This window comes from Aquarana catesbeiana, linkage group LG01 (genome assembly GCF_042186555.1).
Source record: "Aquarana catesbeiana isolate 2022-GZ linkage group LG01, ASM4218655v1, whole genome shotgun sequence".
NCBI lineage: Eukaryota > Metazoa > Chordata > Amphibia > Anura > Ranidae > Aquarana > Aquarana catesbeiana.
Window position 1 is genome coordinate 986965142 of NC_133324.1, and position 144179 is coordinate 987109320.

Below are 144179 nucleotides of genomic sequence, written 5' to 3' on the forward strand. Positions count from 1 at the left end.
TCCTGGATGGAGGCCATGTCCTGGGTGGGGGCCCTGTCCTGGGTGGAGGCCATGTCCTGGGTGGGGGCCATGTCCTGGGTGGGGGCCTGTCCTGGATGGAGGCCATGTCTTGGGTGGGTGGGGGTCCTGTACTAGGTGGAGGCACTGTCCTAGGTGGAGGCACTGTCCTGGATGAAGGAACTGGCAACTTTATTATCAATCCCACTCTTCCACTTAGTGAAGGTTTTGGTTCTTGGTTATTCACCTGCAGGTTTAGTGTAATATCATGTTTGGGGGGTGGGCATTTCGTATAGCCCCCCCCAAAAAAGGCTAAACAACCTCGGATCACAGTGATCAGGTATGAAAGTTTATTCAGAAGATAAGAGTTGGAAAGTAAAAATGATAAAGTAGAGGAATTAGAACACACCTATGGAGGTTGGACATAGTCAATGTGCCAGTTTTAATCTCTAATCCAGGACAGTTACAACGTATGAATTCTAAAAATATATCATTTTACATTTTAAGACATTCACTGAGGAGTTTGCACAAGTAACACATATAACAATGACAAGAGACATTAATTTCTGTTGTTTTGGAAGCATGACCATGACACAGACTGTGAAATGTCTCTCTGTACAATATTAGGAGACAAACCTCCCTACACACTGCACAACAACACGGTCCAAAGACATTCTAACAAGACAGTCTATGGACATTCTAATAACATCTATTTGCAAACTAATTTCTAGCAAACAAACCTGATATATAAAGAACCAACACCAGTATATCCTGTAAGTACTGAATATTAAACCATTAGTAAAACTTATATGAATAATTTTCATTAGTAAAAGGTGTCATGGGGACCCTACTTCCCCCGACTGCCCTACTGTTCCCCAGCACCAGCCCTACAAGTGTTTGTGCCAAGTGTCACTGGGACGGGAGTCACTTTGGGTGTGGTTGTATTCAATTGTTCTGTTGTGTCTGTCAGCCTTGGGAGAAACGTATATTATGGGATGTATGTCTATGTGGAGGGGGGGACTCCTCCAGCAGCCCCTCCCTACTGATAAGACTGTTTACTGATGAGTAGTTTGAATACACCTGACCTGTGTGTCTATTGTTATTGGACGGTTTACCCCTCCCTGAATCCAAGGGAGGGGGGAGTGTCTCTGAGGATGGAGATCCATTACAAAAGGGATTACATTTCTGCAGAAGTTATTATTATTACACATGATGTATATAGCGCCAACAGTTTGCACAGCATTTTTCAATACAAAGGGAGATAGTACAATTACAATACAGTTTAATACAGGAGGATTAGAAAAGCCTTGCTCATGGAGCTTACAATCTAAAGGGGAGGGAGAGGTGGTACAAAAGGTAAAACCTGTGGGGGATGAACTGATGGAGGTCATCAACATACAATTCTTAGATGGAGGTGGGGAAGGCTTCTCTGAATAAATGACTTTTTTAAGGATCACCTAAAGGCAGACAGGGCAGGAGATGACTGGACATGGTCCATAGTTCCAGAGGATGGGGGGTTCTGGAGATGTGAATGAATGAATGATTTGTAAAGCGCTGCAAATGCGAACTGAATCGCCTCAAGGCGCTGGATGCATTCTCTGTTGTCAGCTTCTTAGAAAAGGAAGGTCTTTAGTTTTTTCCTGAAGGCCTGGTGGTTTTCTTCCATGCGGATGTTGGTTGGAAGAGCGTTCCATAGTCGAGGTCCTTGGACTGCGACTCTTTGTTCTCCCTTTGCTTTGTAGCGGTATTTGGGAATGATAAGGAGGTTTTGGTTAGCTGGCTGGTTAGATGTCTGTAGGGGAGCATGGGAGGGGGAGATGATGAGAGAGCTAGAGAGCAAGAGGTCTTGGAAGGAGTGGAGTGGATGATTTGGGCGATATCTCGAGATGAGGTTGGTGATTAAGGATGAGCTTCGGCGTGTTCGCATGCTGCACGTGCCGAGCCCACCAGGAAGTCATCACGGCGCTAATCACAGGCAGTGAGACATTTCCCCATCTCTGCAGCCGCACAACGGGACAATGTCTCACTGCCTGTGATTAGCGCTGCACTGTGCCGACTTCCTGGCAGGCTCGGCACGTGCAGCATCCGAACACGCCGGAGCTCATCCTTATTGGTGATGTAGCTGGGGGTAGAGTTGTGGATGGCTTTGTAGGGATAGTTAGTTTTTTTGCATTTCATATAATGGACTACTGGAAGCCAATGAAGGAATTGGCAGAGTCGGGCAGCAAAAGTGAAAAATAGTGGTTGACCCTGCGCTACGGTATCTATCAAGCAAAAAAGAAGGAAGAAGAGAGTGGCCCTAATATTAAGGTCCAGTAAATAAATGAATAATAAATAAATGTCACAGTTATGTAAAATGATAGGAGATATATAAAGAGATATTTAAAAGAAAAAGGGAATTGCTGCCTCTACATAATACTACCACCTTAGTGGAGTATGACAAATGAATGTTAAAGTGTAGGAATGCAGCTATTCTCCCCTTAATACAGTGCCTGATGGTTTACAGTGCAGAGATGTGCTAAAGCTGTAACCCCCGGTGTTATACCCTCTGCCTGATATGGTCAGTTCCTATGTGTGAAAGGTTTTATGTAGTGATGTTAATCTCCTTGAAAGAAATGATAAACTCAAATAACTGACCAGCTTTAAAACCAAATGAAAAGAACATTTTTTTTAATATAATTTTTTGTGTAAGATGTGTTACACCCCCTGCTTTTTACAAAGCTAGTGTGTGTGTACAAGTGGTGGAACTTAGTGTTCCTAGTAATATAAAGTTGTGTAATAAACTGAAATTATAGAAGTATACGTCACAGATCCCAAATACAATAGGTGTGTTATACCCTCTGGCGGGTGTTAAAGTGATGAACTCCACTCATGCGATAATCATGCAACCAACAATTTGATTCTCTGGTAGTGAAGTTATGAGATGAACTAAAAAATAAAAAATAAATATGTACACCAGAAACAATAGGTAGATAAGATGTGTTACACAATCTGGTGGTTGTCAAAGTGATAAGATACACCCATACAGTAATTATACAGCAAACAAGTAATAAAACACAAAATAATAAACTAAGAGTGTTGCGCCCTCTGGGAATACAGGATGTTTTAAAAGAAAAGACTTATTTGCAAGCTGAGTGATAGGTGTGTTTGATCCTCTGTATCGTAAATCAAACCATTAACATATAACCACAAGTAAAAATTATTGCATATTAAACAGTTAGATATTAAATAGAAAATATAAAGTGTGCAAAAATAGTCCAACTGTTTCAATAGTGACTTTGTGCTTCAAACTGTGTTCAGTGACTGTTCAGGTTTGGAGCTGATACATTTCTCTCAGGTGACAATAGTACCAAGTAACTTTTCGGTGCTGGTAAAATATTGCACTCACCAGATAGCATTACCCTCCAGGGGTGTTAGACCTTCACAGTTTTAGCCACTGTGTAGCTTTCTGGAGCGTGCTGGATGGTCTGCACCTCGAAAATGGGCCTTTCCCCAAGTTGTCACATGCAGGAGAGAGGAATGCCCATAGCGTGCTATTGTTTTAAAAAAACTTTTATTTTTAATATAAATATATAGGTATGTACTCACATTGAGTCAGAAAATTATATGCAGCTTTAAAATCGAGTAAAAATGGAGCCGGCGGTGTATACAAACGATCGACGCTCTGACCGGAAGTGACACAAAGACGTATGGTACCTCCCTAAGCGTTTCGTCATCAAGACGTCATCTGGAGCTTTTATAACATTTTTAACTTTAACATTCAGAGTCGGGCAGCAGTTACAGATCAGTGAGTAAGGCAGATGAGTATAGCAGCAGCATTCATGGTAGACTGAAGAGGGGGTCATCTGTGTAGAGGAAGACCAAGAAGAATAGAGTTGCAGTAGTCAAGGCAAGAGATGAATACGCTGTTTGTGGTGTCATTAGTTAAAAAGGGGAACATTTTGGAAATGTTATGGAGATGAAGGGGGCAAGATTTAGCCAGTGACTGGATATGATGTCTGAAGGAGAGGTCAGAGTCTAGAATTACACCTAGCACCCTGGCATGCGTGGAGGGACTAATGGTTGTGCTATTGATCTCTATGGTAACTTCAGGAGGGGAGGAATGAGGAAGGAGGAAATATTATCAGCTCAGTTTATAAGCCTGGGAGTTTCAGGTGGTTTCTAGTGTCTCATTTGTGGGGTTTACTAGTGGTGTGTGTCCTCTCTTACATCCCAGCAGGGTGTAGATGTGTCTCTGCCACTCCGAGGATGCAAAGTAATAGATCAGAGGATCCAGACAACAACTGACACTGCTCACACTGACACTGATGATGTATATGACGTACAGGACGTTACCGCCATCATTAGAGACCTGCAGGAAAAACATGAACCAAATAACATTGGCGGGGCCAAAGCAGAGGACAAACACACCCAGCACAACCACAGTCAGGAAGATGGCTCGGGATCTCTTCTGAGCGCCTCCCATGCTCGGTGCACTGAGAGTGTGGATGATTCGAATGTAACAGAAGGTTGTAATAATTAAAGGTAAGAGATATAAAAGTGCCATATAAATGGGGAAATAGATGTAAATCTGAAACTTTTCAGCCACTTTGACATCCTGAACATCATAACAAGTTGTAATATTTAGGCTGGGAAATGGTCGGGTTAGTTGTCTTATGAGAATCGGCACAGTGCTGGCCATCGATATCGCCCAGATGCAGCAACACACCAGCCAGGCTCGTCTCACTGTGCGCCAGGGAAGGGACTGGACCGGGTAGACCAGAGCCAGGAACCGGTCCACACTGATACTCGTCATCAGCAGGATGGATCCACGCATGTTACAGGAATATGTGGCAGTGATAAATCGGCACATCCCTTCCCCCATCAGCCAGTTATTTCCTGAGAATCGGTACACAATGTGGAAAGGAAGAATACTAACAAAGAGAACATCAGCAGCGGCTAGGTTCAGCAGATACACCACTGCCGGCTTCTTCACCTTCACCTTCACCAAAAACACAATGATCGCCATTATATTGAGAGGAAGAGCCACGAGGAGAACCACGGTATAGATGGAGGGCACAAGCTTCGTCACCCACCAGCTGTTCATATATTCTTTAAATTCACTTATAAACTTTAGTTTCAGTGTGTTGATTGTTTGGGGTGAGTTCACTGTAGTTTCATTACCTAAAAACATCAAAATATGAGATGAAGTCATTGTACGTAAAACATTTTGCATTTTTAGTACATTACATCAAGCACGAAGAGAGCTGGTGATCTCTTGTGTGTCCCCTTAATGTTAGGTGCTGCCGATAATTCCAATGTAAGAGGAAGGACACAGCAGATCTCTGGGTATGTGATTTGGCTCTAGAAGGTTGGACACTAGGCAAATCAAATAGCACAGCAGATCTCCAGGTATATGTTTCAGCTCTAGGAGGTTGGACACTAGGCAAACAAAAAGGCACAGCAGATCTCTGGCTCAATTATATGGTTCTAGGAGGTTGGATATTAAATAGACCAAAAGACACAGAAGATCTCTGGGTATATGTTTCAGCTCTAGGAGGTTGGGCACTAGGCAAACCATAAGACACAGCAGATCTCCAGGTATAATCTTTGGCTCTAGGACAGGGATATGCAATTAGCGGACCTCCAGCTGTTGCAAAAGTACAAGTCCCATCATGCCTCTGCCTCTGGGTGTCATGCTTGTGGCTGTCAGAGTCTTGCTATTCCTCATGGGACTTGTAGTTCTGCAACATCTAGAGGTCCGCTAATTGCATATCCCTGCTCTAGGAGGTTGGACACCAGGCAAACCAAAAGGTACAGCAGATCTCTGGGTATATGTTTCAGCTCTAGAAGGTTGGACACTAGACAAACCAAAAGGCGCAGCAGATCTCTGGGTATGTTTTGGCTCTGGGAGGCTGGACCCTAAGCAAACCACAAGACACAGCAGATCTCTGGGTATATGCTTTGGCTCTTGGAGGTTGGACACTAGGCAAACCAAAAGGCACAGCAGATCTCTGGGGATATGCTCTGGCTCTGGGAGGCTGAACCCTAGGCAAACCAAAAGGCACAGTAGATCTCGGGGTATATGTTTTGGTTCTGGGAGGCTGAAACCTAGGCAAACCAAAAGGGACAGCAGATCTCTGGTAATATGATTTGGCTCTAGGAGGTAGGACACTACACAAACCAAAAGGCACAGAAGATCTTTGGGTATAGGGTTTGGCTCTAGAAAGTTGGACACCAGGCAAACCAAAAGGGACAACGGATCTCTGGATAGATGCTTTGCCTCTAGGAGGTTGGACACTAAGCAAACCAAAAGGTGCAGCAGACCTCTGGGTATATATTTTAGCTCTAGGAGGTTGGACACAAGGCAAACCAAAAGGCCCTGCAGACCTCTGGGTATATATTTCAGCTCTAGAGAGTTGGACACTGGGCAAATCAAGCTGCACTGCAGATATCTGGGTACGTGCTTTGGCTCTAGGAGATGGGACATTAGGCAAATCAAAAGGCCCAGCAGATCTCAGGGTATATGCTTTGGCATTAGCCAGTTTATTCCATTGGGCAACAAATAAAAAAGAACTAAGGCTAAACCTGGGTGGCAAAATTCTAGTGTAAAAGGCACATTAAAGAGAAAAAACTGTCCTTTAAAAAATATAAGGGGGCACCATCAACATTCCAGCACAACAAAGAATGCACTAAAAAATGTAAGAGTGCGATCGGGGCAGCAAAAAGAGACCACAAGAGATGCAGATAAGTAAAAAGAATCCTATTTTTTGTAATGTAATAATCATGTGACAGGCCCAACCAGGACAGGGGCTTTTGGAGGGGACTGCAAGGTTGCCTCTTGCTTACTGACTATGGGGCCTGGCTATTAAGGGAACACTACTCTTTGGGAGATGTGTGCCTGGAGAGGTCTTGCTTTGGATTTGGGCCAATGTCTCCCTAAAACACACAGATTTGGGTCCTTTATGCCCAAACAAGCAATGACTGCTTTATGCCCCGTACACACGATCGGACTTCCTGACAATAAAACCGAGGATTTTTGTTCGAAGGATGTTGGCTCCAACTTGTCTTGCATACACACGGTCACACAAATGTTGAGCAACAATTCCGATTGTAGTGGCGAACAAGACGTATGTGAGATCTCGAATTACAAACTATGAATTGTTGGCGGAAAGTCCGACAACAAATGTTCGATGGAGCATACTCAGACTTTCTGCCAACAAGCTCACATCCAACATTTGTTGTCAGAAAATCCGATCGTGTGTACGCGGCATTAGACTGTGAGACTCAGAGCAGATGTTAATATAATCAGCTCAAACCAACCTGATGCTGGGGTCTCCTGATATAGTCAGTTTATTGAGGTGTTATGTGTTTATTGTTAAGTACGTCTCTCCCGTGGTGTGCCTCCTAGGTGTGCACTCCCATTGTTAATTAAGTCACCTATTGTTTCTGTCTTTCTGACCATCCCTTGGAGATTTTATTAATATTGTGTCCACATTACCTTGTTATGGAACCATTGTGTGATGTTATGTGTTTATGATAATGTGTAATGTACTTTGTATATCCAGGGTGGTGGGCTGGGTGCTAAACGGTCTGGGCACCTAGATTTGTTTAAGTGACTAATTGTTTAATTAGTTCATGCTAATTATATCACTGTCGTCTATTAGTTGCTAGATGTGGATTAGCATTGTGTATGTTGGCTGTTCCTTAGCTATGTTAATTATGTTTCTGTTTGCATTGTATACGATAATGTGATCAGGACCTACTGGATCTTGTGTGCTATATATTTTGTGTGAATTAAAGTGAGTTCCAGTTTGCACCTAAGCTAGTGTTGGTGCAAACTGTTGTCCAGTTTGCACCTAAGCTTGGGTGCAATATTCAGCTATAATATCTGATTCGTGGTTCCAGAGTAGAGGAATCTTGTTGGAGGCACCCAAGCTGGGGGGTGCTGGACAGTTCCGTCACAAATAGTAAAAAAGCAAAGTCAGAGCATATTGGCCCTAAAAAAGGGTGGTCAAGGGATGCTGGTTAAAAGTGGCAAGGAGAAGGCAATTGTACTAAATAAATTCTTCTCGGTTTTTACTATGGAAAAGGTGAGGTATAATAGACAAGATGGTATTGTTAGTAACACAGCAAGGAGTACACCCTTGTGGCTAACAGAAGACAGTGTTTTAAAAAGACTAGAAAAACTTATTGTGAACAAATCACCAGGACCAGGTGGCCTGCACCCAAGAGTCCTCAAAGAACTTAGACAGGTCATTGCTAGACCGTTATTCCTAGTCCTTAACCACTTAAGGACAGAGCCTCGTTTTGAGATTTAGTGTTTACAGGTTAAAATCTGTTTTTTTTTGGCTAGAAAATTACTTAGAACCCCCAAACATTATATATATATATATATATATATATATATATATATATTTATTTATTTATATTTATTCCTAACACCCTAGAGCAGTTATGGTGAACCTTGGCACCCCAGATGTTTTGGAACTACATTTCCCATGATGCTCATGCACTTTGCAGTGTAGTGGAGCATCAAAGGAAATGTAGTTCCAAAACATCTGGGGTGCCAGGTTCACCATCACTGCCCTAGAGAATAAAATGGCGGTCATTGCAATACTTTATGTCACACCGTATTTGCGCAGCGGTCTTACAAGCACACTCTTTTTTGAAAAAATACACTTTTTTAAATTAAAAAATAAGACAACAGTAAAGTTAGCCCAAATTTTTTTATATTGTTAAAGATAATGTTACGGCGAGTAAATTGATACCCAACATGTCACGCTTCAAAATTGCGCCCGCTCGTGGAATGGCAACAAACTTTTACCTTTAAAAATCTCCATAGGTGATGTTTAAAAAATTTCCACAGGTTGCATGTTTAGAGTTACAGAGGAGGTCTATGGCTAGAATTATTGCTCTCACTCCAACGATTGCAGTTATACCTCACATGTGTTGTTTGAACACCGATTACATATGCGGGTGCTACTCATGTATGTGTTTGCTTCTGCGCGCGAGCTCTTTTTCCCTTATTTATTTAAAAAAAATGTATTTATACACTGTTCTTTTTTTAAAAAAATATGTCACTTTTATTGCTATTTCAAGGAATGTAAACATCCATTGTTATGGAAAAAAGCATGACAGGACCTCTTAAATATGAGATCTGGGGGGTCAAAAAGACCTCACATCTCATATTTACACTAAAATACAATAATAAAAAAAAAAATAAAAATAGAATGTCCCTTTAAGAGCTATAGATGGAAGTGACGTTTTGACATCGCTTCCGCCCTGCAATTGTATGGAGACGGGTGGGGGCCATCTTCCCCTCACTCAGCTCCATACCACAGAGAGGACAGGATCCAATTGCCTCCACCACTGCACCGGAGCATAGCAGGAGGGCACCGAAGCGTAGCGGAAGGGGGGGGGCCCGCCACCAATAAAAGTGAATCCGCCGCTGGAACCACTTTTATCTGAAAGCCAGCTACCCGCTGAAGAAGTGGATACCAGGGTAATGGCAGCTAGCTGCTGCCATAATAACGATATTCCACTTCAAACAGCCAACGTATAATGACGGTGCGCGGTCGGCAAGTGGTTAAGGAAAGCATACTGACTGTCATGGTACCAGCTGATTGTCGAAAAGCTAACGTGGTACCAATATTCAAAAAAAGGGCCGAGATACATGCCTGGAAACTACAGGCCAGTCAACCTAACATCAATAGTATGTAAACTATTGGAAGGAATAAGGGACTATATCCAAGAATTTACTGATAAAAACAGCATCATTAGTAGTAATCAGCATGGATTTATGAAAGATCATTCTTGCCAAACCAATCTGTTTAAAATTCTATTAGGAAGTTACCTGTAATCTGGATAAGGAAAGGCCTGTGGACGTGGTGTATCTAGACTTCACCAAAAAATTTGACACGGTACCCCATAGATGCTTAATCCACAAATTGAGGTCTGTTGGCATTGAGGATAGTGTATGTACCTGGATAAAAAACTGGTTACAGGGGCGTGCCCAATGGGTGGTGATAAATAGCTTCAGAATGGTCTGGAGTTATAAGTGGGATACCCCGGGGCTCTGTTCGAGGACCAATCCTGTTTAATTTATTCATAAATGATATAAAGGATAAAATAAATTGTTCAAGCAGTGTTTGCTGATGACACATCAGCAGGGTAATAACTTCACAGCGGGAGATAGAAACTTTACAGGAAAACCTTGATAACCACCGTACCGAATTCGCATGGCAGCGTACAACAGCCTAGCGCATTGCATTGTTGTATAATGCCATAAATGAAGTGTACCTTTGGTCATATAAAGTTTTTACAAAAAAAGAAGCCATTTGATGTGGTGCACCACACAGCTCCCTACCTCAGCTGGGAATGGACGCTGCCAGAGTAATAAAGGGCTCCAGTAGCTGTCCGTTCCTGAGAGTCCGGTATGGCACCACCAGCAGATGTTTATCGATGATCATGGAGGAGTGTGAAGAAACCTTTAACTTCATGGTGCTGATCCAGCAAATTTGGACAGAGCAGTCCAACCTCCTGAGAACATTCGGTCAACCTGGGCTTACTCAGTATGTTCCTGGTTATAGGCACCAGGACCAGCTAGTGCCTTTGGTTTTCCCAGTGTCCAATCTCTTAAAAACATGTGGTCAACCTGTGCTTACCCCGTATGTGCTGGGTTATAGGCACCAGGACCAGCTTTGCATTGGGTTTTTACAGTCCGTCCTCCTAGAACAGCATATATACCAGAGACCAGACGCTGTGTCCTCCAATGTATAAAGGTTTATACAAGTCCAAAATCACATTATAAACTGGTAAGCCCATGAGATGCATCCAATTCCTTGTCCTGCTATGTGAAATGAGTTTAACAAAGGCTGATTGGATACATATTCATCATAAAATAATATAAGAAACAGAATAATAATGTCTTTACCTGAGATCTCAACGAAGTTGATCATATCTGATGCCTGCATGAACGCATCTTCTCCTACAAGAACATAATAGAAAACCATAATTCAGTAGAACATTGTATGTGTAGTTCTTTGGATACAATACAACACATGGTCAGGAAATAAGCAGAACATTCTCGGTGTGTCTGAAAACATACCACAGTCATCTCACATGAGATGTTTTCTTGTGATTGGTTTTACTCCAGTTACCACCCCTTTCCTCTCTTTGTAAAGTCATCCTGCACTCAGTAAAATTTGAACATTGATCCAAACCCTTGTGCTGTGAGATCTTTATTCCAGAGCGCTCGATGGAACCAATACCAGGATGGATGGACAGATAGAATCAATAGATGGTCATCATACCTAACAGATTGCCTGGTGTCAGAAGTGGGATATTTCCTACCAGATCATTAAGTACAGCCTTTTTTTCTGTCTTGCCGTATCCATGTGGGAAATATCTAAATGAACCTTGTGGCAGTGGCACAGTCTTGCTTTTGGAGCAAGAGGCTAAAATTGGGTTCTGGGGAAGCAGCCCATAGTTGTAGGCTGAGAGGGAAAATTAATCAAAGTCCTTCCGTGCCAGGAGGGTCCATTAGGTAATAAGTTGTATTAAGTGCTAATGTTTGTTATTAGTAGGGATGAGCTTCGAGTTCGAGACGAACTCATGTTCGACTCGAACATCGGCTGTTCGCCAGTTCGCCGAACAGCGAACAATTTGGTGTGTTTACGGCAAATTCGAAAGCCGCGGAACACCCTTTAAAAGTCTATGGGAGAAATCAAAAGTGCTAATTTTAAAGGCTTATGTGCATGGTATTGTCATAAAAAGGGTTTGGGGACCTGGGTCCTGCCCCAGGGGACATGGATCAATGCAAAAAAAAGTTTTAAAAACAGCCGTTTTTTCGGGAGCAGTGATTTTAATAATACTTAAACAATAAAAGTAAATATAAATATATATAATATATAATATTAATATTCCTTTATATATTCCTGGGGGGTATCTATAGTATGCCTGTAAAGCTGCGCATGTTTCCCGTGTTTAGAACAGTCTGACAGCAAAATGACATTTCAAAGGAAAAAAAGTCATTTAAAACTACTTGCGGCTATTAATGAATTGCCGGTCCGACAATACACATAAAAGTTCATTAATAAAAACGGCATGGGAATTCCCCACAGGGGAACCCCGAACCAAATTTAAAAAAAAAATGGCGTGGGGGGTCCCCCTGAATTCCATACCAGGCCCTTCAGGTCTGGTATGGATATTAAGGGGAACTCCGGCTGTACTGGAGGATGATGGAAGAAAGATCACAGAACTGTACTGGAGGATGATGGAAGAGAGATCACAGAGCTGTACTGGAGGATGATGGAGAAGAGATCATAGAGCTGTACTGGAGGATGATGGAAGAGAGATCACAGAGCTGTACTGGAGGACGATAGAAGAGAGATCACAGAGCTGTACTGGAGGATGAAGGAAGAGAGATCACAGAGCTGTACTGGAGGATCATGGAAGAGACAGCACAGAGCTGTACTGGAGGATGATGGAGAAGAGATCATAGAGCTGTACTGGAGGATAATGGAAGAGAGATCACAGAGCTGTACTGGAGGATGATGGGAGAGAGATCACAAAGCTGTACTGGAGGATCATGGAAGAGAGATCACAGAGCTGTACTGGAGGATGATGGAAAAGAGATCACAGAGCTGTACTGGAGGATGATAGAAGAAAGATCACAGAGCTGTACTGGAGGGTGATGGAAGAGAGATCACAGATCTGTATTGGAGGATGATAGAAGAGAGACCACAGAGCTGTACTGGAGGATGATGAAGAAGAGATCACAGAGCTGTACTGGAGGATGATGGAAGAGAGATCACAAAGCTGTACTGGAGGATGATGGAAGAGAGATCACAGAGCTGTACTGGAGGATGATGGGAGAGAGATCACAAAGCTGTACTGGAGGATCATGGAAGAGAGATCACAGAGCTGTACTGGAGGATCATGGAAGAGAGATCACAGAGCTGTACTGGAGGATGATGGAAGAGAGATCACAGAGCTGTACTGGAGGATGATGGGAGAGAGATCACAAAGCTGTACTGGAGGATCATGGAAGAGAGATCACAGAGCTGTACTGGAGGATGATGGAAGAGAGATCACAGAGCTGTACTGCAGGATGACAGAAGAGAGATCACAGAGCTGTATTGGAGGATGATGGAAGAGAGATGACAAAGCTGTACTGGAGGATGATGGAAGAGAGATGACGAAGCTGTACTGGAGGATGATGGAAATGAGATCACAGAGCTGTACTGGAGGATGATAGAAGAGAGATCACAGAGCTGTACTGGAGAATGATGGAAGAGAGATTACAGAGCTGTACTGGAGGATGATGGACGAGAGAACACAGAGCTGTACTGGAGGATGATGGGAGAGAGATAACAGAGGTGTACTGGAGGAAGATGGAAGAGAGATCACAGAGGTGTACTGGAGAATGATGGAAGAGAGATCACAGAGCTGTACTGGAGGATGATGGAGAAGGGATCATAGAGCAGTACTGGAGGATGATAGAAGAGAGATCACAGAACTGTACTGGAGGATGATGGAAGAGATCACAGAGCTGTAATGGAGGGTGGTGGAAGAGAGATCACAAAGCTGTACTGGAGGATGATGGAAGAGAGGTCACAGAGCTGTTCTGGAGGATGATGGAAGAGACAGCACAGAGCTGTACTGGAGGATGATGGAGAAGAGATCACAGAGCTGTACTGGAGGATGATGGAAGACAGATCACAGAGCTGTACTGGAGGATGATGGAAGAGAGATCACAAAGCTGTACTGGAGGATCATGGAAGAGAGATCACAGAGCTGTACTGGAGGATGGTGGAAAAGAGATCACAGAACTGTACTGGAGGATGATGAAGAAGAGATCACAGAGCTGTACTGGAGGATGATGGAAGAGAGATCGCAAAGCTGTACTGGAGGATCATGGAAGAGAGATCACAGAGCTGTACTGGAGGATGATGGAAGAGAGATCACAGAGCTGTACTGGAGGATGATGGAAGAGAGATCACAAAGCTGTACTGGAGGATCATGGAAGAGAGATCACAGAGCTGTACTGGAGGATGATGGAAGAGAGATCACAGAGCTGTACTGGAGGATGACAGAAGAGAGATCACAGAGCTGTACTGGAGGATGATGGAAGAGAGATGACGAAGCTGTACTGGAGGATGATGGAAGAGAGATGACGAAGCTGTACTGGAGGATGATGGAAATTAGATCCCAGAGCTGTACTGGAGGATGATGGAAGAGAGATCACAGAGGTATACTGGAGAATGATAGAAGAGAGATCACAGAGCTGTACTGGAGGGTGATTGAAGAGAGATTACAGAGCTGTACTGGAGGATGATGGAGGAGAGATCACAGAGCTGTACTGGAGGATGATGGAAGAGAGATCACAAAGCTGTTCTGGAGGATGATGGAAGAGAGATCACAGAGCTGTCCTGGAGGATGATGGAAGAAATATCATAGAGCTGTACTAGAGGTTGATAGAATAGAGATCACAGATCTGTACTGGAGGATGATGGAGAAGAGATCATAGAGCTGTAATGGAGGATGATGGAAGAGATCACAGAGCTGTCCTGGAGTGTGATGGAAGAGATATCATAGAGCTGTACTGGAGGATGATGGAAGAGAGATCACATAGCTGTAGTGGAGGATGATGGAAGAGAGATCACAGAGCTGTACTAGAGGTTGATAGAATAGAGATCACAGATCTGTACTGGATGATGATGGAGAAGAGATCATAGAGCTGTACTGGAGGATGATGGAAGAGATCACAGAGCTGTCCTGGAGGGTGATAAAAGAGAGATCACAGAGCTGTACTGGAGGATGATGGAGAAGAGATCACAAAGCTGTACAGGAGGGTGATGGAAGAGAGATCACAGAGCTGTACTGGAGGATGATAGAAGAGAGATCACAGAGCTGTACTGGAGGATGATAGAAGAGAGATCACAGAGGTGTACTGGAGGGTGATGGAAGAGAGATCACAGATCTGTACTGGAGGATGATGGAAGAGAGATCACAGAGCTGTACTGGAGGATGATAGAAGAGAGATCACAGAGCTATACTGGAGGATGATGGAAGAGAGATAACAGGGCTGTAATGGAGGATTATGTAACAGAGATCACAAAGCTGTACTGGAGGATGATGGAAGAGAGATCACAGAGCTGTACTGGATGGTGATAGAAGAGAGATCACAGAGCTGTACTGGAGGATGATGGAAGAGAGATCACAGAGCTGTACTGGAGGATGATGGAAGAGAGATCACAGAGCTATACTGGAGGATGATGGAAGAGAGATCACAGAGCTGTAATAGAAGATGATGGAAGAGAGATCACAGAGCTGTACTGGAGGATGATGGAGAAGAGATCAAAGATCTGTACCGGAGGACGATGGAAGAGAGATAACAGAGCTGTAATGGAGGATGATGAAGAAGAGATCACAGAGCTGTACTGGAGGTTGATGGAAGAGAGATCACAGAGCTGTACTGGAGGGTGATGGAAGAGAGATCACAGAGCTGTACTTAAGGATGATAGAAGAGAGATCAAAGAGCTGTACTGGAGGATGATGGAAGAGAGAACACAGAGCTGTACTGGAGGACGATGGAAGAGAGATCAAAGAGCTGTACTGGAGGATGATAGAAGAGAGATCACAGAGCTGTACTGGAGGATGATGGAGAAGAGATCACAGAACTGTACTGGAGGATGATGAAAGAGAGATCACAGAGCTGTACTGGAGGATGATGGAAGGGAAATCACAGAGCTGTACTGGAGGATGATGGAAGAGAGATCACAGAGCTGTACTGGAGGATGATGGAGAAGAGATCACAGAGCTGTACTGGAGGATGATGGAAGAGAGATCCCAGAGCTGTACTGGAGGTTGATGGAAGAGAGATCACAGAGCTGTACTTAAGGATGATAGAAGAGAGATCACAGAGCTGTACTGGAGGATGATGGAAGAGAGATCACAGAGCTTTACTGGAGGATGATGGAAGAAAGATCATAGAGCTGTACTAGAGGTTGATAGAATAGAGATCATAGATCTGTACTGGAGGATGATGGAGAAGAGATTATAGAGCTGTACTGGAGGATGATGGAAGAGATCACAGAGCTGTACTGGAGGGTGATAGAAGAGAGATCACAGAGCTGTACTGGAGGATGATGGAAGAGATCACAGAGCTTTCCTGGAGGGTGATAAAAGAGAGACCACAGAGCTGTACTGGAGGATGATGGAAGAGATCACAGAGCTGTACTGGAGGGTGATAGAAGAGAGATCACAGATCTGTACTGGAGGATGATGGAGAAGAGACCACAGAGCTGTACTGGAGGATGATGGAAGAGAGATCACAGAGCTGTACTGGAGGATGATAGAAGAGAGATCAAAGAGCTGTACTGGAGGATGATGGAAGAAAAATCACAGAACTGTACTGGAGGATGATGTAAGAGATCACAGAGCTGTCCTGGAGGGTGATAAAAGAGAGAACATAGAGCTGTACTGGAGGATGATGGAAGAAAGATCACAGTGCTGTACTGGAGGATGATAGAAGAGAGATCAAAGAGCTGTACTGGAGGATGATGGAAGAGAAATCACAGAACTGTACTGGAGGATAATGGAAGAGATCATAGAGCTGTACTGGAGGATGATGGAGGAGAGATCACAGAGATGTACTGGAGGATGATGGAAGAGAGATCACCAAGCTGTACTGTAGGATGAAGGAAGAGGGATCACAGAGGTGTAATGGAGGATGATGGGAGAGACATCGCAGATCTGTACTCTAGGATGATAGAAGAGAGATCACAGAGCTGTACTGGAGGATGATAGAAGAGAGATCACAGAGCTGTACTGGAGGATGATAGAAGAGAGATCACAGAGCTCTACTGGAGGATGATAGAAGAGAGATCACAGAGCTGTAGTGGAGGGTGATAGAAGAGAGATCACAGAGCTCTACTGGAGGATGATAGAAGAGAGATCACAAAGCTTTACTGGAGGGTGATGTAAGAGAGATCACAGAGCTGTACTGGAGGCTGATGGAAGAGAGATCACAGAGCTGTACTGGAGGCTGATGGAAGAGAGATCACAGAGCTGTACTGGAGGCTGATGGAAGAGAGATCACAGAGCTGTACTGGAGCACGATGGAGGAGAGATAACAGAGCTGTAATGGAGGATGATGGAACAGAGATCACAAAGCTGTACTGGAGGATGATGGAAGAGAGATCACAGAGCTGTACTGGAGGATGATGGAAGACAGATCATAGAGCTGTACTGTTGGGTGATGGAAGAGATCACAGAGCTATACTGGAGGATGATGGAATAGAGATCAGAGAGCTATTCTGGAGGATGATGGAATAGAGATCAGAGAGCTGTACTGGAGGATAATGGAAAAGAGATCACAGAGCTGTACTGGAGGATGATAGAAGAAAGATCACAGAGCTGTACTGGAGGATGATAGAAGAGAGATCACAGAGGTGTACTGGAGGATGATGGAAGAGAGATCACAGACCTGTACTGGAGGGTGATGGAAGAGAGATCACAGATCTGTACTGGAGGATGATGGAAGAGAGATCACAGAGCTATACTGGAGGATGATAGAAGAGAGATCACAGAGCTATACTGGAGGATGATGGAAGAGAGATAACAGAGCTGTAATGGAGGATGATGTAACAGAGATCACAAAGCTGTACTGGAGGATGATGGAAGAGATATCACAGAGCTGTACTGGATGGTGATAGAAGAGAGATCACAGAGCTGTACTGGAGGATGATGGAAGAGAGATCACAGTTCTGTACTGGAGGATGATGGAGAAGAGATCACAAAGCTGTACAGGAGGGTGATGGAAGAGAGATCACAGAGCTGTACTGGAGGATGATAGAAGAGAGATCACAGAGCTGTACTGGAGGATGATAGAAGAGAGATCACAGAGGTGTACTGGAGGATGATGGAAGAGAGATCACAGACCTGTACTGGAGGGTGATGGAAGAGAGATCACAGAGCTGTACTGGAGGATGATGGAAGAGAGATCACAGAGCGGTACTGGAGGATGATGGAGAAGAGATCACAGAGCTGTACTGGAGGATGATGAAAGAGAGTTTACAGAGCTGTATTGGAGGATGCTGGAAGAGAGATCACAGAGCTATACTGGAGGATGATGGAGACGAGATCACAGAGCTGTAATGGAGGATGATGGAACAGAGATCACAAAGCTGTACTGGAGGATGATGGAAGAGAGAACACAGAGCTGTACTGGAGGACGATGGAAGAGAGATGAAAGAGCTGTACTGGAGGATGATAGAAGAGATCACAGAGCTGTACTGGAGGATGATAGAAGAGATCACAGAGCTGTACTGGAGGATGATGGAGAAGAGATCACAGAACTGTACTGGAGGATGATGGAAGAGAGATCCCAGAGCTGTATTGGAGGTTGATGGAAGAGATATCACAGAGCTGTACTGGAGGGTGATGGCAGAGAGATCACAGAGCAGTACTTAAGGATGATAGAAGAGAGATCAAAGAGCTGTACTGGAGGATGATGGAAGAGAGAACACAGAGCTGTACTGGAGGATGATGGAAGAGAGATAACAGAGCTGTAATGGAGGATGATGGAGAAGAGATCACAGAGCTGTACTGGAGGATGATGGAAGAGAGATCACAGAGCTGTACTGGAGGGTGATGGAAGAGAGATCACAGAGCTGTACTTAAGGATGATAGAAGAGAGATCAAAGAGCTGTACTGGAGGATGATGGAAGAGAGAACACAGAGCTGTACTGGAGGACGATGGAAGAGAGATCAAAGAGCTGTAATGGAGGATGATAGAAGAGAGATCACAGAGCTGTACTGGAGGATGATGGAGAAGAGATCACAGAACTTTACTGGAGGATGATGGAAGAGAGATCCAAGAGCTGTATTGGAGGTTGATGGAAGAGAGATCACAGAGCTGTACTGGAGGATGATGGAGAAGAGATCACAGAACTGTACTGGAGGGTGATGGGAGAGAGATCACAGAGCTGTACTGGAGGGTGATGGCAGAGAGATCACAGAGCTGTACTTAAGGATGATAGAAGAGAGATCAAAGAGCTGTACTGGAGGATGATGGAAGAGAGATCACAGAGCTGTACTGGAGGATGATGGAAGGGAAATCACAGAGCTGTACTGGAGGATGATGGAAGAGAGATCACAGAGCTGTACTGGAGGATGATGGAAGAGAGATCCCAGAGCTGTACTGGAGGGTGATGGCAGAGAGATCACAGAGCTGTACTTAAGGATGATAGAAGAAAGATCAAAGAGCTGTACTGGAGGATGATGGAAGAGAGATCACAAAGCTGTACTGGAGGATGATGGAAGAGAAATCACAGAGCTGTACTGGAGGATGATGGACGAGAGATCAGAGAGCTTTACTGGAGGATGATGGAAGAAAGACCATAGAGCTGTACTAGAGGTTGATAGAATAGAGATCACAGATCTGTACTGGAGGATGATGGAGAAGAGATCATAGAGCTGTGCAGGAGGATGATGGAAGAGATCACAGAGCTGTCCTGGAGGGTGATGGAAGAGATATCATAGAGCTGTACTGGAGGATGATGGAAGAGAGATCCCAGAGCTGTACTGGAGGTTGATGGAAGAGAGATCACAGAGCTGTACTGGAGCATGATGGAAGAGAGAACACAGAGCTGTACTGGAGGACGATGGAAGAGAGATCAAAGAGCTGTACTGGAGGATGATAGAAGAGAGATCACAGAACTGTACTGGAGGTTGATGGAAGAGAGATCACAGAGCTTTACTGGAGGATGATAGAAGAAAGATCATAGAGCTGTACTAGAGGTTGATAGAATAGAAATCACAGATCTGTACTGGAGGATGATGGAGAAGAGATCATAGAGCTGTACTGGAGGATGATGGAGAAGAGATCACAGAGCTGTCCTGGAGGGTAATGGAAGAGATATCATAGAGCTGTACTAAAGGATGATGGAAGAGAGATCACAGAGCTGTACTGGAGGATGATGGAAGGGAAATCACAGAGCTGTACTGGAGGATGATGGAAGAGAGATCACAGAGCTGTACTGGAGGATGATGGAGAAGAGATCACAGAGCTGTACTGGAGGATGATGGAAGAGAGATCCCAGAGCTGTACTGGAGGATGATGGAAGAGAGATCACAGAGTTATACTGGAGAATGATAGAAGAGAGATCTCAGAGCTGTACTGGAGGATGATAGGAGAGAGATCACAGAGCTGTACTGGAGGGTGATAGAAGAGAGATCATAGAGCTGTACTGGAGGATGATGGAAGAGATCACAGAGCTGTCCTGGAGGGTGATAGAAGAGATATCATAGAGCTGTACTGGAGGATGATGGAAGAGAGATCACAGAGCTGTACTAGAGGTTGATAGAATATAGATCACAGATCTGTACTGGATGATGATGGAGAAGAGATCATAGAGCTGTACTGGAGGATGATGGAAGAGATCACAGAGCTGTCCTGGAGGGTGATAAAAGAGAGATCACAGAGCTGTACTGGAGGATGATGGAAGAGAGATCACAGAGCTGTACTGGAGGATGATGGAAGAGGGATCACAGAGCTGTAATGGAGGATGATAGGGGAGACATCGCAGATCTGTACTCTAGGATGATAGAAGAGAGATAAGAGAGCTGTACTGGATGATGATAGAAGAGAGATCACAGAGCTGTACTGGAGGATGATAGAAGAGAGATCACAGAGCTGTACTAGAGGATAATGGAAGAGAGATCACAGAGATGTACTGGAGGATGATGGAAGAGAGATCACATAGCGGTACTGGAGGATAATGGAAGAGAGATCACAGAGCTGTAATGCAGGATGATGGGAGAGAGATCACAGAGCTGTACTGGAGGGTGATAGAAGAGAGATCACAGAGCTGTACTGGAGGATGATAGAAGAGAGATCACAGAGCTGTACTGGAGGATGATAGAAGAGAGATTATAGAGCTGTACTTTAGGATGATGGAGGAGAGATCACAGAGCTGTACTGGAGGATGATGGAAGAGAACACAGAGCTGTCCTGGAGGGTGATAAAAGAGAGACCACAGAGCTGTACTGGAGGATGATTGAAGAGAGATCACAGAGCTGTACTGGAGGATGATGATAGAGAGATCACAGAGCTGTACTGGAGGATGATGGAAGAGGGATCACAGAGCTGTAATGGAGGATGATGGGAGAGACATTGCAGATCTGTTCTCTAGGATGATAGAAGAGAGATTAGAGAGCTGTACTGGAGGGTGATAGAAGAGAGATCAGAGAGCTGTACTGGAGGATGATAGAAGAGAGATCACAGAGCTGTACTAGAGGATTATAGAAGAGAGATCACAGAGCTGTACTGGAGGATGATGGAAGAGATCACAGAGCTTTCCTGGAGGGTGATAAAAAAGAGACCACAGAGCTGTACTGGAGGATGATGGAAGAGATATCACAGAGCTGTACTGGAGGATGATGGAAGAGAGATCACAGAGCTGTACTAGAGGTTGATAGAATAGAGATCACAGATCTGTACTGGAGGATGATGGAGAAGAGATCATAGAGCTGTACTGGAGGATGATGGAAGAGATCACAGAGCTGTCCTGGAGTGTGATGGAAGAGATATCATAGAGCTGTACTGGAGGATGATGGAAGAGAGATCACAGAGCTGTACTAGAGGTTGATAGAATAGAGATCACAGATCTGTACTGGATGATGATGGAGAAGAGATTATAGAGCTGTACTGGAGGATGATGGAAGAGATCACAGAGCTGTCCTTGAGGGTGATAAAAGAGAGATCACAGAGCTGTACTGGAGGATGATGGAAGAGGGATCACAGAGCTGTAATGGAGGATGATGGGGGAGAAATTGCAGATCTGTACTCTAGGATGATAGAAGAGAGATCAGAGAGCTGTACTGGAGGATGATGGGGGAGACATCGCAGATCTGTACTCTAGGATGATAGAAGAGAGATAAGAGAGCTGTACTGGAGAATGATAGAAGAGAGATCACAGAGCTATACTGGAGGATGATAGGAGATCACAGAGCTTTACTGGAGGGTGATAGAAGAGAGATCACAGAGCTGTACTGGAGGATAATGGAAGAGAGATCACAGAGCTGTAATGAAGGATGATGGGAGAGAGATCACAGATGTGAACTCTAGGATGATAGAACAGTGATCAGAGAGCTGTACTGGAGGGTGATATTAGAGAGATCACAGAGCTGTACTGGAGGATGATAGAAGAGAGATCACAGAGCTGTACTGGAGGATGATAGAAGAGAGATCACAGAGCTATACTGGAGGATGATAGAAGAGAGATCACAGAGCTGTACTGGAGGGTGATAGAAGAGAGATCATAGAGCTGTACTGGAGGATGATGGAGGAGAGATCACAGAGCTGTACTGGAGGATGATGGAAGAGAACACAGAGCTGTCCTGGAGGGTGATAAAAGAGAGACCACAGAGCTGTACTGGAGGATGATTGAAGAGAGATCACAGAGCTGTACTGGAGGATGATGGAAGAGGGATCACAGAGCTGTAATGGAGGATGATAGAAGAGAGATCACAGAGCTGTACTAGAGGATGATAGAAGATAGATCACAGAGCTGTACTGGAGGATGATAGAAGAGAGATCACAGAGCTGTACTGGAGGGTGATAGAAGAGAGATCACAGAGCTGTACTGGAGGATGATGGAAGAGATCACAGAGCTTTCCTGGAGGGTGATAAAAGAGAGACCACAGAGCTGTACTGGAGGATGATGGAAGAGAGATCACAGAGCTGTACTGGAGGATGATGGGAGAGACATCGCAAATCTGTACTCTAGGATGATAGAAGAGAGATCAGAGAGTTGTACTGGAGGATGATAGAAGATAGATCACAGAGCTGTACTGGAGGGTGATAGAAGAGAGATCACAGAGCTGTACTGGAGGATGATGGAAGAGATATCACAGAGCTGTACTGGAGGATGATGGAAGAGAGATCACAGAGCTGTACTAGAGGTTGATAGAATAGAGATCACAGATCTGTACTGAAGGATGATGGAGAAGAGATCACAGAGCTGTACTGGAGGATGATGGAAGAGAGATCACAGAGCTGTACTGGAGGATGATAGAAGAGAGATCAAAGAGCTGTACTGGAGGATGATGGAAGAGAAATCACAGAACTGTACTGGAGGATAATGGAAGAGATCATAGAGCTGTACTGGAGGATGATGTAAGAGATCACAGAGCTGTCCTGGAGGGTGATAAAAGAGAGAACATAGAGCTGTACTGGAGGATGATGGAAGAGAAATCACAGAACTGTACTGGAGGATAATGGAAGAGATCATAGAGCTGTACTGGAGGATGATGTAAGAGATCACAGAGCTGTCCTGGAGGGTGATAAAAGAGAGAACACAGAGCTGTACTGGAGGATGATGGAAGAAAGATCACAGAGCTGTACTGGAGGATGATGGAAGAGGGATCACAGAGATGTAATGGAGGATGATGGGAGAGACATCGCAGATCTGTACTCTAGGATGATAGAAGAGAGATCAGAGAGCTGCACTGGAGGGGGATAGAAGAGAGATCAGAGAGCTTTACTGGAGGATGATAGAAGAGAGATCACAGAGCTGTACTGGAGGATGATAGAAGAGTGATCACAGAGCTGTACTGGAGGATGATAGAAGAGAGATCACAGAGCTCTACTGGAGGATGATAGAAGAGCGATCACAGAGCTGTACTGGAGGGTGATAGAAGAGAGATCACAGAGCTGTTCTGGAGGATGATGGAAGAGATATCACAGAGCTGTACAGTAGGGTGACGGAAGAGAGATCAAAGATCTGTACTGTAGGACGATGGAAGAGAGATCACAGAGCTGTACAGGAGGATGATGGAAGAGAGATCAAAGATCTGTACTGGAGGACGATGGAAGAGAGATCACAGAGCTGTACTGGAGGATGATGGAAGAGAAATCACAGAGCTGTACTGGAGGATGATGGAATAGAGTTCAAAGAGATGTACTGGAGGATGATGGAAGAGAAATCACAGAACTGTACTGGAGGATAATGGAAGAGATCATAGAGCTGTACTGGAGGATGATGGAAGAGATCACAGAGCTGTCCAGGAGGGTGATAGAAAAGAGATCACAGAGCTATACTGGAGGATGATGGAAGAGAGATCACAGAGCTGTACTGGAGGATGATGGAGAAGAGATCACAGAGCTGTACTGGAGGATGATGGAGGAGAGATCACAGAGCTGTACTGGAGGATGATGGAGAAGAGATCACAGAGCTGTACTGGAGGATGATGGAAGAGAGATCACAGAGCTGTACTGGAGTATCATGGAAGAGAGATCACAGACGTGTACTCGAGGATGATGGAAGAGAGAACACAGAGCTGTACTGGAGGATGATAGAAGAGTGATCACAGAGCTGTACTGGATGATGATAGAAGAGAGATCACAGAGCTGTACTGGAGGGTGATAGAAGAGAGATCACAGAGCTGTACTGGAGAAGGATAGACGAGAGATCACATAGCTTTACTGGAGGATGATGGAAGAGAGATCACAAAGCTGTACCGGAGGGTGATGTAAGAGATATCACAGAGCTGTACTAGAGGATGATGGAAGAGAGATCACAGAGCTGTACTGGAGGATGATGGAAGAGATATCACAGAGCTGTACAGGAGGGTGATGGAAGAGAGATCAAAGATCTGTACTGGAGGACGATGGAAGAGAGATCACAGAGCTGTACTGGAGGATGATGGAAGAGAAATCACAGAGCTGTACTGGAGGATGATGGAATAGAGATCACAGGGCTGTACTGGAGGATGATGGAATAGAGATCAAAGAGCTGTACTGGAGGATGATGGAAGAGAGATCACAGAACTGTACTGGAGGATAATGAAAGAGATCATAGAGCTGTACTGGAGGATGATGGACGAGAAATCACAGAACTGTACTGGAGGATAATGGAAGAGATCATAGAGCTGTACTGGAGGATGATGGAAGAGATCACAGAGCTGTCCAGGAGGGTGATAGAAAAGAGATCACAGAGCTATACTGGAGGATGATGGAAGAGAGATCACAGAGCTGTACTGGAGGATGATGGAGAAGAGATCACAGAGCTGTACTGGAGGATGATGGAAGAGAGATCACAGAGCTGTACTGGAGGATGATGGAAGAGAGATCACAAAGCTGTACTGGAGTATCATGGAAGAGAGATCACAGACCTGTACTCGAGGATGATGGAAGAGAGAACACAGAGCTGTACTGGAGGATGATATAGAAAAGATCACAGAGCTGTACTGGAGGATGATAGAAGAGAGATCACAGAGGTGTACTGGAGGATGATGGAAGAGAGATCACAGAGCTTTACTGGAGGATGATAGAAGAGACATCAGAGAGCTGTACTGGAGGATGATGGAAGAGAAATCCCAGAACTGTACTGGAGGATAATGGAAGAGATCATAGAGCTGTACTGGAGGATGATGGAAGAGAGATCACAGAGCTGTACTGGAGGATGATGGAAGAGAGAACACAGAGCTGTACTGGAGGATGATGGAGAAAAAATCACAGAGCTGTACTGGAGGATGATGGAGAAAAAATCACAGAGCTGTACTGGAGGATGATAGAAGAGGGATCACAGAGCTGTATTTGAGGATGATGAAAGAGAGATCACAGAGCTGTACTGGAGGGTGATAGAAGAGAGATCACAGAGCTGTACTGGAGGATGATGGAAGAGGGATCACAGAGCTGTAATACAGGATGATGGAAGAGAAATCACAGAACTGTACTGGAGGATAATGGAAGAGATCATAGAGCTGTCCTGGAGGGTGATAAAAGAGAGATCACAGAGCTGTACTGGAGGATGATGGAAGAGAGATCACAGAGCTGTACTGGAGAATGATGGAAGAGGGATCACAGAGCTGTAAAGGAGGATGATGGGAGAGAGATCACACATCTGTATTCTAGGATGATAGAAGAGAGATTAGAGAGCTGTACTGGAGTGTGATAGAAGTGAGATCACAGAGCTGTACTGGAGGATGATGGAAGAGAGATCACAGATTTGTACTGGATGATGATGGAAGAGAGATCACAGATCTGTACTGGAGGATGATGGCAGAGAGATCACAGAGCTGTACTGGAGGATGATGGAAGAGAGATCACAGATCTGTACTGGAGGATGATGGCAGAGAGATCACAGAGCTGTAGTGGAGGATGATGGAAGAGAGATCACAGAGCTGTAGTGGAGGATGATGGAAGAGGGATCACAGAGCTGTAATGGAGGATGATGGGAGAGAGATCACAGAGCTGTACTCTAGGATGATTGAAGAGAGATCACAGAGCTTTGGGCAAGTGATTGGCATCATGATTGAGATGGATCAACATTGCTGGACGACGTGATGGATGTAGATTGACATTCTGTGACTTTTTTAATTAAAGGACTTGTCATAAACTGCCTTTTTTTTGTTAACAATTTATATTTTTTCACCCAGTTTAAGGGTCAGGTATGAATTTGTTTTTGGGGGGAGCCCTCATGATTTTTGTATTATTTTGAGTGGGGTACCCCCTTAACATCCATACCCAAATCTAAGATTCTAGTGTGGATTTTAAAAGGGAGGAAGGTGAATAAGAATACATGTAGCCAGATGTTCAGCAGAGCTCCTAGTTTGCTCCTAGTTTACAGACACAATACAATAGGAACCCGGCTGGAAAAATATTATGGCTCCCTCTACACGGGATGATGAGGATCAGGATGTTGGAGCATTTACTGATACAGAACGTCCGCACTATTCTATAAAGGATGTGATGTATGGGCTCAGATAAAAGTGCCACATCCCTAACATAACTTCTCATTCAAAACAAATGAAAAAATGTTGGGATTTTTGAGGCACAAGTCACACATCAATGTGTTATAAAATGACAAATATTTGATTGTACAATTCCACCAGTTACATGTCAATCACATGACCCATTAAAATCAAACAAGTGCAAACAACCCCCCAATTGTCAAATTCAGTCATCATTTACCAGACATTATAGCACCTTGGTGGACAATACCACCTATAACTTTCTCAGGAGTTTCCAAGTGGTGGTATAGGATTGGATTTGTACAGATCTACGCGTTTCATGGATAATATTCCACTTCTTCAGGAGAAGACAGGGGGAGGATAACTGCTCTATAAACACCAAAAATAGGGTAAATAAAAGAATCAATAATCATTTTCGTTTGGGAAGAATTTGGTCCTGCAGAGGGAATTTATGTTTTTGTGGGGTGATCGTGAAGATGTTTGGGTTAACCACTTCCCGACCGCCGCACGACTATGTACGTCCTAAGTTTGAACGGGGATATCGTTGTTATAGCAGCAGCTAGCTGCCATAACCCCGGTATCCCCGTTTTCGTGCGGCGGCCGGCTTTCAGATTAAAGTGGTCCCTGCGGCGGATTCGCCGCGAGATCACTTTTATCGGTGGCGGGAGAGGGCCCCCCCTCCCGCCGCGATCCGGTGCCCTCCGCCGCTTACCGGAGCCGTCGGTAGCGGCGGAGGCGATCGCGTCCTCTGCTGTGGTGTGTATAGAGACGAGTGAGGCCAAGATGGCGCTCACTCGTCTCCATGACACTGCTGGGCGGAAGCGACGTCAAAACGTCACTTCCGTCCACTCCTCTTAAAGGAATATTTTTTCAAATGTCATTTTTCTAAATGACTTTTTTTTTTTTTTTTTATTGCATTTTAGTGTAAATATGAGATGTGAGGTCTTTTTGACCCCCCAGATCTCATATTTAAGAGGTCCTGCCATGCTTTTTTCTATTACAAGGGATGTTTACATTCCTTGTAATAGAAATAAAAGTGACACCATTTTTTTTTTTTTTTAAAGTGTAAAAATAAATAAAATATTGTAAAATAAATAATAAAAATAAAAAAAAAAATTTTTAAAACCCCCCTGTCCCGACGAGCTCGCGCGCAGAAGCGAACGCATACGCGAGTAGCGCCCGCATATGAAAACGGTGGTCAAACCACACATGTGAGGTATCGCCGCGACCGGTAGAGTGAGAGCAATAATTCTAGCCCTAGACCTCCTCTGTAGCGCAAAATATGCAACCTGTAGAATTTTTTAAACCTCGCCTATGGAGATTTTTGAGGGTAAAAGTTTGACGCCATTCCACGAGCGAACGCAATTTTCAAGCATGACATGTTGGGTATCAATTTACTCGGCGTAACATTATATTTCACAATATAAAAAAAAAAATTGGGATAACTTTACTGTTGTTTTATTTTTTTATTCATAAAAGTGAATTTTTTCCAAAAAAAGTGCGCTTATAAGACCGCTGCGCAAATACGGTGCAAAAAAAAGTATTGCAATGACTGCCATTGTATTCTCTAGGGTGTTAGAAGAAAAACCATATATAATGTTTGGGGGTTCTAAGTAGTTTTCTAGCAGAAAAACCTGTTTTAAACATGTAAACACCTAAAATCCAAAACGAGGCTGGTCTTAAAGTGGTTAAATTCATGAAAGGGTTTTGGCCCACTCATTAAAGATTTGGCGCAAATTTATGAAAGGGTTTTGGCCCACTCTTTAAAGGTTTGATGCAAATTTATGAAAGTGTTTTGGCCCACTCATTAAAGGTTTGGTGCAAATTTATGAATAGGGTTTTGGCCCACTCATTAAAGGTTTGGTGCAAATTTATGAATAGGGTTTTGGCCCACTCATTAAAGGTTTGGTGCAAATTTATGAATAGGGTTTTGGCCCACTCATTAAAGGTTTGCTGCAAATTCATGAATAGGATTTTGACCCACTCATTAAAGGTTTGGTGCAAATTCTTGAATAGGATTTTGACCTATTCAGGAAAGATTTGCCCTGGGCTCACCAATGTCTTCAGGTGACTCTCATACATCCAATCATTGTTAACGTCTAATGTGTTACTGTGATGGGAGTCACTTTGGGTGGAGGACCCTTGTTTCAGCTCCCCATGCACCTCCTATGTCTAAGTGACCCTGTGTCTATTAGGGGCACAGGGTGACCAAGAACCCCCGTCTGATCTGTACTAATCAGACTCACTGTACAACCACACTGGAATGTTGTGTGTATATATATATATATATATATTGTATATTGTCTCATACTATGGTGTGCTCTATGTTGGGTCATTTGGGGTGTGGCTGTATTCCTCCATTGTTCTATTGTGTCTGTCTGCCTTTGGTATTATGGGATGTGTATTTAGATTAGCTGTGAGAGGGGAGGGGGGAATTCCTCCAACAACACGTTATGTTACAGTATAAAGGAAATGAATGATGCTTTATATGTACAATATATTTCCTTTCCTGATGTTCAGAACTAAAAAATATAATTAAAAAAGATAGATTTATTTTTTAGCCTAATAAATATAAAATAGCGTATGCACCAGCCAGCAGGGGCAGCTCTCGGCTTCTGTTCACATCCACCAATCAGGATAAAAGAAGTCTACAGCCATTCCCAGCAACCAATCCCGTTCAGAGAAGAGCAACAACTGGAAGTAGAGTGCTGACTCACTGGAGGTGTTGCGTCATGTGATCAGTGTGCTCTGGGGGCGGGCTTAGCGGAGATGTATATGGGAAAGGACAGTGTATTACCCTGATGATGATGATGATGAGGAACACCAATGGAATTACAGAGGCCATGTCAGTTTTGGTGGGAGCCCCACCTAATTTACATGGAGATATTTCCACCTAAACCTGGAATGTGTAGAAATAGAACAGATTGTCTACAATGTGATACTCACTGTCATCAGGTGGAAGATCATTTGGGTCATGACTGTGAGGATCTGCAAAGAGAGAATCATTTAGAATTCAGTTGATTCTCAGGATTCATCTTTACACACAAACACAACATTCCTCTGTCACATTTCTTTAGAATAATTTATCTTAAACCACTTGCCCCTCACCCACTGGACACGTAAGATTTGTTTTGTTCCAAATTAAAATTTGGACACATTTTCGTTTTTTTGGAAATTTGGAAATATCTGAATTTCCAAATTAGAAAACTACAGAATTAACAAATAACAAAAAAAACAAATTTGGATGAAATTTGAATCGTTTATGAATATTTTTCCATTTCAAATATTTTTCCAATTTCCAAAGAGAATAAAATAGAATAGAAAATAAAGGAATAGAAATGAAAAATAAAAATAAAAAAAATCTATTCTATTCTATTTTATTCTCTTTGGAAATTAGAAAACTAGTGGTATTTTAAAACCAAAACCAAATTGGTACAAAGAAAATTCCTCAAAATAGGACTGAAGGACCAAAAACAGTAAAGTATGTCAAAAAAAGTACATCATTTATTGAAACAAATAACAGACAATAATGATAAGTATAAAATGATGGATCGTTGTTTTTAATGACCAATCATTTTATGCTTATCATTATTGTCTGTTATTTGTTTCAATAAATGTTGTACTTTTTTGACATACTTTACTGTTTTTGGTCCTTCAAAGTCCTATTATGAGGAATTTTCTTTGTACTATAGGCATCAGGGATGTGGATCTAAACACTTATCCAGATAGTTGGCAAATTCTTTCTCCACTATTCTAAATTGATTCAAAAACTTTTCCTGGAGGATGGGATAAACAGTTCAATCTCTGTATTTGCAGACGATACAAAGCTAAGCAGGGCAATAACTTCTCTGCAGGATGTGGAAACCTTGCAAAAAGACCTGAACAAATTAATGGGGTGGGCGACTACATGGCAAATGAGGTTCAATGTAGAAAAATGTAAAATAATGCATTTGGGTGGTAAAAATATGAATGCAATCTATAGACTGGGGGGAGAACCTCTGGGGGAATCTAGGATGGAAAAGGACCTGGGGGTCCTAGTAGATGATAGGCTCAGCAATGACATGCAATGCCAAGCTGCTGCTAATAAAGCAAACAGAATATTGGCATTAAAAGGGGATCAACTGCAGAGATAAAACGATAATTCTCCTGCTCTACAAGACTCTGGTCCGGCCGCACCTGGAGTATGCTGTCCAGTTCTGGGCACCAGTCCTCAGGAGGGATGTACTGGAAATGGAGCGAGTACAAAGAAGGGCAACAAAGCTAATAAAGGGTCTGGAGGATCTTAGTTATGAGGAAAGGTTGTGAGCTCTGAACTTATTCTCTCTGGAGAAGAGACGCTTGAGAGGGGATATGATTTCAATTTACAAATACTGTACTGGTGACCCCACAATAGGGATAAAACTTTTTCGCAGAAGAAAGTTTAATAAGACTCGTGGCCACTCATTACAATTAGAAGAAAAGAGGTTTAACCTTACACTACATAGAGGGTTCTTTACTGTAAGAGCGGCAAGGATGTGGAATTCCCTTCCACAGGCGGTGGTCTCAGCGGGGAGCATTGATAGCTTCAAGAAACTATTAGATAATCACCTGAATGACCACAACATACAGGGATATGTAATGTAATACTGACACATAATCACACACATAGGTTGGACTTGATGGACTTGTGTCTTTTTTCAACCTCACCTACTATGTAACTATGTAAATCAATCCGAATTTGAAAAATTTAAATTGATTTGAAAACGAATAAACAAAACAAATTCCTGAAAACAAATTAAACAAATTCAACTAAATGAATTTATGTAAATAACAAAACTAAACAAATTTGTTCATTCTGCACATGTCTATTACTCATTGTACATTTACTGCGGGTGGGGGGGCAGTTAAAGGCATGAGGTGACATACCCGTACATCACCGCCTGTTCCCGGGTCTGTCAGCAAGTTTTTCAGCAAGTTTCAGCCAATGATATGGGCTGTATACCTGCTGATCGGCTGTGTCCAATCACAGTGCAGAGTTCTGTGTTTACAAACACACAGACAGCAATCTGGCTGCTTCTTCTCCCTGAAATCCACTCTGAGTCCAGGGAGAAAAGAACAGCCAGACCTGAGCAGCAAATATTACCCACAATACATGTGTTAGGCAGACAGGGAACCCCGAGATCACCCCTTGATGTTAACCCCTTCCCAGCCAGTGTCATTAGTACAATGTATAGTATTATCACTGATGTATTATTATCACTAGTGATATCAGTGTCATTAGTACAATGTATAGTATTATCACTGATGTATTATTATCACTAGTGATATCAGTGTCATTAGTACAATGTATAGTATTATCACTGATCTCTGTATTAGTGTCACTAGTGATATCAGTGTCATTAGTACAATGTATAGTATTATCACTGATCTCTGTATTAGTGTCACTAGTGATATCAGTGTCAGGCAGTGTGACGGGAGTCATTTTTGGGCGCAGGGTGACCAGGAAAAGAATGAACCCTGAGAATATGATTGGATGACTTCCAATTGGACATTAATATTCATTAACAATATCTCTGAAGAAATATGAAGATTTTATCCCCTGTACACTGTGAGGTCTATGACCAGGAAGTATAACTCCTAATATGAGGTCTATGACCAGGAAGTATAACCCCTAATATGAGGTCTATGACCAGGAAGTATAACTCCTAATATGAGGTCTATGACCAGGAAGTATAACCCCTAATATGAGGTCTATGACCAGGAAGTATAACCCCTAATATGAGGTCTATGACCAGGAAGTATAACTCCTAATATGGGCATTCCAGGAAGTTCAATGTAAGAGACCGACCGTCTATTGCTTAATGATGTTGCTTCTGTCTGGATAAGTAAATCGTGTTAATCTTGTCTGAGGCAGTTTTCCCTTACCTGTTATTAAGTGTTCTAATGAACTCACCTGTTGTCTTCTAGGGGAGGTATTGACACTCCGAATAATGTGTTTTGGGGGCTCGTTATGTAACCATTGTGTGATGTTGTGGGTGGATCCGGGTCATTGTTCATGTGGCGCCTGCAGTATTCTCAAGTGTATAAAAAGAGCCTGCATTCGTTTCAATAAAGAGTCTGATTCCTGTTTGACCCTCGATACAGAGCCTCGTCTCGTACTTGGGGGAGAATTATTTATATGGGGGTCTTGTTCGGCTGATTTAAGCTCACAAGTGGGAATGGTGCTGTGCTAATCCATATATAAGCACTGGTGCAACAGTGCAACCGTGCTAGAGTATTGCTGGGTAAAAAGCTAATCACCTGCACTCAGTATACAATATATCAGACTTAGGCAAACAGTAAAGGTATAAGCGTGCTGTGCTCAATCAAAAAATATAAAAAATAGATGAATGGATGAGTAGGTGAAAAATAGCCGGACTATACAAAAATTATAATATATAAAAACATCAGCATTTTTTCACTGTTTGGCACGTTTGATGAAGCATTGGAGCTGTTTGCTGCTGCACAAGCCACTTTGTCTTTGAACTTTAATATTATCTTCATACAACTGTGAGCACTTATTGTTGGCACTGGACACTTTATTACATGTGTCACAAACACTGTGATCTCTTTGGACATTCATTGTAACATTGCACGTTTGCGGTTTAGTTTGTTTTTATGTGATCAATGCTTCAGATATTTATTTATTTACTTACTCATTGCACTATATGTGAAGTTTTTGCACTGCATATTTATAGCACTGATGCTGATGTTTTTATATGTGTGTTTTGTATATGGGTGTCTAGGGGTGCCCCGTGCTTAGAACAGTCCCTGCACCAAATGTCATTTTTAAAGGAAAAAATCTCATTTAAAACTGCTTGCGGGTTTAATGTCATGTCGGGTCCTGGCAATATGGATGAAAATCAGTGAGACAAACAGCATGGGTACCCCCCAGTCCATTACCAGTCCCTTTGGGTCTTGTATGGATATTAAGGGGAACCCCGCACCCAAATTAAAATAAGGAAAGGTGTGGGGCCACCAGGCCCTATATACTCTGAACAGCAGTATACAGGCGGAGCAAACAAGACAGGGACTGTAGGTTTGTTGTTAAGTAGAATCTGTTTGTAATTTTGAACTGGTACATTTTTAACGTGTTTAGCTCCAGCCAAAAAATCTTTTTTAAGCTTTTTGGAAAACATAGGGAAGGGTTATCACCCCTGTGACATTTGTTTTGCTGTCTGTCCTCCTCTTCAGAAGATTTCACCTCACTTTTTGTCCCAATGACAAATGTTTTTTGAAAATGTGGGTTTTTTTGTGGAACAAGGATTGGAAAGCATCAGTGGAAAGGAGAAATTGTTTTCCCATATTAACTCTTACAGGAGAGAATTTCCCTTCCTAGGGGTAGATTTCATCTCACTTCCTGTTGTCTCCTTCCGTTTGCAAGTAGGAGTCATTTGTAAGTTAGATGTTTGAAAGTAGGGGCCTGCCCTATATACTCAGCAGAAATTTGGGCCTTAGGTGTTGTTGTGGCCACAACACTGTAAGCCCTCACAGGGCCCTGCTGTGAAATATTAGATCAAGAATTGTAATTACATGCCCCTGTTGAACATGGGCTGAAAAATTAGGCCTTAGGCACTGGTGCTGGTGCCGCAACACTGCAACCCCTCACAGACACTCTAGTTGGAACGTAGAAATGAGCCCTGCTGCAAAGTATTGCATCAAAAATTGTAATTACACGCCCCTGTTAAACAGGGGCTGAAAAATTGGGCCTTAGGCACTGGTGGTGGCGCCCAGAACCAAAAATGTTCTTGCAAGCTATCAGTGTGATGATTGAGGAGGAAGAGGATAATTACTCAGGGATAGTCACTCAGCATCAGCATAGGCAGTCTTTGAAGGGATCTGAGATTTCTAAAAAAAATATTCGGTTACATCAGCATCAGGTGCTTGGTAGCTGGTGGTGATCCAAGACTGATTCATTTTTATGAAGGTCAGTCGATCGACTGAGTCGGTGGACAGATGCACCCTGTGATCGGTTACAAAGCCTCCAGCAGCACTGAATGTGCGTTCCGAAAGAACGCTGGATGCAGGGCAGACCAGTAGCTCAATTGCATACTGTGCAAGCTCTGGCCAGTGATCCATAGTCAAGACCCAGTAACCCAGAGGATTTTCGGTGGGAAAAGTGTCCAAGTCAGATCTTGCCCCTAGGTATTCCTGCACCATGTAAAACAGATGCTGGCGATGGTTGCTGGAACCGATCATACCTTGGGGCTGCGGACCAAAAAATTGTCTGAACGCATCGGTCAGACAGCCACCTTCTCCACCGCTCCTTCTTTGACTGACCAAAGCCTCAGCAACACGTTGTTCAGAAACAGGAGTTTGTAACCTCCCAGTCTCTGGGAACGCGTTGCACAGACCTTTCTGCAAGGCCTCCCGAAGATGTTTCATCCTCTGCTCCCTCTGCGATAGCAAGATAAGGTCCGCAACCTTACCCTTGTAACGTGGATCAAGGAGGGTTGCCAGCCAGTATTGGTCCTTCTCCTTGATACCACGAATACAAGGATCCTTACGCAGGCTTTGCAGGATCAGGGAGGCCATGCAGCGTAGGTTTGCTGAGGCATTTGGTCCGGAGTCCTCTGGGTCACTAAGGACGACATGGTCCGCAGCCACCTCCTCCCACCCACGTACAAGTCCATGTGTTTCTTGGGACTGATCCCTTAAAGACTGCTGCTGATGCTGAGTGCCAGGTTCCACCTCCATACTGACACAATCTTTCTCCTCCTCCTCCTCCTCTTCCTGTGTTATCGGCGGGCACGCAGGAACACTGTCTGGATGAAGGGGGCCTTGAGAGCTAAGGAAGTCCTCCTCTTCCTGTCTCTGTTCTGCCTCAAGTGCCCTGTCCATTATTCCATGCAGCGTGTGCTCCTACAGGTGGACAAGGGGGACAGTGTCACTTATGCATGCACTGTCACTGCTCACCATCCTCGTGGCCTCCTCAAATGGTGACAGGACAGTGCATGCATCCCTGATCATGGCCCACTGGCGTGGGGAAAAAAAACAAGCTCCCCTGACCCTGTCCTGGTGCCATAGTCGCACAGGTACTCATTGATGGCCCTCTGCTGCATGTGCAGCCACTGCAGCATGGCCAACATTGAGTTCCACCTGGTGGGCATGTCACAGATTAGGCGGTTCTTGGGCAGGTTAAACTCCTTTTGGAGGTCCGTCAGCCGAGCACTGGCATTATATGACCGGCGGAAATGCACACAGACTTTCCTGGCCTGCCTCAGGACATCCTGTAAGCCCGGGTACCTGCCCAAGAACCGCTGCACCACCAAGTTAAGGACGTGAGCCAAACAGCACACATGGGTCATTTGTCCCTGTTGGAGGGCAGAGAGGAGGTTGGTGCTATTGTCACAAACCACCATTCCTGCCTTAAGTTGGCATGGTGTCAACCACCTCTGAACCTGCCCCTGCAGAGCTGACAGAACCTCTCCCCAAGTGTGGCTCCTGTCCCCCAAGCACACCAGCTCAAGCACCGCATGGCATCTTTTGGCCTGCGTACTTGCATAGCCACTTGAATGGCTACGGAGCACCGCTGGTTCCGAGGACAAAGCACAGGAAGAGGCCATGGAGGAAGAAGAAGAGGAGGGGGTAGAGGAGAGAGTTGTGTCACAATCATTAGCATTTTTAGGCGTGGTGGCGGAACAACCTCCAACACTACTGCACCTTGTCCTGCATCCTTCCCAGCTGCCAGCAGAGTCACCCAATGCGCCGTGAAACTTAGGTAACGTCCCTGTCCATGCCTGCTGGACCATGAGTCAGCGGTAATATGCACCTTACCGCTGACTGCCCTGTCGAGTGAGGCATGGACATTGCCTTCCACATGCTGGTAGAGAGCCGGAATCACCTTCCGTGAGAAAAAGTGGTGTTTGGGTACCTGCCACTGAGGAACCGCACATTCCACAAACTCACGGAAGGGGGCAGAGTCTACCAACTGAAAAGGCAGCAGTTGAAGTGCTAGCAATTTTGCCAAGCTAGCATTCAACCGCTGGGCATGTGGATGGCTGGGAGCAAACTTCTTTCGGCGGTGCAGCAGCTGGGGCAGGGAAATTTGCCTGGTACAATCTGACGTCAGTGTTCCAAAAGCAGATTGCCCACAAGTACTTGGCTGTGACACACCTAATTCTACACCTTCATTCCTCTCAGTGCAGGTCTCAGAGAGGACTAAAAGTATAGTGGGGTTGGAGATCTCAGCTGATGAGGAGCAAGGAGAGGTCCTCCTTGTTCTTTGGTGTGGGTCTTTTAGATACGCTTGCCAATGAACTGCATGGCAGGTCAACATATGTCTGGTCAAGCATGTGGTGCCCAAGCGGGAGATGTTTTGGCCACGCGAGATACGCTTGAGACATATGTTGCAAATAGTAGTGGTGCGATCTGATGCACTCGTCTCAAAAAAGGCCCACACCAAAGAACTTTTTGAATAACGCGTAGAGACTGCAGCGCCCTGCACATGTGGAGCTCTGGGGTGTGATGCAGTCAATGTGCTGCCCTTAGGCTGACCCCTGGAGGGCATCCTGCCTCGTTGGTGATGTGCCGCCTCCTCCTCCTCTCTCCTATCAGGCACCCACGTTGAGTCAGTGACCTCATCATCCCCTCCCTCCTCATCACTGGAGCAAACCTGGCAGTATGCTGCAGCAGGGAGCAGCCAGATTGCTGTCCTTCTTGGGCACCCCCTCTGTCCGTGCTCATATTACTGCCTTCATCGAGCTCAGTATCATCATCAGAGCCTTCCAAATGCTGGGCATCCTCCTGGAGCATGTACCCAACACTGTGGTCAAACAGTTCGAGGGACTCCTCAGGAGGACATGGTGGGGCTAGGGAAGGAGTCACTGATGACATTGAGCTGAGGGAAGAGGCCGCTGCTTTGCCAGACAAAGTACCCTGGGCATGGGTGAGAGAGGATGAGGAGGATGAGGATGGCTTGGTCATCTGCTCGACCAAGTCTTCCGCATGTTGCAGCTCAACAGGGCCAGCTGCCAAAAAAAAGGCCAAGTGTGTCCCACGGCCACGTGCTGATGAGGATGCACCGTCTCCACGACCAGCACTAGACACAGAGCCTGCTTGCCCTCTCTTATTGGCTTGTGACTGTCTGCCTCTCCTTCTTGGCCTTCCAGACATACTAATGGCCTGTAGCTGCACTAAGCTGGGATATATATATATATATATATGTACTGATACTGCAGCTAGCAAAATCAACTGCCTGCCTGTAGTATGAGAACACCACCAACCTTCTACAGGTAGCTTTAGCTGAACACTGTGCAGAGCTCGCAAAAAAATAACTTGTAGGTTTAGCTGAACACTGTGAACAGGACGCACCGCACTAACTTGTAGTTTTAGCTGAACACTGTGAGCAGGATGCACCGCACTAACTTGTAGTTTTAACTGAACACTGTGAGCAGGACGTACCCCACTAACTTGTAGTTTTAGCTGAACACTGTGAGCAGGACGCACCGCACTAACTTGTAGTTTTAACTGAACACTGTGAGCAGGACGTACCCCACTAACTTGTAGTTTTAGCTGAACACTGTGAGCAGGACGCACCGCACTAACTTGTAGTTTTAGCTGAACACTGTGCAGAGGTCTCACTACACTAACTTGTAGTTTTAGCTGAACACTGTGAGCAGGACGTACCGCACTAACTTGTAGTTTTATCTGAACACTGTGAGCAGGACGCACCGCACTAACTTGTAGTTTTAGCTGAACACTGTGAGCAGGATGCACCGCACTAACTTGTAGTTTTATCTGAACACTGTGAGCAGGACGCACCCCACTAACTTGTAGTTTTAGCTGAACACTGTGAGCAGGATGCACCGCACTAACTTGTAGTTTTATCTGAACACTGTGAGCAGGACGCACCCCACTAACTTGTAGTTTTATCTGAACACTGTGAGCAGGATGCACCACACTAACTTGTAGTTTTAGCTGAACACTGTGAGCAGGACGCACTGCACTAACTTGTAGCTTTAGATGAACACTGTGAGCAGGACGCACTACACTAACTGTAAATAGTCTAGCTGCCTGACTGTGGTACTAATAGGATCAAAAGAACACCAGCAATTTTCTTCAGGTAGCTGTAAATACTGTAACAAGACAAGCCTGCCTGTCAGTAGGAAGATAACAGGAACGGATCTAGCTAAACTGAATACAGTGTATATATATATATGCAACACCTGGGATGCATATTTATACACAATACACTGTAAATGAAGCTAACTGACTGATTGTCCTGTCTAATCTAGCTAACTCAAATTAAATGACACTGTCTCTCTGTCTATCTATGTATCTCAACGCCGGAACACACACTACACAGGGCCGCCATGCAGGCGGCCTTATATAGTGTGGGGCGTGTCCTAAACCCCCTGAGCCATAATTGGCCAAAGCCACCCTGGCTTTGGCCAATTACAGATCTCTCTACTGACGGCGCTGTGATTGGGCAAGCATGCAGGTCATAGTGCATGCTTGGCCAATCATCAGCCAGCAATGCACTGCAATGCCGCAGTGAATTATGGGCCGTGACGCGCCACACGAATTTGGCGCGAACGGCCCATATCGTTCGCAATTTGGCGAATGGGCAAACAGACGATGTTCGAGTCGAACATGGGTTCGACTCGAACACGAAGCTCATCCCTACGCAGGAATTATACACTTCACATTGTTTTACCTATCCACCTAACGCATTCCCGCTGCAACCATGGATGTTTTTTCTTATATGGAAAAAAGGAAAGTAAACCTTGAAGAAGTCTTTAATGCTTCCAATCCTAACACCACAAAAAATTTAGATCTCGAGAACCTAATGAGGAGGCTTGGACATAACATGGAAAAAAGGTGAGTCTCTGGTGGGACACGTGCACCTTTGAAACAAACTTAAAAGAAAGCCTAGTCCCAAGGAGACTGAGATGGGATGTGCCTCCTAATGATGGTCTTACAGACCAAGAATCAAATGAAGAATGGTTCAAATTCTTTAATGATAAAGGTTTGGAACTATTAAGATTCCTACTAGAAAGGAAACAAAGAAAAATGAAAATCATAGACCAAAATATTTCCCTACTCAAAGAAGAACTTGAAGTGTATAAAGAAACAACAGAATTCAAAACCTTAACCACACAGTTGAACAAAGACCTTATGAAAAAAGATAAAGAGGTCTAACAGAGGAAGAGCAAGAAGTACACTAGAGACATAAAAGATTTTAGAAATGATCAGGTATTTAAATGGCAAAATCTAGTAGGTAGGGGAGATAATGTATCTACCTACTCCACACCAGAGAAGATTGTGAGGGTTGACCCCCACCAGACTGCTGAATTGTCGAATACTCAACCTAGGAGTTATCAAGATCCAAGAGAAGGGTATATAACAACTACCCCGAGATATCAAGACTCTGATGGGAGAAACACATATCACCAACCATCTATCCCATATCGAGGGGACAGAAGACCTCAGCTGAATTGCACTCCCCAAAATGGTGGTAGAAAACCCTATTGGAAAAACAATAGGAAGCCGTTCAATAACTGGCACAAACAACCCTATGATCAGAGGGAGTATAGGGGACCACCACAAGGACCCAGAGAGCAGAGAAGATCATCCTATGAGTATAGGGAGAACAAGGAACTACCATATGAACACTATGGGCAAAGAGGAAGAAGTCCGTATGAATACGGCTACGGGGAAAGAAGAGGCCCCCAACAAAGAAACCAATATCATTATGAATGGAGTCCGATATCAACATATAATTACTATGCTCCACTTATGCATAGAGGTGAAGAAGAGAGACAAGAGAGAAATAACCCCCCACAGTATGGAGACCAAGCATATAATAGGCCTTTTTTAGATAGGGGCAGAGAAGACCATCCACTGAGATTGACAGACGAGACCAGAAATTCCAGAAAAAGTCCAGGAAGAAGAGAGGACGGAGATCAGGAAAGAGAGAACAAAAGAAAAAGAGAGTGAAGGGAGAAGGGATCTTCAACCTAAGTGGACAGGAATTAACACACAAAGAAATAGCTGTGCTGGATAAAGGCCTTAAATATGCACCCATGAAAAATCTGGATAAATTCCAGACGTACATTGGAATTCAGAAATTTAAAAGAAAATTGAACATCCAGAAATATGTTACAAGTAACCCCATTTGATCAAAATACCCGATCTTTGAGGATAATGGCTTCACACACAGCACATTGAGGAATAAATCTGTTTTTAATCCGCCCATAAAGGATAATGAATATATTGAAGTTTTTAAAATAGTGGTTTTAGAAGATTAGAAAATTGGGAGAAACTGCGCTATAAACCAAATAAATAATCAAATAATGTGAAAAGCAGCAATCCCCACAAAAAACATCAATTGTGGATAGACATGAGAAAAATAAGGGGTTGCGCTAATACTTGTGTAGCATAACGTGAAATCTACAGTGAAAGAAGATTTGTATAATAATCATGAATAAAACTAAAGCAATGTGCAAAACATTTGGTGGTGATATAAAGAAGTCCCATCAGATGAAGCATCAATAAAATATCATAGTGAATCCAAATCACCAACAATAAACAACAAAAGTCCAAGTGATAATTAGTGTGAATCCATGACAGCAAGGGAGGGTCCACCACCAGAAATGGAAGGGGTTGCTCCTTACCAGATGGCCATGACCCCCCACCACAGAGGATCACAGCAAGCAGAAATCTTTAAAAGCCAGAAATGGGAACTGCCAGCGGTGTATACCAGAGGTCATCTCATCATCAGCCACACCAATGAACCCATGGCAAGGATACCATAAAATATAGAAGGAGCTCACATAGTGTAAAACCGATAAGATTTATTTAAGTAAAATAAAATACAAATGCACACTTACAAAGCGTGATGAATAAAACAGCCTTAAGTCCGGCTCCGTGGCCACCGCAGCTCGGACAAACCCGTCCTGCTGGAATGCGACTCGCTTGGGGGTGACGTCAGCGCGTCGTCTGGCTCCGCCCTACGCGTTTTGTGACAGGTGCCCCTGGAAGACGTGATGATGTCACGAAACGCGTAGGGCGGAGCCAGACGACGCGCTGACGTCACCCCCAAGCGAGTCGCATTCCAGCAGTTATGCTGTAACCTCAGTGTAATGAATTAAGGGGCCATTACCCACCAATGTAGGATTGCTGCATGAAGAGGACTGGTTTATACACTTCACACTCTTCACTCATTTAAGCAAGTGTTGCTAGAATTCAGCTGCTGCCTGTACTTTTTCACTGTTTGGCACGTTTGATGAAGAATTGGAGCTGTTTGCTGCTGCACAAGCCACTTTTTCTTTGAACTTTAATATTATCTTCATACAACTGTGAGCACTTATTGTTGGCACTGGACACTTTATTACATGTGTCACAAACACTGTGATCTCTTTGGACATTCATTGTAACATTGCACGTTTGCGGTTTAGTTTGTTTTTATGTGATCAATGCTTCAGATATTTATTTATTTACTTACTCATGGCACTATATGTGAAGTTTTTGCACTGCATATTTATAACACTGATGCTGATGTTTTTATATATTATAATTTTTGTATAGTCCGGCTATTTTTCACCTACTCATCCATTCATCTATTTTTTATATTTTTTGATTGAGCACAGCACGCTTATACCTTTACTGTTTGCCTAAGTCTGATATATTGTATACTGAGTGCAGGTGATTAGCTTTTTACCCAGCAATACTCTAGCACGGTTGCACTGTTGCACCAGTGCTTATATATGGATTAGCGCAGCACCATTCCCACTTGTGAGCTTACGTCCGTATCAGGGGCCAGGCTGGACCCCATTCGGTGCAAGCTGCTTCCCCCCACCACTTTAGTTACTGCATGGTAGCGCAGGAATAATACACTTCACATTGTTCGGCTGATTGGAGTGTTTGGTGGCTGCCTTGGTGTTCAGAAATGGAATGTCCTAAACAGCTTTAACCCCTTTCATACTTGGGGTGTCATTACAGGCAGTTTCCCTCCCAGCCAGTGTCTGTTAGTACCAGATTGTCCGCCACACTATCACAGTCACACTATAAGATCCCCACCATTACATTTTAGCCTAAATTTATGAAGAAATTAGATTTTATAGGGTAAGTTTTATAATAAAAAGTAGAATATATTGTTTTTTATTTTTCATTTATATAATAAAAAAATAAAAAACCCGGGGGCGTGGCTACCGCGCTAGTGAACGGCCGCATGATCTGTTAGCTCCGCACTAACGACAGGATCTAAAGCAATTCGAGGTGAACCAACCCGCTCCTTTTGGTACCAGTACTTGCCTAAGGACCCGCACTACAGCTAGAGATGACGAGGAAGAGACAAAACTCCTCACAGCCGAAGAAACTGAAAGATTTCTTTCCTCCTAAGATCCACAGCGGGATCCAAGATGGCGCCGCCGGCTGCTCTCCGGTCACATCGATCGGATCACACTCCGCCACACCAAGCCCGAGCTCCGGAAAAGGCCCACATGGCTACTCTCCAGATGCCTCCACTCCCTTCTCAGGCAGCCCTGCCAAATCAAAACCCCGCATGTCGGATGAGTCGCACAAGCAAAAGGTCAGTACAGGCCATAACTCATTAGATGACACGAGGGAGACGGCTGACTCCATTAACTCCTTCCCTACTGTAAACCAACCTCTCTCAGACACAACCCTCAGAGACATGCTGGTTTCACTACGCAGTTCCTTACATGCAGACATGATGGAATGCATGCGGAACTTTAAAGTAGAAGTGAGGGAACTAGGAGGCAGAGTAGACCACGTGGAGAAAAAAATGGGGGATTATGCAGCATCATACAACACCTTAGTAGATGCACATAATGAACAGTCAGATGAGGTAACATTGCTTAAAGAAAAAATCGCATACCTCGAGGACAGATCACGCAGGAACAACCTGAAACTGCGTGGTGTCCCAGAAAGTGTTCAACCCCAACAACTCCGCCAATACGTTCAGGAATTTATGTCAACCTACCTACCATTTACTCCCTCCTCGGAGTTAGTCATTGACAGAATTCACAGGCTTCCTAAACCTGCACACCTACCAGACAACATCCCTAGAGACGTTCTGATGTGGGTGCACTTTTTTCACGTCAAGGAGCAGTTCATGCTAGCCTTTAGGAAAAACTCACAACCGCCTGAGAAGTATTCCAATATACAAATGTTTGCAGACCTCTCACAGTTTACAATGCAAAAGCGCAAATCATTGCTAACTGTGACTAAGGCATTACGTAACCACAACATTGTATACAGATGGGGTTACCCAACAAAACTTATAATCACCCATGATAGCAAGACCTCGGTGATCACCAACCTTGAAGATGTCCTCTCTATGCTGCGTACATGGGACATTCTCCTGGAACAACCCCCTACAGGACTTTCCTCCTCACCGAGACTAGACGACCAAAATGAGTGGAAAGTGGTAGCACACAAAAAGAAACAGAAAAGCCATAACACCCAATCACCTCGAATGTCATAATCTACTCACAACCACGATTGTTCCTGATTCCAAATGGAGCTAACATACTCCACGTAGTTCCCCTCCTAAGAGAAAAAAAATGCGCAGTACATCTGCCATCAGATTCCGGACGGAATCTAAAGTTTTTACACATAAGTTCTATTTTTGTTTATTGATATTTTATGTTTTACTCTTTCTTTTCTTCAAACTTTACTCCTCCGTATTGGTGATGGACTGCAAACCTATGCCACTGGAAGAAACCTTCTTATTCAGCAAGAGGACAAACTACAAACTACAATCAAAACCTGCGGGAACCTACACAAGATCACACAAGGTACCAATACATTATCATCAAACTTCACACCTCAAATGGCAATTAGAGTGACCTCTTTTAACGTCCACGGTCTAAACCACCCTGCCAAAAGAGCTTCAGTATGGAAGGAGGCCCTCAGACTTAAGTCTGATATCCTGTGCTTACAAGAGACGCATTGGATGGCTTCAGCAGCCCCCAAATTCTCACATCCTAAATATCCTCACATCTTTCAGGCGTCAGCCACTAAAAAACAAAAAGGCGTACTTATTGCCATAAGAGACTCTGTTACTCTCTCAATCCGAGAGACCCACACAGACCCGGAGGGTCGATATCTGGTCCTAATTGGGGAATTCAACAACCACCTATACACACTAGTTAACCTCTACGCAACAAATACACACCAAATAGGCTTCTTGAAAAAAATGTTTCAAAAGATCAACTCAATCAAAAAGGGAGCAGTTATAATGTGTGGGGACTATAATATCACAGTGGATTATCGAATGGACTCCACCTCCAAATCAAAACGCCCTCTCCCCTCAATTCAAAAATTACTACATAAAGAAGAGATGTATGACGCTTGGAGATGCCAGCACTCCAATGAACGGGACTACTCTTTCCACTCCTCCAGACACAATTCATACTCGCGTATAGACCTGATCTTGGTGGACAGAGCTCTCCTTCAGAAAGTGTCCTCCTCTGCCGTGCATGACATAACGTGGTCTGACCACGCTCCTGTGTCTATCACGATAGAGGAGAAATACACGACGACACCGGCTTACATTTGGAGGGCCAACCCACAGATTTTCCAGCAACCCTCCCAGGTTGCTTTGGTGACCAAACATCTAAAAGAATATTTTGATATCAATGCTAAATCTGTTAAAAGTCCATTTACTATGTGGTGCGCCCATAAGGCATGTATTAGAGGCATCTTGTTACAGATCAGCTCGCGGATGAGGAGGCAGAGGACACAAAAATTAGACTCCCTTCTAAAAGATATAAAAATCCTAGAGGTTCAAAACAAAAATCTACCTGACTTTAGCACAACAAACAAATTAACCCAACTGCGATCGGATCTCAGGCTCTTGTTGCTAGAACAATATGACAAACATATTAGATTCCTCAAATTAAACCATTACTCCTCTGGTAACAGAGCTGGTAAATTCTTAGCTCAGAGACTAAAAGATTGTAGAACACAAATGAAGATCCCCTATCTGATTCGAAGCTCAGACAACAGCAAAATATTCAACCCAAACGACATAGCAAACAATTTTGCTGAATATTACTCTTCTCTTTATAATTTAAAAGAGGATGTGAATACACCACAGCCTTCAGATGATGCCATTCAATCATTTTTGGCAGATCTCAAACTACCCTCCCTCTCATCATCACACCTAGAACAACTTAACTCACCCATAACGGAGACTGAGATCCGAAAAGCAGTAAACTCATTGCCCACTGGTAAATCTCCAGGACCAGATGGACTACCAAATAGTTACTACAAAATGTTCTGTGAGACCCTGTCCCCCTCACTCAAAGACGTTTATATGGAAGCAATGTCCTCTGTCTCGTTCCCCGCTGAGATGCTTAAAGCATATGTTGTGACTATTCCTAAACCTGGGAAGGACCCTGTAACACCTGCTAATTTTAGACCAATCTCACTACTTAACACAGATGTTAAGCTGTATGCCAAGATCCTCGCCCAGAGACTAATAACGATCCTACCACTCCTGATCAATCTAGATCAAACAGGTTTCACTAGGGGAAGACAGGCATCGGATGCCACAAGGAGGATTGTTGGTGTGCTCCACCATGCTGGGTCCTGTCGGGTGCCTTCTCTGCTACTCTCTTTGGATGCGGAGAAGGCATTCGACAGGGTCCACTGGGGATACATGTCGCAGACACTTAGGAAGTTTGGATTCACAGGCCCCATCCTCTCGGCCATCTTGGCCTTATATTCCTCACCATGTGCGCAGGTCTATACTTCCGGTACCCTTTCCCTTTCCTTCCCAATTACCAACGGAACCAGGCAGGGATGCCCACTGTCCCCTTCCATATTCAACCTCCTCATAGAGCCTTTAGCGGAAAAAATTATAGCACACCCAGATACACCCGGATTCTCACTATTAGGTAAATCACATAATATCAATTTATTCGCAGATGATATCATTCTCCTCTTGACAGCACCACATAAGTCCCTAGGATGTGCCCATGATATTCTCACAAGCTTTGCTCAAGTGTCATATTATAAAGTAAACTTCTCAAAATCCCTAATCTTGGGCTTAAATATTCCTCTATCCCTCCAGCTAGATTTACAAAAACGATTCCCTTATACATGGAGCTCATTTAGCATCCCGTATCTAGGATTACAAATAACGGCCGACCCCTTAAAACTAGCAGACGCAAACTACAATCCGTTGATAGACAAAATTAAAAAAGAAACAAAAAGACTTACCAAAATAGAATTATCGTGGTCAGGACGCTTAGCCTCTTTTAAAATGCTTCTCCTTCCCCAGATATTGTATGTGTTTCGTACATTACCGATCCCGCTTAAAAACACTCACCTCCAAATATTGAACTCTCTTCTTAAAAATTACATATGGGGATCCAAAAGACCAAGATGCTCTAGAGCTATTCTAATTAAACATAGATCAATGGGAGGAATGGGCCTGATAGATATTAAAGACTATCATCGAGCATCTCTGCTAACTCAACTCAGATACTGGTTATCACCATCCCCAGATATCCTCTGGCATAACATAGAACAAGCACTTAGTCCAACCCAAGATCTCCGAATGCTCTTACTACTTGACACATGGATGCCGTACCCCCTAAGATCGTTACCACTAACTGTCCAAGCCTCTCTTTTAGCATGGAGAGAACTCCATAAAATATCCCCAACTACAACTAAAAGCATAAAAATCCCTATTCCAATTACAATCTTAAATCACGCTATACCACACTCCAATTTCTCAAAATGGGCATTGAGAGGTATATCTCTGATTGCCGACTTATATAGCAACAACACACTCAAATCATTCAACACACTGGTGAAGGAATACTCATTACCCATGGCGGACCACTTTAAATATAGGCAACTTGTCCACTTTTTAAAATCTCTAAAATCAACTCACATACTCATACACGACTCAATATGGCAATTCTACACTAATACTCCCGCTACATCTAAGGGTATCTCCTTATTTTACAACTTTTTTCAAAACAAAACTACTTTTACGAAACTACCACCTTTTCTAAAGTGGGAACTAGAATTAGGGGAATCCTACTCTGACAATCAATGGGAAACTGCATTCAATACCACGTACAAGGCAACCAGATGTATAAACCATTGGGAACTCTCCCTAAAAATAGCTCAAAGATGGTACCTCACGCTCTATAGATTGTCTAAATTCTCCTCCTCCAACTCACCATTATGTTGGAGAACATGTGGAGAAGTGGGTAATATTCTGCATGTGTTTTGGTCATGTAAACATATCATCAGCTTCTGGAAAAGCATATTTAGATGTATATCCCGTATCACAGGAATACTAAGACCACCAAACCCTGGATTAGCACTGTTGAACTTGGGTATCGAAAGCTTCCCCCCTTGCTTCCGAACGGTAATTACACATATACTCCTGGCTGCTAGATCACTGATTACCAAAAATTGGAAATCAAATATAGTACCCAATGTATCAGAAGTTCTTGCAATTACACAAACTAATTATATCTTTGAATCATTGATAGCAGCTAGAACTGAACAAAAATCTTCCTTCGATAAACATTGGAGGATATGGTCAGATTGGTTTAAAGACAATAAAAAAAAAAAAAAAAAAGGATTGGTGCGCCAGGAATATACCACTGTCCTGCAAGAGGGTGGTTGCTTTTCGCTCTTTCCTCATTATACTATACCTCAGCTAAATTTGAACATTTAATGTAAAATAAGCATACCTACATAACTCCATCACCTCTTCTCTTCTCTTCTCTTCTCTTCTCTTCTCTTCTCTTCTCTTCTCTTCTCTTCTCTTCTCTTCTCTTCTCTTCTCTTCTCTTCTCTTCTCTTCTCTTCTCTTCTCTTCTCTTCCTTTCCACTAATTCCCTCCAATCTCATACCCCCTTCTCCCTTCCCCTCCCTTCTTTTCTTTCTATATTTCTACTCTATTGTTACATGGAAACACACTATGTTATACGGAGTGATATCTCACTACAAATGACTAACATGGTAATAAGATTGTTTAATAATTCACCTCCTACAATATATACCTGAATCCTGTCTCTAATTCATGTGTATTCTCATGTTTGTACTGTACAAAAAAACTTGTACTATGTTTTGTACTTGAAAATCTTTAATAAAAAATAATTAAAAAAAAATAAATAAATAAAAAACCCCATTGCTGATCAAATGCACCAGAAGAAAACTTTATTTGTGTGAAGTAAATGATATAAATTTAGTTTGGGAGAAGCGTTGCATGACTGCACAATTAACAGTTACAGGATCAGTTCACCTTTCCTACCATGTTACATGTTAGTGCTGCCGAATGATGGAAACAGAAAAAGACATCCAATCAGATCTCAGCTCACTGTGGTCACATCATAGAAAATATGATTTATGTCAATGGGCCCTTATGGTGTCCATACCTCTGATTTGTTGTGTATCGCTGGTAGATTTTTAATCTACCACTTATATGTACATTTAGTGGGTCATCTGTTCTGTACATAGTTTAGATTCAATCTATTGTTAAATTAGCCTCTGTTCCAGTTTGGCTGTGTTGCGTGCAGTTCCACATTGTGCCTGCCGGTGTCGTTGTCACCGTAGGTCAGTTTCGGAAAGCAACAAGCTGAAGTATATGAGTGCTCTTCTTTCTCAGAGACAACTCGGCAGAGGTGGTCCTCTGCAGTGCATTCTGGGAGAGGGTATTTATGGGATAGATGCCATGTGCTAGGGAGTTCTACCTCGTGGCCCTCCGGGGTTCTACTTCATGGCCCTCTGGGCTGGAGGGTTGCGTTTCTGCAGCCGTGCAAGTAGGCCCAGAAGCCTGTCTGGGGCCTACTACTGTTGGGATGGTCCTGTGCTGTCTGTCCTGCGGGAAGAAGCTGGACAATTGAGAAGATCCAGGGGAGGACCCATCTTGGAAGGGACCATGCATAAGGCTGGTCTTAAGAAGGGCCTGGTGACTCGATTGGAGGACGCATCCTAATCTAATCTACCGCACAAGTACTGCCAGGTCAGCTTAAAGGTTCTGGTACTGTGTTTGCTGTTCATCGAAAACTACTACATCCTGTGGCAGAGGATTGTACAGTTTTGTTCTACCCAAGTCTGTGGCAGAGACTTTCTGTTCATGCTGCGTTTCGGCTGCTAGGTTAGTGAGAGAGACCTATCCGGGCGGGCAAAGATTTAATCCTGAACTGAAGATATATTCATCCCTGAGATTTCAATTCCTTAGTGCTACTCCGGGAAAAGGTATTTGAACTTCCCTGCAAATCTTCTTCTACCTCCTTCCTGCTACTTCTTCCAGATATCTCCCATTAAAGCACTGGAAAAGTACTAAAGTGACTGGTGCCTACATTGTCAGATAATAAGCTAAACGTGGACTCTAATAGGGCGTACACACGGTCGGACTTTGTTCGGACATTCCGACAACAAAATCCTAGGATTTTTTCCGACGGATGTTGGCTCAAACTTGTTTTGCCTACACACGGTCGCACAAAGTTGTCCGAATTTCCGATCGCCAACCACGCGGTGACGTACACCACGTACGACGAGACTAGAAAAGGCCGGTTCAGAACCAAGCGCGGCACCCTTTGGGCTCCTTTTGCTAATCTCGTGTTAGTAAAAGTTTGGTGAGAGACGATTCGCGCGTTTTCAGACTCGTGGCTTTCAGATCGTTTTCTGCCGTTCAGTTTGTGCTTGTGGGTTTGTATCTGCTCTTCAGTGCGTGCAGTCAGTTCGTATCGGAGTTTTCTGTGTGACCTTGCCTGCTCGTTGCTGTTTTTCAGGTCGCTCTTCACAGGCCTTGCTGTTCTTCAGTGCGTTCTGTTACTTCGTTCTGAGCAGCCGACCGTTTTCTAGCCATGTTTCGTATGCGTACTCCTCGTAGAGTTTGTGCTGTGCGGGGGCTTGGTGTTGGGGTCCTGACCTTGACACAAGTCCAGTCCATGAACAGGGTGGGGAGGAGTTCATGGACCAAGAATTGGTTGCTTCAGCGTGACCAGTTCTCTCATATGCCTTTGCTCCGTGAGATCCGTGAGAATAATCCTGATGATTTCAGGAACTTTTTCAGGATTACGGACCCCGTGTTTCACCATTTGTTGGCTTCGCTGACCCCTTATATTAGCAGGCAGGATACCTGCATGAGGCAAGCCATCACTCCGGAGCAGAGGCTGGTCGCTACCCTGCGGTATTTGGCCACAGGGAGAAGTCTGCAGGACTTGAAGTTCTTGACAGGCATCTCCCCCCAGGCTCTGGGTATCATCATCCCAGAGACCTGTTCTGCCATCATCCAGGTCCTGCAGAAGGAGTATATTAAGGTAAGATTTTTATCCTTTAATATCACATTTTATTGTATTGAATGTTTGATAATATATTGTATTTCTTTCCTCATTCCCTAATTACCATGATTGTAATATGCTGTGATTGTCCCCTTTGTCCTCATGCATGCTGGATTTTTATGTAATTATTATTAAATAAATTGTCCTTGGCAAATATTGTCCTTCATACATATTTGCCCTTCACTTACCTCCCCTGCATGGTGTCTCCTGGCCCTATATTCACCTCATGTAGTCACTTAATAATGTATTTTATCAGCTCCATAGTAGTGCTTTACCCCAAACACCCCCTAAAATGTTTGGAAATGTTATTTTTGATTTAAATTCAGGCAGAGTGCCAGAGACTTTTTTTTGTGGTGTCCCCAAATAATTTTTAGTAACCCTCCCTCCCCCAACTGCTAAGTCAGCTGATCCCAATTCTCTATCTATCCTCAATCATCTATCTGCTGACTTTGCCAAACCAATACACACTATACCCATCTCTTTACTGGTCAGATTTATGGATGAATTCCACAAAGCATGTAGTGCAAGGGCCTGCCTGTATACTTTCCAATGGTAAAGTTTTTGTATCCTATTATTATCTTAATAGGTACTAGCAGAATGTCCAAATGTCCTCAAATGTGTACAATGTGTATTTATATCTTTGTATTCTGACACTTCTTACCTGTCCAGTGGGCTGCCAATAGTGTAACTAAGGAGGGGCTGTTCCAAGTAATACCCATTATTTAGGCATTCATCTCTCAATGAAGTGAAGAGGGTTACCTGTCCAAGATTTCCACACACCCCCTATAATGTTACAAATGGCCCATGAGAGGGGGGGGGGGGGGAATATGATAGGTGTACCTTATACTTTGGCCTTGTTAAATTCCCCTTAATAAATGCTATCTGGAGGTTGCCCCATAATGTTTGTGTCTAATCTGCTTGCCATGTTTCAGAGTAAAAATAGTAATGTTTATTGTTTTTCCTCAACAGTTTCCTTCACGCCACAGGAATGGCAGACTGTGGCCTCCCACTTTGCCCAGCGGTGGGACTTTCCTAACTGCGGAGGGGCAATTGATGGGAAACACGTCCACATCGTCCCACCACCCAACTCGGGGTCATACTATTATAATTACAAGGGGTTTAATAGTATAGTGATGTTGGCGGTGGTGTCGGCTAATTACGACTTCTTGTATGTGGACGTGGGGAAGAATGGCCGGATGTCCGATGGTGGAGTCATCGCCCAGACGGAGTTCTACAGGCATCTCCAGAATGGCAGCTTGGACTTGCCAGCTCCAGAGGACAATGTGGAAGGACTCCCATTTGTGTTCGTTGCTGATGAAGCATTTGCGCTGGGGGACCACCTGATGCGGCCATTCCCGATGAGGACCCTCACCCCAGAACAGAGGGTTTTTAATTACCGGCTGGCCAGAGCCCAAAGAGTGGTCAGCCGGTTCCGGCTATTTCTGACACCTATCCATATGGCGGAGTATAAACTGAACCATATAATAATTGCGTGCTGTGTTCTCCATAATTTTTTACGGAAACATTCGGCCAACTATGCTGGCTCAGTTGGGCCTGAGGCCAGAATCCTACATCAAGCCACACTGACGGCGCTTGAAAGTGGCCGTCCTGGCTTGCCCTCCCTGAGTGCCCGTGATGTCCGGTTACGCTACCTGGAGTTCTTTGCGGGTAGGGGGCTATCAATATGCCAGACAATATGTGAAGCCTTTTTCAAATAAAAAAAAAAAGAAAATCTTTGTGGACATTTACTGTTTGTGTTTGTTTTAGCTGACCCTGACAGAAATGTTTTCAGTTGAGAAAATGTCATGATTCGGTATCCTTATACAAAGCACTGTTGGCTGTTATTTCCTAAATGCAAAAACACATTTCACTACAAGTGCACTTGCAACTGCACTGAAACTGCACTTGTAGTGCAAAGAGGATTTTCCCTTAGGAAATAACCCCCACTTTTGCATCAAACAGCTATTACATCACCCCAAAAGTGTTGTAGTGTTGAGACAATAATCCACACATTCTTGAGTAAGCCACTTTTTAATACCTGCACAATCACATGTGCATTTACGAAAGGTTTTTAAAACAAACTAACATGTTTGTTGTATAACAATTTTTGCAGTAGCATTAGCAAAATTCGAAATGTCCATTTCAGATAAAACAGGCCTGTGTAAAACCAACAAGAAAGCCAAAAAACTTGAACTTACAAAGTTCACATTAGGTAAAACCTGAAGGCTATATCAGACATGAGTATTTAGGAACTGGGTTTGATATAGCGTTCAGATGGGGGGAAATCACGCCTGGAAAAGCCAAATTTGGAAGATGCACACAAATTTCCCAATGTCAACATGTGCTATCTGCCATCAGGGGGGATCAAGGGATGTGTTTTGTGGGAGCAAGCCCTTCCTCACCGCTACTTTATAATTGAGGAAGGGGTTGCACCCCCAAAACGCGTCCATTGATCTCCCGTGATGGCAGATAGCACATGTTGGCACACTGTGTGCATTCTCCAAATTTGGCTTTTCAAAACATTGCCAAAAAATATAAAAGATTGGACCACAATACAAAAAGTGATTTTGTGGGGTTTAAATTCGCCCCAAAACATCAATGATGTTATTATTTTTTTAATAACATCATGGATTTTTTGCTGGATGTTTTGCAGTTCGGCATTACACCCCATGATCTCCCCGATCAGGATCTGGGCACTTTCAGAAGTAAAGCGTTCAGGATCCACAACCTCACGATCACCTAAAAAGAGATAAATTTAAAAAAAAAGGTCTCAAAAATCTGCCGGCATCAATCTCTTACCTGAGCCTGTGGTCGCAGACACTCACCTGTTGTGGTGCCAATCTCCACCACATCTTCTTCTTCCTCCTGCTCAGCTTCGTTTGGGGGTATTTCACCTTCTTCCATAGGTGGGGGTCTGTGGTCTCCTCGGATGAGGGGTGTCCTCCGAGTCTTTTCTCCCCTATGTAAAACAAAAATGGTATAATTAGCACACAGATATTTGATGGCAGAACTAGAAATAGGAAACAATGCTTGGAAGTGGGGTACAATTGTCTATTTTAGCTGAGTTCCAAGGTGTATTTTTTTTATTGCCCTTTGTCAAGCTGCAATACTTTACCTGTTTGGTACAAGCTTCACAGATGTAGCCCCCCCCCTATAGTATACACTGGAGCACCTGTGTGCCCCCCCTAATAAAAAGGGTGTTCTGGGGTCCCACACTAGTGCTCCAGTGTCCAGATGTGAAAACAGCTGCTCAGTGTCCTCTCCTTACACACAATCTAGTTTGCATTTCATTCTAGTAACAAACCCATCTACACAAACAAATATTTGGCATCCAAGTAGGCCCAAAAAAAATGTGTGAAAATGCATATGGCCTAAACAATGGTGTTCTAGAGGCCGAAAGAAAAATGTTTGATACGAACGAATAATGGGCCCATGAACATTAAAGTTGCCCTTTTAAATGTTACAATTAATAAAAGCATATGGAGCAGCACGAACGTAATAAAGACAGAAAGAATAGGAACACAGCACAACTACTTACTTTTTTGCAGCACTCTCCGGATCTTTCGGTACTGCTCTGGCTCTCTCAACTTGAGGTCCGACCACCGCTTCCTGAGCTGATCTTTAGATCTTCGTACCCCGAAATTCCTGTGAAGGCTTTTGACCACTTTAGCAATGATTTTGGCCTTTCTGATATTGGGGTTGGGGTAAGGCCCATACTTTCCGTCATAGTCGGACTTCTTCATTATGTCGACCATCTCCAACATCTCCCCAAAGGACATATTTGTGGCCTTAAAACGTCTCCTTCTGGATCGGGACGTGCCTGGATCTGGGCTTTCCTCCTCCTCCTCCTCATTGCTATAATTAGCACACACCTGATCGAACTCCGCCATCATGATCTTCACCCACTGCGCCAAACGAAAAGGGGCGGGGAATAGACTAGAAAGAACGTCAGGGGCGGGCGGAGTTACACGCATGCGCAGTGTGTATAAAGCGCAAAACGCGTGCGTATTACGTACGATCTGTGAGCGGAGGAAGGAGCATTGGACGTGCCGATCGTAAGAATGAAGGTAAGAGACAAACTTGTGCCTATACTGCTTCTGGATTGAGGCCTATATTGTAACAAGATTAGGAGAGTTTTGTCTGACATTAGGCTTTGTCTTGTGTTTTGTCTTGCAGTGAACATGGATATCTTAATGAAAGACAATGACTTCATGTCAGTATTCATAGATATGCTAAGGGAGCTGCCCTGTCTGTGGGAGATTACCCACCCCCATTTCAAGAACCAAGCAAAGAGGAAGGCAGCACTGGAGCAATTGTGTGAAATTGTGAAGCAGGTGATCCCCACGGCAGACATCACCTATTTAAAGATATTAATTGGTTGCCTGAGGAGCACATATCTGAGGGAGCGCAAGAAAGTCCTGGATTCACAGAGATCCGGAGCAGCAGATGACATCTATGTCCCCAGGATGTTGTACTAAGACAGGCTGCACTTTCTGGCAGGCCAGACTGAACCCAGGTCATCCCTCTCCAGTCTTCCTTCCACGCTTCCTTCCCCCCCCGCTGAGGCTTCTGACGCCCAACCTGGGCCTTCCAGGCCGCATGTGGAGGAGCCCAGATTGAGCCAGGTATAGCATTCCTCTAAATATTTCTGCTTGTCCAATCAATGATGTTAACTAGATGTTAGTTGGGAGTACTAATTAAGGATTGTGATTGATGATGCAAAAACTAAAACCATGTCCCTTTTTCATACACAGGGAAGTCTCAGCCAGGAGGTGGCCGTGCCGTGCCGGCTGGCTGATCTGCAGGTCCCTCCACCCCCCTTAAAAGAGAAAGTGGCAGTAGGAGGAGTGCCCTAGAGGAGGCTGCTATAGGATTCTTTTGGAGGGCTACAGAGGTCCTGGGAGCACCCCACACCATGGAGGAAAACATTGCTGCCCTCATTGCATATAAAATGCAGAGGATGGAGGAGGGCCAACAAGTCATGTGTGAGGCCCTCATTTTGGAGGCTCTTGAGAAAGGTATGAGGGGCCAAATGACACCTCAGACACACCTTTGTGATGGTCCTCCTCCTCCTGCAGGTCCTCCTCCTCGTCCTCCCTCTCCTCCAGGTCCCCCCAGTCCTCCTCCAGGTCCTCCCAGTCCTCCTCCTCCTCCAGGTCCTACTCCTCCTCCTGCCACATCTCCAACTGCACAGCCACAGCCCGGAAGGAAGCGTGGAAGGAAGACCAGACAGTGATTGCCCTGGGTTCAGTCTGGTCGGCCAAAAGATGCATCCTCTTGTGGTACCACAGCCTGGGGACACAGATGTCATCTGCTGCTATCCGGATCTCTGCGAATTCTGGACCAGACTGGCCTCCCTTACATATGGACTCCTCAGGCCACCAATTTTGATGTTGAAGAATTGATGTCTGCCGTGGGGGTCCCAGGCTTCGCTAATTTCTCATGTTGATCCAGTGTTGCCTTCCTCTTTGTTTGGTTCTGATCCCTTAATAAAGGATTTTTGTTTTGAATTATACTCTCCTATGTTACATATATATAGTTACATATATAGTAGGTGAGGTTGAAAAAAAGTCCATCAAGTCCAACCTATGGATGTGATTATGTGTCAGTATTACATTACATATCCCTGTATATTGTGGTCATTCAGGTGATTATCTAATAGTTTCTTGAAGCTATCAATGCTCCCCACTGAGACCACCGCCTGCGGAAGGGAATTCCACATCCTTGCCGCTCTTACAGTAAAGAACCCTCTACGTAGTTTAAGGTTAAACCTCTTTTCTTCTAATTGTAATGAGTGGCCACGAGTCTTATTAAACTCTCTTCTGCGAAAAAGTTTTATCCCTATTGTGGGGTCACCAGTACAGTATTTGTAAATTGAAATCATATCCCCTCTCAAGCGTCTCTTCTCCAGAGAGAATAAGTTCAGAGCTCACAACCTTTCCTCATAACTAAGATCCTCCAGACCCTTTATTAGCTTTGTTGCCCTTCTTTGTACTCGCTCCATTTCCAGTACATCCTTCCTGAGGACTGGTGCCCAGAACTGGACAGCATACTCCAGGTGCGGCCGGACCAGAGTCTTGTAGAGCGGGAGAATTATCGTTTTATCTCTGGAGTTGATCCCTTTTTAATGCCAATATTCTGTTTGCTTTATTAGCAGCAGCTTGGCATTGCATGTCATTGCTGAGCCTATCATCTACTAGGACCCCCAGGTCCTTTTCCATCCTAGATCCCCCCAGAGGTTCTCCCCCCAGTCTATAGATTGCATTCATATTTTTGCCACCCAAATGCATTATTTTACATTTTTCTACATTGAACCTCATTTGCCATGTAGTCGCCCCTCCCCCATTAATTTGTTCAGATCTTTTTGCAAGATTTCCACATCCTGCGGAGAAGTTATTGCCCTGCTTAGCTTAGTATCATCTGCAAATACAGAGATTGAACTGTTTATCCCATCCTCCAGATCGTTTATAAACAAATTATATAGGATTGGTCCCAGCACAGAACCCTGGGGGACCCCACTACCCACCCCTGACCATTCTGAGTACTCCCCATTTATCACCACCCTCTGAACTCGCCCTTGTAGCCAGTTTTCAATCCATGTACTCACCCTATGGTCCATGCCAACGCACCTTATTTTGTACAGTAAACGTTTATGGGGAACTGTGTCAAATGTTTTTGTAAAATCCAGATACACCACGTCTACGGGCCTTCCTTTATCTAGATGGCAACTCACCTCCTCATAGAAGGTTAATAGATTGGTTTGGCAAGAACGATTCTTCATGATTCCATGCTGATTATGTGTTTTACTTCAAAAAGGACAGTTTGTTGGTGACGATTCAGGTACATTTCTAATATACAATGTGAAATGAACAAGGGACACCAACACCAAACAATCTCCTACAGATTAAATAATAAAAGATATCAATGGTGTTGGGGTAACTTGACACACAAAACACACACAAAAATATTCTGGAGTAAAAATAAAAATAACATTGAACAAAGATCAGCCTTGGAAAAAATCCAAACATTAAAGAAAAAAAAGGCTGAAAATCCAAAAAAAATAAAATAAATAAATATAAAACTGTCAGATGTGACAACTAATAACAATATATTCAGGGAATCCCACTAAAAAAACACAAATAAAACTTTGTGAGAAGTGTGTGTGAATGTGAGCAGCAAAACTACTTCATTCTTGTCACATTATAAAGAAGAAGAGAGTGCGCTGTATTAAACCATTTTGAACATTGCAGCGTGACGAAAGTGCTGTATCCATTGCGAACGTTAAGTTTACCAGAACGAGCTGTCCCGTCTCGGAATTTCTTCTGAGCATGCGTGGCACTTTGTGCGTCGGAACAGGCCACACACGGTCGGAATTGACGCGATCGGATGTTGTTGTCGGAAAATTTTATCTCCTGCTGTCCAACTTTGTGTGTCGGAAAATCCGATGGAAAATGTCCGATGGCGCCCACACACGGTCGGAATTTCCGACAACACGCTCCGATCGGACATTTTCAATCGGAAAATCTGACCGTGTGTACGGGGCATGAGTCTGGTATCGGTGAAACTACAGGTAAAAAGGTAACGGTAACAGCCCACTTTAAATCAGCAGCTCCACAGTGAGTTATTGCTACAGTTGTATAATCTGAGGACCATCTATATCAGTGGTGGTCAAAGTTCTTGAACTAGGGGAGCCCTGACATCACCAAAGGGCCACACATAATATTCAGGAGCCAGTCCTAGACTGGAGACACATTATATTAAAGTAGCAGGTTTAAGGCAGGATATCGGTGAATGACATTGTTGGACAAAGAACTCTGGTATGGGAGATTTATTCCATCTTTCTGGCCAAAGGGAATGGACACTCCTGACCCAACTAGTGTCTACATGTCAAGAGTGTCTAATACAGCTAATACAGTGTACATATAATTTTCAGCATATTGCGTCACAAGCGAACAGGCGGTACACTTCCGTTAGAGCCCTTGCACACTGGGGCGGGGTGCGGCATCGGCGGTAAAACACCGCTATTATTAGCGGCGTTTTACCGTCGGTATGCGGCCGCTAGCGGGGTGGTTTTACCCCCCGCTAGCGGCCGAGAAAGGGTTAAATACCACCGCAAAGTGCCTCTGCAGAGGCGCATTGCCGGCGGTATAGCCGCGCCGTCCCATTGATTCCAATGGGCAGGAGCGGTAAAGGAGCGGTATACACACCGCTCCTTCACCGCTCCAAAGATGCTGCTGGCAGGACTTTTTTTACCGTCCTGCCAGCGCATCGCTCCAGTGTGCAAGCCCTCGGGGCTTGCACACTGGGATGACAGCAGCGGCACTTTCGGGGCGGTTTGCAGGCGCTATTATTAGTGCAATAGCGCCTGCAAACCACCCCAGTGTGCAAGGGCTCTTATACAAAACATTCTAACCTTTTAAAAATCAACCTAAATGAACCTACATATGTTAACCCAGACAGGTTCTGCAAAACATATATTTTTAAACCTTATGTAAAACTTTCGTTTCTCTGCAGTATGCTCTTGCACAAAAAGAGGAACCACAACCTGTCATAAGAAGTTTCAGGATGAAATACAAGAAATATGATTCTTAGCTGTAATTCTAAATCAGTCTTACTACACACATAACTATGGCCATATAAACTGACCCTCGTTGCCACTTCATTCCCTCCTTTGATCACAATCATAGCGATTAATATGAGCGAGATTAAGCATTACTAAATAACATACAGGTTTTTTTTTGTTTTTTTATGGTGACCTCACTAGCAGACACAAAACATTCTTCTATCTAGTCTATTCCCCATTGTCAGCTCCAGCCGGGTCTCTCATTAACTTATAAAACACTGGGATAGTGACCCTTGGCCCATGGTAACAATAAGAATGCAAAAAGAGTCTCAGCAATACTTGAGTTGGTGATCAGTGTATGGTTTACCAGCTTACTGGTGGAGCTAAAGCTCCGAATGGTAAGCCAAGTTTTATAGGGAGCATAAGTAGGGTTATAACAGGTTATCTGATTTTCAACTGAGCACATTGAATAGGTAGTCCCATTATGTATGCAAGTACCAGCTTCTGTGCCCTTGTATTGATAATGAGAGTGCCACAGTAACATCTTGGTAGTTACGGATCCTACTCTGGTGGTCTTTATACAAGGGTCACATGAATTACCCTCCCCTCTTTTTAGCTCGGCCAGTATTACTGCTATGGCTATCAACAGTCTCATTATAAAGATTTTAGTAAACATTACATCGATGAATATCCTCAAGCTTCAGCTTATGCGTAGACCAACCAGCGCCCGGGCTGTGGTTGGAGCAGAGCTTAGTAGATGTCCTTTATCTTCCGCCGTGCGTTGAGCCAGCAGCTTCCAGGGGTGTGCTGGCCGCAGGGCTGGAGTTCTTCCTTCTGATTTCTCTGGTCAATCTCAGTCTCAAAGGATCTTGGGGATCTATTGTACTGTGCCAGGAGTCTGTGAGGTCAGCAGCTCATTTTACCCTGGAGTGGTGTATCCAGGGTGTCACCTCGGCTACCTTAATGGCTGTTGGGGTAGATAGCAGAACAGTCTAAGGACCTCTCCATTTTAGCCCTAGTGGGGTTAAGTTCCACTCCTTTACCCACACTGTGTCTCCTGGTTTAAAGGGGTGTACTGGGTTTGACAAGCTTATGGGAAGTTTCTCTTGAACCCATTTCCCTATGTTTTGCTTACTCTCCCCAAGTCTCTGTATCAGTTCACGGTTAACTAGCCCTCCTATCTGATGCAGGTCTCCTCTTATCCCTCTAATGATGGGTGGGGGCCTACCATACAGTACCTTAAAGGGGACAGATTTGTCCTCTTTGTTGGGTACTCCAAATTCTGAGTAAAGCAATGGGCAACATGAAGGTCCATTTCATTTGAATTTCCTCACAGAGCTTAGCCAGTTGTGACTTGAGCGTGCGGTTCATTCGTTTAACTTTTCCAGAGCTTTGGGGCCTATATGCAGTGTGTAGTTTCCAAGTAATCTTAAGTGCTGTTGCTAATTCCTGGAAGCATGTGTGGACAAAGGCAGGGCCATTGTCTGAACCTATGGCGAAGGGGATTCCATATCTGGGGATAAACATCTTTTACAAAACTGCTTCCGTCAATAAAGTACTCAAAGTTTGGATTTTCCAAGGGGCTGTCTTTCAAGTCTGGTCGGCTTGCATATCCATTACCTGGAGACAGTCATGAGTTAGGGGTTCCTGTGAGGTGGGGAGCAGAGTGGCTGGGTTTAAAGTGTTTACAGTCTCTAAGTGGATACGAGGATTTTTCACACAGCATAGCTTGATATTCAACCATTTGACTGTTAGTAAACCAGTGATTCCCCTTGTAATCCATTAATGCCTGTACTTGGTGTGGGACTCGGACATAAGTCTCCTGATCTAATGACAACTTGTCAGCTTCAGCCACAAGGAGGGCTGTTGCTGCGATGGCCCGCAGGCAGGATGGCCATCCCTGAGCTACAGTGTCCAGTTGTTTCGAAAGGTATGCTACAGGGCGCTGCCACGACCTGAAGTATTGTGTCAGGACTCCTACTGCTATTCCTTGTTTTTCACTGACATACAAATAGAAGACTTTTTGGCTATCTGGCAGGCCTAGCGCAGGAGCCTGCATTAGGGAGACCTTAATGTCTTGGAATGCTCTGTTTTGTTGTTCTCCCCATTGAAAGGGTTCCTTTTCTCCCCCCTTTGTGGATTCATAGAGGGGTCTGGCTTTTGTGGCAAAGTCCGGTATCCAGATTCAGCAGAATCCTGCCGCCCCCAGGAATTCATGTACTTGCCGTGTGGTAGTCGGGGTGGGAATCTGAAAAACAGCTTCTTTCCTGCCTTCTCCCAATTGTCTCTGTCCTTGTGATGCTCTGAATCCCAGGTACTTTACAGTCTCTTGGCACAATTGCGCCTTTCTCTGGGACACCTTATAACCTGCCTCCCACAGTGATTGTAACAGTTCATTAGTAGCTTGAAGGCACTCTTCTCTATTTTTGTCGGCAATCAATAGGTCATCCACATACTGAAGGAGGACTCTATTCTCAGGATCAGACTTGAAGGATTTCAGGTCTTGGGTCAGGGCTGTTCCAAATAGTGTAGGGGAGTTTTTGAATCCCTTGGGTAAACGTGTCCATGTCAGTTGTCCCTTACCCCCAGTCTCTGGGTCCTCCCACTGGAAAGCAAAAATGCGCTGCGATTGTTCTGCCACTCTGAGACAGAAGAAGGCATCTTTCAAATCCAGAACTGTGAAATAGGTGGCCTCCCCCGGTATTAATCCCAATAGGTTGTATGGGTTTGGGACCACTGGGTGAATGGTCATTACAGCCTGATTGACCGCTCTGAGGTCTTGAACAGGACGACAGTGAGCTGTTTCGGGTTTCTGTACTGGGAGTAGAGGTGTATTCCAGGGAGACTGACAGGGTTTTAGAATACCATAGTGTAGGAATTTGTTTAAGTACTTTTGTATTCCTACTAGGGCTTTTCGAGGGACTGGGTACTGTTTCAGGCTGACTGGAGTGGCTCCTGATTTTAATTCAATAAGGATTGGGGAAATGTGTCTGGCTAATCCTGGTGGGTTATCTTCTGCCCATAGTCCCAGCATGTCTTGCAGTATGCGGGCTTCAAAGGGATGGGGCAATTTTAGGATAGCCTGTCCGTCAAATTGGAAGTATATGTGTGTGTGAGTTTAACAAGTAAGTCTCTGCCCAGCAAGGGAATAGGGCAATCCGGCATGTACAGGAACTGATGTTGGACTTGATGCCCCCCCAAAACTACAAAGTCTTTCTAATAGGAAGGGTCTTTTGACTTTATACTTCTGCACTGCTTGGTTAATTATGTGTCTCTCCTCAGTATTAAAAAGGGTCAATAAAAGTTGCTGGCAGTCTGACCAAGTGGGATTATGGGTCTGAGTTACTGACCGGAGCAAATCTGTGATGGCTTGGGGCTTCTCAGAGTAGGTAGGGTTATGAATCTTCCAGTTCAGTAAATCTGTTGTGTTAAAAAGGGGTGTAAACTAGAGTCCGATGTTCCCCCACCGCCTGTTCTCTTAGGGGCATTTGCAGAGGTATGTTAAAAGACAGGGCAAGGGTCCGGCTATTTGAATCAGGATTTCTTGAAGTGGAAGTGGACACTTGATTGAGGGAGCCCATTAATTACTACTAAGTTCCCTATTTCTGTCCTGCCTATACCCAGAGAGTTACGGTTTGGAGTATATTTACTGAGATTTTGGATTGACAAACTTGCTGAATCTGATGTAGGTGGACAACAACTTGAGTCCCCTTGTTTACTGGATGGGGCATTTGGACATGGTTCTGACCTGTCTCTATCTGAGGTCCGTTCCTCTACATATGGGGGAGGCTGATCTGTCTCTTTGGGTTGAAAATATATGTGTTTTGTTTGTTTTGTCAGTGGTACTACTCTTGTCATAACCATAATTCTACACTGTTCCTCTTTTTGTGGCCCCTATCCACTGCAGGTCTTTATCTCCCATTGGTCCAAAGGATGCACAATAATCCAGACGGACATTTTCTCCTAGCTGACTGACTGACTGACTGACTGAGGATTTGTCCAAAAGATGCACAATCATCTGGACGAACGTTCCTCCTGACTGACTAGCTGAGGATTTGTCTGAGAGATGCACAATCATCCGGACGGATATTCCTCCTAACTGACTGGCTGAGGATTTATTCGAGGGATGCACAATCATCAGAACAAACAGTCCTCCTGGAAGGTGCGTCTTGATCATGTTTCTGTGAGTCTGACATAATATTCTCAAATAATCGGTCAAGTGTCTCTAAGTCAAAGGTTCCCTGTGGGGGCCAACGCGCGCCATAGCGGGGTCAATCTTTCTCACACAATGTTATCAATTTCTCAGGACTACGTTTTTAATTGCAGTTCTTAGAAAATCCCTTCCTAAAGTTGGAGATCATGGATTGTAGGGGAGATTCAACAGTTTCCCACCCATTCTTGTAACCTAAAAGACACCAAGACAGACACAGAGGGTAGGGTAAATGATGAGAATTCAGTAAGGGGTCTGAATCCTCGACACGAGTAGGAACAATAGACAACTCTTCCCTCGGTCAGTGGCCTGGGTGCGGTCTCCCGGCCAGGAAACGCACTTAGAAGAGGACAACTGTCACCTCACCACAAAGTGATGTCTCATACACACATCAATCATACCGGACACTCCCACCCAAAAATTACTGACTGACTGAGGATTTGTCCAAAAGATGCACAATCATCTGAATGGACGTCTCTCTCGGAAGGTGATCAGGCTTCCCTTCTCTCGATCCGTCGAGAGGCTGGCTGTCTGTCTGATTGTTATTCAAAAACAAAAGTAAAAAGACTCTTACCTGTTCCCGTTGGAGCTCCAGCTATCTATGTCTCAGATTCCCAGGTCCTTTTGACGACACCAAGGTCGTCCACAGCAGGCCACCAAATGGGACACAGCGCAGTCTCTTAGATAACAGTTCTAGAAGGCGCCTTTTGAGACTACGATATAGCCCACAGGGCTGGCCTCTCGGACAACTCCTTGTAGGTCTGGTGTAAAACAGTGCCACCTGCCTCAACAGGTCACACCAATATTCCCCCCTCATGGCCAAATGCACCAAATAAAGTAGCAGGTTTAAGGCAGGATATCGGTGAATGACATTGTTGGACAAAGAACTCTGGTATGGGAGATTTATTCCATCTTTCTGGCCAAAAAGAATGGACACTCCTGACCCGACTCGTGTCTACATGTCAAGAGTGGCTAATACAGCTAATACAGTGTACATATAATTTTCAGCATATTGCGTCACAAGCGAACAGGCGGTACACTTCCGTTATACAAAACATTCTAACCTTTTAAAAATCAACCTAAATGAACCTACGTATGTTAACCCAGACAGGTTCTGCAAAACATATATATTTTTAAACCTTATGTAAAACTTTTGTTTCTCTGCAGTATGCTCTTGCACAAAAAGAGGAACCGCAACCTGTCATAAGAAGTTTCAGGATGAAATACAAGAAATATGATTCTTAGCTGAAGTTCTAAATCAGTCTTACTACACACAAAACTATGGCCATATAAACTGACCCTCGTTGCCACTTCAATAGGAGACTGCTAAGATCTCTGCTATTACACCCCTTTACACATCGATTCCCTCCTGTAGAACCCTCTAGAAGTGTGCTGGACTTAGGATAGGTTAGCTGTTAGTGTAGGAACATTTTAGCTTGGCTTAGTACCAAGCCTGGGCTGTGAATCTGCGTCAGGGTATAGTGACTCAGGGGCATGGAGTAAGGAGGGGCTGCCATGCATATTTATGAGGACCTCAACCAATCCCCAGCAAAAAGGGTCTGGAAGGGGGCAGGCCACTTCATATATGGAGATGAGCCATGCCAGCAGGGGAGCTGGGCGGGAGATGGAGATAAAGTGCTGAGGAGGTTGTTGGTGGCCCTTGAGGGTGCCTCCCTAGTCTGGGTGGTGACCTCAGGCCTGGGCTCAGGTGTTGGAAGGTCCCTTCTACAACAGGCTTTCCTGGAGGCATGGGAGCAAGGAGAGAGGACAGCAGGAGAAGGTCAGCACGTCTGGGAGATCTCCTGAGAGACAGTCGGGTGGGCTGGTGAGTGTCAGTCTGGAGGACTGTGGGGAGAAGATAGCCTGGAGGGCTAGTGAAAGGGGCAGCTTCAGTCAGGAGAGTTGGCAGTGCCTGAAGAGGTGCTGGGATCAGTAGTCACAGGAGGAATAGTACAAGCTGGACACTGTATTTCTTGCTACACAACCAAGGGGCCTCGGGTTCCTGCCTGTAATGGGCCATTGCCATTATTTCTGACTGAGTGACTTCAGATCTTTACACAGTGATCCAGCTGGGTTCTACAAGCATGTGCTGGAGGAAGAACAAAGCTGTATACACTACATTGTCAAAAGAATTGGTACGCCTGCCTTTACACACACATGAACTTTAATGGCATCCCAGTCTTAGACTGTAGGGTTCAATATTGAGTTGGCCCACCCTTTGCAGCTATAACAGCTTCAACTCTTCTGGGAAGGCTGTCCACAAGGTTTAGGAGGGTGTCTATGGGAATGTTTGACCATTCTTCCAGAAGAGCATTTGTGAGGTCAGGCACTGATGTTGGATGAGAAGGCCTGGCTCGCATTCTAATTCATCCCAAAGGTGTTCTATCGGGTTCAGGTCAGGACTCTGTGTAGGCCAGTCAAATTCCAACACCCCAAACTCGCTCATCCATGTCTTTATGGACCTTGCTTTGTGCACTGGTCCAAATCATTTGGTGGAGGGGTATTATGGTGTGGGGGGAGGGGGATTATGGTATGGGGGGGAAGGGGGGATTATGGTGTGGGGGGTGGAGGGGGGATTATGGTGTGAGGGGTGGAGGGGGGATTATGGTGTGGGGGTGGAGGGGGGATTATGGTGGGGGGGATTATGGTGTGGGGGGAGGGGGGATTATGGTGTGGGGTTGTATTTCAGGGGTTGGACTTGGCCCCTTAGTTCCAGTGAAGGGAACTCTTAAGGCGTCAATATACCAAGACATTTTTGGACAATTTCATACTCCCAACTTTGTGGGAACAGTTTGGGGACAGCCCCTTCCTGTTACAACATGACTGCCCACCAGTGCACAAAGCAAGGTCCAAAAAAAATGGATGAGCGAGTTTGGGGTAGAGGAACTTGACTGACGTGCACAGAGTCCTGACCTCAACCCGATAGAACACCTTTGGAATGAATCAGAATGGAGACTGCGAGCCAGACCTTCTCATCCAACACCTACCTTGCCCCCCGATCCTTGCTGTGACAGTAGACCGGGGATCTTCTTCTCACAGACACCTTTCCACACTCCACCCAAGAAACAAGAAGACTTTGGCTGGAGTTCCACTTTAGGTGACATTTTTGTTACAGAATGATGGAAACATAAAAAGACATTTAATAATGAAGCTCCTTACCTGGGGTGACCACGGCCACTGATAATAAGAGAAGAGAAGACACAGAGTTAGGTTTGATCTTCCATTGATATAAAAGTTACTTTATACAGAGTAATGAGGATGTACCATGTGACCTGAGCCCCAGCAACCAATCAGATCTCAGGTCACTGTGGTCACATGATAGAAGATATGATTTATGTCAATGAGGTCCTTATGGTGTTCATACCTCTGATTTGTTGTATAATCTGAGGACCATCTATATCAGTGGTGGTCAAAGTTCTTGAACTAGAGGACCCCTGACATCACCAAAGGGCCACACATAATATTCAGGAGCCAGTCCTAGACTGGAGACACATTATATGAGACTGCTAAGATCTCTGCTATTAAACCCCTTTACACATTGATTCCCCCTGTAGAACCCTCTAGAAGTGTGCTGGACTTAGGATAGGTTATCTGTTAGTGTAGGAACATTTTAGCTTGGCTTAGTACCAAGCCTGGGCTGTGAATCTGTGTCAGGGTATAGTGACTCAGGGGCAGGGAGTAAGGAGGGGCTGCCATGCATATTTATGAGGACCTCAACCAATCCCCAACAAAAAGAGGCTGGAAGGGGGCAGGCCACCTCATAAATGGAGATGAGCCATGCTAGCAGGTGAGTTGGGTGGAAGATGGAGATAAAGTGCTGAGGAGGTTGTTGGTGGCCCTTGAGGGTGCCTCCCTACTCTGGGGGGTGACCTCGGGCCTGGGCTCAGGTGTTGGAAGGTCCCTTCTACAACACACGGGAGGAGGCTTTCCTGGAGGCATGGGAGCAAGGAGAGAGGACAGCAGGAGAAGGTCAGCACGTCTGGGAGATCTCCTGAGAGACAGTCGGGTGGGCTGGTGAGTGTCAGTCTGGAGGACTGTGGGGAGAAGATAGCCTGGAGGGCTAGTGAAAGGGGCAGCTTCAGCCAGGAGGGTTGGCAGTGCCTGAAGAGGTGGTGCTGGGATCAGTAGTCACAGGAGGAATAGTACAAGCTGGACACTGTATTTCTTGCTACACAACCAAGGGGCCTCGGGTTCCTGCCTGTAATGGGCCATTGCCTTTATTTCTGACTGAGTGACTTCAGATCTTTACACAGTGATCCAGCTGGGTTCTGCAAGCATGTGCTGGAGGAAGAACGAAGCTGTATACACTATGTTGTCAAAAGTATTGGGACACCTGCCTTCACACACACATGAACTTTAATGGCATCCCAGTCTTAGTCTGTAGGGTTCAATATTGAGTTGGCCCCGCCCTTTGTAGCCATAACAGCTTCAACTCTTCTGGCAAGGCCGTCCACAAGGTTAAGGAGTGTGAATATGGGAATGTTTGACCATTCTTCCAGAAGAGCATTTGTGAGGTTAGGCACTGATGTTGGATGAGAAGGCCTGGCTCGCACTGGTCCAAATCATTTGGTGGAAGGGTGATTATGGTGTGGAGGGGGAGGTGGGTGTTCGATGGAACCAACACCGGGACGGATGGACAGATAGAATCAATAGATGATCATCGTACCTAACAGATTTCCTGGTGTCAGAAGTGGGATATTTCCTACCAGATCATTAAGTACAGCCTTTTTTTCTGTCTTGCCGTATCCATGTGGGTAATATCTAAACGAACCTTGTGGCAGTGGCACAGTCTTGCTTTTGGAGCAAGAGGCTAAAATTGGGTTCTGGGGAAGCAGCCCATAGTTGTAGGTTGAGAGGGAAAACGAATCAAAGTCCCTCCATGCCAGGAGGTTCCATTAGGTAATAAGTTGTATTAAGTGCTAATGTTTGTTATTAGTAGGGATGAGCTTCGAGTTCGAGTTGAACTCATGTTCGACCCTAACATCGGCTGTTCGCCAGTTCGCTGAACAGCGAACAATCAAATTCGAATGCCGCAGAACACCCTTTAAAAGTCTATTGGAGAAATCAAAAGTGCTAATTTTAAAGGCTTATATGCAAGTTATTGCCATAAAAAGTGTTTGGGGACCTGGGTCCTGCCCCAGGGGACATGGATCAATGCAAAAAAGTTTTAAAAAAGGACATTTTTTTGGGAGCAGTGATTTTAATAATGCTTAAAGTGAAACAATAAAAGTGTAATATCCCTTTAAATTTCGTAGCTGGGGGGTGTCTACAGTATGCCTGTAAAGAGGCGCATGTTTCCTGTGCTTAGAACAGTCTGACAGCAAAATGACATTTCAAAGGAAAGAAAGTCATTTAAAACTACTTGCGGCTATTAATGAATTGCCGGTCCGAGAGATCACAGAGCTGTACTGGAGGATGATGAAGAAGAGATCACAGAGCTGTACTGGAGGATGATGGAAGAGAGATCACAGAACTGTACTGGAAGATGACGGAAGAGAGATCACAGAGCTGTACTGGAGGATGATGGAAGAGAGATCACAGAGCTGTACTGGATGGTGATAGAAGAGAGATCACAGAGCTGTACTGGAGGATGATAGAAGAGAGATCACAGAGCTGTACTGGAGGATGATAGAAGAGAGATCACAGAGCTGTAATGGAGGATGATGGAAGAGAGATCACAGAGCTGTACTGCAGGATGATGGAGAAGAGATCAAAGAGCTGTACTGGAGGATGATGGAAAAGAGATCACAGAGCTGTACTGGAGGATGATAGAAGAGAGATCACAGACAGAGCTGTACTGGAGGATGATAGAGAAGAGATAACAGAGCTGTACTGGAGGATGATGGAAGAGAGATCACAGAACTGTACTGGAAGATGACGGAAGAGAGATCACAGAGCTGAATTGGAGGATGATGGAAGAGAGATCACAGAGCTGAATTGGAGGATGATGGAAGAGAGATCACAGAGCTGTACTGGAGGATGATAGAAAAGAGATCACATAGCTGTACTGGAGGATGATGGAAGAGAGATCACAGAGCTGTTCTAGAGGATGATAGAAGAGAGATCACAGAGCTGTACTGGAGGATGATGGAAGAGAGATCACAGAGCTGTACTGAAGAATGATAGAAGAGAGATCACAGAGCTGTACTGGAGGATGATGAAGAAGAGATTACAGAGCTGTACTGGAGGATGATGGTAGAGAGATCACAGAGCTGTACTGGAGGATGATGGAAGAGATCACAGAGCTGTACTGGAGGATGATGGAAGAGAGATCACAGAGCTGTACTGGAGGATGATGGAAGAGAGATCACAGAGCTGTACTGGAGGATGATAGAAGAGGGATCACAGAGCTGTACTGGAGGATGATGGAAGAGATCACAGAGCTGTACTGGAGGATGATAGAAGAGAGATCACAGAGCTGTATTGTTGGGTGATGGAAGAGATCACAGAGCTGTACTGGAGGATGATGGAATAGAGATCACAGAGCTGTACTGAAGGATGATGGAAAAGAGATCACAGAGCTGTACTGGAGGATGATGGAAGAGAGATCACAGAGCTGTACTGGAAGATGATGGAAGAGAGATCACAGAGCTGTACTGGAGGATGATGGAAGAGAGATCACAGAGCTGTACTGGAGGATGATGGAAGAGAGATCACAGATCTGTACTGGAGGATGATAGAAGAAAGATCACAGAGCTGTACTGGAGGGTGATGGAAGAGAGATCACAGAGCTGTACTGTAGGATGATGGAAGGAGGGATCACAGAGCTGTACTGGAGGATAATGGGAGAGAGATCACAGAGCTGTACTGGAGGATGATGGAAGAGAGATCACAGAGCTGTACTGGAGGATGATATAAGAGAGATCATAGAGCTGTACTGGAGGAAGATAGAAGAGAGATCACAGAGCTGTACTGGAGGATGATAGAAGATAGATCACAGATCTGTACTGGAGGATGATGGAGAAGAGATCACAGAGCTGTACTGGAGGATGATGGAAGAGAGATCATAGAGCTGTACTGTAGGATGATGGAAGAGTGATCACAGAGCTTTAGTGAAGGGTGATGGAAGAGAGATCACAGATCTGTACTGGAGGATGATGGAAGAGAGATCACAGAGCTGTAATGGAGGATGATGGAGGAGAGATCACAGAGCTGTATTGTTGGGTGATGGAAGAGATCACAGAGCTGTACTGGAGGATGATTGAAGAGAGATTACAGAGCTGTACTGGAGGAAGATAGAAGAGATATCATAGAGCTGTACTGAAGGATGATGGAAGAGAGATCACAGAGCTGTACTGGAGGATGATGGAGGAGAGATCACAGAGCTGTATTGTTGGGTGATGGAAGAGATCACAGAGCTGTACTGGAGGATGATGGAATGGAGATCACAGAGCTGTACTGGAGGATCATGGAAAATAGATCACAGAGCTGTACTGGAGGATGATAGAAGAGAGATCACAGAGCTGTACTGGAGGATGATGGAAGAGAGAACACAGAGCTGCACTGGAGGATGATCGAGAAAAGATCACAGAGCTGTACTGGAGGATGATAGAAGAGGGATGTCATGGAACGTCCCACACTCCGCTTGAGTGCTTCCGTCATATACCACTTCCTCCCAGTCTGTATACAGATATCAGATATTCCAACCTCTCTGAGCACAAAACAAGGCAACACTTGCTTGTTGCTAACATGAACTGTTTTTATTTAGAATCAGAATTACAAGACTTTATATGCCATTGGAACCTCCTCTAACAATACAACTGTAACCTAATTAACATGAGCTAATTATCTAATTCTTTATACAGCCTAGGTGACTATGTCTCCTAGCTCATTGACTATTCAACACACATTACCATAAACATCAACACAGGGTTAATTAGAACAAACAACCATGAGTTGAATACCCTTAGAACCTGTGAGACTAAACTCATTTACATTAAACCCATTATAGCTGACATCAGACAGGTGAGTGGAGTTGATGACATTAGCATCTTCTCACAGTATGAGTCCCAACAGTATGACTCAGTCACTATTACTACTATGGCAAATACAGGGTCCCCAGAGTCTGTGTGTCCTGGGGGACAAGGACCCGAAGCCAAAGTAACAACACCTCAAGGGTACCCCAAATGCCAAGGCCCATAATCTGTAGGCAAGAGGCTCACATTCAGTCACTTCCAAAAGCCTCTATCCCGGGTGAGTCTGTCACAAGGGATCACATAGCTGTACTGGAGGATGATAGAAGAAAGATCAGAGAGCTGAACTGGAGGGTGATGGAAGAGAGATCACAGATCTGTACTGGAGGATGATGGAGGAGAGATCACAGAGCTGTACTGGAGGATGATTGAGAATAGATCACAGAGCTGTACTGGAGGATGATAGAAGAGAGATCATAGAGCTGTACTGGAGGATGATGGAAAAGAGATCACAGAGCTGTACTGGAGGATGATAGAAGAGAGATCACAGATATGTACTGGAGGATGATGGAGAAGAACAGAGCTGTACTGGAGGATGATGGGAGAGAGATCACAGAGTTGTACTGGAGGAAGATAGAAGAGAGATCAAAGAGCTGTACTGGAGGATGATGGAAGAGAGATCACAGAGCTGTATTGGAGGATGATAGAAGAGAGATCACAGAGCTGTACTGGAGGATGATAGAAGAGAGATCACAGAGCTGTACTGGAGGATGATAGAAGAGAGATCACAGAGCTGTACTGGAGGATGATGAAAGACATTTTTCTTTCAGAATGATGGAAACATAAAAAGACATTTAATAATGAAGCTCCTTACCTGGATAGAGCATAGGCACTGAAATTAAGAGAAGAGAAGACACAGAGTTAGGTTTGATCTTCGATTGATATAAAAGTTACTTTATACAGAGTAATGAGGATGTACCATGTGACCTGAGCCCCAGCAACCAATCAGATCTCAGCTCACTGTGGTCTTATGATAGAAGATATGATTTTTGTTAACGAGGCCCTTATGGTGTCCATAGCTCTGATTTGTTGCATGACCTGAGGATCATCTACGTCAGTGGTGGTCAAAGTTCTTGAATTAGGGGACCCTTAACATCAGGTAATAAAACTGCTGTGTTCTCCTTCAGAAGCAGAATAATAATATTCCAGGGCAGGAAAAGCAGCTCTAGAGTGTGACTGGGCAACACAAACATGGAGAACATACCTGTGGGGTGGTCAGTTTACCTTGTTGACTCAGCATAGTCCTCTAACTACATTGTTTACCACAATGGGACTGAGGATGGGTTTAGAGTTTGGATGTTCATTCGAATGGTAATTACTTAGGGTGTTCGGCGTGGACCAATGTGACAGCTTCTGGTTGCTAATAAAGCAGCCGGTGCTTGTACCCACCCCATCCCTGCCAACCTCTGACTTCACTTGGCCTATTCATTTTCATAGCTGGGTATCCCTAGCCTCAAAAATACATGGACATTGATCAGAGGGGTGATATCATTGCCTAAATATGGTCACATGGGCATACTGGGGTAATTATGTCAATACTATCTCTGTTCTTTCCTTTATATTGCTGATAACAGCTTGGGGAGCTGGGATTCAGCGAGTGGCGCTGTAGAGTTAGGGAATTTTCTTTCAGCAGCTGCTAGGCATCGTGGATCTACCTGCTGGGCATCGTGGATCTACATCGTGAAACTTTTTTTTCTTTAATAAAGGCCTTGTCCAAAACTGTCCCTGTGTTTTTGTTTACACTTTACAATTTTTGTGAATTAATATGTTTACTATGTCCTATTTACATAGGGGGGCAGTATCTGGATTACCCTTATTGTTAAAGGGAACTTCAAGATTCAAAAAAAAAAAACCTGTTCCCAGACCCCCACAACCACTAGGCCAAGGTTGTGGGGAAGAAGCCTTTCACTTCATCAACATGGGGAGAAGGTGCTTTGCCTTGGTGCTCATCTCCACCTTCTCTGGTCAGCCAGGCTGCATGCTCAGGTAAGGGTTTGCTATGGAATTTTTGGGGAACCTCATGTTTTTTTGAGACTGATCAAGACATGTCTCAGTGAATGGTATTTTTTTTCTTTGGGCAAGTGATTGGCATCATGATTTAGATAGATCAACATTGCTGGACGATGTGATGGATGTAGATTGACATTGTGGGACCTTTTTTTAATGTAAGGACTTGTCATAAACTGCCTTTTTTTGTTAACAATTTATAATTTTTTCACCCAGTTTAAGGGTCTGGTATGAATTTGTTTTTGGGGGGATACCTCATGATTTTTGTATAATTTTTAGTGGGGTACCCCCTTAAAATCCATACCCAAATCAAAGGGTCTAGTGTGGATTTTAAAAGGGAGGAAGGTGAATAAGAATACATGTAGCCAGATGTTCAGCAGAGCTCCTAGTTTGCTCCTAGTTTACAGACACAATACAATAGGAACCCGGCTGGAAAAATATTACCGCTCCCTCTACATGGGATGATGAGGATATGGATGTTGGAGCATTTACTGATACAGAACGTCCCCACTATTCTATAAAGGATGTGATGTATGGGCTCAGATAAAAGTGCCACATCCCTAACATAACGTCTCATGCAAAACAAAGGAAAAAATGGTGGAATTTTGGGGGCACAAGTCACACATCAATGTGTTATAAAATGACAAATATTTGATTGTACAGTTCCATCAGTTACATGTCAATCACATGACCCATTAAAATCAAACAAGTGCAAACAACCCCCCAATTGTCAAATTCATCCATCATTTACCAGACATTATAGCACCTTGGTGGACAACACCACCTATAACTTTCTCAGGAGTTTCCAAGTGGTGGTATAGGATTGGATTTGTACAGATCTACGCGTTTCATGGATAATATTCCACTTCTTCAGGAGCAGACAGGGGGAGGATAACTACTCTATAAACACCAAAAATAGGGTAAATAAAAAAATCAATAATCATTTTAGTTTGGGGAGAATTTGGTCCTGCAGAGGGAATGTTTTTGTGGGGTGATCGTGAAGATGTTTGGGTTAAATTCATGAAAGGGTTTTGGCCACTCATTAAAGGTTTGCTACAGATTTATGAAAGGGTTTTGGCCCACTCATTAAAGGTTTGGTGCAAATTTCTGAAAGGGTTTTGGCCCACTCATTAAAGGTTTGGCGCAAATGTATGAAAGGGTTTTGGCCCACTCTTTAAAGGTTTGGTGCAAATTTATGAAAGGGTTTTGGCCCACTCATTAAAGGTTTAGCGCAAATTTATGAAAGGGTTTTGGCCCACTCTTTAAAGGTTTGGTGCAAATTTATGAAAGGGTTTTGGCCCATTCATTAAAGGTTTGGTGAAAATTTATGAATAGTGTTTTGGCCCACTCATTAAAGGTTTGATGCAAATTTATGAATAGGGTTTTGGCCCACTCATTAAAGGTTTGGTGCAAATTCTTGAATAGGATTTTGACCTATTCAGGAAAGATTTGCCCTGGGCTCACCAATGTCTTCAAGTGACTCTCATACATCCAATCATTGTTAACATCTAATGTGTTACTGTGACGGGAGTCACTTTGGGCGGGGGGCCCGTGGAATCCAGAATCTCTTGGAGAGGTTGGGAAACCCTTGTTTCAGCTCCCCATGCACCTCCTATGTCTAAGTGACCCTGTGTCTATTAGGGGCACAGGGTGACCAAGAACCCCCGTCTGATCTGTACTAATCAGACTCACTGTACAACCACACTGGAATGTTGTGTATATATATATATATATATATATATATATATTGTATATTGTCTCATACTATGGTGTGCTCTGTGTTGGGTCATTTGGGGTTTGGCTGTATTCCTCCATTGTTCTATTGTGTCTGCCTTGGGTATTATGGGATGTGTATTTAGATTAGCTGTGAGAGGTGAGGGGTGAATTCCTCCAACAACACGTTATGTTACAGTATAAAGGAAATGAATGATGCTTTATATGTACAATATATTTCCTTTCCTGATGTTCAGAACTAAAAAATATAATTAAAAAAGATAGATTTATTTTTTAGCCTAATAAATATAAAATAGCGTATGCACCAGCCAGCAGGGGCAGCTCTCGGCTTCTGTTCACATCCACCAATCAGGATAAAAGAAGTCTACAGCCATTCCCAGCAACCAATCCCGTTCAGAGAAGAGCAACAACTGGAAGTAGAGTGCTGACTCACTGGAGGTGTTGCGTCATGTGATCAGTGTGCTCTGGGGGCGGGCTTAGCGGAGATGTATATGGGAAAGGACAGTGTATTACCCTGATGATGATGATGATGAGGAACACCAATGGAATTACAGAGGCCATGTCAGTTTTGGTGGGAGCCCCACCTAATTTACATGGAGATATTTCCACCTAAACCTGGAATGTGTAGAAATAGAACAGATTGTCTACAATGTGATACTCACTGTCATCAGGTGGAAGATCATTTGGGTCATGACTGTGAGGATCTGCAAAGAGAGAATCATTTAGAATTGAGATGATTCTCAGGATTTATCTTTACACACAAACACAACATTCCTCCTTTACATTTCTTTAGAATAATTTATCTTAAACCACTTGTCCCTCACCCACTAGACACGTAAGATTTGTTTTGTTTCAAATTAAAATTTGGACGCATTTTTGTTTTTTTGGAAATTTGGAAGTATCTGAATTTCCAAATTAGAAAACTACAGAATTAACGAATAACGAAAAAAAAAATTTGGATGAAATTCGAATCGTTTACGAATATTTTTCCATTTCAAATATTTTTTCCAATTTCCAAAGAGAATAAAATAGAATAGAAAATAAAGGAATAAAAATGAAAAATAAAAATAAAAAATTCTGTTCTATTCTATTTTATTCTCTTTGGAAATTGTAAAACTATTCGTATTTGAAAACCAAAACCAAATTGGTACAAAGAAAATTCCTCAAAATAGGACTGAAGGACCAAAAACAGTAAAGTATGTCAAAAAAAGTACATCATTTATTGAAACAAATAACAGACAATAATGATAAGTAGGGATGAGCTTCGTGTTCGAGTCGAACCCATGTTCGACTCGAACATCGGCTGTTCGATCGTTCGCCGAATTGCGAACGATATGGGCCGTTCGCGCCAAATTCATGTGGCGCGTCACGGCCCATAATTCACTGCGGCAGCGCAGTGCATTGCTGGCTGATGATTGGCCAAGCATGCACTATGACCCGCATGCTTGGCCAATCACAGCGCCGTCAGTAGAGAGAGCTGTAATTGGCCAAAGCCAGGGTGGCTTTGGCCAATTATGGCTCAGGGGATTTAGTACACACCCCACACTATATAAGGCCGCCTGCACGGCGGCCCTGTGTAGTGTGTGTTCCGGTGTGCTGAGAGATAGAGAGAGAGAGAGACAGTGTCATTTGATTTGAGTTAGATAGATTAGGCAGAACAGTCAGTCAGTTAGCTGCACTTACAGTGTATTGTGTATATATATGCATCCCAGGTGTTGCATATATATATATACACTGTATTCAGTTTAGCTAGATCCGTTCCTGTTATCTTCTATCTAGACTATTTACATTTAATGCAGTGCGTCCTGCTCACAGTGTTCAGCTAGATCCGTTCCTGCTATTTACATTTAGTGCAGTGCGTCCTGCTCACAGTGTTCAGCTAGATCCGTTCCTGCAATTTACATTTAGTGCAGTGCGTCCTGCTCACAGTGTTCAGCTAGATCCGTTCCTGCTATTTACATTTAGTGCAGTGCGTCCTGCTCACAGTGTTCAGCTAGATCCGTTCCTGTTATCTTCTAGACTATTTACATTTAGTGCAGTGCGTCCTGCTCACAGTGTTCAGCTAGATCCGTTCCTGTTAAATTCCTACTGACAGGCAGGCTTGTCTTGTTACAGTATTTACAGCTACCTGAAGAAAATTACTGGTGTTCTATTTGATCCTATTAGTACCACGGTCAGGCAGCTAGACTATTTACATTTAGTACAGTGCGTCCTGCTCACAGTGTTCAGCTAGATCCGTTCCTGTTATCTTCCTACTGACAGGCAGGCTTGTCTGGTTACAGTATATAAAGCTACCTGAAGAAAATTACAGGTGTTCTATCCCAGCTTAGTGCAGCTACAGGCCATTAGTATGTCTGGAAGGCCAAGAAGGAGAGGCAGACAGTCACAAGCCAATAAGAGAGGGCAAGCAGGCTCTGTGTCTAGTGCTGGTCGTGGAGACGGTGCATCCTCATCAGCACGTGGCCATGGGACACGCTTGGCCTTTTTTTCGGCAGCTGGCCGTGTTGAGCCGCAACATGCGGAAGACTTGGTCGAGTGGATGACCAAGCCGTCCTCATCCTCCTCATCCTCTCTCACCCATGCCCAGGGTGCTTTGTCTGGCAAAGCAGCGGCCTCTTCCCTCAGCTCAATGTCATCAGTGACTCCTTCCCTAGCTCCACCATGTCCTCATGAGGATTCCCTCGAACTGTTTGACCACAGTGTTGGGTACATGCTCCAGGAGGATGCCCAGCGTTTGGAAGGCTCTGATGACGATACTGAGCTCGATGAAGGCAGTAACATGAGCACGGACAGAGGGGGTGCCCAAGAAGGACAGCAATCTGGCAGTCATGCTCCCCCTGCTGCAGCATACTGCCAGGTTTGCTCCAGTGATGAGGAGGGAGGGGATGATGAGGTCACTGACTCAACGTGGGTGCCTGATAGGAGAGAGGAGGAGGAGGAGGAGGAGGAGGAGGCGGCGGCACATCACCAACGAGGCAGGATGCCCTCCAGGGGCCAGCCTAAGGGCAGCACATTGACTGCATCACACCCCAAAGCTCCACATGTGCAGGGCGCTGCAGTCTCTGCGCATTTTTCAAAAAGTTCTTTGGTGTGGGCCTTTTTTGAGACGAGTGCATCAGATCGCACCGCTGCTATTTGCAACATATGTCTCAAGCGTATCTCGCGTGGCCAAAACATCTCCCGCTTGGGTACCACATGCTTGACCAGACATATGTTGACCTGCCATGCAGTTCGTTGGCAAGCGTATCTAAAAGACCCACACCAAAGAACAAAGAGGATCTCTCCTTGCTCCTCATCAGCTGAGATTTCCAACCCCACTAGACCTTCAGTCCTCTCTGAGACCTGCAGTGAGAGGAATGAAGGTGTAGAATTAGGTGTGTCACAGCCAAGTACTTGTGGACAATCTGCTTTTGGTACACCGACGTCAGATTGTACCAGGCAAATTTCCCTGCCCCAGCTGCTGCACCGCCAAAAGAAGTTTGCTCCCAGCCATCCACATGCCCAGCGGTTGAATGCTAGCTTGGCAAAATTGCTAGCACTTCAACTGCTGCCTTTTCAGTTGGTAGACTCTGCCCCCTTCCGTGAGTTTGTGGAATGTGCGGTTCCTCAGTGGCAGGTACCCAAACGCCACTTTTTCTCACGGAAGGCGATTCCGGCTCTCTACCGGCATGTGGAAGGCAATGTCCATGCCTCGCTGGACAGGGCGGTCAGCGGTAAGGTGCATATTACCGCTGACTCATGGTCCAGCAGGCATGGACAGGGACGTTACCTAAGTTTCACGGCGCATTGGGTGACTCTGCTGGCAGCTGGGAAGGATGCAGGACAAGGTGCAGTAGTGTTGAAGGTTGTTCCGCCACCACGCCTCCAAAATGCTGATTGTGACACACCTCTCTCCTCCACCCCCTCCTCTTCTTCTTCCTCCATGGCCTCTTCCTCGGAACCAGCGGTGCTCCGTAGGCGTTCAAGGGGCTACGCAAGTACGCAGGCCAAAAGATGCCATGCGGTGCTTGAGCTGGTGTGCTTGGGGGACAGGAGCCACACTGGGGCAGAGGTTCTGTCAGCTCTGCAGGGGCAGGTTCAGAGGTGGTTGACGCCACGCCAACTTAAGGCAGGAATGGTGGTTTGCGACAATGGCACCAACCTCCTCTCTGCCCTCCGACAGGGACAAATGACCCATGTGCCCTGTTTGGCTCACGTCCTTAACTTGGTGGTGCAGCGGTTCTTGGGCAGGTACCCGGGCTTACAGGATGTCCTGAGGCAGGCCAGGAAAGTCTGTGTGCATTTCCACCGGTCATATAATGCCAGTGCTCGGCTGACGGACCTCCAAAAGGAGTTTAACCTGCCCAAGAACCGCCTAATCTGTGACATGCCCACCAGGTGGAACTCAACGTTGGCCATGCTGCAGCGGCTGCACACGCAGCAGAGGGCCATCAATGAGTACCTGTGCGACTATGGCACCAGGACAGGGTCAGGGGAGCTTGGTTTTTTTTCCCCACGCCAGTGGGCCATGATCAGGGATGCATGCACTGTCCTGTCACCATTCGAGGAGGCCACGAGGATGGTGAGCACTGACAGTGCATGCATCAGTGACACTGTCCCCCTTGTCCACCTGTTGGAGCACACGCTGCGTGGAATAATGGACAGGGCACTTGAGGCAGAACAGAGGCAGGAAGAGGAGGACTTCCTTAGCTCTCAAGGCCCCCTTTATCCAGACAGTGTTCCTGCGTGCCCGCCGATCACACAGGAAGAGGACGAGGAGGAAGAGGAGGAGGAGGAAGATTGTGTCAGTATGGAGGTGGAGCCTGGGACTCAGCATCAGCAGCAGTCTTTAAGGGATCAGTCCCAAGAAACACATGGACTTGTACGTGGCTGGGAGGAGGTGGCTGCGGACCATGTCGTTCTTAGTGACCCAGAGGACTCCGGACCGAATGCCTCAGCAAACCTACGCTGCATGGCCTCCCTGATCCTGCAAAGCCTGCGTAAGGATCCTTGTATTCGTGGTATCAAGGAGAAGGACCAATACTGGCTGGCAACCCTCCTTGATCCACGTTACAAGGGTAAGGTTGCGGACCTTATCTTGCCATCGCAGAGGGAGCAGAGGATGAAACATCTTCGGGAGGCCTTGCAGAAAGGTCTGTGCAACGCGTTCCCAGAGACTGGGAGGTTACAAACTCCTGTTTCTGGACAACGTGTTGCTGAGGCTTCGGTCAGTCAAAGAAGGAGCGGTGGAGAAGGTAGCCGTCTGACCGATGCGTTCAGACAATTTTTTGGTCCGCAGCCCCAAGGTATGATCGGTTCCAGCAACCATCGCCAGCGTCTGTTTTACATGGTGCAGGAATACCTAGGGGCAAGATCAGACTTGGACACCTTTCCCACCGAAAATCCTCTGGGTTACTGGGTCTTGAGGATGGATCACTGGCCAGAGCTTGCACAGTATGCAATTGAGCTACTGGCCTGTCCTGCATCCAGCGTTCTTTCGGAACGCACATTCAGTGCTGCTGGAGGCGTAGTAACCGATCACAGGGTGCGTCTGTCCACCGACTCGGTCGATCGGCTGACCTTCATAAAAATGAATGAGTCTTGGATCACCACCAGCTACCAAGCACCTGATGCTGATGTAACCGAATAATTTTTTTTGAAATCTCAGATCCCTTCAAAGACTGCCTATGCTGATGCTGAGTGACTATCCCTGAGTAATTATCCTCTTCCTCCTCAATCATCACGCTGATAGCTTGTAAGAACATTTTTGGTTCTGGGCGCCACCACCAGTGCCTAAGGCACAATTTTTCAGCCCCTGTTTAACAGGGGCGTGTAATTACAATTTTTGATGTAATACTTTGCAGCAGGGCTCGTTCCTGCATTCCAACTAGAGTGTCTGTGAGGGGTTGCAGTGTTGTGGCACCAGCACCAGTGCCTAAGGCCCAATTTTTCTGCCCCTGTCTAACAGGGGCGTGTAATTACAATTTTTGAAGCAATACTTTGCAGCAGGGCTCGTTCCTGCGTTCCAACTAGAGTGTCTGTGAGGGGTTGCAGTGTTGTGGCACCAGCACCAGTGCCTAAGGCCTAATTTTTCAGCTCCTGTTCAACAGGGGCATGTAATTACAATTCTTGATCTAATATTTCACAGCAGGGCCCTGTGAGGGCTTACAGTGTTGTGGCCACAGCAACACCTAAGGCCCAAATTTCTGCTGAGTATATAGGGCAGGACCCTACTTTCAAACAACTAACTTACAAACGACTCCTACTTGCAAACGGAAGGAGACAACAGGAAGTGAGATGAAATCTACCCCTAGGAAGGGAAATTCTCTCCTGTAAGAGTTAATATGGGAAAACAATTTCTCCTTTCCACTGATGCTTTCCAATCCTTGTTCCACAAAAAAACCCAAATTTTCAAAAAACATTTTTCATTGGGACAAAAAAGTGAGGTGAAATCTTCTGAAGAGGAGGAAAGACAGCAAAACAAATGTCACAGGGGTGATAACCCTTCCCTATGTTTTCCAAAAAGCTTAGAAAAGATTTTTTGGCTGGAGCTAAACACGTTAAAAATGTTCAAAATTACAAACAGATTCTACTTAACAACAAACCTACAGTCCCTGTCTTGTTTGCACCGCCTGTATATTGCTGTTCAGAGTATATAGGGCCTGGTGGCCCCACACCTTTCCTTATTTTAATTTGGGTGCGGGGTTCCCCTTAATATCCATACAAGACCCAAAGGGCCTGGTAATGGCTTGGGGGGTACCCATGCCGTTTGTCTCACTGATTTTCATCCATATTGCCATGACCCGACATGACATTAAACCCGCAAGCAGTTTTAAATGAGATTTTTTCCTCATATATAATATATAGTATATTACAGGCATACTATAGACACCCCTCAGGTACGATATTTAAAGGAATATTTCACTTTTTTTTTTTTTACTTTAAGCATCATTAAAATCACTGCTCCCGAAAAAACGGCCGTTTTTAAAAGTTTTTTTTGCATTGATCCATGTCCCCTGGGGTAGGACCCGGGTCCCCAAACCCTTTTTAGGACAATACCATGCAAATTAGCCTTTAAAATGAGCACTTTTGATTTTGAACGTTCGAGTCCCATAGACGTCAATGGGGTTCTAACGTTCGTGCGAACTTTCGGTCCGTTCGCAGGTTCTGGTGCGAACCGAACCGGGGGGTGTTCGGCTCATCCCTAATGATAAGTATAAAATGATGGATCGTTGTTTTTAATGACCAATCATTTTATACTTATCATTATTGTCTGTTATTTGTTTCAATAAATGTTGTACTTTTTTTACATTACTGTTTTTGGTCCTTCAAAGTCCTATTATGAGGAATTTCCTTTGTACTATAGGCATCAGGAATGTGGATCTAAACACTTATCCAGATAGTTGGCAAATTCTTTCTCCACTATTCTAAATTGATTCAAAAACTTTTCAAATCAATCCGAATTTGAAAAATTTAAATCGATTCGAAAACGAATAAACAAAACAAATTCCTGGCGGGCAAAGATTTAATCCTTTAATGATTTAATGACCTATCCGGGCGAGCAAAGATTTAATCCTGAACTGAAGATATATTCATCCCTGAGATTTCAATTCCTTAGTGCTACACCGAGAAAAGGTATTTGAACTTCCCTGCAACTCTTCTTCTACCTCTTTCCTGCTACTTCTTCCAGTTATCTCCCATTAAAGCATTGGAAAAGTACTAAAGTGACTGGTGCCTACACTGTTAGATAATAAGCTCAACATGGACTCTAATGCCCCGTACACACGGTCAGACTTTGTTCGGACATTCCGACAACAAAATCCTACAATTTTTTCAGACGGATGTTGGCTCAAACTTGTCTTGCATACACACAGTCACACAAAGTTGTCGGAAAATCCGATCGTTCTGAACGCGGTGACGTAAAACGCGTACGTCGGGACTATAAACGGGGCAGTGGCCAATAGCTTTCATCTCTTTATTCATTCTGAGCATGCGTGGCACTTTGTGCGTCGGATTTGTGTACACACGATCGGAATTTCCGACAACGGATTTTGTTGTCGGAAAATTTTATAGCCTGCTCTCAAACTTTTTGTGTCGGAAAATCCGATGGAAAATGTGTGATGGAGCCTACACACGGTCGGAATTTCCGACAACAAGGTCCTATCACACATTTTCCATCGGAAAATCCAACCGTGTGTACGGGGCATGAGTCTGGTATTGGTGAAACTACAGGTAAAAAGGTAACAGTAACAGCCCACTTTAAATCAGTAGCTCCACCGTGAGTTATTGCTACAGTTGTATAATCTGAGGACCATCTATATCAGAGGTGGTCAAAGTTCTTGAACTAGAAGAGCCCTGACATCACCAACGGGCCACACATAATATTCAGAAGCCAGTCCTAGACTGGAGACACATTATATGAGACTGCTAAGATCTCTGCTATTAAACCCCTTTACACATCGATTCCCTCCTGTAGAACCCTCTAGAAGTGTGCTGGACTTAGGATAGGTTATCTGTTAGTGTAGGAACATTTTAGCTTGGCTTAGTACCAAGCCTGGGCTGTGAATCTGCGTCAGGGTATAGTGACTCAGGGGCATGGAGTAAGGAGGGGCTGCCATACATATTTATGAGGACCTCAACCAATCCCCAGCAAAAAGGGGCTGGAAGGGGGCAGGCCACCTCATAAATGATGAGATGAGCCATGCCAGCAGGTGAGTTGGGTGGAAGATGGAGATAAAGTGCTGAGGAGGTTGTTGGTGGCCCTTGAGTTTGCCTCCCTAGTCTGGGTGGTGACCTCAGGCCTGGGCTCAGGTGTTGGAAGGTCCCTTCTACAACACATGGGAGGAGGCTTTCCTGGAGACATGGGAGCAAGGAGAGAGGACAGCAGGAGAAGGTCAGCACGTCTGGGAGATCTCCTGAGAGACAGCCGGGTGGGCTGGTGAGTGTCAGTCTGGAGGACTGTGGGGAGAAGATAGCCTGGAGGGATAGTGAAAGAGGCAGCTTCAGCCAGGAGGGTTGGCAGTGCGTGAAGAGGTGGTGCTGAGATCAGTAGTCACAGGAGGAATAGTACAAGCTGGACATTGTATTTCTTGCTACACAACCAAGGGGCCTCTGGTTCCTGCCTGTAATGGGCCATTGCCTTTATTTCTGGCTGAGTGACTGTCAGATCTTTACACAATGATCCAGCTGGGTTCTGCAAGCATGTGCTGGAGGAAGAACAAAGCTGTATACACTACATTGTCAAAAGTATTGGGACACCTGCCTTTACACACACATGAACTTTAATGGCATCCCAGTCTTAGTCTGTAGGGTTCAATATTGAGTTGGCTCCGCCCTTTGCAGCTATAACAGCTTCAACTCTTCTGGGAAGGCCGTCCACAAGGTTAACGAGTGTGAATATGGGAATGTTTGACCATTCCTCCAGAAGAGCATTTGTGAGGTCAGGCACTGATGTTGGATGAGAAGGCCTGGCTCGCAGTCTCCATTCTAATTTATCCCAAAGGTGTTCTATTGGGTTGAAGTCAGGACTCTGTGCAGGCCAGTCAAGTTCCTCCACCCCAAACTCGCTCATCCATGTCTGTATGGACCTTGCTTCGTGCACTGGTCCAAATCATTTGGTGGAAGGGGATTATGGTGTGGAGGGGGAGGGGAGCGCTTGATGGAACCAACACCGGGACGGATGGACAGATAGAATCAATAGATGATCATCGTACCTAACAGATTGCCTGGTGTCAGAAGTGGGATATTTCCTACCAGATCATTAAGTACAGCCTTTTTTTCTGTCTTGCCGTATCCATGTGGGAAATATCTAAACAAACCTTGTGGCAGTGGCACAGTCTTGCTTTTGGAGCAAGAGGCTAAAATTGGGTTCTGGGGAAGCAGCCCATAGTTGTAGGCTGAGAGGGAAAACGAATCAAAGTCTCTCCGTGCCAGGAGGGTCCATTAGGTAATAAGTTGTATTAATTGCTAATGTTTGTTATTAGTAGGGATGAGCTTCGAGTTCGAGAGGAACTCATGTTCGACCCTAACATCGGCTGTTCACCAGTTTGCCGAACAGCGAACAATTTGGAGTGTTTGCAGCAAATTCGAAAGCCGCGGAACACCCTTTAAAAGTCTATGGGAGAAATCAAAAGTCCTAATTTTAAAGGCTTATATGCAAGTTATTGTCATAAAAAGGGTTTGGGGACCCGGGTCCTGCCCCAGGGGACATGGATCAATGCAAAAAAAGTTTTAAAAACGGACGTTTTTTCGGGAGCAGTGATTTTAATAATGCTTAAAGTCAAACAATAAAAGTAAATATAAATATATATAATATATAATAAATATTCCTTTAAATTTCGTAGCTGGTATAATATGCCTGTAAAGGGGCGCATATTTAGCACAGTCTGACAGCAAAATTACATTTCAAAGGAAAAAAAGTCATTAAAAACTACTTGCGGCTATTAATGAATTGCCGGTCCAACAATACAAATAAAAGTTCATTAATAAAAACGGCATGGGAATTCCCCACAGGGGAACCCTGACCCAAATTTTTTTTTAAAATGGTGTGGTGGTCCCCCTAAATTCCATACCAGACCAGGGGTCTGGTATGGATATTAAGGGGAACTCCGGCTGTACTGGAGGATAATAGAAGAGAGATCACAGAGCTGTACTGGAGGATGATGGAGACGAGATCACAGAGCTGTACAGGAGGGCGATGGAAGAGAGATCACAGTGCTGTACTGGAGGATGATAGAAGAGAGATCACAGAGCTGTACTGGAGGATGATGGAGACGAGATCACAGAGCTGTACAGGAGGGCGATGGAAGAGAGATCACAGAGCTGTACTGGAAGATGATGGAAGAGAGATCACAGAGCTTTACTGGAGGGTGATGGAAGAGAGATCACAGAGCTGTACTGGAGGATGATGGTAGAGAGATCACAGAGCTGTATTGGAGGATGATAGAAGAGAGATCAAAGAGTTGTACTGGAGGATGATGGAGAAGAGTTCACAGAGCTGTACTGGAGGATGATGGAAGAGAAATCACAGAGCTGTACTGGAGGATGATGTGAGAGAGATCACAGATCTGGACTGGACGATGATAGAAGAGAGATCACAGAGCTGTACTGGAGGATGATAGAAGAGATAACACAGAGCTGTACTGGAGAATGATAGAAGAGAGATCACAGAACTGTACTGGAGGATGATGGAAGAGGTCACAGAGCTGTACTGGAGGATGATGGAAGAGATCACAGAGCTGTACTGGAGGGTGATAGAAAAGAGATCACAGAGCTGTACTGGAGTATGATAGAAGAGAAATCACAGAGCTGTACTGGAGGATGATGGAAGAGAGATCACAGAGCTGTACTGGAGGATGATGGAGAAGAGATCACACAGAGCTGTACTGGAGAATGATAGAAGAGAGATCACAGAACTGTACTTGAGGATGATGGAAGAGGTCACAGAGCTGTACTGGAGGATGATGGAAGAGATCACAGAGCTGTACTGGAGGGTGATAGAAAAGAGAACACAGAGCTGTACTGGAGTATGATAGAAGAGAGATCACAGAGCTGTACTGGAGGATGATGGAAGAGAGATCACAGAGCTGTACTGGAGGATGATGGAGAAGAGGTCACAGAGCTGTAGTGGAGGATAATGAAAGAGAGATAACAGAGCTGTACTGGAGGATGATAGAAGAGAGTTCACAGAGCTGTACTGGAGGATGATGGAAGAGAGATCACAGAGCTGTACTGGAGGATGATGGAAGAGAGATTACAGAGCTGTACAGGAGGAGGATGGAGAAGAGATCACAGAGCTGTACTGGAGGATGATGGAAGAGAGATCACAGAGCTTTACTGGAGGATGATGGAGAAGAGATCACAGAGCTGTACTGGAGAATGATAGAAGAGAGATCAAAGAGTTGTACTGGAGGATGATTGAGAAGAGATCACAGAGCTGTACTGGAAGATGATGGAAGAGAAAACATAGAGCTGTACTAGAGGATGATGGAAGAGAGATCACAGAGCTTTACTGGAGGATGATGGAGAAGAGATCACAGAGCTATACTGGAGAATGATGGAGAAGAGATCACAGAGCTGTACTGGAGGATGATAGAAGAGAAATCACAGATCTGTACAGGAGGATGATGAAGAAGAGATCACAGAGCTGTACTGGAGGATGATAGAAGAGAGATCACAGAGCTGTACTGGAGGGTGATTGGAGAGAGATCACAGACCTGTACTGGAGGGTGATAGAAGAGAGATCACAGAGCTGTACTGGAGGGTGATTGGAGAGAGATCACAGAGCTGTACTGGAGGATGATAGAAGAGAGATCACAGACCTGTACTGGAGGATGATAGAAGAGAGATCACAGAGCTGTACTGGAGGATGATGAAAGAGAGATAACAGAGCTGTACTGGAGGATGATAGAAGAGATTTCACAGAGCTGTACTGGAGGATGATGGAAGAGAGATCACAGAGTTGTACTGGAGGATGATGGAAGAGAGCTCACAGAGCTGTACTGGAGGATGATGGAAGAGAGATCACAGAGCTGTACTGGAGTGTGATGGAAGAGAGATCACAGAGATTTACTGAAGGATGATGGAGAAGACATCACAGAGCTGTACTGGAGAATGATGGAGAAGAGATCACAGAGCTGTACTGGAGGATGATGAAAGAGAGATAACAGAGCTGTACTGGAGGATGATAGAAGAGATTTCACAGAGCTGTACTGGAGGATGATGGAAGAGAGATCACAGAGTTGTACTGGAGGATGATGGAAGAGAGCTCACAGAGCTGTACTGGAGGATCATGGAAGAGAGATCACAGAGCTTTACTGGAGGATGATGGAGAAGAGATCACAGAACTGTACTGGAGGATGTTGGAAGAGAGATCACAGAGCTGTACTGGAGGGTTATAGAAGAGAGATCACAGAGCTGTACTGGAGGATGATAGAAGAGAGATCACAGAGCTGTACTGGAGGATGATAGAAGAGAGATCACAGAGCTGTACTGGAGGATGATGGAAGAGAGATCACAGAGCTGTACTGGAGGATGATAGAAGAGAGATCACAGAGCTGTACTGGAGGATGATAGAAGAGAGATCACAGAGCTGTACTGGAGGATGATGGAAGAGAGATCACAGAGCTGTACTGGAGAATGATAGAAGAGAGATCACAGAGTTGTACTGGAGGATGATGGAGAAGAGATCACAGAGCTGTACTGGAGGATGATGGAAGAGAGATCACAGAGCTGTACTGGAGGATGATGGAAGAGAGATCACAGAGCTGTACTGGAGGATGATGGAAGAGAGATCACAGAGCTGTTCTGGAGGGTGATGGAAGAGAGATCACAGAGCTGTACTGGAGGATGATAGAAGAGAGATCACAGAGCTGTACTGGAGGATGATGGAAGAGAGATCATAGAGCTGTACTGGAGGATGATGGAAGAGAGATCACAGAGCTGTACTGGAGGATGATGGAAGAGAGATCACAGAGCTGTACTGGAGGATGATGAAAGAGAGATCAAAGAGCTGTACTGGAGGGTGATAGAATAGGGATCACAGAGCTGTACTGGAGGATGATGTGAGAGAGATCACAGATCTGGACTGGACGATGATAGAAGAGAGATCACAGAACTGTACTTGAGGATGATGGAAGAGGTCACAGAACTGTACTGGAGGATGATCGAAGAGATCACAGAGCTGTACTGGAGGGTGATAGAAAAGAGATCACAGAGCTGTACTGGAGTATGATAGAAGAGAGATCACAGAGCTGTACTGGAGGATGATGGAGAAGAGATCACAGAGCTGTAGTGGAGGATAATGAAAGAGAGATAACAGAGCTGTACTGGAGGATGATAGAAGAGAGTTCACAGAGCTGTACTGGAGGATGATTGGAGAGAGATCACAGAGCTGTACTGGAGGATGATAGAAGAGAGATCACAGACCTGTACTGGAGGGTAATAGAAGAGAGATCACAGAGCTTTACTGAAGGATGATGGAGAAGACATCACAGAGCTGTACTGGAGGATGATTGGAGAGAGATCACAGAGCTGTACTGGAGGATGATAGAAGAGAGATCACAGACCTGTACTGGAGGGTGATAGAAGAGAGATCACAGAGCTGTACTGGAGGATGATGGAAGAGAGATCACAGAGCTGTACTGGAGTGTGATGGAACAGAGATCACAGAGCTTTACTGAAGGATGATGGAGAAGACATCACAGAGCTGTACTGGAGAATGATGGAGAAGAGATCACAGAGCTGTACTGGAGGATGATGAAAGAGAGATAACAGAGCTGTACTGGAAGATGATAGAAGAGATTTCACAGAGCTGTACTGGAGGATGATGGAAGACAGATCACAGAGTTGTACTGGAGGATGATGGAAGAGAGCTCACAGAGCTGTACTGGAGTATCATGGAAGAGAGATCACAGAGCTTTACTGGAGGATGATGGAGAAGAGATCACAGAACTGTACTGGAGGATGATGGAAGAGAGCTCACAGAGCTGTACTGGAGGGTCATGGAAGAGAGATCACAGAGCTTTACTGGAGGATGATAGAGAAGAGATCACAGAACTGTACTGGAGGATGATGGAAGAGAGATCACAGAGCTGTACTGGAGGGTTATAGAAGAGAGATCACAGAGCTGTACTGGAGAATGATAGAAGAGAGATCACAGAGTTGTACTGGAGGATGATGGAGAAGAGATCACAGAGCTGTACTGGAGGATGATGGAAGAGAGATCACAGAGCTGTTCTGGAGGGTGATGGAAGAGAGATCACAGAGCTGTACTGGAGGATGATAGAAGAGAGATCACAGAGCTTTACTGGAGGATGATGGAAGAGAGATCATAGAGCTGTACTGGAGGATGATGGAAGAGAGATCACAGAGCTGTACTGGAGGATGATGGAAGAGAGATCACAGAGCTGTACTGGAGGATGATGAAAGAGAGATCAAAGAGCTGTACTGGAGGATGATAGAATAGGGATCACAGAGCTGTACTGGAGGATGATGTGAGAGAGATCACAGATCTGGACTGGACGATGATAGAAAAGAGATCACAGAGCTGTACTGGAGGATGATAGAAGAGAGATCACAGAACTGTACTTGAGGATGATGGAAGAGGTCACAGAGCTGTACTGGAGGATGATGGAAGAGATCACAGAGCTGTACTGGAGGGTGATAGAAAAGAGATCACAGAGCTGTACTGGAGTATGAAAGAAGAGAGATCACAGAGCTGTACTGGAGGATGATGGAGAAGAGATCACAGAGCTGTAGTGGAGGATAATGAAAGAGAGATAACAGAGCTGTACTGGAGGATGATAGAAGAGAGTTCACAGAGCTGTACTGGAGGATGATGGAAGAGAGATCACAGAGCTTTACTGGAGGATGATGGAGAAGAGATCACAGAGCTGTACTGGAGAATGATAGAAGAGAGATCACAGAGTTGTACTGGAGGATGATTGAGAAGAGATCACAGAGCTGTACTGGAGGATGATGGAAGAGAGATCACAGAGCTGTGCTGGAGGATGATGGAGAAGAGATCACAGAGCTGTACTGGAGGATGATGGAGAAGAGATCACAGAGCTGTACTGCAGGATGATTGAAGAGATATCACAGAGCTATACTCGAGGATGATGGAAGAGAGATCACAGAGCTGTACTGGAGAATGATGGAAGAGAGATCACAGAGCTGTAATGGAGAATGATGGAAGAGAGATCACAGAGCTGTACTGGAGGATGATAGAAGAGAGATCACAGAGCTGTACTGGAGGATGATAGAAGAGAGATCACAGAGCTGTACTGGAGGATGATGGAAGAGAGATCACAGAGCTGTACTGGAGGATGATAAAAGAAAGATCACAGAGCTGTACTGGAGGATGATGGAAGGAGGGATCACAGAGCTGTACTGGAGGATGATGGGAGAGAGATCACAGAGCTGTACTGGAGGATGATGGAAGAGATCACAGAGCTGTACTGGATTAGGCATTGGAATAGGGAAAAATGTACGCTTTGTAATAGATCAAAGAAAAACGGACCCGGAGGGATGCTTCCTTTTTATTATAGGCACCATACAGGGAGTAAAATATACATTTGCCAACATATACTGCCCCAATAAGAACCCCAAACAATATCTAATAGATATATTAAAAATACTAACGGAATTCAAACAAGGCAAATTAATACTGGCTGGAGACTTCAACTTCAGTATGGACTATAAAATGGATAGCACCTCCACAGCAAGGGACAAAGAAGCGAGACAATTAAAGAAACTGAAAAGAAAACTATACGAACAGCAATTAATCGACCCTTGGAGAATTCAGCACCCTAGCACAAAAGACTACACCTATTACTCAGCAGTACATAGAAGTTATTCCAGGTTGGACTACATTATGGTGGAACATAGAAATTTGGAAGAAATAGAAGAAACAAAAATAGGTATAATAACAGCTTCGGATCACAGTCCAGTAATGCTGAGAATGAAAATTCAAGGAGAAGCCTTTAAAAGTGGTCCATGGAGAATCAACGAAAATTTAATTGAAGATAGAGAGACGGAAAAAACCATATCAGAAGAAATTCAAAGATACTTTAAGGAAAATGATACACCAGGAATATCAAAAGCAACAATCTGGGAAGCTCATAAATCTGTCATCAGGGGCAAATTAATAGCTATTGGGGCAAGAAAAAAAACAAGAAAGAAGAAAAAGCATGCAACAAATTATAAAGGAAATATATGAATTAGAACGAAAACATAAAAATCAAGTAAACAACGAAACATTCCGCTTACTATCTCAAAAGAGAGAACAACTAAAGGATTGGATGGAACAAGAAGAAAGGAGGGAGTACAATAGAATAGTACAAGAAAAATTTAAATGGGGTAATAAACCAGGAAAATACCTTGCAAATTTGGTTAAAAAAAAGAAGTCTATAAACTATATTGAGAAGATAAAAAATGAAAAAGGAGAAGTGGTAAACAAAACCACAGAAATTGCGGAGGCATTCCAAAAATATTACAGCTCATTATATGCAATAAAAGAACAGGAAATTCGGAAAGAAGCGGATAATAGAACAAAGAAGATACAGGACTATTTAAAAAATGAAAATTTACCAAGAATAAAAATAGACCAATTAAAAGAACTGGAAAAAAACATAACGCAAGAAGAGATAAAACTGGCAATAAAAGAAACTCCTGTAGGAAAAAGCCCAGGACCAGACGGGTTCACGATTAAATACTATAAAAAATTCCAGGAACAGCTGATCCCTAAATTACTAGAATATATGAATTCCATTGGAGAAGGAGAAGAAATAAGAAGTGAATCATTGCTAGCCCACATTACAATTTTACCCAAGGAAGGGAAAGACAAAACTAATTGTTCAAGTTACAGGCCGATCGCATTATTGAATGTAGACACAAAACTTTATTTTAAAATTTTGGCCACCAGAATAAAAAAACTAATCCTACTCTGGATCAACCCTGACCAGACTGGATTTGTTCTGGGGAGAGAGGGGCGGAACAACAGTCTAAAATCAATATTGATGCTACACAAGAAGGTGCAAAACGAGACCCCAGTTCTATTCCTGTCATTGGATGCAGAAAAAGCATTCGACAGGGTAGACTGGGGTTTCATGGTGGATACGTTGCGGCACCTGGGATTAGGGACAAAAATGATGAAGTGGATAACAAATCTATATAATAGCCCGACAGCAATGATAAAGGTAAACGGCAGACTTTCTCCACTAATCAAGATGCAAAATGGAACATGGCAGGGTTGCCCGCTGTCTCCACTATTATACGTATTGGCACTGGAACCACTATTAGCAACACTCTGCAACAGTCAAGAGGTGAAAGGAGCGAGATTAGGTGGAAAAGAACACAAGATGGCAGCATACGCGGATGATATTTTGATGTATGTATCCAATCCAAGAGTGTCACTTCCAAATATATATTCCTGAAAGAAATAAAAAAATATGGAGAACTGTCAAATTTCAAAATCAATCCAATAAAAACAGAGATATTAAATATAGGACTAGCGGAAAAGGAAGTTCAGTTCTTACAAAAAGAATTCCCATTTACTTGGGTAAAAGAATTAAAATACCTTGGAATCAAAATAACCCCAAGAGTTGAAAAGATCTATCAGGCAAATTTTATTCCACTGATCAATGAGGTTAAAGAAGAAACGAAAAAACTAAGAATACAACCACTCTCATGGATATGAAGTGTAAATATGTTCAAAATGACGATTCTCTCAAAAATAATTTCTAGAATCCAAATGCTGCCAGTAACGATTCCACAGAGTTTTTTCAAGATAATAAAAACTATTTTATTAAAATATATATGGCTTAACAAAAAAACAAGAATTAAATACACGCTGATCACAAGGAAAAGGGAGCACGGAGGATTAGCCACCCCAGATATAAGTAGGTACTACAAAGCAATAGTTTTAACACGAATGTTGGAGTGGACAAATGAGAAGAGTGAAAAACAATGGGTGGAAATGGAAAACACAATAAGCGGAACTATATTGCACAAGAACATTTGGATCCCACAAAAGTTTAGAATATTAGACACAGACACTCACGAAATAACAAAAAATGTATTCAAAATTTGGGACACTATACACTCAAAGAACGAATGGAGATACAACTCACCGTTAATAGCACTTACTGGATCGAATTTTTTTATCCTCGGGAAGGAAATATTTTGTGCCCAAGGAATAAAAAATCCACAATTGAAAGACATCACTATAAATGGTAGGATTAGAACACGAATGGAAATAGAAGAAACTAATGGATGGAGGGTGAATGAATGGAATTATTGTCAACTAAGACATTTAGTAAGCACAGTACCACACCACTTAGAGATGAAAAGAAATTAAGTACATTGGAAAAGCTATGTGATAATAAAACATCATTGAAAAACGGAACATCAAAAATATATGGCATATTAGCAGATCTGGACACACAGGAAAGACCAGAGTATATAAAACAATGGGAAAAAGAAATGGATTTAAACCTAGATAACCAAAAAGTGGAAAAAATAATAGAAATGGGATATAATAACGCCTGGGACATGAAGACTATTAAAATGAACTACAAACTAGTAACAAGATGGTACTTGACACCTGTAAGAACACAAAAATATCAACTAGAAAAAACACCGTTGTGCTGGAGAAAATGTGGCCAAAAAGCAACAATGACACACCTATGGTGGGAATGTCCAACAATAGTTGTTTACTGGAAGGAAATATTAAAAAACATAAGGGAAATAACCGGTGAAAAAGTAGAAGAAAATATATGGACCTGTCTCTTTCACGTCTATAAGAAAACAAAGAAACAATATATGAGATCAATAGTTCTGAGTCTCCTGAATGCCGCCAAGGGCCTGATACCAAACAATTGGTTAAAAAGCGGAAAACTGGACATCAGAGAATGGTTAGAAAAAATAGACCACTACTACAAAATGGATCTGTTGAGGAGCAGGGAAAGAGGAGAAATTCAGGAAGATAGTGAATGGGAATTCTGGAAAAAATATAAAACCTCGGAAATATACTTAGATAGGACAAAAGAAACAACAGATATAGAGCCAAGATAACAAACAATACAAAAAAGGAGCAGACAAGACATAGGGAAGGGGGGGGGGGGACGGGAGGGGATAAGAGGGACTGAGAAGGAACAAAAATACAGTGGCATTATATATATTTAATAGTTTTTCTGGTTTTTAAGTGATTAAACAAGATAGACGAAAGGAAAATAGATAAAGATAAGACGGAAATAATCCACAATGATGTGAAAAATGAGAAGAGATACATTTTGACATACAGAGTTGATATAATGTCTCTCAGGAAAGATTTCGCTGAAGTATTTATTTTTTTTAAAAACAGAAAAAAAAAAAAGAACAGTACTGGAGGGTGATAGAAAAGAGATCACAGAGCTGTACAGGAAGATGATGGAAGAGAGATCACAGAGCTGTACTGGAGGATGATAGGAGAGAGATCACAGAGCTGTACAGGAAGATGATGGAAGAGAGATCACAGAACTGTACTGAAGGATGATAGAAGAGAGATCACAGAGCTGTACAGGAGGATGATGGAAGAGAGATCACAGAGCTGTACTGGAGGATGATAGAAGAGAGATCACAGAGCTGTACTGGAGGATGATAGAAGAGAGATCACAGAGCTGTACAGGAGGATGATGGAAGAGAGATCACAGAGCTGTACTGGAGGATGATAGAAGAGAGATCACAGAGCTGTACTGGAGGATGATGGAAGAGAGATCACAGAGCTGTACTGGAGGATGATAGAAGAGAGATCACAGAGCTGTACTGGAGGATGATGGAAGAGAGATCACAGAGCTGTACTGGAGGATGATGGAAGGAGGGATCACAGAGCTGTACTGGAGGATGATGGAAGGAGGGATCACAGAGCTGTACTGGAGGATGATGGAGGAGAGATCACAGATCTGTACTGGAGGATGATAGAAGAGAGATCACAGAGCTGTACTGGAGGATGATGGAAGAGAGATCACAGAGCTGTACTGGAGGATGATGGAAGAGAGATCACAGAGCTGTACTGGAGGATGATAGAAGAGAGATCACAGAGCTGTACTGGAGGATGATAGAAGAGTGATCACAGAGCTGTACTGGAGGATGATAGAAGAAAGATCACAGAGCTGTACTGGAGGATGATGGAGAAGAGATCACAGAGCTGTACTGGAGGATGATGGAGAAGAGATCACAAAGCTGTACTGGAGGATGATGGAAGAGAGATCACAGAGCTGTACTGGAGATTGATGGAAGAGAGATCACAGAGCTGTATTGGAGGGTGATGGACGAGATATCACAGATCTGTACTTGAGGATGATGGAACAGAGATCACAGAGCTGTACTGTAGGATGATGGAGAAGAGATCACAGAGCTGTACTGGAGGATGATGGAGAAGAGATCACAGAGCTGTACTGGAGGATGAAGGAAAAGAGATCACAGAGCTGTACTGGAGGATGATAGAAGAGAGATCACAGAGATGTACTGGAGGATGATAGAAGAGAGATAATAGAGCTGTGCTGGAGGATGAAGGAAGAGAGATCACAGAGCTGTACTGGAGGATGATAGAAGAGAGATCACAGAGCTGTGCTGGAGGATGATGGAAGAGAGATCAAAGAGCTGTACTGGAGGATGATAGAAGAGAGATCACAGAGCTGTACTGGAGGATGATGGAAGAGAGATCACAGAGCTGTACTGGAGGATGATGGAAGGAGGGATCACAGAGCTGTACTGGAGGATGATGGAGGAGAGATCACAGATCTGTACTGGAGGATGATAGAAGAGAGATCACAGAGCTGTACTGGAGGATGATGGAAGAGAGATCACAGAGCTGTACTGGAGGATGGTGGAAGAGAGATCACAGAGCTGTACTGGAGGATGATGGAAGAGAGATCACAGAGCTGTACTGGAGGATGATGGAAGAGAGATCACAGAGCTGTACGGGAGGATGATAGAAGAGAGATCACAGAGCTGTACTGGAGGATGATGGAAGAGAGATCACAGAGCTGTACTGGAGGATGATGGAAGAGGGACCAGAGAGCTGTACTGGAGGATCATGGGAGAGAAATCACAGATCTGTATGGGAGGATGACAGAAGAGAGATCACAGAGCTGTACTGGAGGATGATAGAAGAGAGATCACAGAGCTGTACTGGAGGATGATAGAAGAGAGATCACAGAGCTGTACTGGAGGATGATGGAAGAGAGATCACAGAGCTGTACTGGAGGATGATGGAAGGAGGGATCACAGAGCTGTACTGGAGGATGATGGAAGGAGGGATCACAGAGCTGTACTGGAGGATGATGGAGGAGAGATCACAGAGCTGTACTGGAGGGTGATGGAAGAGAGATAATAGAGCTGTGCTGGAGGATGATGGAAGAGAGATCACAGAGCTGTACTGGAGGATGATAGAAGAGAAATCACAGAGCTGTACTGGAGGATGATGGAAGAGAGATCACAGAGCTGTACTGGAGGATGATGGAAGGAGGGATCACAGAGCTGTACTGTAGGATGATGGAGGAGAGATCACAGATCTGTACTGGAGGATGATAGAAGAGAGATCACAGAGCTGTACTGGAGGATGATGGAAGAGAGATCACAGAGCTGTACTGGAGGATGATGGAAGAGAGATCACAGAACTGTACTGGAGGATGATGGAAGAGAGATCACAGAGCTGTACTGGAGGATGATAGAAGAGAGATCACAGAGCTGTACTGGAGGATGATGGAAGAGAGATCACAGAGCTGTACTGGAGGATGATGGAAGAGGGACCAGAGAGCTGTACTGGAGGATCATGGGAGAGAAATCACAGATCTGTATGGGAGGATGACAGAAGAGAGATCACAGAGCTGTACTGGAGGGTGATGGAAGAGAGATCACAGAGCTGTACTTGAGGGTGATTGAAGAGATATTACAGAGCTGTACTGGAGGATGATGATATAGAGATCACAGAGCTGTAATGGAGGATGATGGAAGAGAGATCACAGAGCTTTACTGGAGGATGATGGAAGAGAGATAACAGAGCTGTACAGGAAGATGATGGAAGAGAGATAACAGAGCTGTACTGGAGGATGATGGAAGAGAGATCACAGAGCTGTACTGGAGGATGATGGAAGAGAGATCACAGAGCTGTACTGGAGGATGATGGGAGAGAGATCACAGAGCTGTACTGGAGGATGATGGAAGAGAGATCACAGAGCTGTACTGGAGGATGATAGAAGAGAGATCACAGAGCTGTACTGGAGGATGATAGAAGAGAGATCACAGAGCTGTACTGGAGGATGATGGAAGAGAGATCACAGAGCTGTACTGGAGGATGATGGAAGGAGGGATCACAGAGCTGTACTGGAGGATGATGGAGGAGAGATAATAGAGCTGTGCTGGAGGATGATGGAAGAGAGATCACAGAGCTGTACTGGAGGATGATAGAAGAGAGATCACAGACCTGTGCTGGAGGATGATGGAAGAGAGATCACAGAGCTGTACTGGAGGATGATAGAAGAGAGATCACAGAGCTGTACTGGAGGATGATGGAAGAGAGATCACAGAGCTGTACTGGAGGATGATGGAAGGAGGGATCACAGAGCTGTACTGGAGGATGATGGAGGAGAGATCACAGATCTGTACTGGAGGATGATAGAAGAGAGATCACAGAGCTGTACTGGAGGATGATGGAAGAGAGATCACAGAGCTGTACTGGAGGATGATGGAAGAGAGATCACAGAGCTGTACTGGAGGATGATAGAAGAGAGATCACAGAGCTGTACTGGAGGATGATGGAAGAGAGATCACAGAGCTGTACTGGAGGATGATGGAAGAGGGACCAGAGAGCTGTACTGGAGGATCATGGGAGAGAAATCACAGATCTGTATGGGAGGATGAAAGAAGAGAGATCACAGAGCTGTACTGGAGGGTGATGGAAGAGAGATCACAGAGCTGTACTGGAGGATGATGGAAGAGAGATCACAGAGCTGTACTTGAGGGTGATTGAAGAGATATCACAGAGCTGTACTGGAGGGTGATTGAAGAGACATTACAGAGCTGTACTGGAGGATGATGATATAGAGATCACAGAGCTGTAATGGAGGATGATGGAAGAGAGATCACAGAGCTGTACTGGAGGAAGATAGAAGAGAGTTCACAGAGCTGTACTGGAGGATGATAGAAGAGAGTTCACAGAGCTGTACTGGAGGATGATGGAAGAGAGATCACAGAGCTGTACTGGAGGAAGGTAGAAGAGAGATCACAGAGCTGTACTGGAGGATGATGGAATAGAGATCACAGAGCTGTACTGGAGGATGATGGAAAAGAGATCACAGAGCTGTACTGGAGGATGATGGAAAAGAGATCACAGATCTATACTGGAGGATGATGGAGAAGAGATCACAGAGCTGTACTGGAGAATGATGGAAGAGAGATCACAGAGTTGTACTGGAAGATGATGGAAGAGAGATCACAGAGCTGTATTGTTGGGTGATGGAAGAGCTCACAGAGCTGTACTGGAGGATGATGGAATAGAGATCACAGAGCTGTACTGGAGGACGATGGAAAAGAGATCACAGATCTGTACTGGAGGATGATGGAAGAGAGATCATAGAGCTGTACTGGAGGATGATGGAAGAGAGATCACAGAGCTGTACTGGAGAATGATGGAAGAGAGATCACAGAGCTGTACTGGAGGATGATGGAAGAGAGATCACAGAGCTGTACTGGAGGATGATGGAAGGAGGGATCACAGAGCTGTACTGGAGGATGATGGAGGAGAGATCACAGATCTGTACTGGAGGATGATAGAAGAGAGATCACAGAGCTGTACTGGAGGATGATGGAAGAGAGATCACAGAGCTGTACTGGAGGATGATGGAAGAGAGATCACAGAGCTGTACTGGAGGATGATGGAAGAGAGATCACAGAGCTGTACTGGAGGATGATAGAAGAGAGATCACAGAGCTGTACTGGAGGATGATGGAAGAGAGATCACAGAGCTGTACTGGAGGATGATGGAAGAGGGACCAGAGAGCTGTACTGGAGGATCATGGGAGAGAAATCACAGATCTGTATGGGAGGATGACAGAAGAGAGATCACAGAGCTGTACTGGAGGATGATAGAAGAGAGATCACAGAGCTGTACTGGAGGATGATAGAAGAGAGATCACAGAGCTGTACTGGAGGATGATGGAAGAGAGATCACAGAGCTGTACTGGAGGATGATGGAAGAGAGATCACAGAGCTGTACTGGAGGATGATGGAAGGAGGGATCACAGAGCTGTAATGGAGGATGATAGAAGAGAGATCACAGAGCTGTGCTGGAGGATGATGGAAGAGAGATCACAGAGCTGTACTGTAGGATGATAGAAGAGAGATCACAGAGCTGTACTGGAGGATGATGGAAGAGAGATCACAGAGCTGTACTGGAGGATGATAGAAGAGAGATCACAGAGCTGTACTGGAGGATGATGGAAGAGAGATCACAGAGCTGTACTGGAGGATGATGGAAGAGAGATCACAGAGCTGTACTGGAGGATGATGGAAGAGAGATCACAGAGCTGTACTGGAGGATGATAGAAGAGAGATCACAGAGCTGTACTGGAGGATGATGGAAGAGAGATCACAGAGCTGTACTGGAGGATGATGGAAGAGGGACCAGAGAGCTGTACTGGAGGGTGATGGAAGAGAGCTCACAGAGCTGTGCTGGAGGATGATGGAGAAGAGATCACAGAGCTGTACTGGAGGATGATGGAAGAGAGATCACAGAGCTGTTCTGGAGTGTGATAGAAAAGAGATCACATAGCTGTACTGGAGGATGATGGAAGAGAGATCACAGAGCTGTAATGGAGGATGATGGAAGAGAGATCACAGAGCTGTACTGGAGGAAGGTAGAAGAGAGATCTCAGAGTTGTACTGGAGGATATTGGAAGAGAGATTACAGAGCTGTATTGTTGGGTGAAGGAAGAGATCACAGAGCTGTACTGGAGGATGATGGAAAAGAGATCACAGAGCTGTACTGGGGGATGATGGAAAAGAGATCACAGTTCTATACTGGAGGATGATGGAGAAGAGATCACAGAGCTGTACTGGAGAATGATGGAAGAGAGATCATAGAGCTGTACTGGAGGATGATGGAAGAGGGATCACAGAGCTGTACTGGAGGATGATGGAAGAGAGATCACAGAGCTGTACTCGAGGATGATGGAAGAGAGATCACAGAACTGTTCTGGAGTGTGATAGAAAAGAGATGACACAGCTGTACTGGAGGATGATAGAAGAGAGATGACAGAGCTGTACTGGAGGATGATGGAGAAGAGATCACAGAGCTGTACTGGAGAATGATGGAAGAGAGATCATAGAGTTGTACTGGAGGATGATGGAAGAGGGATCACAGAGCTGTACTGGAGGGTGATGGAAGAGAGATCAAAGAGCTGTACTGAAGGATGATGGAAGACAGATCACAGAGCTGTACTGGAGGATGATGGAGAAGAGATCACATATCTGTACTGGAGGATGAAGGAAGAGAGATCACAGTGCTGTACTGGAGGATGATGGAATAGAGATCACAGAGCTGTTCTGGAGGGTTATAGAAAAGAGATCACAGAGCTGTACTGGAGGATTATGGAAGGGATATCACGGATCTGTACTGGAGGATGATAGAAGAGAGATGACAGAGCTGTACTGGAGGATGATGGAGAATAGATCACAGAGCTGTACTGGAGAATGATGGAAGAGAGATCATAGAGTTGTACTGGAGGATGATGGAAGAGAGATCACAGAGCTGTACTGGAGGATGATTGAGAAGAGATCACAGAGCTGTACTGGAGAATGATGGAAGAGAGATCATAGAGCTGTAGTGGAGGATTATGGAAGGGATATCATGGAGCTCTACTGGAGGATGATAGAAGAGAGATCACAGAGCTGTATTGGAGGATGATGGAAGAGAGACCACAGAGCTGTACTGGAGGATGATGGAAGAGAGATCACAGAGCTGTATTGGATAATGATGGAAGAGAGATCACAGAGCTGTACTGGAGGATGATGGAAGAGGGATCACAGAGCTGTACTGGAGGATGATAGAAGAAAGAACACAGAGATGTACTGGAGGGTGATGGAGAAGAGATCACAGAGCTGTATTGGAGGATGATGGAAGAGAGATCACAGAGCTGTACTGGAGGATGATGGAAGAGAGATCACAGAGCTGTACTGAAGAATAATGGAAGAGAGATCACAGAGCTGTACTGGAGGATGATGGAAGAGAGATCACGGAGCTGTACTAGAGGATGATAGAAGAGAGATCACAGAACTGTACTGGAAGATAATAGAAGAGAGATGACAGAGCTGTACTGGAGGATGATGGAGAAGAGATCACAGAGCTGTACTGAAGAATGATGGAAGAGAGATCAAGGAGCTGTACTAGAGGATGATAGAAGAGAGATCACAGAACTGTACTGGAGGATGATGGAAGAGATCACAGAGCTGTACTGGAGGATGATAGAAGAAAGATCACAGAGCTGTACTGGAGGGTGATGAGAGAGAGATCACAGAGCTGCACTGGAGGATGATGGAAGAGAGATCACAGAGCTGTACTGGAGCATGATGGAGAAGAGATCACAGAGCTGTACTGGAGGATGATGACAGAGAAATCACGGAGCTGTACTGGAGGGTGATGGAAGAGATATCACAGAGCTGTACTGGAGGGTGATGGAAGAGAGATCACAGAGCTGTACTGGAGGATGATGGAAGAGAGATCACAGAGCTGTACTGGAGGATGATGGAACAGGTCACAGAGCTGTACTGGAGGGTGATAGAAGAGATATCACAGAGCTATACTGGAGGATGATAGAAGAGAGATCACAGAGCTGTACTGGAAGATGATTGAACAGGTCATAGAGCTGTACTGGAGGATGATGGAAGAGATCACAGAGCTGTACTGGAGGATGATAGAAGCGAGATGACAGAGCTGTACTGGAGGATGATAGAAGAGAGATCATAGAGCTATACTGGAGGATGATGGAGAAGAGATCACAGAGCAGTACCGGAGAATGATGGAAGAGAGATCATAGAGTTGAACTGGAGGATGATGGAAGAGGGATCACAGAGCTGTACTGGAGGAGGATGGAAGAGAGATCACAGAGCTGTACTGGAGGAGGATGGAAGAGAGATCACAGAGCTGTACTGGAGGAGGATGGAAGAGAGATCACAGAGCTGTACTGGAGGAAGATGGAAGAGAGATCACAGAGCTGTACTGGAGGGTGATGGAAGAGAGATCACAGAGCTGTACTGGAGGATGATGGAAGAGAGATCACAGAGCTGTACTGGAGGATGATGGAAGAGAGATCACAGAGCTGTACTGGAGGGTGATGGAAGAGAGATCACAGAGCTGTACTGGAGGATGATGGAAGAGAGATCACGGAGCTGTACTGGAGGGCTGATGGAAGAGATATCACGGAGCTGTACTGGAGGATGATAGAAGAGAGATCACAGAGCTGTACTGGAGGATGATGGAAGAGATATCACAGAGCTGTACTGGAGGATGATAGAAGAGAGATGACAGAGCTGTACTGGAGGATGATGGAGAAGAGATCACAGAGCTGTACTGGAGAATGATGGAAGAGAGATCACAGAGTTGTACTGGAGGATGAGGGAAGAGGGATCACAGAGCTGTATTGGAGGATAATGGAAGAGAGATCACGGAGCTGTACTGGAGGATGATGGAAGAGAGATCACGGAGCTGTACTAGAGGATGATAGAAGAGAGATCACAGAACTGTACTGGAGGATGATGGAAGAGGGATCACAGACCTGTACTGGAGGAGGATGGTGGAACAGGTCACAGAGCTGTACTGGAGGAAGATGGAAGAGATCACCGAGCTGTACTGGAGCGTGATGGAAGAGAGATCACAGAGCTTTACTGGAGGATGATAGAAGAGAGATGACAGAGCTGTACTGGTGGATGATTTAAAAGAGATTACAGAGCTGTACTGGAGGATGATAGAAGAAAGATCACAGAGCTGTACTGGAGGATGATGGAGAAGAGATCACAGAGCTGTACTGGAGGATGATGGAGAAGAGATCACAAAGCTGTACTGGAGGATGATGGAAGAGAGATCACAGAGCTGTACTGGAGATTGATGGAAGAGAGATCACAGATCTGTACTGGAGGATGATGGAGAAGAGATCACAGAGCTGTATTGGAGGATGATGGAAGAGAGATCACAGAGCTGTACTGGAGGGTGATGGAAGAGATATTACAGATCTGTACTTGAGGATGATGGAACAGAGATCACAGAGCTGTACTGGAGGATGATGGAAGAGAGATCACAGATCCGTACTGGAGGATGATGGAAAAGAGATCACAGAGCTGTACTGGAGGATGATGGAAAAGAGATTACAGAGCTGTACTGGAGGATGATAGAAGAAAGATCACAGAGCTGTACTGGAGGATGATGGAGAAGAGATCACAGAGCTTGTCACGGGCATGGCCAGAGCGGAGGCTGTTGGAGAGGACTGTGTGCAAGCCTGTTGCCCACCGATTATGGGCCCTAGCATTTGAGGTGAATGAGAAATCCAATCTAAACTGTATTAATCGGACTCAGTCATGTATATATTGTATGGGGACTCCTTACTGTATATTTGTGTCCCTGAAGAGGGAGGGGGGGTTCCTCCAGCAGCCCCCTGCTGATAAGACTGATTCATTCTGCTGGGACACATCCTGTGAGGAGATGCTGGTGTTATCAACATGTGTTTATGTTAATTGAGAGAGCTGATCACATTAGCCACCAGCACTGGCTAATAGACGAATGGTCTAGGCTGAGGAGGGGGGAGATTGTTGTTTGTATTGTTAATTGTATTAATGTGTGAAGCTCGGTGCCCACAAGACTGTCATCTGGTCTGGGTACATTTTGTAGTAAATTAGGTCATGTTAATTAGGTTAGCTTTGAGTCATCCCTGCTGTATAAAGGTCTGTGAGATCTCAAAATAAAGGTAGTTCTGATGTACTCCAAGACTGGTGTTGTCTAGTTCTTGGGGTTCCTATAGCCAGATCCATTGGACTCGTGTTCCAGAACTTAGGAAGCGGTATATGACGGAAGCACACAAGCGGAGTGTGGGGCGTTCCGTGACATTGGTGGCAAGCAGCGGGAAAGCTTCCTGAAGTCTGAAGTCTGGGACATCCAAACCTCCAACTGGATCCAAGATCAGCATAGCAGACTTCAGTCACCCCAGCGGAGATATGGACCTGGCATCAGAATTCCCGGGGCTGCTGCGGATCATCCTTTCAACGTACACCAGGACTGTGTCTGAGGATGAATACCTGGAGCTCAGGCAGCTGATTCGGGTGGAGCTCTGGATTGCAGCCCTCAGTCTCGCTGGTATAAAACAGGGCAAGTGCTTTCCAACCCAAGAGCAACGGGCCAGTGACCAACGGGCATTGCGGATGGCATTCCTGGGAGAGCAGCCCCAGGAGCAATGGGTGACTGAGTTGGACAGGTTGGTCCAGCAGGAGATAGAGCTGGACAATCGTTATCGGGCTCTGCAATGGCACGCAGAGGAGGGATATTTAGGGGAGACAACAGAATGCTCTCCGGAGGGATATGACTTTGGCGGGCCTGGATTGCTGTGGGAGAACCTTAAAGATCTTTTTATGTTTGGCGATGAGGGGGAACCTGACCTTGAGGACATGAGAGACTATAGAGAGTCTATGCTCGGTCTTGCAGGGGTCTCAGAGCTCAAACCTGATCTGGACCATTTGCTAAGGAAGGAACAGCATCTGGAAAGGGCATACAGGAAACTGCTAGAACAAGTTCAGCAGCATGCCAGAGAATCGGCAGTGGAAAATCCGGAGATTGCCGTCCCCAAACCTGAAGTGCTGACAACAGGGCAGAGCTCTGCTAACCTCTGTCCAGAAATGATAACATCTTCTGGGTTCCATGGACAGGAGATGGTGAACCTCTATTCCCAGACATCAGTTGCAGAGACATGGGATTTGATAGACTTTTCTGCTGAGGAAGAACAACCTGATGAGCCTCCAGCAGAAGAGCTGCTATCATTGCCAAAGTTCACTGTGTTCTGCCCAGCACCAACAGTGGCTTCGGCCTTCCTGAGAGAAGAGGTAGTCGGCCTTTCTCCCACAACACTGACAGGGACATGTGATTTTCTGCCAGCAGCATCTATGGAGTTAAAACAAACTTCTCCAGCTGAAGATCTGGTAACTGAACAGAGGGTCCAAGACCTCTGTCCCACACTTTTACAACTTCCAGAGACTGGGGATTTAATAGACATTTCTGTAGAGGAGGAACCACCTAGCAAACCCCCAGCAGAAGTGCTGGCAACCGGACAGAGGGTCCAAGACCTCTGCCCCACACCTGCAGCAATTGTGGAGGCCCAAGGTGAGGAGGTGGCAGTCTATCGCGAGCTGCAGATCAGGATCCAAGGAGAGAATGCAGTCAACACCTCACAACTGCAGCTTGATCTGGTGTCGGTTGAGGGGGCTTCAGTCCCCACCTGTATACCCCAGGGATGCTGGGCAGTCGGCCCAGATCCCCAACAGCAGGATGGAGTGAGCCCAGTCCCCCTGTCTTCTCTCCAGCGGCAGAAAGGATTCCAGGGAGAAGGGCCAGTCCGGGCCTCTCCCCAGCGGCAGATATGTTCTCTGAGAGAGGCAGAGGATGGCTGGGTGAGTAATGCACTGTTTGGGATGATTTGTTTGGGGTACTGTGTGGGTACAGGCAGTAGAGGACTGGAGCTGTGGACTAACTTCGGAGTCAACCCGTCTGGGGTCTCCTCCTGTGTTAGTCTCCTGCCGAAAGGGGAGAAATGTCACGGGCATGGCCAGAGCGGAGGCTGTTGGAGAGGACTGTGTGCAAGCCTGTTGCCCACCGATTATGGGCCCTAGCATTTGAGGTGAATGAGAAATCCAATCTGGACTGTATTAATCGGACTCAGTCATGTATATATTGTATGGGGACTCCTTACTGTATATTTGTGTCCCTGAAGAGGGAGGGGGGATTCCTCCAGCAGCCCCCTGCTGATAAGACTGATTCATTCTGCTGGGACACATCCTGTGAGGAGATGCTGGTGTTATCAACATGTGTTTATGTTAATTGAGAGAGCTGATCACATTAGCCACCAGCACTGGCTAATAGACGAATGGTCTAGGCTGAGGAGGGGGGAGATTGTTGTTTGTATTGTTAATTGTATTAATGTGTGAAGCTCGGTGCCCACAAGACTATCATCAGGTCTGGGTACATTTTGTAGTAAATTAGGTCATGTTAATTAGGTTAGCTTTGAGTCATCCCTGCTGTATAAAGGTCTGTGAGATCTCAAAATAAAGGTAGTTCTGATGTACTCCAAGACTGGTGTTGTCTAGTTCTTGGGGTTCCTATAGCCAGATCCATTGGACTCGTGTTCCAGAACTTAGGAAGCGGTATATGACGGAAGCACACAAGCGGAGTGTGGGGCGTTCCGTGACAGAGCTGTACTGGAGGATGATGGAGAAGAGATCACAAAGCTGTACTGGAGGATGATGGAAGAGAGATCACAGAGCTGTATTGGAGATTGATGGAAGAGAGATCACAGATCTGTACTGGAGGATGATGGAGAAGAGATCACAGAGCTGTATTGGAGGATGATGGAAGAGAGATCACAGAGCTGTACTGGAGGGTGATGGAAGAGATATCACAGATCTGTACTTGAGGATGATGGAACAGAGATCACAGAGCTGTACTGTAGGATGATGGAGAAGAGATCACAGAGCTGTACTGTTGCATGATGGAAAAGATCACAGAGCTGTACTGGAGGATGATGGAAAAGAGATCACAGAGCTGTACTGGAGGATGATTTAAAAGAGATCACAGAGCTCAACTGGAGGATAATAGAAGAGAGATCACAGAACTGTACTGGAGGATGATGGAGAAGAGATCACAGAGCTGTACTGGAGGATGATAGAAGAGAGATCACAGAGATGTACTGGAGGATGATAGAAGAGAGATCACAGAGCTGTACTGGAGGATGATGGAAGAGAGATCACAGAGTTGTACTGGAGAATGATAGAAGAGAGATCACAGAGTTGTACTGGAGGATGATGGAGAAGAGATCACGGCATGTACTGGAGGATGATGGAAGAGAGATCACAGAGCTGTACTGGAGGATGATGGAGAAGAGATCACAGAGCTGTACTGGAGGATGATGGAGAAGAGATCACAAAGCTGTACTGGAGGATGATGGAAGAGAGATCATAGAGCTGTACTGGAGATTGATGGAAGAGAGATCACAGATCTGTACTGGAGGATGATGGAACAGAGATCACAGAGCTGTACTGTAGGATGATGGAGAAGAGATCACAGAGCTGTACTGTTGGGTGATGGAAAAGATCACAGAGCTGTACTGGAGGATGATGGAAAAGAGATCACAGAGCTGTACTGGAGGATGATGGAAAAGAGATCACAGAGCTGTACTGGAGGATGATGGAAAAGAGATCACAGAGCTCAACTGGAGGATGATAGAAGAGAGATCACAGATCTGTACTGGAGGATGATGGAGAAGAGATCACAGAGCTGTACTGGAGGATGAAGGAAAAGAGATCACAGAGCTGTACTGGAGGATGATAGAAGAGAGATCACAGAGATGTACTGGAGGATGATAGAAGAGAGATCACAGAGCTGTACTGGAGGATTATGGAAGAGAGATCATAGAACTGTACTGGAGGATGATGGAAGAGAGATCACAGAGTTGTACTGGAGAATGATAGAAGAGAGATCACAGAGTTGTACTGGAGAATGATAGAAGAGAGATCACAGAGTTGTACTGGAGGATGATGGAGAAGAGATCACAGCTGTACTGGAGGATGATGGAAGAGAGATCACAGAGCTGTACTGGAGGATGATGGAAGAGAGATCACAGAGCTCTACTGGAGATTGATAGAAGAGAGATCACAGAGCTGTACTGGAGGATGATGGAACAGGTCACAGAGATTTACTGGAGGATGACGGAAGAGATGACAGAGCTGTACTGGAGGATGATGGAAGAGAGATTACAGATCTGTACTGGAGAATGATAGAAGAGATATCACAGAGTTATACTTGAGGATGATGGTGGAACAGGTCACAGAGCTGTACTGGAGGATGATGGATGAGATCACAGAGCTGTACTGGAGGATGATGAAAGAGAGATCTAAGATCTGTACTGGAGGATGATGGAAGAGAGATCACAGAGCTGTACTGGAGGATGATGGAAAAGAGATCACAGAGCTGTACTGGAGGATGATAGAAGAGAGATCACAGAGCTGTACTGGAGGATAATGGGAGAGAGATCACAGATCTGTACTTGAGGATGATGGAACAGAGATCACAGAGCTGTACTGTAGGATGATGGAGAAGAGATCACAGAGATGTACTGGAGGATGATTTAAAAGAGATCACAGAGCTCAACTGGAGGATAATAGAAGAGAGATCACAGAACTGTACTGGAGGATGATGGAGAAGAGATCACAGAGCTGTACTGGAGGATGATAGAAGAGAGATCACAGAGATGTACTGGAGGATGATAGAAGAGAGATCACAGAGCTGTACTGGAGGATGATGGAAGAGAGATCATAGAACTGTACTGGAGGATGATGGAAGAGAGATCACAGAGTTGTACTGGAGAATGATAGAAGAGAGATCACAGAGTTGTACTGGAGGATGATGGAGAAGAGATCACGGCATGTACTGGAGGATGATGGAAGAGAGATCACAGAGCTGTACTGGAGGATGATGGAGAAGAGATCACAGAGCTGTACTGGAGGATGATGGAGAAGAGATCACAAAGCTGTACTGGAGGATGATGGAAGAGAGATCATAGAGCTGTACTGGAGATTGATGGAAGAGAGATCACAGATCTGTACTGGAGGATGATGGAACAGAGATCACAGAGCTGTACTGTAGGATGATGGAGAAGAGATCACAGAGCTGTACTGTTGGGTGATGGAAAAGATCACAGAGCTGTACTGGAGGATGATGGAAAAGAGATCACAGAGCTGTACTGGAGGATGATGGAAAAGAGATCACAGAGCTGTACTGGAGGATGATGGAAAAGAGATCACAGAGCTGTACTGGAGGATGATGGAAAAGAGATCACAGAGCTCAACTGGAGGATGATAGAAGAGAGATCACAGATCTGTACTGGAGGATGATGGAGAAGAGATCACAGAGCTGTACTGGAGGATGAAGGAAAAGAGATCAAAGAGCTGTACTGGAGGATGATAGAAGAGAGATCACAGAGATGTACTGGAGGATGATAGAAGAGAGATCACAGAGCTGTACTGGAGGATTATGGAAGAGAGATCATAGAACTGTACTGGAGGATGATGGAAGAGAGATCACAGAGTTGTACTGGAGAATGATAGAAGAGAGATCACAGAGTTGTACTGGAGAATGATAGAAGAGAGATCACAGAGTTGTACTGGAGGATGATGGAGAAGAGATCACAGCTGTACTGGAGGATGATGGAAGAGAGATCACAGAGCTGTACTGGAGGATGATGGAAGAGAGATCACAGAGCTCTACTGGAGATTGATAGAAGAGAGATCACAGAGCTGTACTGGAGGATGATGGAACAGGTCACAGAGATTTACTGGAGGATGACGGAAGAGATGACAGAGCTGTACTGGAGGATGATGGAAGAGAGATTACAGATCTGTACTGGAGAATGATAGAAGAGATATCACAGAGTTATACTTGAGGATGATGGTGGAACAGGTCACAGAGCTGTACTGGAGGATGATGGATGAGATCACAGAGCTGTACTGGAGGATGATGAAAGAGAGATCTAAGATCTGTACTGGAGGATGATGGAAGAGAGATCACAGAGCTGTACTGGAGGATGATGGAAAAGAGATCACAGAGCTGTACTGGAGGATGATAGAAGAGAGATCACAGAGCTGTACTGGAGGATAATGGGAGAGAGATCACAGATCTGTACTTGAGGATGATGGAACAGAGATCACAGAGCTGTACTGTAGGATGATGGAGAAGAGATCACAGAGCTGTACTGTTGCATGATGGAAAAGATCACAGAGCTGTACTGGAGGATGATGGAAAAGAGATCACAGAGCTGTACTGGAGGATGACAGAAGAGAGATCACAGAGATGTACTGGAGGATGATTTAAAAGAGATCACAGAGCTCAACTGGAGGATAATAGAAGAGAGATCACAGAACTGTACTGGAGGATGATGGAGAAGAGATCACAGAGCTGTACTGGAGGATGATAGAAGAGAGATCACAGAGATGTACTGGAGGATGATAGAAGAGAGATCACAGAGCTGTACTGGAGGATGATGGAAGAGAGATCATAGAACTGTACTGGAGGATGATGGAAGAGAGATCACAGAGTTGTACTGGAGAATGATAGAAGAGAGATCACAGAGTTGTACTGGAGGATGATGGAGAAGAGATCACGGCATGTACTGGAGGATGATGGAGAAGAGATCACAGAGCTGTACTGGAGGATGATGGAGAAGAGATCACAAAGCTGTACTGGAGGATGATGGAAGAGAGATCATAGAGCTGTACTGGAGATTGATGGAAGAGAGATCACAGATCTGTACTGGAGGATGATGGAACAGAGATCACAGAGCTGTACTGTAGGATGATGGAGAAGAGATCACAGAGCTGTACTGTTGGGTGATGGAAAAGATCACAGAGCTGTACTGGAGGATGATGGAAAAGAGATCACAGAGCTGTACTGGAGGATGATGGAAAAGAGATCACAGAGCTGTACTGGAGGATGATGGAAAAGAGATCACAGAGCTGTACTGGAGGATGATGGAAAAGAGATTACAGAGCTCAACTGGAGGATGATAGAAGAGAGATCACAGATCTGTACTGGAGGATGATGGAGAAGAGATCACAGAGCTGTACTGGAGGATGAAGGAAAAGAGATCACAGAGCTGTACTGGAGGATGATAGAAGAGAGATCACAGAGATGTACTGGAGGATGATAGAAGAGAGATCACAGAGCTGTACTGGAGGATTATGGAAGAGAGATCATAGAACTGTACTGGAGGATGATGGAAGAGAGATCACAGAGTTGTACTGGAGAATGATAGAAGAGAGATCACAGAGTTGTACTGGAGAATGATAGAAGAGAGATCACAGAGTTGTACTGGAGGATGATGGAGAAGAGATCACAGCTGTACTGGAGGATGATGGAAGAGAGATCACAGAGCTGTACTGGAGGATGATGGAAGAGAGATCACAGAGCTCTACTGGAGATTGATAGAAGAGAGATCACAGAGCTGTACTGGAGGATGATGGAACAGGTCACAGAGATTTACTGGAGGATGACGGAAGAGATGACAGAGCTGTACTGGAGGATGATGGAAGAGAGATTACAGATCTGTACTGGAGAATGATAGAAGAGATATCACAGAGTTATACTTGAGGATGATGGTGGAACAGGTCACAGAGCTGTACTGGAGGATGATGGATGAGATCACAGAGCTGTACTGGAGGATGATGAAAGAGAGATCTAAGATCTGTACTGGAGGATGATGGAAGAGAGATCACAGAGCTGTACTGGAGGATGATGGAAAAGAGATCACAGAGCTGTACTGGAGGATGATAGAAGAGAGATCACAGAGCTGTACTGGAGGATAATGGGAGAGAGATCACAGAGCTGTACTGGAGGATGATGAAAGAGAGATCATAGAGCTGTACTGGAGGATGATTAACGAAGAGAGATCACAAAGCTGTACTGGAGGATGATTAACGAAGAGAGATCACAAAGCTGTACTGGAGGATGATAGAAGAAAGATCACAGAGCTGTACAGGAGGGTGATGGAAGAGAGATCGCAGATCTGTACTGGAGGATGATGGAAGAGAGATCACAGAGCTGTACTGGAGGATGATGGAGAAGAGATCACAGAGCTGTACTGTTGGGTGATGGAAGAGATCAAAGAGCTGTACTGGAGGATGATGGGAAAGAGATCACAGAGCTGTACTGGAGGATGATGGAAAAGAGATCACAGAGCTCAACTGGAGTTTGATAGAAGAGAGATCACAGAGCTGTACTGGAAGATGATGGAAAAGAGATCACAGAGCTGTACTGGAGGATGATAGAAGAGAGATCACAGAGCTGTACTGGAGGATGATAGAAGAGAGTTCACAGAGATGTACTGGAGGATGATGGAATAGAGATCACAGAGCTATACTGGAGGATGATGGAAGAGAGATCACAGAGCTGTACTGGAGAATAATGGGAGAGAGATCACAGAGCTGTACTGGAGGATGATAGAAGAGACATCACAGACCTGTACTGGAGGGTGATAGAAGAGAGATCACAGAGCTGTACTGGAGGATGATGGAATAGAGATCACAGAGCTGTACTGGAGGATGATAGAAGAAATATCACAGAGCTGTACTGGAGGGTGATGGAAGAGAGATCACAGAGCTGTACTGGAGGATGATGGAAGGAGGGATCACAGAGCTGTACTGGAGGATGATGGAAGAGAGATCACAGAGCTGTACTGGAGGATGATGGAGACGAGATCACAGAGCTGTACTGGAGGATGATAGAAGAGAGATCACAGAGCTGTACTGGAGGATGATGGAATGAGGGATCACAGAGCTGTACTGGAGGATGATGGAAGAGAGATCACAGAGCTGTACTGGAGGATCATGGAGATGAGATCACAGAGCTGTACTGGAGGATGATGGAAGAGAGATCACAGAGCTGTACTGGAGGGTGATAGATGAGAGATCACAGAGCTGTACTGGAGGATGATGAAAGAGATCACAGAGCTGTATTGGAGGGTGATGAAAGAGATCACAGAGCTGTACTGGAGGATGATGGAAGAGAGATCACAGAGCTGTACTGTAGTATGATGGAGAAAAGATCACAGCGCTGTACTGGAGGATGATAGAAGAGAGATCACAGAGCTGTACTGGAGGATGATGGAAGAGAGATAACAGAGCTGTACTGGAGGATGATGGAAGAGAGATCACAGAGCTGTACTGGAGGATGATAGAAGAGAGATCACAGAGCTGTACTGGAGGATGATAGAAGAGAGATCACAGAGCTGTACTGGAGGATGATGGAGGAAAGATCACAGAGCTGTAGTGGAGGATGATGGAAGAGAGATCACAGAGCTGTATTGGAGAATGATGGAAGAGAGATCACAGAGCTGTACTGGAGGGTGATGGAAGAGATATCATAGAGCTGTACTGGAGGATGATGGAGAAAAGATCACAGAGCTGTACTGGAGGATGATAGAAGAGAGATCACAGAGCTGTACTGGAGGATGATAGAAGAAAGATCACAGAGCTGTACTGGAGGGTGATGGAAGAGAGATCACAGAGCTGTACGGGAGGGTGATGGAAGAGAGATCACAGAGCTGTACTGGAGGATGATGGAGGAGAGATCACAGAGCTGTACTGGAGAATGATGGAAGAGAGATCACAGAGCTGTACTGGAGGATGATAGAAGAGAGATCACAGAGCTGTACTGGAGGATGATGGAAGAGAGATCACAGAGCTGTACTGGAGGGCGATAGAAGAGAGATCACAGAGCTGTACTGGACGATGATGGAAGAGAGATCACAGAGCTGTACTGGAGGATGATAGAAGAGAGATCACAGACCTGTACTGGAGGATGATGGGAGAGAGATCTCAGAGCTGTACTGGAGGATGATAGAAGAGAGATCACAGACCTGTACTGGAGGATGATGGAAGAGAGATCACAGAGCTGTACTGGAGGATGATGGAAGAGAGATCACAGAGCTGTACTGGAGGATGATAGAAGAGAGATCACATAGATGTACTGGAGGATGATAGGAGAGAGATCACAGAGCTGTACTGGAGGATGATAGAAGAGAGATCACAGAGCTGTATTGGAGGATGATGAAAGACATTTTGGTTTCAGAATGATGGAAACATAAAAAGACATTTAATAATGAAGCTCCTTACCTGGATGGGCCACGGCCACTGATAATAAGAGAAGAGAAGACACAGAGTTAGGTTTGATCTTCCATTGATATAAAAGTTACTTTATACAGAGTAATGAGGATGTACCATGTGATCTGAGCCTCAGCAACCAATCAGATCTCAGCTCACTGTGGTCACATGATAGAAGATATGATTTTTGTTAATGAGGCCCTTATGGTATCCATAGCTCTGATTTGTTGCATGACCTGAGGATCATCTACGTCAGTGGTGGTCAAAGTTCTTGAATTAGGGGACCCTTAACATCAGGTAATAAAACTGCTGTGTTCTCCTTCAGAAGCAGAATAATAATATTTCAGGTCAGGTTAAGCAGCTCTAGAGTGTGACTGGGCAACACAAACATGGAGAATATACCTGTGGGGTGGTCAGTTTACCTTGTTTACTCAGCATAGTCCACTAACTACATTGTTTACCACAATGGGACTGAGGATGGGTTTAGAGTTTGGATGTTCATTCGAATGGTAATTACTTAGGGTGTTCGGCATGGACCAATGTGACAGCTTCTGGTTGCTAAGAAAGCAGCCAGTGCTTGTACCCACCCCATCCCTGCCAACCTCTGACTTCACTTGGCCTATTCATTTTCATAGCCCGGTATCCCTAGCCTCAAAAATACATGGACATTGATCAGAGGGGTGATATCTTTGCCTAAATATGGTCACATGGGCATACTGGGGTAATTATGTCAATACTATCTCTGTTCTTGCCTTCATATTGCTAATAACAGCTTGGGGAGCTGGGATTCAGCGAGTGGCGCTGTGGAGTTAGGGGATTTTCATTCAGCAGGTGCTGGGCATCATGGATCTACATCGTGAAACTTTTTTTTCTTTAATAAAGGCCTTGTCCAAAACTGTCCCTGTGTTTTTGTTTACACTTTACAATTTTTGTGAATTAATATGTTTACTATGTACCCCGTGTCTTATTCACATAGGGGGCAGTAAAAAAACCTGTTCCCAGACCCCCACAACCACTAGGCCAAGGTTGTGGGGAAGAAGCCTTTTGCTTCATCAACATGGGGAGAAGGTGCTTTGCCTTGGTGCTCATCTCCACCTTCTCTGGTCAGCCAGGCTGCATGCTCAGGTAAGGGTTTGCTATGGAATTTTTGGGGGACCTCATGTTTTTTGAGAATGATCAAGACGTGTCTCAGTGGATGGTATTTTTTTTCTTTGGGCAAGTGATTGGCATCATGATTTAGATGGATCAACATTGCTGGATGACGTGATGGATGTAGATTGACATTGTGGGACTTTTTTTTATTAAAGGACTTGTCATAAACTGCCTTTTTTTGTTAACAATTTATATTTTTTTCACCCAGTTTAAGGGTCTGGTATGAATTTGTTTTTGGGGGGAGACCTCATGATTTACGTGTTATTTTGAGTGGGGTACCCCCTTAACATCCATAACCAAATCAAAGGGTCTAGTGTGGATTTTAAAAGGGAGGAAGGTGAATAAGAATGCATGTAGCCAGATGGTCAGCGGCGCTCCTAGTTTTCTTCTAGTTTACAGACACAATACAATAGGAACCCAGCTGGAAAAATATTACGGCTCCCTCTACACGGGATGATGAGAATATGGATGTTGGAGCATTTACTGATACAGAACGTCCCCACTATTCTATAAAGGATGTGATGTATGGGCTCAGATAAAAGTGCCACATCCCTAACATAACGTCTTATGCAAAACGAAGGAAAAAATGGTGGGATTTTGGAGGCACAAGTCACACATCAATGTGTTATAAAATGACAAATATTTGATTGTACAGTTCCATCAGTTACATGTCAATCACATGACCCATTAAAATCAAACAAGTGCAAACAAACCCCCAATTGTCAAATTCAGCCATCATTTACCAGACATTATAGCACCTTGGTGGACAATACCACCTATAACTTTCTCAGGATTTTCCAAGTGGTGGTATAGGATTGGATTTGTACAGATCTACGCGTTTCATGGATAATATTCCACTTATTCAGGAGCAGACAGGGGGAGGATAACTGCTCTATAAACACCAAAAATAGGGTAAATAAAAAATTAATAATCATTTTCATTTGGGGAGAATTTGGTCCAGCAGAGGGAATTTATGTTTTTGTGGGGTGATCGTGAAGATGTTTGGGTTTCATTCATGAAAGGGTTTTGGCCCACTCATTAAAGGTTTGGTGCAAATTTATGAATAGGGTTTTGGCCCACTCATTAAAGGTTTACTACAGATTTATGAAAGGGTTTTGGCCCACTCATTAAAGGTTTGGTGCAAATTTATGAAAGGGTTTTGTCCCACTCATTAAAGGTTTGGCGCAAATTTATGAAAGGGTTTTGTCCCACTCATTAAAGGTTTGGCGCAAATTTATGAAAGGGTTTTGGCCCAATCTTTAAAGGTTTGGTGCAAATTTATGAAATGATTTTGGCCCACTCATTAAAGGTTTGGTGCAAATTTATGAATAGGGTTTTGGCCCACTCATTAAAGGTTTGGTGCAAATTCATGAATAGGATTTTGACCTATTCAGGAAATATTTGCCCTGGGCTCACCAATGTCTTCAAGTGACTCTCATACATCCAATCATTGTTAACATCTAATGTTACTGTGACGGGAGTCACTTTGGGCGGGGGGCCCGTGGAATCCAGAATCTCTTGGAGAGGTTGGGAAACCCTTGTTTCAGCTCCCCATGTACCTCCTATGTCTAAGTGACCCTGTGTCTATTAGGGGCACAGGGTGACCAAGAACCCCCGTCTGATCTGTACTAATCAGACGCACTGTACAACCACACTGGAATGTTGTGTATATATATATATATATATATGTATATATATATATATATATTGTATATTGTCTCATACTATGGTGTGCACTGTGTTGGGTCATTTGGGGTGTGGCTGTATTCCTCCATTGTTCTATTGTGTCTGCCTTGGGTATTATGGGATGTGTATTTAGATTAGCTGTGAGAGGGGAGGGGGGAATTCCTCCAACAACTCGTTACGTTACAGTATAAAGGAAATGAATGATGCTTTATATGTACAATATATTTCTTTCCTGATGTTCAGAACTAAAATTATAATTAAAAAATATAGATTTATTTTTTAGCCTAATAAATATAAAATTGTATACACCAGTCAGCAGGGGCAGCTCTCGGCTCTTGTTCTCATCTACCAATCAGGATAAAAGAAGTCTACAGCCATTCCCAGCAACCAATCCCGTTCAGAGAAGAGCAGGAACTGGAAGTAGAGTGCTCACTCACTGGAGGTGTTGGGTCATGTGATCAGTGTGCTCTGGGGGCGGGCTTAGCGGAGATGTATATGGGAAAGGACAGCGTATTACCCTGATGATGATGATGATGATGAGGAACACCAATGGAATTACAGAGGCCATGTCAGTTTTGGTGGGAGCCACATGGAGATATTTCCACCTAAACCTGGAATGTGTAGAAATAGAACAGATTGTCTACAATGTGATACTCACTGTCATCAGATGGAAGATCATTTGGGTCATAATTGTGAGGATCTGCAAAGAGAGAATCATTTAGAATTGAGCTGATTCTCAGGATTCATTTTTACACACAAACACAACATTCCTCCTTTACAATAAAAATAAAAAAAATCTATTCTATTCTATTTTATTCTTTGGAAATTGGAAAACAAAAACCAAATTGGTACAAAGAAAATTACTCAAAATAGGACTGAAGGACCAAAAACAGTAAAGTATGTCAAAAAAGTACATCATTTATTGAAACAAATAACAGACAATAATGATAAGTATAAAATGATGGATCGTTGTTTTTAATGACCAATCATTTTATGCTTATCATTATTGTCTGTTAATTGTTTCAATAAATGTTGTACTTTTTTGACATATTTTACTGTTTTTGGTCCTTCAAAGTCCTATTATGAGGAATTTCCTTTGTACTATAGGCATCAGGGATGTGGATCTAAACACTTATCCAGATAGTTGGCAAATTCTTTCTCCACTATTCTAAATTGATTCAAAAACTTTTCAAATCGATCCGAATTTGAAAAATTTGAATTGATTCAAAAACGAATAAACAAAACAAATTCCTGAAAACAAATTAAACAAATTCAACTAAATGAATTTATGTAAATAACAAAAATAAACAAATGTGTTTGTTCTGCACATGTCTATCACTCACGGTACCTTTATTGCGGGTGGGTGGGGGGGCAGCTACAGGCGAGGTGACATACCCGTACATCGCCGCCTGTTCCCGGGTCTGGCACAAGTTTGTCAGCAAGTTTCAGCCAATGATATGGGCTGTATACCTGCTGATCGGCTGTGTCCATTCACAGCGCAGAGTTCTGTGCTTACAAACACACAGACCTCTGTACACAGACAGCAATCTGACTGCTTCTTCTCCCTGATATCCACTCCGAGTCCAGGGAGAAAAGAACAGCCAGACCTGAGCAGCACATATTACCCACAATACATGTGTTAGGCAGACAGGGAACCCCAAGATCACCCCTTGATGTTAACCCCTTCCCAGCCAGTGTCATTAGTACAATGTATAGTATTATCACTGATGTATTATTATCACTAGTGATATCAGTGTCATTAGTACAATGTATAGTATTATCACTGATCTCTGTATTAGTGTCACTAGTGATATCAGTGTCAGGCAGTGTGACGGGAGTCACTTTTGGGCGCAGGGTGACCAGGAAAAGAATGAACCCTGAGATTATGATTGGATGACTTCCAATGGGACATTAATATTCATTAACAATATCTCTGAAGAAATATGAAGATTTTATCCCCTGTACACTGTGAGGTCTATGACCAGAAAGTATAACTCCTAATATGAGGTCTATGACCAGGAAGTATAACTCCTAATATGAGGTCTATGACCAGGAAGTATAACCCCTAATATGAGGTCTATGACCAGAAAGTATAACTCCTAATATGAGGTCTATGACCAGAAAGTATAACTCCTAATATGAGGTCTATGACCAGGAAGTATAACTCCTAATATGAGGTCTATGACCAGGAAGTATAACTCCTAATATGAGGTCTATGACCAGGAAGTATAACTCCTAATATGAGGTCTATGACCAGAAAGTATAACTCCTAATATGAGGTCTATGACCAGGAAGTATAATGCCGCGTACACACGGTCGGACTTTTCGTCTACAAAAGTCCAACGGACGCTGACGGACTAAAGCTGGCTGGTAATCCGATCGTGTGTGGGCTTCTCCGGACTTTCAACGGACTTTTTTAGCCTCAAATCCGACGGACTTTAGATTTGAAACATGCTTCAAATCTTTACGTCGTAAGTACGACGGACCCCGAAATCCGCTCGTCTGTGTGCTAGTCCGACGGACAAAAACCCATGCTAGGGCAGCTATTGGCTACTGGCTATGAACTTCCTTATTTTAGTCCGGTGTACGTCATCACGTACGAATCCGTCGGACTTTTGTGTGGTCGTGTGTAGGCAAGTCCGTTCGTAAGAAAGTCTGCCGCAAGTCCGCCGAAGGTACGTCGGAAGTCTGTCGGACAGGCTGTCGGACTTTTGTAGACGAAAAGTCCGACCGTGTGTACGCGGCATAACTCCTAATATGGGCATTCCAGGGAGTTCAATGTAAGAGACCGACCTTCTATTGCTTAACGATGTTGCTTCTGTCTGGATAAGTAAATCGTGTTAATCTTGTCTGAGGCAGTTTTCCCTTACCTGTTATTAAGTGTTCTAATGAACTCACCTGTTGTCTTCTAGGGGAGGTATTGACACTCCGAATAATGTGTTTTGGGGGCTCGTTATGTAACCATTGTGTGATGTTGTGGGTGGATCCGGGTTATTGTTCATGTGGTGCCTGCAGTATTCTCAAGTGTATAAAAAGAGCCTGCATTTGTTTCAATAAAGAGTCTGATTCCTGTTTGACCCTCAATACAGAGCCTTGTCTCGTACGTGGGGGAGAATTATTCATATGGGGTCTTGTTCGGCTGATTGGAGTGTTTGGTGGCTGCTTTGGTGTTCAGAAATGGAATGTCCTAAACGGCTTTAACCCCTTTCATACTTGGGGTGTCATTACAGGCAGTTTCCCTCCCAGCCAGCGTCTATTAGTGCCAGATTGTCCGCCACACTATCACAGTCACACTAGAAGATCCCCACCATTACATTTTAGCCTAAATTTATGAAGAAATTTGATTTTATAGGGTAAGTTTTATAACAAAAAGTAGAATATATTGTTTTGTATTTTTCATTTATATAATAAAAAATAAAAAAACAAATTGCTGATCAAATGCACCAGAAGAAAACTTTATTTGTGTGAAATAAATGATATAAATTTAGTTTGGGAGAAGCGTTGCATGACCGCACAATTACCAGTTACAGGATCAGTTCACCTTTCCTACCATGTTACATGTTAGTGCTGCCGAATGATGGAAACAGAAAAAGACATTTAATAATGAAGCTCCTTACCTGGAAGGACCACTGATAATAAGAGAAGAGAAGACACAGAGTTAGGTTTGATCTTCCATTGATATAAAAGTTACTTTATACAGAGTAATGAGGATGTACCATGTGACCTGAGCCCCAGCAACCAATCAGATCTCAGGTCACTGTGGTCACATGATAGAAGATATGATTTATGTCAATGAGGTCCTTATGGTGTTCATACCTCTGATTTGTTGTGTAGCGCTGGTAGATTTTTAATCTACTGCTTATATGTAAATTTAGTGGGTCATCTGTTCTGTACATAGTTTAGATTCAATCTATTGTTAAATTAGCTGTTCCAGTTTGGCTGTGTTGCGTGCCGTTCCACATTGTGCCTGCGGGTGTCGTTGTCACCATAGGTCAGTGTTGGAAAGAAACAAGCTGAAGTATATGAGTGCTCTTCTTTCTCGGAGACAACTCGGCAGAGGTGGTCCTCTGTGGTGCATTCTGGGAGAGGGTATTTATGGGACAGACGCTATGTGCTAGGGAGTTCTACCTCGTGGCCCTCCGGGGTTCTACATCATGGCCCTCTGGGCTGGAGGGTTGCGTTTCTGCAGCCATGCAAGTAGGCCCAGAAGCTTGTCTGGGGCCTACTACTGTTGGGATGGTCCTGTGCTGTCTGTCCTGTGGGAAGAAGCTGGACAATTGAGAAGATCCAGGGGAGGACCCATCTTGGAATGGACCATGCATAAGGCTGGTCTTAAGAAGGGCCTGGTGACTCGATTGGAGGACGCATCCTAATCTAATCTACCGCACAAGTACTGCCAGGTCGGCTTAAAGGTTCTGGTACTGTGTTTGCTGTTCATCAAAAACTACTACATCCTGTGGCAGAGGATTGTACAGTTTTGTTCTACCCACGTCTGTGGCAGAGACTTTCTGTTCATGCTGCGTTTCGGCTGCTAGGTTAGTGAGAGAGACCTATCCGGGCGGGCAAAGATTTAATCCTGAACTGAAGATATATTCATCCCTGAGATTTCTGCAACTCTTCTTCTACCTCTTTCCTGCTACTTCTTCCAGTTATCTCCCATTAAAGCATTGGAAAAGTACTAAAGTGACTGGTGCCTACATTGTCAGATAATAAGCTCAACGTGGACTCTAAGTCTGGTATTGGTGAAACTACAGGTAAAAAGGTAACGGTAACAGCCCACTTTAAATCAGCATCTCCACAGTGAGTTATTGCTACAGTTGTATAATCTGAGGACCATCTATATCAGTGGTGGTCAAAGTTCTTGAACTAGGGGAGCCCTGACATCACCAAAGGGCCACACATAATATTCAGGGGTCAGTCCTAGACTGGAGACACATTATATGAGACTGCTAAGATCTCTGCTATTACACCTCTTTACACATCGATTCCCCCTGTAGAACCCTCTAGAAGTGTGCTGGACTTAGGATAGGTTATCTGTTAGTGTAGGAACATTTTAGCTTGGCTTAGTACCAAGCCTGGGCTGTGAATCTGCGTCAGGGTATAGTGACTCAGGGGCAGGGAGTAAGGAGGGGCTGCCATGCATATTTATGAGGACCTCAACCAATCCCCAGCAAAAAGGGGCTGGAAGGGGGCAGGCCACCTCATAAATGGAGATGAGCCATGCCAGCAGGGGAGTTGGGTGGAAGATGGAGATAAAGTGCAGAGGAGGTTGTTGGTGGCCCTTGAGGGTGCCCCTCTAGCCTGAGGGGTGACCTCGGGCCTGGACTCAGGTGTTGGAAGGTCCCTTCTACAAGTTACAGGAGGAGGCTTTCCTGGAGGCATGGGAGCAAGGAGAGGACAGCAGGAGAAGGTCAGCACGTCTGGGAGATCTCCTGAGAGACAGTCGGGTGGGCTGGTGAGTGTCAGTCTGGAGGACTGTGGGGAGAAGAAAGCCTGGAGGGCTAGTGAAAGGGGCAGCTTCAGCCAGGAGGGTTGGCAGTGCCTGAAGAGGTGGTGCTGGGATCAGTAGACACAGGAGGAATAGTACAAGCTGGACACTGTATTTCTTGCTACACAACCGAGGGGCCTCGGGTTCCTGCCTGTAATGGGCCATTGCCATTATTTCTGACTGAGTGACTGTCAGATCTTTACACAGTGATCCAGCTGGGTTCTACAAGCATGTGCTGGAGGAAGAACAAAGCTGTATACACTATATTGTCAAAAGTATTGGGACACCTGCCTTTACACACACATGAACTTTAATGGCATCCCAGTCTTAGACTGTAGGGTTCAATATTGAGTTGGCTCCGCCCTTTGCAGCTATAACAGCTTCAACTCTTCTGGGAAGGAAGTCCACAAGGTTTAGGAGGGTGTCTATGTGAATGTATGACCATTCTTCCAGAAGAGCATTTGTGAGGTCAGGCACTGATGTTGTATGAGAAGGCCTGGCTCGCAGTCTCCATTCTAATTCATCCAAAAGGTGTTCTATCGGGTTGAGGTCAGGACTCTGTGCAGGGCAGTCAAGTTCCTCCACCCCAAACTCGTTCATCCATGTTTTTACGGACCTTGCTTCGTGCACTGGTCCAAATCATTTGGTGGAGGGGGATTATAGTGTGGGGGGAGGGGGAATTATGGTATGGGGGAAAGGGGGGATTATGGTGTGGGGGTGGAGAGGGGATTATGGTGTGGGGGGAGGGGGATTATGGTGTGGGGTTGTATTTCAGGGGTTGGACTTGGCTTAGTTCCAGTGAAGGGAACTCTTAAGGCGTCAACATACCAAGATATTTGGGACAATTTCATTTTCCCAACTTTGTGGGAACAGTTTGGGGACGGCCCCTTCCTGTTCCAACATGACTGCTCACCAGTGCACAAAGCAAGGTCCATAAAGACATGGATGAGCGAGTTTGGGGTGGAGGAACTTGACTGACATGCACAGAGTCCTGACCTCAACCCGATAGAACACCTTTGGAATTAATCAGAATGGAGTCTGCGAACCAGACCTTCTCATCCAACACCTACCTCGCCCCCCCATCCTTGCTGTGACAGCAGACCGGGGATCTTCTTCTCACAGACACCTTTCCACACTCATAGTTACATAGTTACATAGTTACATAATAGGTGAGGTTGAAAAAAGACACAAGTCCATCAAGTCCAACCTATGTGTGTGATTATGTGTCAGTATTACATTGTATATCCCTGTATGTTGCGGTCGTTCAAGTGCTTATCTAATAGTTTCTTGAAGCTATCAATGCTCCCCGCTGAGACCACCGCCTGTGGAAGGGAGTTCCACATCCTTGCCGCTCTTACAGTAAAGAACCCTCTACATAGTTTAAGGTTAAACCTCTTTTCTTCTAATTGTAATGAGTGGCCACAAGTCTTATTAAACTCTCTTCTGCAAAAAAGTTTTATCCCTATTGTGGGGTCACCAGTACAGTATTTGTAAATTGAAATCATATCCCCTCTCAAGCGTCTCTTCTCCAGAGAGAATAAGTTCAGAGCTCGCAACCTTTCCTCATAACTAAGATCCTCCAGACCCTTTATTAGCTTTGTTGCCCTTCTTTGTACTCGCTCCATTTCCAGTACATCCCTCCTGAGGACTGGTGCCCAGAACTGGACAGCATACTCTAGGTGCGGCCGGACCAGAGTCTTGTAGAGCGGGAGAATTATCGTTTTATCTCTGGAGTTGATCCCCCTTTTAATACATGCCAATATTCTGATTGCCTTATTAGCAGCAGCTTGGCATTTCATGCCATAGCTGAGCCTATCATCTACTAGGACCCCCAGGTCCTTTTCCATCCTAGATTCCCCCAGAGGTTCTCCCCCCAGTGTATAGATTGCATTCATATTTTTGCCACCCAAATGCATTATTTTACATTTTTCTACATTGAACCTCATTTGCCATGTAGTCGCCCATTAATTTGTTCAGGTCTTTTTGCAAGATTTCCACATCCTGCGGAGAAGTTATTGCCCTGCTTAGCTTAGTATCGTCTGCAAATACAGAGATTGAACTGTTTATCCCATCCTCCAGATCGTTTATGAACAAATTAAATAGGATTGGTCCCAGCACAGAACCCTGGGGGACCCCACTACCCACCTCTGACCATTCTGAGTACTCCCCATTTATCACCACCCTCTGAACACGCCCTTGTAGCCAGTTTTCAATCCATGTACTCACCCTATGGTCCATGCCAACGCACCTTATTTTGTACAGTAAATGTTTATGGGGAACTGTGTCAAATGCTTTTGCAAAATCCAGATACACCACGTCTACGGGCCTTCCTTTATCTAGATAGCAACTCACCTCCTCATAGAAGGTTAATAGATTGGTTTGGCAAGAACGATTCTTCATGAATCCATGCTGATTACTGCTAATGATATCGTTCTTATTACTAAAATCTTGTATATAGTCCCTCATCATCCCCTCCAAGAGTTTACATACTATTAATGTTAGGCTAACTGCTCTGTAATTCCCAGGGATGTTTTTTGGGCCCTTTTTAAATATTGGTGCTACATTGGCTTTTCTCCAATCAGCTGGTACCATTCCAGTCAATAGACTGTCTGTAAAAATTAGGAACGGTCTGGCAACTACCTGACTGAGTTCCCTAAGTACCCTCGGATGCAAGCCATCTGGTCCCGGTGATTTATTAATGTTAAGTTTCTCAAGTCTAATTTTAATTCCATCCTCTGTTAACCATGTAGGTGCTTCCTGTGTTGTGTCATGAGGATAAACACTGCAGTTTTGGTTACTGAAGCCCCCCGATTCACTCGTGAAGACTGAGGAGAAGAATAAATTCAATACCTTTGCCATCTCCCCATCCTTTGTAACCAGATGTCCTTCCTCATTCTTTATGGGGCCAATATGGTCTGTCCTCCCTTTTTTACTGTTTACATACTTAAAGAATTTCTTGGGATTTTTTTTGCTCTCCTCCGCTATGTGTCTTTCATGTTCTATCTTAGCCATCCTAATTGCACCCTTACATTTCTTATTGCATTCTTTATAAAGTCTGAATGCTGAGGATGATCCCTCAACCTTGTATTTTTTGAAGGCCTTCTCTTTGCTTTTATATGCATTTTTACATTGGAGTTAAGCCATCCAGGATTTTTGTTTGCTCTTTTAAATTTATTACCCAATGGGATACATTGGCTAATGCCCTTATTTAATATGCTCTTAAAGCAAACCCATCTCTCCTCCGTATTCTTTGTTCCTAATATTTTATCCCAATTTATGCCTTTTAGCAAGGCTTGTAGTTTAGGGAAGTTGGCTCTTTTGAAATTCAGTGTCTTTGTATTCCCTTTATGTTTCCTATTTGTGTGATTTATACTGAAACTAATTGACCTGTGATCGCTGTTACCTAAATTGCCCCGTATTTCCACATCTGTGATCAGGTCTGTATTGTTGGTAATCAGTAGATCCAGTATTGTTTTATTTCTAGTTGGTGCGTCTACCATCTGACCCATAAAATTATCCTGCAAGACATTAAGGAACTGGCGAGCCTTAAATGAATGCGCGGTTCCCTCCGCCCAGTCTATGTCTGGATAATTAAAATCCCCCATTATGATAACACTTCCCATCCTTGCTGCTAATCCAATTTGTGATAGGAGATCCGTCTCCACTTCCTCCCTCAGGTTAGGGGGCCTATAGCATACTCCCAGTATTATTTTCCCCTTAGCTTCATCCCTTTGGAGCTCTACCCATAAAGATTCCACCTCCTCCCTAGCCCCCTCAGTGATGTCATCTCTCACATTCACTTGTACATTATTCTTGATATATAGGCATACCCCTCCCCCTTTTTTACCCTCTCTATCCTTGCGGTATAGGGTATACCCTTGAATGTTTGCCAGCCAATCATGAGAGCTGTTGAACCAGGTCTCTGAAATTCCCACAAAATCCAAATCCTCCTTGTACAACAGTATCTCTTGTTCTCCCATCTTGTCCGCCATGCTCCTGGCATTGGTGAACATGCCACATAGTTTAGACCGGTCGCATATTGTCCTCGTATTGGGTGTTTCAAAATTGCAACTAGGACTTGCTACTATACTCACCTTGTTTTTTTGTGCTTTGGTTAACCTACCACTAATGCCCCCAACACTACCCTCTGGAATATCTTCCGCGCTGGCTATCACTGTCTCTGGACCCTCCCCCCCATCGCCTAGTTTAAAAACCCCTCTAACTTTTTGGCCATCTTCATTCCCAGCAGATCTGCACCCTCCTCATTTAGGTGCAGTCCGTCCCTTCTATAGTACCGGTTACCGACTGAGAAGTCGGCCCAGTCCTCCAGGAACCCAAACCCCTCCTTACTACACCAGATCTTCAGCCACTTGTTTACTTCCCTAATCTCCCTCTGCCTTTCTGGTGTGGCTCGATGTACCGGTAGTATTCCTGAGAACACTACCTTGGAGGTCCTTTTCCTCAATTTAGCACCTAAGTCCCTAAAATCTTTCTTTAGGACACTCCATCTGCCTCTGACTTTGTCATTGGTGTCAACGTGCACCATGACAGCCGGGTCTTCCCCAGCCCCTCCCAGTAATCTGTCCACAAGATCCGTGATGTGCCGAACCCGAGCGCCCGGTAGACAACATACTGTTCGGCGCTTCAGGTCTTGGTTACAGATTGCCCTCTCTGTCCTTCTAAGAATTGAGTCCCCAACCACCAGAATCTGTCTTTCCTTTCCCTTTGCTGCCCCCCACTCTTACTGGAGGAGTTCTTCCCCCGGCAGCTAGGAGAGTCCCTCAGCTCCAGCAGTGCTGGTCCCTGACTGGTTTCACCAATGACACTCAATGGAGCGTACTTATTGGGATGCTCCAGTCCTGGATTGGCGTCCCTGGCACTTCCCCCTCTACCCCTCCTGACTGTCACCCATCTACTCTTTGCTAGTGCCTGCACCTCTTTGTCTCCACCCGCTTCTGTGCTGGCCCCTGCCGGCACCTGCCGTGTACGTTCCTGGCTCACCTTTAGTATGGAGGGACTTCTCAGTGCTGACAGTTGCTTCCCCAGATTCAGAACCTGGGCTTCCAGGGAAACAATGTGCTTACATTTTGCACAGCAGTATTCGCCCTCGATCGGATGATCAAGGAACGCATACATGTGGCAAGATGTACAAAGAGTCGCCTCTCCACACCCGCCGGGCATCGTACCTATTAAATTTAGTGAGGATTTGGGGATTTTACCTTGTCCAAATTACCTAACAGCTAGCTTCCTGGCACTAATACTCAAGACAATACACAGGTACACAACAAGACAATACACAGGTACACAACAAGACAATACACAGGTACACGACAAGACAATACACAGGTACTCACAGACCTACGTGCACTCGCAATACACAAGTACACAGTACACAATACACAAGTACTAACGATCCACACACACTACTCAGACAACACTCAGATACTCACACTACACAGGTACTATGACCCCTGTTATAACCTCCTGTTTTAAACTCTGGTTTTAACTCCCACTTATACCAAGTTCCACTTACACAAAGTTCCTCAGACTGAGCACGCTCAGACTGAGTTCTACACCCAGTTAAATAGGCACCTATGAGCAATTAACCACCCCCCTTAATTGATAGGCTGAAGGAACCAGAGGAAAAAAAAAGCTATTTAAAAAGTGACAGAAAAAGGCAAATGAAAAACTAAAAGGAAAAGCCCCAAAAATGCAACCCAGCAAACCCAGCAATCAACAAGCAAGACTTATTCACTCTATAACTCTGGTTTTAACTCCCACTTATACCAAGTTCCACTTACACAAAGTTCCTCAGACTGAGCACGCTCAGACTGAGTTCTACACCCAGTTAAATAGGCACCTGTGAGCAATTAACCACCCCCCTTAATTGATAGGCTGAAGGAACCAGAGAAAAAAAAAAAAAAAAAAGAAAAAAAAAGCTATTTAAAAAGTGACAGAAAGAAACAAGAAAACTTTGGCTGGAGCTCCAGTTTAGGTGACATTTTTGTTACAGAATGATAGAAACATAAAAAGACATTTAATAATGAAGCTCCTTACCTAGGGCGACCATGGCCACTGATAATAGGAGAAGAGAAGACACAGAGTTAGGTTTGATCTTCCATTGATATAAACATTACTTTATACAGAGTAATGAGGATGTACCATGTGACCTCAGCCCCAGCAACCAATCAGATCTCAGCTCACTGTGGTCACATGATAGAAGATATGATTTTTGTAAATGAGGTCCTTATGGTGTTCATACCTCTGATTTGTTGTATAATCTGAGGACCATCTATATCAGTGGTGGTCAAAGTTCTTGAACTAGAGGACCCCTGACATCACCAAAGGGCCACACCTAATATTCAGAAGCCAGTCCTAGATGGAGACACATTATATGAGACTGCTAAGATCTCTGCTATTACACCTCTTTACACATCAATTCCCCCCTGTAGAACCCTCTAGAAGTGTGCTGGACTTAGGATAGGTTATCTGTTATGCCCCGTACACACGGTCGGATTTTCCGATGGAAAATGTCCGATCGGAGCGTGTTGTCGGAAATTCCGACCGTGTGTGGTCTCCATCGGACATTTTCCATCGGATTTTCCGACACACAAAGTTGGAGAGCAGGAGATAAAATTTTCCAACAACAAAATCCGATCGCGCCAATTCCGACCGTGTGTGGCCTGTTCCGACGCACAAAGTGCCACGCATGCTCAGAAGAAATTCCAAGACGGAACAGCTCGTTCTGGTAAACTTAGCGTTCGCAATGGATACAGCACTTTCGTCAGGCTGCAATGTTAAAAATGGTTTAATACAGCACACTCTCTTCTTCTTTATCATGTGACAGGAATATATTAGTTTTGCTGCTCATATTCACACACACTTCTCACAAACTTATTTCTTTACTATTTATCGGGATTCCCTCAATATATTTTGATTTCTCATATCTAACAACATATTTTTGTATATTTTTTAGATATTTTTTGGCTTTAATGTAGATTCTTTTTTTGTGTTTGTATTTTATTTATTTTTTTTTGCGATTTTGATTTGTACTACCGAAAATTTTTGTGTGTGTTTTTTGTGACAAGTTCCCACAACACCATTGATATGTTGTTCTATTTAATCTGTAGGAGATTGTTTGGTGTTGTTGTCCCTTGTTAATTTCACATTGTACTTTAGAAATGTACCTGAATCGTCACCAACAAACTGTCCTTTTTGGATGAAAACACACACAGGAGAGTAGAATTTACCTAAAAAATTTTATTAAGGGGTCACAACTAAACAAAGAGGGAGGCAATGCTGGATAAACTGCAGAAGTTGGTGAATCCTTGGACCCCCAGGGCAGACATCAACTTTTTTTAAGCAAAATTGGTGGCCTGAGGAGTCCTTATCTAAGGGAGGGCAGTCTGGTCCAGAATTCCCAGAGATCCGGAAAGCAGCACATGACATCTGTGTCCCCAGGCTGTGGTCATACGAGAGACTGCATCTTCTGTCAGACCAGACTGAACCCAGGGTCATCACTCTCAGGTCTTCTTTCCACGCCTCCTTCCACGCGGTGGCTGTGGTGGTGGAGTTGTGGCAGCAGGAGGAGGAGGAGGAGGATGATCCATCTCAATGACATCCGTCTTGGGTGTTAGTTCCCCACTCACCCCCTTACATAGGACTTTGTACAGAAGGTCCTCACAGAGCCTGCGTTGACCCTCCTGCATGCCCTGCAGTTTGGTGGCAGCAATGCAGGCAAAGGCCTCTTCAGGAGTGGGTAAGGCTCTGAGGGACGCAGAAGCCTCCTGGATCAGCCTGTATGCTGAATCCTGCACAGGACTGGGAGTCATCTTCCTGGCTCGTTTATGTGGCAGGCGGAGGGGAGGAACCTGAGACTCAGTCAGGCTGCGACTGGTCCCAGGCTTCTCTTGGCTGACACTTAGCCCCGCCTCCTCCTGGCTGCAACTAATCCCCGCCTCCTCCTGGCTGCCACTAATCCCCGCCTCCTCCTGACTGCCACATTCCACAACCTCCTCCTGGCTGAGGTCTTCCTGTGTATGAAAAAGGGACATAGTTTTAGTATTTTTTCTATCAATCACACACAATTTTCACCTCCTGACTGTTGCAAATTGAATGTTAACAAATATAACAGACTATAATTCTGAGCCCAGCATTTTTCATTTGTGTCCCAAATTTGGGTGCCCACTACTGTCTATTGATATGTAAAACACTTTTTTTTATCAGCAATTAGCGATCAATAATAACATCTAGTAAACATCATTTATTTATTGCCCAGAAATCAGTAGAATAATGCTATACCTGACTCCAGCTGGGCTCCTCCATTTCTTCCTAGCTGGAAGGCCCAGGTTGGACATCGGAAGCCTCAGCTGGGGTGGAAGGAAGAGTGGAAGGAAGAGTGGAGAGGGATTCCCAGACTCCAGTCTGGTCTGACAGAAATCGCAGTCTCTCATAGTACCACAGCCTGGGGACATAAACGTCATCTGCTGCAGCTCCGGACCTCTGGGAATCTGTGACCTTCTTGCGCTCCCTCAGATATGTGCTCCTCAGGCCACCAATTTTTGCTTTTAAATAAGGGATCGTTGCTGTGGGGACCACCGGCTTCACCAACTCCAGCAGTTTCTCCAGCGCTGCCTGCCTCTTCTGTTTGTGATTATAGTGGGGGTGTCTGACTTGCCACAGACAGGGCAGCTCCCTGTACTTGTTTATGAACAGGGGCAGGAAATTGTGGTCGTTGAACCCATCCATTTTCTCTGCAAGACACAACACAAGACAAACCCTAATGTCAGGCCAAACTCCCCTAATCTTGTTATAATATAGTCTTCCATTTCGAAGCAGTATAGGCCCAAGTTTAGATCTTACCTTCGTTATCACGATCGGCATCTCCGATGCTCCTTCCTCCGCTCACAGATCATACGTAATACGCACGTGTGTTACGCTTTATACACACTGCGCATGCGTATAACTCCGCCCGCCCCTGACGTTCTTTCTAGTCTATTCCCCACCCCTTTTTGTTCGGCGCAGTGGGGGAAGAGCACATGGCGGATAGACAGCAGGTGCGTGCTAATTGTAGCAACGAGGAGGAGGAGGACAGGCCGGAGCCTGAAACGTCCCGATCCAGAAGGAGATTTAAGGACTCAAATATGTCCTTTGGGGAGATGTTGGAAATGGTGGACATCCTGAAGAAGGCCGTCTATGATGGGAAGTATGGACCTTACCCCAACCCCAATGTCCGAAAGGCCAAGATCATGGCGAAAGTGGTCAGGAGTCTGCACCGGAATTTCGGGGTACGACGATCGAAAGATCAGCTCAGGAAGCGGTGGTCGGACCTGAAATTACGAGAACATGAGCAGTACAGAAAGATCCGGAGAGTGCTGCAAAAAAGTAAGTAGTTGTGCTGTGTTCCTATTCTTTTTGTGTTTATTACGTTCGTGCTGCTCCATGTGCTTTTAGGAACTGTTGTACAGTTTAAAATGGCATCTTTCATGTTCATGGGCACTATATTTGTTTGGATCACACATTTTTCGTTCCAACTATAAAATACCATTGTTTAGCCCATATGCATTTGGCCACCATTTTGACGCCCTATACTTGTCTTCAAAGAATTGGGTTGTGTAGATGGCTTTGTTACTAGAATGAAATGCAAACTAGATTGTGTGTAAGGAGAGGACACTGAGCAGCTGTTTTCACATCTGGACACTGGAGCACTAGTGTGGGACACAAGAACACCATTTTTATTAGGGGGGCCACACAGGTGCTCCAGTGTATACTATAGGGGGTCTCCATCTGTGAAGCTTGTACCAAACAGGTAAAGTATTGCAGCTTGACAAAGGACACTAAAAAAGCTACATCTTGGAACTCTGCTAAAATTGACAATTGCCCCACTTCCAAGCAATGTTTCCTATTTATAGTTCTGACATTAAATACCTGTGTGCTAATTAGACCATTTTTGTTTTACATAGGGGAGAAAAGACTCGGAAGACACCCCTCATCCGAGGAGACCAGAGCCCCCCCCCTCTGGAAGAAGGGGAAATCCCCCAACACAAGCTGAGCAGGAGGATGAAGACGTGGTGGAACTAGTCACCACAACAGGTGAGTGTCTGCGACCACAGGCTCAGATACGAGATGGATGGCGGCATATTTTTTAGACCTAATTTTTTTGGGGGTTCCTCTCTTTTTAGGTGATCGTGAGGTTGTGGATCCAGATCCTTTCACATCCGAAAGTGCCCAGATCCTGATCGGGGAGATCATGGGGTGTAATTTACAATTGGAAATCATCAAGCAAAACATCAATGATGTTATTCCAAAATATAAAAACATCATTGATGTTTTGGGGTGAGTTTAAAGCCCCTCCAAATCACTTTCTTCTTTTGTTTGCTACAATGTGCTAAATGTTTTTGTGATTTGTCCCAAAGCCAAATTTGGAGGATGCACACAGTGTGTCAACATGTGCTATCTGCCATCACGGGAGATCAATGGACGCGTTTTGGGGGTGCAACCCCTTCCTCAATAATAAAGTAGCTGAGAGGAAGGGCTTGCTCCCCCAAAACACGTCCCTTGATCCCCCGTGATGGCAGATTGCACATGTTGACATTGTGAAATTTGTGTGCATCTTCCAATTTTGGCTTTAACTGGGGTGATTTCACCCCATCTGAACGCAATATCAAACACAGTTCCTAAATACTCATGTCTGATATTGCCTTCAAGTTCGACCAAATGTGACGTTTGTAAGTTCAAGATTTGTGTCTTTTCTTGTTGGTTTTACACAGGCCTGTTTTATCTAAAATGGATATTTTGATTTTGGATAATGCCACCACAAAAATTGTTATACAACAAACATGTTGGTTTGTTTGAAAAACATTTGGTAAATGCACATGTGATTGTGCAGGTATTGAAAAGATTTTTAATCAAGAATGTGTGGATTATTGTCTCAACGCTACAACACTTTTGGGGTGATGTAATTGTTGTTTTCTGTGAAAATGTGGGTTATTTCCTAAGGGCAAATCCTCTTGGCACTACAAGTGCAGTTTCAGTGCAGTTGCAAGTGCACTTGTAGTGAAATGTGTTTTTGCATTTAGGAAATAACAGCCAACAGTGCTTTGTCTAAGGTTACACAATCACGCCATTTTCTGCACTCAACACATTTCTGTCAGGGTCAGCTAAAACAAACACAAGCAGTAAATGTCCACAAAGAATTTTTTTGTTTTTTTTATTATAAAAAGGCTTCACAGATTGTCTGGCATATTGATAGCCCCCCTACCCGCAAAGAACTCCAGGTAGCGTAACCGGACATCACGGGCACTCAGGGAGGGCAAGCCAGGACGGCCACTTTCAAGCGCCGTCAGTGTGGTTTGATGTATGATTCCGGCCTCAGGCCCAACTGAGCCAGCATAGTTGGCCGATTGTTTCCTTAAAAAGTTATGGAGAACACAGCACGCAAGTATAATATGGTTCAGTTTATACTCCGCCATATGGATGGGTGTCATAAATAGGCGGAACCGGCTGGCCAGGATTCCAAATGTGTTCTCCACCACTCTTCGGGCTCTGGCCAGCCGGTAATTAAAAACCCTCTGTTCCAGGGTGAGGGTCCTCATTGGGAATGGCCGCATCAGGTTGTCCCCCAGCGCAAATGCTTCATCAGCAACGAACACAAATGGGAGTCCTTCAACATTGTCCTCTGGAGCTGGCAAGTCCAAGCTGCCATTCTGGAGACGCCTGTAGAACTCCGTCTGGGTGATGACTCCACCATCGGACATCCGGCCATTCTTCCCCACGTCCATATACAAGAAGTCGTAATTAGCCGACACCACCGCCAACATCACTATACTATTGAACCCCTTGTAATTATAATAGTACGACCCCGAGTTGGGTGGTGGGACGATGTGGATGTGTTTCCCATCAATTGCCCCTCCGCAGTTAGGAAAGTCCCACCGCTGGGCAAAGTGGGAGGCCACAGTCTGCCATTCCTGTGGCGTGGAAGGAAACTGTTGAGGAAAAAACAATAAACATTACTATTTTTACTCTGAAACATGGCAAGCAGATTAGACACAAACATTATGGGGCAACCTCCAGATAGCATTTATTAAGGGGAAATTAACAACGCCAAAGTATAAGGTACACCTATCATATTCCCCCTCCCCCCCTCTCATGGGCCATTTGTAACATTATAGGGGGTGTGTGTAAATCTTGGACAGGTAACCCTCTTCACATCATTGAGAGATGAATGCCTAAATAATGGGTATTACTTGGAACAGCCCCTCTTTAGTTACACTATTGGCAGCCCACTGGACAGGTAAGAAGTGTCATAATACAAAGATATAAATACACACAGTACACATTTGAGGACATTTGGACTTTCTGCTATTACCTATCAAGATAATAATAGGATACAAAAACTTTAAACAGTACCATTGGAAAGTATACAGGCAGGCCCTTGCACTACATGCTTTGGGGAATTCATCCATAAATCTGAGCACTAAAGAGATGGGTATAGTGTGTATGGGTTTGGCAAAGTCAGCAGATAGATGATTGAGGATAGATAGAGAATTGGGATCAGCTGACTTAGCAGTTGGGGGAGGGAGGGTTAATAAAAATTATTTGGGGACACCACAAAAAAATCCTCTGGCACTCTGCCAGAATTTAAAGCTAAAATAACATTTCAAAACATTTTAGGGGGTGTTTGGGGTAAAGCACTACTATGGAGCTGATAAAATACATTGTTAAGTGACTACATGAGGTGAATATAGGGGCAGGAGACACCATGCTGGGGAGGTTATTGAAGGGCAAATATGTATGAAGGACATAAAATAATAATTACATAAAAATCCAGCATGCATGAGGACAAAGGGGACATTCACAGCATATTACAATCATGGTAATTAGGGAATGAGGAAAGCAATACAATATATTACCAAACATTCAATACAATAAAATGTGACATTAAAGGATAAATCTTACCTTCATATACTCCTTCTGCAGAACCTGTATGATGGCAGAACAGGTCTCTGGGATGATGATACCCAAAGCCTGGGGTGAGATGCCTGTCGAGAACTTCAAGTCCTGCAGACTTCTCCCTGTGGCCAAATACCGCAGGGTAGCGACCAGTCTCTGCTCCGGAGTGATGGCTTGCCTCATGCAGGTATCCTGCCTGCTGAGATAGGGGGTCAGCGAAGCCAACAAATGGTGAAACACGGGGTCCGTCATCCTGAGAAAGTTCCTGAAATCATCAGGATTATTCTCACGGATCTCACGGAGCAAAGGCATATGAGAGAACTGGTCACGCTGAAGCAACCAATTCTTGGTCCATGAACTCCTCCCCACCCTGTTCATGGACTGGACTTGTGTCAAGGTCAGGACCCCAACACCAAGCCCCCGCACAGCACGAACTCTACGAGGAGTACGCATACGAAACATGGCTAGAAAACGGTTGGCTGCTCAGAACGAAGTAACAGAACGCACTGAAGAACAGCAAGGCCTGTGAAGAGAGACCTGAAAAACAGTAACGATGGAACAAGAATAAAATGACTACCTAAAGTCACGCAGAACTTGCTGCATGCACTGAAGAGCAGATACAAACCCACAAGCACAAACTGAACGGCAGAAAACGATCTGAAAGCCACGAGTCTGAAAAAGCGCGAATCGTCTCTCACCAAACTTTTACTAACACGAGATTAGCAAAAGGAGCCCAAAGGGTGCCGCGCTTGGTTCTGAACCGGCCTTTTCTAGTCTCGTCCTACGTGGTGTACGTGACCGCGTGGTTGGCGATCGGAAATTCCGACAACTTTGTGCGACCGTGTGTAGACAAAAAAGTTTGAGCCAACATCCGTCGGAAAAAATCCTAGGATTTTGTTGTCGGAATGTCCGAACAAAGTCCGACCGTGTGTACGCCCTATTAGTGTAGGAACATTTTAGCTTGGCTTAGTACCAAGCCTGGGCTGTGAATCAGCATCAGGGTATAGTGACTAAGGGGCAGGGAGTAAGGAGGGGCTGCCATGCATATTTATGAGGACCTCAACCAATCCCCAGCAAAAAGGGACTGGAAGGGGGCAGGCCACCTCTTAAATGGAGATGAGCCATGCCAGCACATGAGTTGGGTGGAAGATGGAGATAAAGTGCTGAGGAGGTTGTTGGTGGCCCTTGAGTTTGCCTCCCTAGTCTGGGGGGTGACCTCGGGCCTGGGCTCAGGTGTTGGAAGGTCCCTTCTACAACACAGGGGAGGAGGCTTTCCTGGAGGCATGGGAGCAAGAAGAGAGGACAGCAGGAGAGGTCAGCACGTCTGGGAGATCTCCTGAGAGACAGCCGGGTGGGCTGGTGAGTGTCAGTCTGGAGGACTGTGGGGTGAAGATAGCCTGGAGGGCTAGTGAAAGGGGCAGCTTCAGCCAGGAGGGTTGGCAGTGCCTGAAGAGGTGGTGCTGGGATCAGTAGTCACAGGAGGAATAGTACAAGCTGGACACTGTATTTCTTGCTACACAACCGAGGGGCCTCGGGTTCCTGCCTGTAATGGGCCATTGCCATTATTTCTGACTGAGTGACTGTCAGATCTTTACACAGTGATCCAGCTGTGTTCTGCAAGCATGTGCTGGAGGAAGAACGAAGCTGTATACACTATGTTGTCAAAAGTATTGGGACACCTGCCTTCACACGCACATGAACTTTAATGGCATCCCAGTCTTAGTCTGTAGGGTTCAATATTGAGTTGGCCCCGCCCTTTGCAGCTATAACAGCTTCAACTCTTCTGGGAAGGCCGTGCACAAGGTTAAGGAGTGTGAATATGGGAATGTTTGACCATTCCTCCAGAAGAGCATTTGTGAGGTCAGGCACTGATGTTGGATGAGAAGGCCTGGCTCACAGTCTCCACTCTAATTCATCCCAAAGGTGTTCTATTGGGTTGAAGTCAGGACTCTTTGCAGGCCAGTCAAGTTCCTCCACTCCAAACTCGCTATCCATGTCTGTATGGACCTTGCTTCGTGCACTGGTCCAAATCATTTGGTGGAGGGGGATTATGGTGTGGAGGGGGAGGGGGGCGCTCGATGGAACCAACACCGGGACGGATGGACAGATAGAATCAATAGATGATCATCATACCTAACAGATTTCCTGGTGTCAGAAGTGGGATATTTCCTACCAGATCTTTAAGTACAGCCTTTTTTTCTGTCTTGCCGTATCCATGTGGGTAATATCTAAACGAACCTTGTGGCAGTGGCACAGTCTTGCTTTAGGAGCAAGAGGCTAAAATTGGGTTCTGGGGAAGCAGCCCATAGTTGAAGGCTGAGAGGGGAAACGAATCAAAGTCCTTCCGTGCCAGGAGGTTGCATTAGGTAATAAGTTGTATTAAGTGCTAATGTTTGTTAAAAGTAGGGATGAGCTTTGAGTTCGAGACTAACTCATGTTCGACCCAAACATTGGCTGTTCACCAGTTCGCTGAATAGCGAACGATTTGGGGTGTTCGCGGCAAATTCGAGAGCCACGGAACACCCCTAAAAAGTCTATGGGAGAAATCAAAAGTCCTAATTTTAAGGGCTTATATGCAAGTTATTGTCATAAAAAGTGTTTGGGGACCCGGGTCCTGCCCCAGGGGACATGGATCAATGCAAAATAAAGTTTTAAAAACCGCAGTTTTTTCGGGAGCAGTGATTTTAATAATGCTTAAAGTGAAACAATAAAAGTAAATATAAATATATATAATATATAATAAATATTCCTTTAAATTTCGTAGCTGGGGGGTTTCTATCGTATGCCTGTAAAGGCGAATGTTTAGAACAGTCTGACAGCAAAATGACATTTCAAAGGAAAAAAGTAATTTAAAACTACTTCGACAACACACATAAAAGTTCATTGATAAAAATGTCATGGGAATTCCCCACAGGGACCTTAAATTAAGGGGAACTTCGGCTGTAATGGAGGACGATGGAAGAGAGATCACAGAGCTGTCCTGGAGGGTGATGGAGAAGAGATCACAGAGCTGCACTGGAGGATGATGGAAGAGAGATCACAGAGCTGTACTGGAGGATGATGGAAGGGAAATCACAGAGCTGTACTGGAGGATGACAGAAGAGAGATCACAGGGCTGTACTGGAGGATGATGGAAGAGATATCATAGAGCTGTACAGAAGGATGACGGAAGAGAGATCACAGAGCTGTACTGGAGGATGATGGAAGAGAGATCACAGAGCTGTACTGGAGGATGATGGAAGAGAGATCACAGAGCTGCACTGGAGGATGATAGAAGAGAGATCACAGAGCTGTACTGGAGGATGATGGAAGAGAGATCACAGAGCTGTACTGGAGGATGATAGAAGAGAGATCACAGAGCTGTACTGGAGGATGATGGAAGAGAGATCACAGAGCTGTACTGGAGGATGATGGAAGAGAGATCACCGAGCTGTACTGGAGGATGATAGAAGAGAGATCACAGAGCTGTCCTGGAGGGTGATGGAGAAGAGATCACAGAGCTGCACTGGAGGATGATGGAAGAGAGATCACAGAGCTGTACTGGAGGATGATGGAAGGGAAATCACAGAGCTGTACTGGAGGATGACAGAAGAGAGATCACAGAGCTGTACTGGAGGATGATGGAAGAGATATCATAGAGCTGTACAGAAGGATGACGGAAGAGAGATCACAGAGCTGTACTGGAGGATGATGGAAAAGGGATCACAGAGCTGTACTGGAGGATGATGGGAGAGAGATCACAGAGCTGTACTGGAGGATGATGGAAGAGATCACTGAGCTTTAATGGAGGATGATGGAAGAGAGATCACAGAGGTGCACTGGAGGATGATAGAAGAGAGATCACAGAACTGTACTGGAAGATGATGGAAGAGATCACAGAGCTGTACTGGAGGATGATGGAAGAGATCACAGAGCTGTACTGGAGGATGATAGAAGAGAGATCACAGAACTGTACTGGAGGATGATGGAAGAGATCACAGAGCTGTACTGGAGGATGATGGAAGAGATCACAGAGCTGTACAGGAGGATAATGGAAGAGTTCATAGAGCTGTACTGGGGGATGATGGAAGAGAGATCACAGAGCTGTACTGGAGGATGATGGAAGAGGGATCACAGAGCTGTACTGGAGGATGATGGAAGAGGGATCACAGAGCTGTAATGGAGGATAATGGGAGATAGATCACAGATCTGTACTCTACGATGATAGAAGAGAGATCAGAGAGCTATACTGGAGGGTGATAGAAGAGAGATCAGAGAGCTATACTGGAGGGTGATAGAAGAGAGATCACAGAGCTGTACTGGAGGATGATAGAAGAGAGATCACAGAGCTTTACTGGAGGATGATGGAAGAAAGATCACAGAGCTGTACTGGAGGATGATAGAAGAGAGATCACAGAGCTGTACTGGAGGATGATGGAAGAGAGATCACAGAACTGTACTGGAGGATGATGGAAGAGAGATCACAGAGCTGTACTGGAGGATGATGGAAGAAAGATCACAGAGCCTTAATGGGGGATAATGGAAGAGAGCTCACAGAGCTGTACTAGAGGATGATGGAAGAGAGATCACAGAGCTGTATTGTTGGGTGATGGAAGAGATCTGAGAGCTGTACTGGAGGATGATGGAAAAGAGATCACAGAGCTGTACTGGACAATGATAGAAGAGGATCACAGAGCTGTACTGAAGGATGATGTTAGAGAGATCACAGAGCTGTACAGAAGGATGATGAAAGAGAGATCACAGAGCTGTACTGGAGGATGATGGAAGAGCGATCACAGAGCTGTCCTGGAGGATGATGGAAGAGAGATCACAGAGCTGTAATGGAGGATGATGGAAGAGAGATCACAGAGCTGTACCTGAGGATGATGGAAGAGAGATCACAGAGCTATATTGTTGGGTGATGGAAGAGATCATAGAGCTGTACTGGAGGATGATGGAAAAGAGATCACAGAGCTGTACTGGAGGATGATGGAAGAGAGATCACAGAGCTGTACTGAAGGATGATGGAAGAGAGATCACAGAGCTGTACTGGAGGATGATGGAAGAGAGATCACAGAGCTGTACTGGACAATGATAGAAGAGAGATCACAGAGCTGTACTGGAGGATGATGGAAGGGGAATTACAGAGCTGTACTAGAGGATGATGGAAGAGAGATCACAGATCTGTACTGGATGATGATGGAAGAGAGATCACAGAGCTGTACTGGAGGATGATGGAAAAGGGTTTTCACAGAGACGTACTGGAGGATGATGGAAGAGAGATCACAAAGCTGTACTGGAGGATGATGGAAGAGAGATCACAGAGCTGTACTGGAGGATGATGGAAGAGAGATCACAGAGCTGCACTGGAGGATGATAGAAGAGAGATCACAGAGCTGTACTGAAGGATGATAGAAGAGAGATCACAGAGCTGTACTGGAGGATGATGGAAGAGAGATCACAGAGCTGTACTGGAGGATGATGGAAGAGAGATCACAAAGCTGTACTGGAGGATGATGGAAGAGAGATCACAGAGCTGTACTGGAGGATGATAGAAGAGAGATCACAGAGCTGTACTGGAGGATGATGGAAGAGAGATCACAGAGCTGTACTGGAGGATGATGGAAGATATATCATAGAGCTTTACAGAAGGATGATAGAAGAGAGATCACAGAGCTGTACTGAAGGATGATGGAAGAGGGATCACAGAGCTGTACTGGAGGATGATGGGAGAGAGATCACAGAGCTGTATCGTTGGGTGATGGAAGAGATCAGAGAGCTGTACTGGAGGATGATGGAAAAGAGATCACAGTGCTGTACTGGAGGATGATGGAAAAGAGATCACGGAGCTGCACTGGAGGATGATAGAAGAGAGATCACAGAGCTGTACTGGACAATGATGGAAGAGGATCACAGAGCTGTACTGGAGGATGATGGAAGAGAGATCACAGAGCTGTACTGGAGGATGATGGAAGAGAGATCACAGAACTGTACTGGAGGATGATGGAAGAGAGATCACAGAGCTGTACTGGAGGATGATGGAAGAAAGATCACAGAGCTGTACTGGAGGATGATGGAAGAAAGATCACAGAGCCTTAATGGGGGATAAAGGAAGAGAGCTCACAGAGCTGTACTAGAGGATGATGGAAGAGAGATCACAGAGCTGTATTGTTGGGTGATGGAAGAGATCTGAGAGCTGTACTGGAGGATGATGGAAAAGAGATCACAGAGCTGTACTGGACAATGATAGAAGAGGATCACAGAGCTGTACTGAAGGATGATGTTAGAGAGATCACAGAGCTGTACAGAAGGATGATGAAAGAGAGATCACAGAGCTGTACTGGAGGATGATGGAAGAGCGATCACAGAGCTGTCCTGGAGGATGATGGAAGAGAGATCACAGAGCTGTAATGGAGGATGATGGAAGAGAGATCACAGAGCTGTACCTGAGGATGATGGAAGAGAGATCACAGAGCTATATTGTTGGGTGATGGAAGAGATCATAGAGCTGTACTGGAGGATGATGGAAAAGAGATCACAGAGCTGTACTGGAGGATGATGGAAGAGCGATCACAGAGCTGTACTGAAGGATGATGGAAGAGAGATCACAGAGCTGTACTGGACGATGATGGAAGAGAGATCACAGAGCTGTACTGGACAATGATAGAAGAGAGATCACAGAGCTGTACTGGAGGATGATGGAAGAGCGATCACAGAGCTGTACTGAAGGATGATGGAAGAGAGATCACAGAGCTGTACTGGAGGATGATGGAAGAGAGATCACAGAGCTGTACTGGACAATGATAGAAGAGAGATCACAGAGCTGTACTGGATGATGATGGAAGAGAGATCACAGAGCTGTACTGGAGGATGATGGAAGAGAGATCACAGAGCTGTACTGGAGGATGATAGAAGAGAGATCACAGAGCTGTATTGTTGGGTGATGGAAGAGATCAGAGAGCTGTACTGGAAGATGATGGAAAAGAGATCACAGAGCTGTACTGGAGGATTATAGAAGAGAGATCACAGAGCTGTACTGGAGGATGATAGAAGAGAGATCACAGAGCTATACTGGAGGATGATGGAAGAGAGATCACAGAGCTGTACTGGAGGATGATGGAAGAGAGATCACCGAGCTGTACTGGAGGATGATAGAAGAGAGATCACAGAGCTGTACTGGAGGATGATGGAAGAGAGATCCCAGAGCTGTACTGGAGGATGATGGAAGAGAGATCACAGAGCTGTACTGGAGGATGATGGAAGAGAGATCATCGAGCTGTACTGGAGGATGATGGAAGAGAGATCACAGAGCTTTACTGGAGGATGATGGAAGAGAGATCACAGAGTTTTACTGGAGGGTGATGGAAGAGAGATCACAGAGCTGTACTGGACAATGATAGAAGAGAGATCACAGAGCTGTACTGGATGATGATGGAAGAGAGATCACAGAGCTGTACTGGAGGATGATGGAAGAGAGATCACAGAGCTGTACTGGAGGATGATAGAAGAGAGATCACAGAGCTGTATTGTTGGGTGATGGAAGAGATCAGAGAGCTGTACTGGAAGATGATGGAAGAGCGATCACAGAGCTGTCCTGGAGGATGATGGAAGAGAGATCACAGAGCTGTAATGGAGGATGATGGAAGAGAGATCACAGAGCTGTACCTGAGGATGATGGAAGAGAGATCACAGAGCTATATTGTTGGGTGATGGAAGAGATCATAGAGCTGTACTGGAGGATGATGGAAAAGAGATCACAGAGCTGTACTGGAGGATGATGGAAGAGCGATCACAGAGCTGTACTGAAGGATGATGGAAGAGAGATCACAGAGCTGTACTGGACGATGATGGAAGAGAGATCACAGAGCTGTACTGGACAATGATAGAAGAGAGATCACAGAGCTGTACTGGAGGATGATGGAAGAGCGATCACAGAGCTGTACTGAAGGATGATGGAAGAGAGATCACA

General features: G+C 44.6%; 1 protein-coding gene across 1 annotated transcript; it reads right to left on the reverse strand.

Annotated features, from left to right (window-relative positions):
* Positions 1-2095: 2095 nt before the first annotated feature.
* On the reverse strand, positions 2096-118495 carry LOC141127215 (proteinase-activated receptor 1-like). Its single transcript, XM_073613477.1, has 8 exons — positions 118451-118495; positions 114967-114984; positions 76200-76241; positions 72611-72628; positions 66983-67000; positions 29689-29730; positions 10913-10966; positions 2096-5160 (listed from the first exon to the last, which is right to left on the reverse strand). Coding segments are annotated over exons 1-8 (1206 nt in total). The 5' UTR covers positions 118452-118495; the 3' UTR covers positions 2096-4147.
* Between the last annotated feature and the right edge of the window lie 25684 nt (positions 118496-144179).

Coding starts and splice junctions, on each gene's coding strand:
- LOC141127215 (XM_073613477.1), bottom strand. Junction 10,967..29,688: donor TGATCTTCCACCTGATGACA/GTGAGTATCACA, acceptor ATGTTCTTGTAG/GAGAAGATGCGTTCATGCAG. Junction 5,161..10,912: donor CAACTTCGTTGAGATCTCAG/GTAAAGACATTA, acceptor TGATGTTTTTAG/GTAATGAAACTACAGTGAAC.